The following is a 140,763-nucleotide window of genomic DNA, read 5'->3' as shown; positions in this document are numbered from 1 at the left end:
GGGGTGTGGGCTGGGCAGAGGAGAAGTGTGCCCTGGGCAGGCCTGGACAGGTGGGGGTGTAGCCTGGGCAGGTGGGGGTGTGGCCTGGGCAGGTTGGGAGGGTATAGCCTGGGCAGGTGGGGGGTGTAGGCTGGGCAGGTGGGGGTGTGTGGCTGGGCAGGTGGGGTGTGTGGCCTGGGCAGGTTGGGGGGGTATAGCCTGAGTAGGTGGGGGATGTAGCCTGGGAAGGTGGGGGGATCTAGTCTGGGAAGGTGGGGGGATGTAGCCTGGGCAGGTGGGGGGATGTAGTCTGGGCAGGTGGGGGATGTAGTCTGGGAAGGTGGGGGGATGTAGCCTGGACAGGTGGGTGTGTAGCCTGGACAGGTGGGGGTGTAGCCTGGGAAGGTGGGGGGTGTAGCCTGGGCAGGTGGGGGTGTAGCCTGGACAGGTGGGGGTGTAGCCTGGACAGGTGGGGGTGTAGCCTGGACAGGTGGGGTGTGTGGCCTGGACAGGTGGGGGTGTGGCCTGGACAGGTGGGGGTGTAGCCTGGACAGGTGGGGGTGTAGCCTGGACAGGTGGGGGTGTAGCCTGGCAGGTGGGGGGTGTGGCCTGGGCAGGTGGGGGTATAGCCTGTAAGGTGGAGGTGGGGCTGGTACTTACTTTGCCTAGAAAGTCATTCCGGCTAACAAGATCCCAGTCCCAGGCCTCCACGGACAGTGCTTCTGCGGCTCCCTTCTCCAGCTCAAATTCAAATGTCTCGTTCCAGCGTGGGTAGCAGGATTTCTTCACCACCTGCTCCGAAAGGGATAGTGGACTCCGTTCACAGGGCTGTCCAGGGCCAGAGCAGGGTAGTACTGCCCCACACACCTCCCCTGGCTCTGTACTGGTAAACATTTCCAGGCCCAAACGGGAGTGGTGGAACAAGACTGTCACTCCAGCTTTGAGGCAAGAAGGCTGAAAGTTCAAGGCTTGCCTGGGCTACAAAGGGAGTTCAAAGTCAGCCTGGGCAACTCAGTGAGACTCTTGCTTCAAAAATAAAAATGAATGTCTTAAACTTATGTGTAAGGAAAACAATAATTCAGGGTGATACTCGAGTCCTTACTGCTAATGTGAGATTAATTTTTGAGTGGGTAAAGTTTGCCCTTAAGGTGACCCCCCTACAAATAAATATGAGAAAAAGGGCTGGGGTGTGGCTCAGTGGTAGAGCCCCTTCCTAGAATCCCCCAGTGAGGGGCTGGGGTGTGACTCAGTGGTAGATCACCTGCCTAGAATCCCCCAGTGAGGGCTGGGGTGTGGCTCAGTGGTAGAGCACCTGCCTAGAATCCCCCAGTGAGGGCTGGGGTGTGGCTCAGTGGTAGAGCCCCTGCCTAGAATCCCCCAGTGAGGGGCTGGGGTGTGACTCAGTGGTAGAGCACCTGCCTAAGATGTGAGTCTAGGATTCAATCCTCTGTATTGAAGAACTACTTCGTAAGATATCACACATTCCACCAAGGGGGAAACTGAGGCCCAGAGTGAACATGGGACTTGTCTAAGGCCTAGACTGCATGGAGAGCCCAGCTCTGGACAGGTTCCCCAGGCTGCCACCTTCACGACGATGTTCACAGAGATAAGAAAATCAACGGGGAGCTATTCCAGAGTTTCCACGTCCCCCACTCCACCCCTTCAGTCAGTCCCCCCAGCGTCCTCACCGAGGTCTCCTGGGTCCGGCCATTGTAGTGCACTCGGACAAAAGGGTCAGATGCGCCATTCCGGTCCTTTGGGGCTAGGTCCCTGTCGTGAAATGGGGAGAGGGGATTACTGCTCCCGCAGACTGGGAGGACTTGGCTCATCCGGGGCTGCATGCTGGCCGCCTGGGCAGCAGCTCCCCTCCCCCACTGTGATCACTCACAGCCCCCTTTGCCCACGGGCCAATGAGTCTCTGAGGGAAGATTCCTGACTGGTAACTGCAGGAGCGCCACTGTGCCTGACTCTGGGCAAGAGAAGAGAGGGCAAGAATAGCTGGGAACTGTCAGACATAACGCTTCTGTCCCAGCACTCCGGGAAGCTGAGGCAGGAGGATCGTGAGTCTGAGGCTAGCCCAAACTACATACGGTCAGCCTGAGATACATAGGAAGACACTATCTCAAAAAGTAGGGGTGGCCATCGTGTCCCCTCTACCAGATTTGCGGAGAGGAGGCTGTGGTGGCCTGGCTGCCGTTCCTGGGGTAACGGACAGAGGTGGGGGTCTCACAGGAAGGGGCACATGTTTCTGTGTTACCCATCCTGATGAGCAGAGATGCGCTTAAGTGACGGCCCCACGGTCCTGAGGTTGGGTGCTACGGGCAGCTACGTGCACATGTTTACAACACCGTGCCCAGGCAGCCTGGCGCCAGGCAAGGCTGAGGAGGGTGGATGGGAATGGATTGGAGAGGGAAGACTCGGGGTCGGGTAGGCTGTGGTTCAGGCATTCCTCAGGGCTCCAGCCCCAGGGCAGAAAATAAAGCTGGGGGCAGCCACAAGAGGTCCAAAGTGTCAGTCATGCACCGCACATTCCCTCCGTTTACCAGCGAGACCACTTCCTCCCAAATGGGCTAACTGCCTCAGGGTAAGGGGCAAGGGGCATATTTAGTTTCTTTTGTGGAACTGGCTGGCCAGAGGCTGCCCACTGGCCCCAGGGGTAGACTGGAGGAACTGTGCTAAATCACACACAGATACACACACACACACACACACACACACACACACACACACACACACACACACACACACTGGAAAGGGAGGAAGGAGGCTGGAGCCAGAAGGGAAGGCACCTCTCATAGAGTGTCTGAGTCACAGCCAGGCCCAGACGGGAGTGGGGACAGAAGTTAAAAATACCCTAGGGCTGGGGGATAGCCCTGTCACAGGTGACTCAGGCCCACAGAGCCGTTAAGTCCTTGTCCCACCCCCACACCGTCTGGACATACCAACAGTTTTTCCTTTCTGTTCCTGTGAGAGACCATAAACACACACATGCACACACACACACACACACACACACACACACACACACACACACGGCAAGTTTATACAGGGGCTGGATAAGGAAGCCTAGATCTAGCATTTGGACACTGGCGTCTAAGCACAGTTCAAGGGTGCACACAACCTCTGCTCCCCTACAGGACGATCAGGCTATCTCTTGAGAGCAGGCTTTGGTGGGAGGAGGAAGAAGAAGAGGCTGGGACAATCATGACTGCCACCCCCCTTCCCTCAGCCCATCTCACCTGGCCTCAAGCACTGAGCAGCGTAACCGGCTGGCACAGGTCCCCGGCACCACCTCCAGACGCAGGTGGATCTCGCCCTGCACCTCCTCATTGGGGTCCACCTCCACCAGGTGGGTCCAGCCACTGAATCCTGCAGGGCTTCATGTCAGCCAAGGATAGGGCCCAGGCCTCCACTCCCTTCACCCCACCTGCTCCTCCATTACCCCCTTGAAATCCTCCAGATATTCCCGGTAACAGATGGGGAAACTGAGACCCAGGAGCTGAGCAGCAGTTGGAAGTGTGGAGATACTTAGTTGTATGTATTGTGTGGGGCTGTGCTTTTCTTTTCTTTCTTTTTTTTTTTTTTTTTTTTTTTTTTTTTTTTTGTTTTTCGAGACAGGGTTTCTCTATGTAGCTTTGCACCTTTCCTGGAACTTGCTTTGTAGACCAGGCTGGCCTTGAACTCACAGAGATCCGCCTGCCTCTGCCTCCCGAGTGCTAGGATTAAAGACGTGCGCCACCACCACCCGGCTTGGGGCTGTGCTTTTCTGAGCATGCATGCAGGAGCTGGATGTTGGGCATCTTCCTCTATGTTATATTTTGAGACAGAGCCTCCGTTTCAGCTAGGCTGGCTGGGCAATGAACTCTTGGGATCTGTCTATCTTTCCCTGACAACGCTGGAGTCTTAGACACACGCAGCCATGCCTGGTTTTACTTGGGTCCTGGGGACTTGAACTCAGGTCCTCTTGCTTTCACAAGTGCTCTTCCTCACTAAGTCAACTCCTTATTCCCCTACGTTTTCATTATAAAGCAGGGTCTCGTGTAGCCCAGGCTGACCTCACTCACACTGTGTATCTGAGGAGGACCTCACACTCCTGATCCTCCTGCCTCCACCTCCTCAATGCCAGGAGTACAGGCACGTACCACCACATTCGTTCTGAGACTGGGACTTGAGTCAGTGGCCCAGGTCCTAGGCCTTCATCGTCATTCTGGGCTTTGATTCCATGCTCCTGACTCATTGGTTGTGGAACCTATCCTCAGTTTTCCCATCTTAAACCATGAGAACAGAGGCTCCCCACAGGCTACCGGAGTGGCAATCTGAAGAGCAGATGTGGGAACTACAAGGGACCCACCAGCAAGGAAATGCACCGGGAACCCCTGGTCAGCTGAGGCTGCAGCCAGAGGCCACTGGCCCGGCCGCGTCGGGAGGCTCCGTGAGTCAGCAGAGCCTGCCACCCCCTCATCCCCAACCCTAGCCTCACAGACAGGAACAGGTGTGCCCCGGGAAGCCATGAGACCAGTCAGAGGCTCGGCTGGCAGAGCCCAACTGACCCAGGAGCTCCTGTGCGCAACCATCTGAAAAGCCCAGAGAGGTCAAGACCCTGTCTGAGGTTACACAGCGAGACCTGGGCAGGGCCGAAACCTTCAAAAATGGTGTGCATTCCAGCAATAACCCGAGTGGCCCTGGACCAGCATCAGGCCAGTCCCCTTGGGTTTTGGACTCAGGTGGAGGGACCCGGTAGGAAATAGGAGCTACATTGAGTGGTAGGAGTCAGGTACTAAACAGACCGTCGGGGAAGTGGGGCATCTTACCTTTTGGGTGAGAGGCTAGCGTGTCCCTCGTGAGGCACACCTTTCCAATAACATCGTCCCGGCTAAGGGGGGAGAGAGAGTCAGAGCTGAGCTATGGAACCAGCTTGCCTGGAGCCCAGCAAACTCAACCCTCCAAGCTCAGCCCCCACCCTCCAGGAAGCCCAGCAGCTGCAGGACAGCACAACAGAGCAGAGCACAGGACTCCTGTGCAGGCCGTGGATACTCTCAGGGGACATGATGTTTCTGCATGGGAGATCTAAAACACACCAAACTCATGCCCTTGGGGTGCCTACTCATTCATGTCACAATGTGCATGCATACGTGTGCGCACGGCAAGTCCACGCACAAGCTCAGCCCCGCCTCTTCCCAGGCCCTCTGGACACCCCCACCAGTGGAGTGCACAAAGAATGTAAAGAGGCCAGCACTCAGCAATGGTCACATCCTGGTCCAGCTGCAGAGCAGGGCAAACTTACCTGAGAGCATCCTCATCCATGACATAGAAGGCTACCGCGTGGAACGTGGGAGGCAAATGCACTTGATACTCCTCACCCCAGAAGGGGCACAGGGTCTTCCACACAGTGGCTGTCCTACAGGAGAAGACCCCTCAACCTCTGGCCAAGCCACCCCCAACTTTGCGTCTGGTACCCGGGAATCACATCGGTTGAGAACAGGATGTTTCCTTCCCATCTTTCAGTCTTTGCTGTGGACCTTCTGCCCACCCTGGATAGGGCATGAGCTATTATTGTACATTTGGGGAAACTGACCCCACAGTTGACAGTAGCTGGTCTCCAGCAGTAAGGCAGAGGTGGAGCTGCTCCCCACCCCCAAGACCAGAGCTGTCAATCAACTCATGGGATTCAACAGGGCACATGGTTTCATGGGAGCTGAAGTCACCAGTGGCCCAGATGGACACTCAGGGGGCTGCCCCACCCCAACTCCTTCTCAGGTAGGTCATGAGGATGCCAGGTTGTCTGCTTCTCTGTCTGTTTGGGACAATCAGAACCACCATGTCCCTCTCCCTGTGTGCTGCCCACGGTTTAGAGAAAGCCTGAGCTTAGGCTCGGCTTGCCAGTTGGTGCTAGGGGTCAGTAATGGCTGCGCCTGTCCAGATGTGAATCACAACCCAGTAGCTCTGGTCATGAACTTTAGAGGATGGGGTCTGGGTGAGGGACAGGATAGGACCGCAAACACCAGCCCATGGTGCTGAAGTTGTCGAGATTGCTTACTGGGTGGGAGAGCCTGCTGCCCAGACTGACAGCCTGGGACCCACACAGTGGGAAGAGAGAACTAACTCCTGCAAATTGCTCTCTGACCTCTGCCTACAAGCTGTGGCACACTCCCTTCCCTCATCCCTAAACCAATAAAGGAGTGTAAATAAATTTTAAAAAGAAATCAGGGAGTTTGTGGAAGGGCATCCAGAGGAAGCGGCCCTTCTGGGCTGAAGAAGGGATTTATTAGGAATGATCTCTATCAGAGAGTTTCTCAGAAAGAAGGGGGCACCAAGACAGCCCAAGGAAGTGCTGGGGTAAGCCAGACTTGACTTCCGGTCTGGGTTTGTCAGCTCCTTAGGTGTGCGGCCCTGGGCAAGGTACCCAGTCTGAGCCTTGTTTTCTCCATCTGTGAACGGGGATTAATGATACACTATCCATTGTAATGAATCCCAAGGGCTGATAAGGGGTTGGTCGGGAGCCTGGTGGAGACAGTGTCGTAACTGGTCACCACTGTGTCTCTCTGGTGGTAAAGCTTGCAAAAATGGAACCAGGCAGGGGACAGTTGCTTGCCCACAGGGCGGTAGATAAGGATAGCCTTTGAGTTACAGGTGGGTCTTTCTCAGCATTCGGAGAGGAAGACAGCACCAGAGGGATTAGGGACTCCCAGCCTTCATCCATGTCCTCCAGGATGAGCAGGAGGCTGGATGAGGGAGGTCAGCCAGCCCTGGATCAGGAAGGGAGCAGTACCTGATGATGGGTTCATTGTCCACCTTCACGATGCAGTAGGGGTCGCTGCTGCCCGTGCTGCAAGACAGAAGGGCAAGGGACAGGGTTGGCTGGCAGCCAGGTGGGGACCAGGCTGGGTGAGGCCTGAGGGGCGGGGCTGAGGCGGGGCCTAGGGCGGGAACCTTGCCTGGGGGCGGGGCTATGGACGCTGACGGGGTGGGGCCTAGGGCGGGAAATCTGCTGGAGGCGGGACTTACGAGGGGGGCTGTGACAAGTTCTAGAGGGGCCTGGTGGGGGCGACCAGGGAAGGAGCTGGGGACGGAGCACTGGGATGGACCCTTGCTGGAGGGCTTAGGGGACAGGCTGAGGGAAGGCCTGGAGGAGGGCCCGCGGAGGCAAGCCTGATGAATGAGGAACCACTAAGGGGGCGGGGCTGGGGGCGGGGCTTTGTGCAAAGCTAGAACCTGGGCGCGGCCTATGGGGATGCAAGCGGTGGGACTTGGGAGACCATTTAAGCAGGGCCCAAAGAGGGAAGCTTTCCGCGGGTGGGGCTGGTGGGAGGCTTGCGAGGGGCGGGACTTGCAGGAAACTTTCTTGGGGCGGGACTTAGGCAGCTTTAGCTCGGGAATCCTGGTCCTTCCCAGAGCTTATTTCAGGGAAGGGGACACAGGGAAGAGGAGGGGAAGGGCCTATCCCAAGCAGCGCACCTCTCTCTGCCCGAGAAGATAGTGGAGACCTAGGCACTGTCTCCAGGCTGCAGCCCAGGGGCTTCAGAACACGCGGTCCTGGGGTGGGGGCGATGAGGAGGGACCTTCACTGTGGGCTTCCCGGTCCATGATGGGGCCCGCCACTCACTGCTCCTTTCCCATTCCTCGGCTTAGTGCCAAAACAGTCTTAGCAACAAAGGCCAGGCATCTCCCAGCACCTCTATCCTCTGTACCAAAGGCTGTCCCTGCTGCATGAGGCAGCCTTCTCCTGTGACAAAAAAAACAAAAAACAAAACAAAACAAAAAACCTCTCTTTCCTCGGAGACAGAGTAGGGACCCTCTGGGATCCAGCAGGCTACGGCTTCTGCTACACGTCGATCTTCCGCACCCCAGGCTAGGCAGGGCTACCCATCACAGGCCTCCCTACAGGGCTGAGCTAGGGTGTGTATTTCTCTTGTTGCTCAGCAATGGACTTGGCCCAAGACAGGGGCCAAGTGTTTATTGAATGAATGAATGAATAAATGAATGAATGAATGAATGAATGGTCGATCCTGAGAAAAGAGGGCTGGAGAAGGCAAGCCCCGGATTTTGCACATATCTATACTGTGGCGCTCATGAGGTTATGAGGGTAGTGGGCAAACAGGCAGTGTGTGCGGACCATCCCTGAGGCTTGCCGTTCATAAAAGGGAAGTGCATTTACATGACAGAAGCTAGGGGAAATCCAGTTTCCACTTCCCAGTTCTTTCTTTCTTCCTTTTTTCAGATACTGGGGATGGACCGGGGCCCTCCTGAATGTTAGGCAAGGACTCTAAGGCTGTCACTGGAAGATTCTAATCAAGGACTCTTGCTGCTTAGCCACACCTCTGCCCCTCATTGGGGGATTCTAGGCCAGGGCTTTACTGATGAGCCACCTCCCCAGAGACCCTCACTTGGGGATTCTAGGCCAACCCTCTATCTCTAAGCTATATTCCCGGTCACAACTTCCCAACTATCTGAAGGGGCCTTAAAGGAAGAAATGTCACTGAGGTCAAGAGCACCCCTCCCCCCAAAAAACCCAAACCCCAAAACAAAACAGGAACCGTCAGCCCAGGCTGTTTGGCTTCTGGAAAGTGGGAGGTGGAGTAGCTTCCCTGAGTCTCTGAGACGTCATAAGGCTGGTGCATACGGGTCACAGATATTGGTGATATTTCAGTGGTGGTCCCTATGATCACACAAGTATTCTCTCTCCCAATGAGTCTGTCCTCCTGCATCCTAATTTCATCACACCAGCCCAAGGCTGTAAGATTCCAGGCTTCAAGCAATCGGGCCCTAAGTGCACCCCAGGAACAGAGCCTCAAAGATCAGTGCCCAGCGAAGGTGACATGGACCTCTTTAGGTTGTATTTTATATCTAAAAAGATTTTTTGTTTTGTTTTGTTTTTCGAGACAGGGTTTCTCTGTGTAGCTTTGCGCCTTTCCTGGAACTCACTTGGTAGCCCAGGTTGGCCTCGAACTCACAGAGATCCGCCTGGCTCTGCCTCCGAGGTGCTGGGATTAAAGGCGTGCACCACCAGCTCAGGCTCTTCCTATAGAAGATTTTTTAAAAAGTGTTGTGTGTGTGTGTGTGTGTGTGTGTGTGTGTGTGTGTGTGTTTGGTTATGTGCACATGTGAGTAAAAATGTCAGTGGAATCCAGAAGAGGGTGCTGGATCCCTGGTACTGGAGTTTCACGCCCCACATGGGTGCTGGGTACTGAACCCCGGGTCCTCTGCAAGGGCAGTAATCGTTCTAAACCACGGAGCCATCTCCAGCTCTGGCTGTCTTTCTACTGCTTTTTTTTGAGACTGCTTCTCATCTGTAACCCAGCTAGTTCGGCCCCTGACCTCCTGCCTCAGCCTCCTGAGCACTTGGGTAACAGGCATGTGCCACGGGGCCCAGCTTCTTTCTGGGCTGTGGTCCACCAGAGGGTCCATAGCAAGTCTCTGCCCTGCTAATACTTCCTAGTTCACCGGTTCCTTGGAGTGAGAACCTTAGTTTCTGCTACAGCCCCAGTGCTGCCGTGCTGAATGAATGAGTGAACACCGGAATGAAGGATGACGTTTACAGGCAGGACCAATGGTAGGCAAAAGCTCAGAGGCAGGAACATAACCAGGGGCTGGACAGTGGTGATTGGGACCCTGGAACAGAAGGGCGGGAGGAGACAGGGTCAAGAGTGATGGCGGTCCAGGGTAAAGCTGGGCCCGACAGCTGTCCTTGGAGAGCTCCTGGCACCTGTGTGCCCTGACAATCCTCCCCATCCTAGTGAGAGCTGGGGAAGCGTCTTCTCTACCAGTCCTTCCTCAAGTCCGTGGCCACTGGCCCAGTCTGGCGACTTGTGGGCCTCTATATTTAGGGCCTTGGCAGTTTCTAGACTGGAAGAGGAAGGAGAGGGCAAACCCCGAAATAGCCGTAGGCTTGTCCCCAGGGCCACAGAGTGTAGGAGCCAGTGGGGCACTGTTCACCATGGGACTCAGCTTTGTGCCCAGCTGACCCAGGTAGCCAGGAATGGAGGGTGGTAGGGAGTGGACAGAGAGACAGGCAGAATCGGAACACTCCTCACAATGGCAGCTGAAGGATGAATACACGGGATGGCACGTGTGGCCGCACACTCATATAATGTCATATACCTTGGGAGGTAGAGGCGGGGTGCTGAGTTTGAGACCAGCCTGAGATACACGGTGAGGTGTGTATCCCTATGGTACAGGGAGTCAGAGACAATGAGTCACGGTCGCTGCCCTCACACTTGTCAGGGACTGGCAACCTCTGGAGGCTTCTACTCGGTGACCAAAATGTCCAAGGGCAAGAAGGGGGCCTCAGAACCCTTCCCAGAGGCTCCAGGGAAAGCCTCAGATAGGAAGTTTGAGAAAAGCACTGAGGGATAAATAGGAGTTTTCTGGGAGAGAGAGTTTTCTAAAAAGGCACAATGTCAGAGGGTCTCTTAATATTTAAAAACTGGAGAAAGGCCCAAATGTGGGGGTTGGCATTTATGAGATGGCTCAAAGGGCAATTTTCAGGTCAGAGCTGTGTGCGCTCAGCCAGCCGCCAGGCGCAAGCAGGGGAATGATGATCGGGGTGTTAGAGGTGAGTGGGGCAGGCTGGGAAGCAGGGCTTGGAAAGAGACTCCAAAGTCAGGACCCCCAGGATCGGATGGCCCCTCTCCTGGGGGTGGAGACCTCGTCCCGGAGTCCGAGAGCGGTAAGGCCCAGGTAGGCACAAGAGCTTTGGAGGTCAGCGGCTGGCAGGGATGGGGAGGAGGTGACAGACGGAAGGGGCCGCCCCTCCCAGCCGCCACCAGCCAGAGGAAGCCAAGATGACCTGGTTTACCAGTGCCCAAGGAAGGGAGGGGGACCTGGGAGTGGGGAGGGCTGGAGGGCCTGGGGGGTTGGCGGGTGGAACCCTTTGTCGGAGCTCATCTGGCCCCCACCCTAGAGACCTAATTCCAAGTGGCGCCCTTCCTCCCTCCATGCACAGAAACCCACCTGGAGACGGCCCACCCTCCTCCCTCCCCATTGCCATGGCAACTGCTGAGCTGGCCTCTTCAGACCCAGGGGGCCTTGAACTGGAACCGCTCCTGGCGCTGAGAGGGCCGGGAGAGCCCGCCCGCCCGAGGAGAGGCGCCCGCCCGCCTCCGCTGCTCCTGGCTTCTCCATTCTCCGCAGCCAGGAACCCACCGGGTACCCGGAGCGAACTTTGAACCCTAGGCCTCTGCCGCGCCCCTTTCTTTGGTTTTAGGATTTTCACTTCTCCCAATACCAGGATGTCAGACACTAGGCTAACAGAAAGGGAAACCGAGGCTTTGCAAAAACAAGGAGCCGTCCCAGGCTGCATATAAGAAAGCCACGAAGCACATTCTAGGAGCCCCGCAGTTGATCTTGGGAACCTACGGAAAACAGTGTGATAAAGGAGTGCCTGCAAGCTCCCCACATCTGTGCAGGGATTAGAGGAAGCCTTATCAAATATGGCAATGCAGGTGAGGAGCCCTAGATTCAAGACCTTGTTTTGACACCTTCAGCTAGCATGCCGTGTCTGTGGGCCTCGCTTTTCTAATCTGTAAAATGGACCGAAGAGACATGCCTTGCAGCGAGCGATTAAAAGGGAGGGTGCCCGCAAAGTTCAGGGAGACTCTAAACTCTGCCTCTTTGCATCACTCCCGGCCCCCTGACGGACGGCCTCCCCACTTTTCACGCCTGCTTTCTCCGCCCAAATGAACAGCCAGCCAGTCGTCCAGCGGACGACTCGGGGTTATTATGGGCTCCGGAACTACGGAGAAAGAACCCTGCCTGGTGTTTAAGGGGCATTCCGCTCCCTCCAGCCACACCCTGGGCAGCTCTCACTACGAAGCCACCCCAGCGCGCCAGCTACAGCCCTTTAAAACCCCTGGCCCCTGTGAACCTCGGTTCACTGCTTCTCCCAGATCGAGAGACTCCCTCCCCTGTCTCCAGCCGCCCATCCATTGCTGCCCCCTCCATCCCAGTCAGGTACCCACAGCTCATCTCACTGTCCCCATTTTTCCCAGCCCGTCCCCCTCCGTGGCTGCACACGCCACACGCTCTCCGCGGCTCCCCCTGGGGGGGGAGGCCCTAAGGACCCCCGCAAAGTGTACAAAAGGGGATCCCAGCGAAGTTGGGGGAGCCACCCACCCCTGTCCGCTGCTCACATGTCCTTGGCAGGCAAATTTTTCCCTTCTACGATGCGGATGGACAACGAGCTGCGCTTGGCCATCGCGGCTCGGCGACGTGGAGGCCGGGCAGGGAGGGATCCGGACGCCTGGGTCCCCTCCCGGGGGCAGCGCGAGTGGCGCGGCTGGCAGCCTGGTGCCGAGGACAGGGAAGGGGCAGAGCTGGAGCCGAGGGATCGCCTCCACTCCATTCACCCCTCCCCGTCCCTCGCGCGAGGGCGGGAAGATACTGCCGGGGAGCACCAATCAGCGGGCTGGCTGTACCTAAAGGGCGTGGCCCCTGAGGCCCGCGTCCCTCGTTGGTCGCCTGGAGCGAGGAGGGGCGGGGCCTGAGAGGAGGCGGAGACCCTGGCGCCAAGAGACGCCTCCGCCTCCTGAATCCCCGGTGGGGCGCGCGAGCCCAGAGCGAGGGCCAGAAGCTATCGGAGGGACCTGAGCGTGTGTTCCGGAACATGCAGTTTTGGGGGAGCGTGCAAAAAGGAGGCGTATACCCACCAGATCGGGATCGCCCTGGCCACCCGAGTCTGCGTGGGATGCGCAGTGTAGCTGCAAATCCATGAATGAATGCGCGCTGGGAAGAACTTAGCTGGCAAAGGCAGTGTTTGGAACAGGCCAGGAAAGATGTGGCGATGTGGCGAAGACCTGGGCAGCCAGAAGTTTGGGGACATTAAGTCTGGAGAATAGGACTGTTTGGGGGGTGTCTTTATGTTGTGCTTTTGTGTATGCTCAGGTGTGCAGGTGCACATGCGTGTGTGAATGTAGAGGTCAACCTCTGATATCATTCCTCAAGATCTGTCCACCTTTTAAAAAAAAAAAAAATTTGGCCGGGTGATGGTGGCACACGCCTTTAATCCCAGCACTCGGGAGGCAGAGCCAGGCGGATCTCTGTGAGTTCGAGGCCAGCCTGGGCTACCAAGTGAATTCCAGAAAAGGCACAAAGCTACACAGAGAAACCCTGTCTTGGGGGGGAAATTTTTTTTTGTTTTACATTGGTTTATTGATTGTGGTGGTGTGGCTTGTGTGCCGTGGCCCCAAGTGGAGATCAGAAGACAACCCGCAGGAATCTGATCTCTCCTTCCACCTTATGGGTCTCGGGGATCAAAGAGGATCAAAGCTTGGATCGTCAGGCTTGGTGCAGTAGCCTTTATCCACGGAGCCATTCTTCCGCCCCACCTTGTCTCTCACTGGCTTGAAACTTGCCCAGTAGTCTAGACTGGCTGGCTATTAAGATCCAAGGATCCACCTGTGTGGATCCAAGATACAAGAGTGTGACACCATCCCCAACGGTCCATTAGTTCTGGGAACTAAACTTGAACCCTCTCCCTAGCCCAAGATCTGGATTCCAGCCCTCCACGCCACCCATAATGGTGACGGAACCTAGGTCCTTGAGTATACCAGGTAAGAACTCCGCTGAGCTACCTCAGGAGTCCACACAGGCTGCCCCAGGCAGGGCCACACTTGGCCTCCCGGGTACCAGGTGACTGTAGGTATGTTCTTACCTACCATGGTCCTTCACCCACACTCAGAGCCACCTTCCTAGAATGGTCCACGTCTGTGGTTCCTTCTCCAGCCCAACAGCCAGAATTCTGGGTAATAGGATCGAGGTCCTCCACCCCAAGCGACATCCCTCCCAGTCTAATGCAGACTTGAGTCCCAGCCTCCCCACCCCATCCCCACCCCCGCTCTGCCACGTACTAGTTATCAAATCCTTGCAAAGAGCTGAGCTGCCGTGGATGGGAAGAAGATCATGGCAAGGGGCATAAAAGCACAAATTCTCATTCCTGTACTATTCTAGTTTCTCTGTTTTTAATTTAAATTAAATATTTATCATTTGCATGTGTGCGTGTATGTGTGCGCGCATGCCGCAGCATGCATATGGAGGTCAGAAGACGACTTGTGGCAGTCAATTCTCTCCTTCCACCACGGGTTCCAGGGGTGAAACCCAGATGATGAGGCTTGAATGGCAAGCGATGTTACCTTTGGCGTCATCTTGCTGGTTCTAGTGTCCTATTTCTTAAAACTGCGCATGATCACCATTTTTTCCGTTTATTACTTATTTGTGATGTGTGTGGGGAGTGCTTTGTGTCACAGCATGGAAGCGGAAGTCAGAGGCAGCTCTCAAGAGTCCCTTTGCTCCTTCCGCTGTGGGTTCTGGGGATTGAACTCTGGTAGTGAGGCCCTGAGGCAGGAGCTTTTACAGGATGAACCACTTCACAGCCCCACCCTGTCTTTTTTAAATTACTCTACAAAAGCGGACCATGGTCTCAAATGTCTATAATCCCAGCACTTGGTGGACTGAGTCTTGTCTTCAAAGTCATTCTTGGCTGCACAATGAGTCTAGTCCAGGGCCAGCTAGGGGCTTACACCAGACCCTGTTTCCAATTTTTTTTTGAGCTGAGGATCCAACCCAGGGCCTAGCGCTCTACCACTGAGCTAAATCCCCAAACCCTGTTTCCACCAACCGGGCGGTGGTGGCGCACGCCTTTAATCCCAGCACTCGGAGGCAGGCAGGCAGTTCTCTGTGAGTTCGAGACAGCCTGGGCTACCAGTGATTCAGAAAGCGCAAAGCTACACAGAGAAACCCTGTCTCGAAAAACCAAAAGAGAGAGAGAGAGACAGAGAGAGAGAGAGAGAGAAGGGAGAAAGGAGGGAGGGAGGGGAAATGGAGGCAAGATTTTGTTATGAAATTCTCGCTTATGCGTACACTCCACTGCCCTCTCCTCTTCCCTTTTCACCTCTACACTCCACAAATTACATGCTTTTTAAAAATCTAGACTCAGGATATGAAATAAAACATGCAACATTTGTCTTCCTGAGTCGGAAGGCTTTTCTTAGCATGATGATCTTCAGTTCAAATCCATTTTCATACATGTGACATAATTTCATTCTTTCTTACAGATGATTAAGCTTCCCTTGGGGGATACAGACATACACACAGATTTTTTTTTATTTATGTGCGGCACATGGGTGAAGTACTCCTGGAGGCCAGAAGAGGGCATCAGATCCCTCTGGAACTGAAGTCTCTGTTGTAGGCGCTTGGAACCAAACCCAGGTCCTCTGCAAGAGGAGCAAACACTAAATTTCTGGGCCTCATCCCCCATCTCTTCTCTCTCTGTCTTCTCTCTCTTCTCTCTCTTCTCTCTCTCTCTCTCTCTCTCTCTCTCTCTCTCTTTCCCTCTATCCACCTACCTACCCACCTATCTATGCATTTTATGCATTCCCCTGTTGACAGACAGCTAGGCTACTTCCATATTTTGACTGTTTCAAATGGATGTTTGAGTTTTCCTGTGGGATGCTGACCTGAGATTCCTCTTATCCTATTCATACATGAACCACACCCACTTTGTCACACTTAAAGCCAGGTGTGGTGGTACACACCTGTAATTCCAGCACTTGGAAAGTGGAATCAGGACAATCAGGGGTTCAAGGCCATGTCTGCCTATGTAAGGAGTTCCAGGACAGCTAAGCTACATGAGATTCTAATGGACAAAGTCACCAACAGAGAGGAAGGTTGCCATCTGCTTCTCACTGATTTTATAATCTTTAAGTGACATATACAAAACAATGATCCCTTGGGGGTATTTTTGACTATTATATTTCTCTTTTAAAAATTTTGTTACATTCTAGCCAGATGTGGTGGTGCACGCCTTTAATCCCAGCACTCAGGAGGCAGATGTAGGTGGATCTCTGTGATTTCAAGGCCAGCCTGGTCTATAAAGTGAGTTCCAGGATAGCCAGGGTGGTTACAGAGAAACCCTATCTCAAAAAAAAGTGTTGTTGTTTGTAGTGGGTAGTCATTCCAGCTTGGATCTGGAAGTTCCAACCCCCATTGAGTCTCTGGCAACTGTCACGCCTACGAGGCGGGGCCAGGGGAGGCGCCGAGAGACCCGAAAGCTGGATGGGCGAGTGCTCTCTCAGTTCTGGGACCCTGAACAGATGGAGGTGGATCTAGCAGAGCTCCAGAGAACACCGCTGGACTTTGAATACACCTTCTCCAGACCCCGCGACCTACCTATCCCTTAATTTGTAAGTTACCCACTAAATAAATCTTCCTTTTAACTGGAGTGGCCTTAATAATTTCACCAGTAGTTGTTACATGCGCGTGCGTGCGTGCGTGCATGTGTGTATGCATTTGGGCATGTGTGTGCCACAGCATTCATATGGACCAGGTCAGAGGACAGCTTGTAGCTTTTCTTCCACGACATGAATCCCAGGGATTAAACGGAAGTCACTAGGCTTGGCGGCAAGTGTATTTACACGCTGAGCCATCCCACCAGCCCTCCATTTCTTTGAGACATGGTCTCATGAAACCTAGGCTAGCCTGGAACTTGCCATGTAGCTGAGGCTAGCCTTGAATTCTTGATCTTACTGCCTCCACCTGCGGCATGCTGGGTGATTTTTCTAAGCAATCTATTAAAGTTACCACCTTCCTCACTTAGTGAGCTTGGGTTCTGCATCAGTACACCCCAGGTCTGTCTCCGTTTCTGTCCTTAGGATGTGTGCATACCGCAAGGTTAGGGGAAGAAGTTTGGCTGGATGGAGCCTTTTCTTCCTTCCTTCCTTCCTTCCTCTTCCTTCCTCTTCCTTCCTTCTTTTTTTTTTTTTAAGATTTATTTATTTATTATATACACAGAAGAGGGCACCAGATCTCATTACAGATGGTTGTGAGCCATCATGTGGGTGCTGGGAATTGAACTCAGAACCTCTGGAAGAGCAGTCAGTCAGTCAGTGCTCTTAACCTCTGAGCCATCTCTCCAGCCCCTCTTTCTTTCTTTCTCTTTCTTTCTTTCTTTCTTTCTTCCTTCCTTCCTTCCTTCCTTCCTTCCTTCCTTCCTTCCTTCCTTCCTTCCTTTCTTTCTTTCTTTCTTTCTTTCTTTCTTTCTTTCTTTCTTTCTTTCCTCCCTCTGTTTTTCTATCAGTGTTGAGGTTGGAACCAGGTCCTTACACACGCTAGGCAAATACTCTGATGCTAAGCCATGTCCCAAGACACTCACTCCATAGGGGATTCTAGGCAAGTGCTTCAGTGCTGAGCTTCGGCCTCAGCCTCCATTACCTGCCTTCACCTCCTGCAGGATTGGGTCATAAAACACAGTTCCTAGAGCTAGGCTAAGGAGGGTGGGGGCTGAGGAAAGGGTGGGGGTGAGGTGGGCCTTTAATTCCACCAACTTAGAAGGCTAAGGCAGGAGGACTGCAAGTTCAGGGCCAACCTGGGCAACTCAGTGAGACACTATCAAAATAAAGAGGGGCAAGGGGCTGAGGGGGTGGCTCAGTGGTGAGGAGGTGAGGGGGTGGCTCAGTGGTGAGCGCTCAGTGAGACATTATCAAAATAAAGAGGGAAGCAAGGGGCTGAGGGGGTAGCTCAGTGGTGAGCGCTCAGTGAGACATTATCAAAATAAAGAGGGAAGCAAGGGGCTGAGGGGGTAGCTCAGTGGTGAGCGCTTGCCTGGTACAGTCAGGTGACAGGGCTGGGAATGCAGCCCTGTGATGCAGCACTTGTCTACCATGTACAAGACCATGGGTTCCTGTGGTGGTATTGTGTTCCCCAAAATATTCTACACCCTAATAAACTTACCTGGGGTCAGAGACAGAACAGCCACTAGATACAAACTCTAGAAAACGGTGGCACTCACACCTTTAATCCTAGCACTCCAGAGGTAGAAATCCCTCTGGATCTCTGTGAGTTCAAGGCCACATTGGAAACAGCCAGCATTGGAGACACACGCCTTTAATCTCAATACCAACCATAGAAGACCTGGAGGTCTGTACAGACAGACAGTGACGAGGCAGTCATGTGGTTGGGTTTACAACCAATGAGAAGGCAGAACCGAAAGTCTATATAAAGACAAAACCACAGGAATTTGGTCTCTTGGCTGAAGAGGCTAGACGGGTAAGGCTCTTAGCTCCGATCTCTTGGCTTTCTTCTTTGCATTGGTTCTGTGTTTCTTATTTAATAAGACGGTTGGTTACATTTACGGGTTCCAGTCCAAGAAAGAACACAAAAATAAAAACTAAATCACACCGAGGAGAGGTGCAGACACACCACTACAAACATCACCGTGCTGAATAAGACATTGTTCAGCTTTGTGCAGCTTCTCCAGCATTGGGCAGGCTGGAGAAGGCAACCGGCCCCAGGGAAGGCAGGGAGTTCCCTGCTGGGCTACTGTAACACGAATCATCTAAAGGTCTTACAATAAGAAACCCAGAACCAGATGTTGGGGTAAAAGCTGACAGATAAGAGAGGCAGAGAGCAAGTCACTAGTTCTTACCTTTACGAAATTCTCCACTGAAAGAGAGCAACTTCCTCTTACTCATGCCTTGTATACCTTTCTCTAACCTGCCATCTTCCTTCATTCCTAGTGCTGGGATTACAGGCGTGTGCCCCCACACCTGGCTCTGTTCCCAGTGTAGGCCTTGAACTCACAGAGATCCAGATGGATCCCTGCCTCCTGAATGCTAGGATTAAAGGCGTGCGCTACCACTGCCTGACCTCTATGTTTAACATAGTGGCTGGCTTTGTCCTCTGATCCCCAGGCAAGCTTTATTTGTTAGAACACAAATAAAATATCGCCTGGGAAGGCAGGGGATTCTCTGCCGGGCTACAGTATCCAATGAGAGATTTAAAATAAAACAAACTTTAATTTCCATTACAGTTAACTGGCTTGTGTGCATGTGTATGCGTGGTCCGATTGCAAGTGTCTGGAGGGATCTAGGGAGTCCTGGGGATCAAACTCATTGGGTTGGATGGTACTTTACCACTAGGCCATCTCACTGGCCCCCCAAGGAAGGAACTTGAGTATCTCCACACTGCACTTCAAAGACTCAATGTCCTGGTTGGAGAGATGGCTCAGTTAAGGGCGTTCATTGCTCTTGTGGAGGACTGGGTTGGGTTCCCAGCACCCACAGGGTGGCTCACAACCATCTCAGAACATAGTCTCCTCAGGAGGACAGCGCTGTCGACCAGAATTTAGGGTAGGCGAGGGTGCACGGCAAGATCGCAGCAAGTTTCCAGAAACTGATCTTTCTATGGAGGGCGTGAATCAGAGGGTGAATCCTGGAGAAAGGCTGAGCTTTGCCCCCACAGTGCTCAGTCCCCTTCCTCTGTTGCTGTTGGCCACAGAAGGACGCCCTTGTTGATCAGCTCAACCACTCACTTTTCTTCATCCTTCCGTCCCCTCCATCGTTTGCCTATTTACTTAGTTAGCATATTAGGGATTGAACTCTGGGTCTCCTCACACATGCTAGGTAAACATTCTACCACTGAGCCACACCCCAGCCCCTCACTGGGGGATTCTAGGCAGGGCCTCTACCACTGAACCACACCCCAGCCCCTCACTGGGGGATTCTAGACAGGGGCTCTACCACTGAGCCACACCCCAGCCCCTCACTGGGGGATTCTAGGCAGGGCTCTCCACTGAGCCACACCCTAGCCCTCACTGGGGATTCTAGGCAGGGGCTCTACCACTGAGCCACACCCCAGCCCCTACTGGGGGATTCTAGGCAGGGGCTCTACCACTGAGCCACACCCCAGCCCCTACTGGGGGATTCTAGGCAGGGCTCTACCGCTGAGCCACACCCCAGCCCCTCACTGGGGATTCTAGGCAGGGCTCTACCACTGAGCCACACCCCAGCCCCTACTGGGGGATTCTAGGCAGGGGCTCTCCCACTGAGTCACACCCCAGCCCCTCACTGGGGGATTCTAGGCAGGGGCTCTACCGCTGAGCCACACCCCAGCCCCTCACTGGGGGATTCTAGGCAGGTGCTCTACCACTGAGCCACACCCCAGCCCCTCACTGGGGGATTCTAGGCAGGTGCTCTACCATAGCCAAACCCCAGCCTTCACTGGGGGAGTCTATGCAAGTGGTCTGCCACTGAGTTGCTTCTCTAGCCCTATTTTTACTTTTTGTTCTGGGACATGGCCTTGCTAAATTACAATAGTTTTTTTTTTCTGAGACAGGGTTTCTCTGTGTAGCTTTGGAGCCTGTACTGGATCTCGATCTGTAGACCAGGCTGGCCTCGAACTCACAGAGATCTGCCTGCCTCTGCCTCCCAAGTGCTGAGATTAAAGGTGTGTGCCACGACCAACCGGCCTTACAATAGTCTTAATGTGGCTTTGTTAGCCCAGGTTGGCTTTGAACATTGAATTCTCCTGTTTCAGCCTCCTGGCCTAGCCCTAGTTCGTATGGCTATGTATTAAGTACTCATCGAGTACTTGGATTTACCAAGCCCTAAGCTAGTCCCTAGGGGATCTATGATCAAGCCAGCCATGGTTTCTACTCTGTGGCCCAGGCACTTGTTCACCCAAGCAGCCCACTCTCTTGGGGTTTCCATTGTTGTGAAGAGACACCATGAGCACAGCAACTCTTCAAAAGGAAAACACTTAATTGGACTAGCACACAATTCAGAGGTTTAGTCCATGATCATCATGGCGGGACATGGTGGCATGCAGGTAGACATGATGCTGGAGAAGGAGCTGAGTGCTCTACATCTTGATCCAAAGGCAAGAGGAAGTGAACTAGTGTCACACTGAGCCAAGCTTGAGCAAAGGAGACCTCAAAGCCCACCCCCACGGTGACGCACTTTCCTCAGCCAAGCCACACCTCCTAATGGAGCTTATGGGGGCCAATTCCATTCGAACTACCACACCCACTAAAGTCAATCTCCTTGCTGCTCAAAACTGACCTGGAGGAAGGACATAAATCAGTGAGAGCAACAGTGAGAAATGAGGGGCGTGGAGGAGAGATCAGGCCAGGGTACCTTCAGATAAGGAGTGATGTTTCACCCAGGTCTGAAGAGTGGGGAGCGATGCATGCTGGGAAAGGGCTATGACTTTGATGTGTTTCCCAAATTTCAAGTGTTGGCATCATCACATTTTCAACTATATGTTAAGCCAGGCCTGGTACTCAGGACTCTCATCCTAGGTACTCAGGGGACTGAGGCAGGAGACTGAAAATTCAAGGCCAGAGGTCTGAGGAGATGGTTCAGTGGCTAAAACTCTTGCCTCATAAGTGTGGAGCTCAGAGTTTGGATCCCCAGAACCTGTGCTGGTTGGGTGTGATAACACACCTGTCATTCAGCTGATTGGGTGTGATAACACATCTGTAATCCTAGTGCTTAGAAGGCAGAGGTTGGATTCCCCAAAAGAAGCTAGCTAGCAAGACTAGACATATTGGTAAGCTCTGGGTTCAGGGACAGACCCTGACTCAATGGGGATAAACATAGGGAGCACCAGGCCCTAGGTTTAATCCTCTCTCTGCACAGCTTGCCTCATCTTGTCACGTGATGCATGATACCACTGGGGAAGTCTCTCGCCTACACATCTCCTCAGATGAGGAGTAATGAAGGAAGATGCAGATGTTAGCCTTTTACCTCCATAGCAGCATACACTACATGTGTACGTACACACGCACACACACACACACACACACACACACACACATGTGCATGCACACACACACAGAGACAATCAAGAAAAAAATTCAAAGCCAATCTGGGCTACAGAGTGAGATCAAAACAGAAAGCTGGTGAAGATATATTTGAACAAGTGGGCCATGTTCCAACCTCAGCAAGCATTGTAAGTTGGCAGCTTCAGCCACATAGTTCTGGCTTTAGAATCAAGGATAGAAGAAAGGGGTTATGGAATATTCCTCTGCGACTAAGGAAAACCATTGAGATCAGAATGTGTCAGGGGTGTCCCTGAATGGGGGCCCAGAGAGGCCATTGTGTGAAGCTGTGAAGGAGAAGCCTGGATTGCCTTGGAGACCTCAAGATGTTAGAGATGCCAGAGCCATGGGATACCTGCTGAGGAAAACTGCTAACAAGGAATGGAACCAGCCCAAGAGAAAGAAGTGTGCTGTAGTCAACAAAGCTGAGAGGAGTTGGAGACCTGAAGAGCGCTTTGACATCAGACATGGAGATGCAGAGTTTGGGGTTTGCCCAGCTGGGTTTCTGTCTTGCTTTGGTCCAGATTTCCTCACTATGCTCCCTTCCCTATGTTTTGGTAATGTATGTCCAATGCCATTATATGTTGGAAGTATGTGGTCTGTTTTTTTCTTATTTTGATTTTATAGGAGATTACAGTTAAGAGACTGTATGAGTCTCAGAAGAGACTTTGAACTTTTAAACTTTGTTGAGACTGTGGGGACTTTTGAAATTGCACTAAGTGCATTTTGCATTATGTTATTGTTACAAGCTTATGGGGGCCGGGAAGTGGAAAGAGGTAGTTTGAATGTAATCGGCCCCCACAAATCATAGGGAATGGCACTATTAGGAGGTGTGGCCTTATTGGTAGGTATGGTCTTGTTGGAGGAAGTGTGTCACTGTAGAGGCAAGCTTTGAGATTTCATATATGCTCAAGCCCAGTGTCTCAGTTCATTTCCTGTTGCCCACAGGATCAAGATGTAGCTCCTTCTCAACTCTCCGCTCCTTCTCCAGCACCACGTCTGCCTGCATGTCGCCGTGTCCCTCCATGATGATAATAAATAAACCTCTGAAACTGTGAGCGGGCCACCCCAATTAGATGGTTTCCTTTATAAGAGTTGCCATGGTCATGGTATCTCTTCACAGTAATAGAAACCCTAACTAAGATGGAAGTGTAGCACTTTCCTAGGGAGCACCAGGCCCTAGGTTTGATCACCAGCAGCACATGGATGAATAAAAGCATTTTTTAAAGCCCTGTACTAATGGTGTTTGAGTTGGGACCTGTGGTAGCTGGCTGAGTGTCCAGGGCTCTTGCTGTATGAATGGTCTAACCCGTTCATAGATTCGTGGCCACACTGTGAAAGCTAGCTCTCTCTGTGCCTTTTGCCTCATCTTATGCGGTGCTTGCCACCACAGGGGAAGTCTCTCTCCCACACAACTTCAGAATCATGAGCTCGACACACCTCTTGTCTCTTCCTCTTCCCTCTCTTCCCCTCCCCCTCCTATCTCTGTTGCCTTTCTCTTCCCCACCCCACCTCTTTTTTTCTTCTGTTACACTTTTCCTGGTCTCCTAGCCAAAGCTGGCCTGGAACTCTTGATCCTCCTGCCTCAGCCTCCCAAGAGCTGGAATTACGGGCATACAGCGCCACCACACTCCCATGATTCCACTTTAAAGGTTAAATTTATAGAAAGCAGGAAGTAGAACTTGGTTAGCTGAGGCTGGAGGTAGGGAAAAGGGTTTATGAGTTTAGGGTTCAGCTTAGCAATGTGCAAAGTTCTAGAGAGCTCTTGGGCAACAATGTGTGTACCCCCATAACGGCTAAGACAGTAAGTTTACACTCTATGATTTTATTACCTGTTTATTTAGTAGGGGAGCGTGTTTTGCCACATCAAGTGTGTGGAGGGGAGACGACATCTTTAGAGAGCTCATTCTCTCCTTCGGTCATGTTAGTCTCAGGGTTTGAATTTACGTCCAGGCTTGGCAGTGAGCACCCTCATCCGGGAGCCATCGCTGGCTCATCACGTGTTTTAACGCAAGCAATAATAGGTCCAGCCTATATTGTTTGCTCCCAGGGTCCGCGGAAGAGTCTGACAACCAGCTGAGGATTCTTTTCTTTTAATCCTTTTTTTTTTTTTTTTTTTTTTTTTTTTTTTTGGTTTTTCTGTTTTTTCGAGACAGGGTTTCTCCGTGTAGCTTTGCGCCTTTTCCTGGAACTCACTCTGTAGCCCAGGCTGGCCTTGAACTCACAGAGATCCACCTGCCTCTGCCTCCCGAGTGCTGGGATTAAAGGCGTGCGCCACCACGGCCGGGCCAGTTGAGGATTCTAATCTGAGGGATGTTCACTGAATCTAAGCACACTGAGTTCGTTAATTCATTCACTTTATTCTTCTAAGTCAGTTCTATCTACACAGTTTCTTTTCTGTTCTCATACTGTTGTGCCCAGATCGTGACCCCCAGAGAGACCAACAAAGACGAGCATGCCGGAATGCAAAAGCAAGGTTTAATCGTGGATATCCAAAAGCAATACAAGCCTAGGCAGGACTTCGTCCAATACATCCAACGCAGTGGAGGCTGGAGGAAGCGCCCACCTGTCTGCAAGCTCAGTTTTTAAAGAGAAAAGTCACAAGGTTACATCATTTAGGGGTGCTAGTACAGGTACAATTCTGATTGGCTCGCTTCTAGGACTTCTAGAAATTACTTCTAAGGAGTGGTTGCCGCCACCATTTCTCATTGGCTGCCCTCAGGTGGGGCATTTCTGTGGTCAGTTACCTGGAAACCAGGGAGAGGACATTCCATAGTCTGGCAGGCATTACCTCCTGACTACCTTGTGATTCTGTACTTTTACACTTCCTGGTTTCTGGAATCTGAACTGACTGGTCTCAGTAACTTCTGGCCTGTTCCAGTAACTTATGGCCTGTAGCTAAAAGAAGCAGTCTTAGGCCTTTAGTTTTGGGGTGAGAGCATTTTGGTCTTATTTTGGTTCCACAATACTTAGCTCCTCTCAGTCCCTCCTGCTCTCAGTCCCTTCTGCTGTTCTCTCATCATTCTCCCTAGTTCTTTCCATGTCCGTCCTCATCTTTGTTCTTCTCCATCAATTCTCCCAGTGCTCTCAGAGAACCAGTATGTACACATGTAATAATTCTTTGGCAAAGCAATGAGAAGCTTGAAGTTTTCAGGGTCTCGGAGAGAGGGGATAAGGATCCACACATAAAGCAATAATTGTCAGCTTCCAATTACAACCCTAAAGGGGAGTGACTGAAGGGGAGTTCTCTGGTGGGGTCAACTAAAGGCTAAGATCAATGAGGGAATTTGTGTGCTCAAACTCTAATCTAGAAATGGCTAGGTAGAATGTTAGGGGTCAATAAGTCATTGGCGCCGCTTCCTGCCCCTCCCCCCATCCAGGCTGCAGCTGCTTTCTGATAGGGAGGGGACATATGCTAGGTGGCTAATCAACCTCTGTCAGAGCATGTAGCATTTGGTTAGTAAAAGCACTTTCTCTCAGAGTAATTGCTGAGGAGAAAAAAATCTAGGAATAGCACCTGGCTGAGGAGGAATAAAAACTTAATTTGCACAAGAAAGAAGCTTAACACCTATCACCTGCCTGGCCTTGAGGGCAATCTCCTTGGGTCAGTTGGAAGTAACTGCCTTGACTCCATATCTAGCAAATGGTTAAAACTTCATCCCAGGTGTGTGAGCAGTAAATCTCTTAAGTTAGGGTCTTGTGTAAATAACCCGGGGTGAAGGTAAGGGGTTGAGGATTTAATTGTTAGTGGTTCTTTTCTCTATCTGTGAGTGAGATGAGCTAATGTTTATCTATGTGCAGCTTTGTCCTTGGAAAAAGGTGTCTTTGCTGAAATACTTTTGTCTGGAGAATGGCCCTGGCCAGATGAATGTTAATGAAAGATAAACGCAGCTGGGGACAGTTGTCCAATCACCCCCAAATGTATAGGGGAAGTTGTGCCCAAGATTGAAATGTAATCATGAGATTACATGTACACATAACATGGAGATGCACGGTAAATGGGGAGAATCATGGCTGTTATTGTACAAGAAGTTTACAAGAGACAGCCAGTTCATTCAAAAGGCAGTAATTCCTAATGCCTTGCGTGATGGTTTCCTCTAACAGAACCCTTAGTTCTGATAGGTTGACCTTCTGAACACTAGTTGTCACTGCTGTGTACTCTGATGGACTTTTGCCACCAGCAGCTTTCAATAATGTTTGTTTGTTTTTAACCACAATCAAGTAATGCAATGCTTCCAATTGTGTACATTTGTTGTGGCTATTATAAAAACAATATTATTGGGCCAGCAAGATGGCTCAGTGGGTAGAGACAACTGCCACCAGCCTGATGACCTGAATTCTATCCCCAGGACACAGAGTGGTAAGCGGAGAGGACTCCCAAAAGCTGTCCTCTGACCTTGTGACACACAGACACTGACAGACAGACAGACAGACAGGCACACACACAAAAATATTATTTTGAGTCAGAGTCTCTCTGTTGTTGTCACTGGCCTAGGACTCATAATGTAGCCCAGGTTAGCCTCCGAGCTATATGGGCCAGTCTTCCTGGTGCTGCCTCTGGGGTGCTGGGGGGAAGGCTGTGTCGGTCGCCCCACCCAGATCTCTCCCGTAGCTTTGGAAGCTGTGTGCCTTGGCTTGCGGCTGGACTAGGTTTCTTCACACGCATCCTGCGTTCCTGGGAATCTTGGAGCTTGTTCCAAAGTGAGAAAATGTGGCTCACAAGTTGTTTTCTTGTTCCTTGAGGCATTTTGAAATGCTAAATTTAACAATGGTTAGACTTGACAGGATGTTACACTCGGAAAACAGTTCAATGCTTTTTTTTTTTTAATTGGAGACAATGAATTTTCACTTTTTACCCCACAGAGCTTGTTCTGTTGGCTTGAGTTTTGTTTGTTTTGTTGTAGTTTTTGCTTTTGAGACAGGGTAGTTCTGGCTGGTCTGGAGTTCCCTACATAGACCAGGCTGGCCTCAAACTCATAGAGACCCACCTGCCTCTCCCTTCCTTGTGCTGAGATCAAAGGCATGAGCCAAAATATGCTTGGTTTGCTAAAATGCTTAGCTTGCTTATATATATCTATCTATATATCTATATAGATAGATATAGATAGATATAGATAGATAGATATAGATAGATAGATAGACATAGATATAGATATAGATATAGATATAGATATAGACATAGACATAGACATAGACATAGACATAGATATAGATATAGATATAATTTGAAGTAAGGTGTCATGGAGCCCAGACTGGCCTAGAACTTTCTATATAGCCAAGGATGATCTTGAACTCTGGATTCTCCCGACTGCTGGGATTACTGCTGTGCATTGGAATTGAAACCAGAGTCTCAAGTATGACAGACAAGGACTCTCCTAGGAGAGTGTGCTAGTGAGCATCCTCTAAAGGAGGAGAATGAAAACAATATATATGGGATTTACAGGACTGACTTACGGGCTGTGGTCTGGGGGGCCCACAATGGCTGTGTCACAACAGAAAGGACAAGAATCCAGTAGTCAGTTGTTCAGTCCAGGAGGCTGGCTGTCTCAGAAGTTCCCAGTCTGGTGCTGGAAGCCTGAAGGACTCCTGGAGAGTCTGTGATGGAATCCTGAAGATGTAGGTCCTAAGACCAGCGAAGGAATGTCTCAGCACCGGGAGAGATGACCTTACCAACCAGAGCATTCACATTCCAGAGATTATGGGGAACGTTGCGTTCCAACCATTCCGATGAGCCAAGACTGCAAGGATTCTGGTGTCTCCTGTGCAGAGGAAGATCACCTACCCCGAACTTTTCCCTTTCTTCGTACAGTGGCCAGGAGGAGTCATTGGCAGACTTTTGGGAGGAGGCAGACCCCTGGAGACGGGACATTGAAAGAGGAGGAAATGTCCGAAAAGGTGGCTAAGAGAAAAGGAGGCTGGTGGAGAGAAAGCGGGGTGATGGTAGAAGAGGTCACCCCTGCACAGAGGTCTGAGGAAGCCAAATTCTAGCCTGCCCCTGCAGCGCACAGGAGGAGGGACCAGCTCCAGGAGGACCATACGGAGCCATGGCAGGTTCTGAGTGATAGATAGTATGGGAAGAAATCTGAGTCCCCAGTTGTGAGCAGCCCGGAGGGGCAGGCTGAGCACATCCCCGCCCCCCCATGCTGCCTGCCCCAGTGATCCGGACAATTAACCTGCCTCATTTAGACAACTGGTATTAAATAACATTCTTTTTTTTTTTTCCCAAGTTTTATTTGTTATGTATACAGTGTTCAGCCTGCAGGCCAGAAGAGGGCACCAGATCTCATTATAGATGGTTGAGAGCTGCCATGTGGGTGCCGGGAATTGAACTTGGGTCCTCTGGAAGAGCAGCCAGTGCTCTTAACCTTTGAGCCATCTCTCTAGCCCCTAAATAACATTCTTTTCCCCCCCACCCCCCGAGACAGAGTTTCTCTGTGTAGTTTTGTGCCTCTCCTGGATCTCACTCTGTAGCCCAGGCTGGCCTTGAACTCACAGAGATCCGCCTGCCTCTGCCTCCCCAGTGCCAGGATCAAAGGCGTGCGCCACCACCGCCGGGCTTAAATAACATTCTTAGAACAGGTCCACAGTGAAGAAAAGCAGGGTCTGGGTGTAGACCGAGTTCAAATCCCGACTCCGTGACCAAAAAGGAAAACTTCCTACTGTTTGCATTTTGTCTCTCCACGGTGATGAGATGTCCCGACAGAAGGAGCCATGGGGTATCTCAGCTGAGAGGTCACAGCCACCATGGCAGGAAGGCTCAGCGGCAGGCTCTGGAAGCGTCTAGTCACCTCACAGCCACCGTGAAGGGCAGCAGGGAAGGAAGGCTCACATGCTCGCTTGTGCACAGCTCTGTTCCTCCGCTCTTCTACCGTTGAAGACCCCCTGAATGCTGCTGCTGGTGGTTGGGTCTTCACCAGTTAAGTTAATTAAGACTATTCCCCCACAGCCATGCCCGCAGGCCAGCCTGGTGCAGACAATTCCTCCTTGAGAGTTAAAGCTAAGCACCACACCTGCTGTGTGACCCTGAGCCAATTACTCACCCTCTCAGAGCCTCAAGTCAGAAAGAGAAGGAAGTGTGATCAATAGTTCAAGGACTGCTTGGACTACAGAGTGAGGTCAAGGCCAGTTTGGACAGCTTAGTGAGAACTTGTCATTTTGTATGTCAAGAGAATGTAATTCAACAGAATCCCCCAGTGAGGGGCTGGGGTGTGGCTCAGTGGTAGAGCCCCTGCCTAGAATCCCCCAGTGGGGCTGGGGTGTGGCTCAGTGGTAGAGCACCTGCCTAGAATCCCCCGGTGAGGGGCTGGGGTGTGGCTCAGTGGTAGAACACCTGCCTAGAATCCCCCGGTGAGGGGCTGGGGTGTGGCTCAGTGGGAGAGCCCCTGCCTAGAATCCCCCAGTGATGTCTTAGCACACATGAGGCCCTATATTCAATCCCCAGTATTATAAAAGTGAGGAGAATGAGCAGAGAACTCTCTTCTGCGGTTTGAAAGCTCTGTGTGGTCCCTGGGGACGGTTTGGGCTGTGTGCCTCGGTGCCCTGGCCACCCACCCCGGAAACTGTAGCTATGCTGAGCAGGCAACACTGGTAAGCATGCATGCAGTTTAGGGAGAGTGACAGGGATTTGGGCACTCACAGGAAACTGGGACAGGAAAGAAGAGTTTAGAGACAATTGTCCCCATGACGGGAGTGAGTCCAGAGGTACGGATACAAGGAGCCTCTCTCGGACTGACCCTGGGACAGTGTCCTGGTTTGCTCTTTCTGTTGCTGTGATAAACACCATGACCAAGAACAATTTAGGGGTGGGGACTGGCTTGTTTGACTTACAGGTTACAGTCCCTCAGAGGAAGTCAGGACCGGAACCTGGAGGCAGGGACTGGAGCAGAGACTATGGAGGGGTGCTCCTCACTGTCTTGCTTGACCTGGCCTGCTCAGTCTGCTGTCGTACACATTCAGGGCTACCTGCTCCAGACTGGCACTGCCCATGGTGGTCAGGATCCTCCCACATCAATCATTCCTCAAGAAAATGCAGCTGGGCGGTGGCAGAAGCAGATGGATCTCTGAGTTCAAGACCTGCCTGGTCTACAGAGTGAGTTCCTAGCTAGCCAGGGCTAGCCAGAGAGACCCTGTCTAGAAAAACAAGACAAAACAAAGAAAGTGAAGGGTCCAGGAATACAGAAATATAAAATTATAAGCGTAAGAGATGGAAACTGACAGCCATCAGCTCTAAAGCTTAACTGCTAACCATGGCTGTCTGCTTACAGCCAGCTTCTCTGTCAGCAGCCAGGGGTGAACTTTTAACCCCTGCCCTTACAGCCAACAACTGCCTGGACCGGGGTCAACTTTTAATAGTTGTTTCTACGTGACTTCTAACATGCATCCCATGCCTGATGGTCCTACATGACTCCTAGCAGGCACCTCATGCCTACACTATAAAAGGGGGCCAGTACCCGCCCCCATGGCCACAGCCCCAGAATTCCAACACTGGCTGTGGTCTCAGCTCGCTGATAAGCTTTTGTGACCCGCAGTGTTTTTTATTTTGTTTTGTTTTTAATTTTTAATTTTTATTTTTCTGGAGTAAAAGTTTGCTTCTGGTTTAATAGACTTTGGTGGTCTGTCCCCCATTATTGCGAGATCCCGGACCCAACGAAAGAAAGAAAAGAAAAGAAAAAGAAAATGTTCCGCAGACTTGCTTCCAGCCATTCTGAGGAGGCGATTCCTCAGCTGGGATTCCCTCCCCAGGTGCGCCCAGGTGTGTGTCAAGTTGGCAAAACTTAACCAGCATAGACCTTCTTGGCCCCTTAGCCTAGGCCTGGCTGTGGTCCTCTAAGGACCTGGACAGATTCTCAGCAGGCTTCTCCATTCACCTTGGCCGCCGAGCCTTAAGACCAAGGCAGGCAAACTGTGGCTAAGGAAGACCTCCTGGGCCAGCCCTTGTCCGGACCCCGGGGGGTGGGGCCACTTCCTCTAACAGTCCCGGTTGTGCAGGTGCCTAGAGGAAATGAAGGGACTCTTTTGCCTCGTAGAATGCTCCATTCTGTCTCTTTAGTTTCTCAGAAATTGCCCTGGGACCCTGGGCTGGTTAGAGGGGCTGAGCGGTAGCCCTGAGGCGGCCGGTGGACAGATGAAGGATGGTGGTGCTGAGCCACCCCACCCTTGGCTTTTAGCCCAGACTCAGGTTCCTCTCTTCCCAGAATCGCATCCCCTGAGTGGCGTGACGTGCATTGTCCTCATTAACCTCCGGAACCTTCTAGAAAGGGGATGGAGACGCCCTGTCTCATTCTTCCACTGTGGAAGGTAGGGGTGGAGTGGGGGAAGGGAGACCACCCAGGGCTGGGGAATCAACTGTCCAGGCAGAGGATTTTCCTAGGAGGGTGGACAAGCCACCGTCCCTGCCTCCCACCAAGGGCCCCATCAGTCCGCCCTCCACCAGCAACCAGCCCCTCCCCCCCCATGCCATGCATGGCTCTTCCAGTCTGATTTGGATATCCAAAGGGGCTCTCAGCTAGGCGGTGGTGGCCCACACCTTTAACTCCAGCATTCGGGAGGCAAAGGCAGGAGGATCTCTGAGTTCAAGGCCAGCCTGGTCTACAGAGCGAGATCCAGGACAGCCAGAGCTACACAGAGAGACCCTGTCTCAAAACAAACAAACAAAAATAACAACAAAAAGAGGCCTCTCAGGCCTGCTGTGAAGACTCCTCCCACCCATTGCCATACACTCTTGACACCAGGAAAGACCCAGAACTTTAGATGTGACTCGATCTTTCTCCTCCTTCCTCCCTCCTCCTCCCCCTTTTTCTCCTTTTCTCTTCTTCTTCTTCTTTTTTTTTTTGATTTTTATTTATTTATTATGTATACAGTATTCTGCCTGCATGTATGTCTACAGGCCAGAAGAGGGCGCCAGATCTCATTACAGATGGTTGTGAGCCACCATGTGGGTGCTGGGAATTGAACTCAGGACCTCTGGAAGAGCAGCCCATGCTCTTAACCTCTGAGCCATCTCTCCAGCCCCACTTCTCCTTCCTCCTCCCTCCTCCCCTCCCTCCCCATCATCTTCAGCTTTTATATTTGAGGCAGGATTTCTCTGTGCAACCCTGGCTGGTCTGGAACTCTCTGTGTAAACCAGACTGGCCTTGAACTCACAGACGTCCACTTGCCTCTGTCTCTCAAGTGCTGGGATTAAAGGCGTGCCGTTATGTTCAGAATCAACTCTATTTCTTTTTTAAAATTTAATTTTTTTTTTATTTTTTTTTTTTTGGTTTTTCGAGACAGGGTTTCTCTGTGTAGCTTTGCGCTTTCTGGACTCACTTGGTAGCCAGGCTGGCCTCGAACTACAGAGATCCGCTGCTCTGCTCCGAGTGTGGGATTAAAGGTGCGCACACGCGGCTAAAATTTAATTATTTTTTAAACTATATGCAGGTGTGTGTGTGTCACCGTCCTGTTGCTGTGAAGAAGCGCCATGTCCAAGGCAACTTATAAAAGAAAGCATTTAATTGGGAGAGACTGACTCTGGGCCTGGCCTGGGCTTTTGAAACCTCAAAGCCCACCCCCCACCTACTCCAGGCCACACCCACTCAAACAAGGCCACACCTCCAAATCCTTCTCAATCCCAGTAACTGGGAACAGAGCATTCAAATGTATGAGCCCAGGAGGGCCATTCCCATTCAAACCATCACAGTGTATACACCAACGTGTGTGCCCCATGCATGCAGGTGCCTGCAAAGGCCAAAAGAGTAGTACATCAGGTCTCCTCAGACTAGAGTTACAGGAGGTTGTGAGCCACCCAGTGCCTGCCGTGGGAACAGAACCCCGGTCCTCCGCAAGAGCAGTATGTGATCTTTAACACTGAACCGTCTCTCCAGCCCTCAACTCTTTGAGACTCAGCCTCAAGCTACATAGCTAGTGTGGGTCCCTCACCACCACACCCCTGCTTGGTCCCCACCCGGTCACGTGCTTCCCATTCCCAGGTGTAGACCACACCTCTTCCCCATTCATAAAATAATACCAGCCACGGGACTGCCCCAGTAACTTCGGGGTTCACGTGTGTGAACTATCCCATTCTGTCTTGGGCCAGAAGCAAGTACCAGGGCCAGAATATATGAGCTGCATCCCCCCTCGTCACTGTTCAGTTGGGCTTCTGGGTTAGGTTAGAAACATGAATAATGGTGGACAAGGCTGCTCCAGGCATCCATGTCTGTTTTCTGCTGCCTCTCTCCATCCTATCACTCCTCCAAAGATGCCCAATGACCCTATGACTTCTCCATCACGCAGAGGACCTTGTGATTCAAAGGACAAATGGCTGGGGGTGGACAGATCATGGCCGCCAACAGAAGGCAACACATGACCTGAGCGGGATTGGGTTCTGACCGTGGGGGTGTGTGCAGGGACCAGAAAATAGAGGGTGCAAAAGTGGAGGACTGTGTGTGAACCAGGAGCCACTATCCTGGTGACCTGGGAACCTCAGATCTGACTCTGGGCACCTCAGACTCCCCCGAGCAAGAAAATTATGGCCTCTGGCACACTGAGCACCGGCATCCCGATAGGTCTCCAGGATTCGCAAGGGGAAGCCCCCGCAGCCTGGGCCACGCTTCCTGGGAGGAACCCACGGCAGGGTGGCTGAAGAGACCTCACTTTCAGAATATCTTCCCTGCCACTTTGTGTGGCCAAAGTGGAAACAACTCCCCTGACTTTACTCTATGGGGTCAGAGCAGGAAGCATCCTGACCGCCCCGAACACTGGGACAATCGGCCCCCTCCTTCTAGGCCTCCCTCTTCTCTTCCCTGCCTGGCTTCGACTGCCAGGACTCACAGACTCCTTAGATAAGTCAGTATTCTTAGAAGAGCCTCAGGTCCAGTGCCAAGAAGGGGGTACAGGACCAGCAAAATGCACCATGGGTAAAGATGCCTGCCAGCGAGCCTAATGACCTCGGCTCCATTCCCGGGACCCACGCGGTAGGAGAGAGCCGACTCCCACAAGCTGTCCTCTGACCTCCACACACGTACCCGGACATATACAAAATAAATAAAATCTCAGAAAAAAGTCAAGGGCTATAAACACACCCCTGTCGGAGCCAATGGGACTGGACTACCCATTCTCCCGCTCCTCGGCGATCTACGCGGTACAGTTTGCTCCCGTGGAATGAGACAGCGGCGTGTCTGGAGGAAGAGTCAGGGCCAGAAGGAGCCCCAGCTGTGCCCACCATTTGGAAATGGATTATAAGTCGCTCCTGGAGCCAGGGAGACGGTTCAGTCGGTAAAGGTGCCAGCCACCGAGCTTGATGACCTGAGTTCCATACCTGAGTCCCACACGGTGGAAGGAGAACTGATTCTCCAAGGTTGTCCGCTGGGCTCCACCCACGTGTTATGTTACAAATGCACTCACTCACGCACATCACACACACAAAATGATAATCAGTAAAGCTTTTACTGCATTTGTGTGTGTTTATGTGCGTGTGGTGTGTGTGTGTGTGTGCATATATGTGTGGTGTGTGTATATGTGTATATATGTGTGGTGTGTGTAATGTGCATGTGTGCAGTATATTGTGTAGTGTATGTGTGCACACATGCCCATACATACCGTGGCATGTCTGTGGAGGTCAGAGGGAGTCAATTCTCTCCTTCACTGGGTAGGTCTCAGGATGGAACTCGGAGGCTCAGACTCAACAGGAAAATCCTTTACCCATTGAGCTACCTTGCTGGCCCAACATCCATTTTGTCTGCCTTTTCTGTTTCTCTCCCCCACTGGGCTCAGTGAGGCGGAAGCCAGCTTTTTATGTGAATTTGAGTGTTTTGGGACAGCCAGGTCTGAGCCAGCTCGGAGAGCGTCCTCCTGGGAAGTGACTTCAGTTCCCATGGTCAGGGTTAAAAATAGGGACATGACACAGTGAGATGTGGAGGGGGGGGGACACACAGATGGAAAAACAGACAGAGACAGAAAGAGACCACAAGACAGGCTCTTCCCACCCATCTGCGATCAGGATGCTCTCAGGGGGCACATGGTTCCTCAGACAGAATTTCTCCATTTAAAACTGTCATGTCCACGTGGGGCTGGAGGTACAGGTCTGCCATCCAGACACTCAGGAGGATGACACAGAAGAGTGGCAGGTTCAACGCCCGGCTGCGGAGTGAGTTAAAGCCAAGTCAGGGAACGTAGAGCCCAGTCTCCAAATAAAAAGAAGAAAAGAGGGCTGGGGTGTGGCTCAGTGGTGGAGCACCTGCCTAGAATCCCCCAGTGAGGGGCTGGGGTGTGACTCAGTGTAGAGCCCCTGCCTAGAATCCCCCAGTGAGGGGCTGGGGTGTGACTCAGTGTAGAGCCCCTGCCTAGAATCCCCCAGTGAGGGGCTGGGGTGTGGCTCAGTGGTAGAGCACCTGCCTAGAATCCCCCAGTGAGGAAATAGCACATTTCCTGGCATGCATGATGCCCTGGGTTCCAATTACACACACACACACCCACACACACACACACACACACACACACACACACTGGTGTGTCCCTCTCTCTTTGCAGGTCCCCTCGTTATCTCTGTAAGATCAGCTGCCACAGGCTAGGCTTTGTGGGCCAAGAGTGCTTTTCTGGGTGTGGAGGGGACATGATACATGGTTAAAGTCTGTGACAGTTGCTGAATGTGGAGGGAAAGAGGAAGGGATGCCAAAAGGAGGGAGGAATAGAGAGGGTGGTCAGAACAGAGAGGAGACAGGGCTGGAGAAAAGGGGAGAAAGGGAGGGAAATGGGGAGGGACTGAATTTGCTTACTTATCATGGGTTAGGAGGCTGAGGCCCAGGATGGGTCAGAGCACCAAGGCTTGGCTCTGATATTGACCCAGGCACTATTCTTTGTATCGTCCCTGGGAACGAGTCAAGTGACACCCATGTCATCCTAGGGAAAGTGGTCAGTGGCTTTATAGGGTCAGGTACCCTGGATCATAGCCACTCTCTGCCACTCTGAGATTTTCAGGGTGAACAGAGTATAAAGAAGCCCCCACCCATCCACCACACACACATGCACACACACATACACAAACATACACATACACACATACACAAACACACACACATACACAAACACACACACCTATACACACATACACAAACACACACATATCCACAAACACACACACATACACACATACATAAACACACACACATACACCTATACACACATACACAAACACACACATATACTCATACACAAACACATACATAAACACACACAAACACACAAACACAAAAATACAAATACACACAAACATACACACAAATACACTGATACACACACACACACACACATAATGGCAACCACGCTGTGCTGGGCTCTCCACGTGTAGCTGAGGTCGACTTTGGCCTTAGGTCCCAAGGCAGTGGATTCCATCTCTGTGGCAGGGCTGTCTCTGCAGGAGGAAGCAAGGCACCTGGTCCAGGACACAAGCTGGCCTGGACCGGTCCAGGGTTTGATGTAGCGACCAGAGGACCTCGGAATGGAGCAGATGCAGGACTCGGCAGATCTAGGTTCAATGGGTGGCCTTGAGGGACCATGAGACTGTGTAACGGAGTGGATGGGAACGGAGAACACGAGACAGCTAAGGAGAAGTTGGGGGCCGTTAGCACCCACAAGAGGCAGCTGACGTGTGCGGCTGCCGCCAGAAACAAGATTTTGAGAAAGTCAGTCATGAAGGTTTGTGCCTGCAATCCTAGCACTCACGAAAAATAAATAACTAAATGTAATTTAAAATGAAAACGAAAAACAAGGCTTGGGGATGTGGCTCAGTGGTTAGAGCGCTTGCCTAGCATGCAGGAAGCCCTGGGTTCCACCCCCAGTGCCCATAAAATTGTGTGATGCACACTCCTTGTGATTTCAGCACTCAAGAGGTAGAGAGGCAGGAGGATCAGAAGTTCAAGGTCATCCTCAGCTACATAAGGAGTTTGAGGACAGCCTGGGCTACATGAGGCACTTCCTGTCTCAAATAAAAAAAAAAAAAAAAAAAAGGCCGGGCGGTGGTGGCGCACGCTTTTAATCCCAGCACTTGGGAGGCAGAGGCAGGCGGATCTCTGTAAGTTCGAGGCCAACCTGGGCTACCAAGTGAGTTCCAGGAAAGGCGCAAAGCTACACAGAGAAACCCTGTCTCCAAAAACCAAAAAAAAAAAAAAAAATTTAAAAAAAAAATACAAATCCCATTCTTGTCCTTTGTCCTACTGTGTGTCCAGTTGCTTCTGATTAGGCGTAGCCCAGGGCAGGATGACAGAAGGGGCTTGCATCCTCAGGCTCTTTCTGGGGGGTTTGTTTCCCCATCTTCCAGGATAGGTCCTGGCCCTTTCCAGGACTACTGTGTGCACCCATCATTCTTGGGGCTCAGGGGTTCCTGCTAGCCCTAGGCCACCCACACCCCCTCCTCTCTGTAAACACTCAATTGCTCTTCCGGACAAATGACAGTCTGTTTCCTGCCATGGCGTGGCTCATTGGGTCGTGGCTTAAGATCTACCAAGCAGAAGGCTTTAAGGATCACTTCATTCAACCTTGGCCTTTCTTTCCCTCTCTTTTTTGTTTGTTTGTTTTTAAGATGGGGGTCTCACGTAGCCCAGGCTAGCCTCAAATCACAGGCGTGCACCTGCACCGTTACATCAGGATTACGCAGTGCTGGCAATGGAACCCAGGACCGCATGTATGACAGACAAGCACTCTGCCAACTGAGGCCCATGCTTGACGCCCCCTCCCCTTGCCCTTTAGAGACAGGATCTCCTGTCACCCCAGCTGGTCCTGAACTCCTTATATAGCTGAAGCTGGCCTTGAACTTCTGACTCTCCCACGGCTGCCTCCCATTCCTGGGATGAGGTTGTGTGTTGCCATAACCAGCTTCAACTTCAGCTTTTGACCTGGGTGGAGGGGCGAGGTCTAGACTGAGTAAGCAGGCTATCCAGGATCACCCAGAGTGAAAAGACTGTGGAGGGGCTGAGGGTGTTGACCAGTCTGGGCTACAGAGAGAGACCCTGTGTGGTGGTGCATGTCTTTGATCCCAGCATTTGGGAGGCAGAAGCAAGTTATAGGCCAGCCAGGGGTAACAGTGAGAGCCTGTCTAAAAAAAGAGAAGGGAGGGAGGGAGGGAGGGGAAAATGAGAAGGGCAGAGAGATGGCTCAGTGGTGAAGAATGCTTGTTGCTCTCACAGAGGATCCAGACTTGGTTCCCAGTGCCCACACGGTGCTCACAACCATCCTTAGCTCCAGTCCTAGGGGCTCTCATGCATCAGACATACACGTACATCCATGCGGGCAAAACGTGCATACACATGAAATAAATAAATAAAAGGCTGGGTGGGCATGATAAGGCATGACTTCGATCCTGCATCTTGGGAGATGGACTCGGGAGGATTAGTTCAAGGTTATCTTTAGCTACATAGTGACTTGGAGACAAGCCTGGGCTACATGAGATTCTGTCTCATAAATAAACAAACAAACAAATAAATAAATAAGTGAGTGAGCGAATGAATGAATGAATGAATAAATGAATGAATGAATAAATGAATGAATAAATGAATAAATGAAAGGCTCTAGAGAGGCCCAGGGTGGAGCCCTGTTTATTCTCTAAGCCTTCCTGTTTCTCCCAGCTAAATTACTACTCTGTCACTTGAGAGCTTCCTCCATAGAGGAGCCTTATCTATCTGTTCAGGATCAGGAACTACTTAGGGCCATTAGCAGGCACCGGGGAACCCAGCCAGCCGTACCTCGCCTGACTTCCTGCCTCCCGGGGCGAGGCCCTACGTGCGGCACCAGCGATCACCGACCCCCCCTCGGGTCATGCTGTCCCTAAACTGCTCGGCAGAAACCTGCTGTCGCTGTTGTCTGGGCACCCCGCCCTTGTCCACCTGGCACAGGTGTCCTGCCCCGTCACCCAGGCCACATCGCTCCAGGAAGCCTCCGCTGTGGGTCTTTCCAACAGCTGAGGGCAACGCCCCCTGCATGCCCGCCCTTGGCAACCAGGGAAATCGTGGGGGGCAGAGCCTTACCGGGCATCTGCAGTGTGGAGCAGGGTTGATGATGATACATCCTGTGTGGCCTGGATTAGGTTGCAGGCTGGGGTGGGTCTGTTTTGCTTCGAGCAGAGCTGATACTAGTTTTGGAAACCACAGCTTCATACGGGTATCCTGCCCCCAGCCCCCAGCCCCGTCTGGGCTTCTCCATCTGGAAGTGTGGGTTGTACCAAGTACAGTTCCAAGCTAAACCCTAACTTTTCTTTTTCTAGATTTTTGTTAGTTAAAAACAAAGAAACAACAAACAAACCAGGGTCTCTCTCTATGTAGCCCTGCCCATCTTAGAACCCACTAGGTAGACTGGGCTGGCCTTGAACTCACACAGATCCACCTGCCTCTGCCTCCCAGCTTTCCAAGGGCTGGGATTAGAGGTGTGCACCCCCACACCTTTTGAGTCCCTCAGTGGGACCAGGAGCTGGCTGATCGCTCTAGACTGCCCGGAGATTCACCCACATCAGCCTTCCGAGCTCCGTGATTACCACTGTGTGCTACCGTGCCCAGCCTCTTCTGTAAGTTCTGAGGACCAACCTCCGGTGTTCATGCTTGCCTGGCAGGCACTTTACCGACTGAACCACCTGCCCATCTTCACTCCTGGCCTTTGATAGGATGCTGGCCAAGCAGGACAGTGGTGAAGGCTTCTTCTGGGTCCATGGTCTCTACTATCTACAGGCTTCTTGTTTACAGGTTCGGTCTTCCTGTGGGCCAGGGAGACCACTGTTTGATGGTAGAGACATGGGTAACTCAGCAGGCCTCAAACCCTGAGTCTTCCTTCCTTTTTATTCTATTTTATTTGTTTGTTTGCTTATTTATTTATTTATGTTTTTTTTTTTTTTTTCAAGACAAGGTTTCTCTGCATAGCCCTGGCTGTCCTGGAACTCAATTTGTAGACCAAGCTGGCTTTGAATTCTCAGAGATCTGCCTGATGGGGGATTAGGCCAGGCACCAAAACTACACAGAGAAACTCTGTCTCAAAAATCAAAAAAAACAAAAAAACAAAAACAACAACAACAACAACAAACAAAACAAAACAAAAAACCCAGGTGCAACAGCCTGTGTTTGTGAGCCCAGGGCTGGAGAGACAGAGACCTCTGGGACTCAGTGGCCAGGCAGCTGAAAGGGACTGGTGAACTCCAGGTTCACTGACAGACCCAGCCTCAAAAAAAAAAAAAACAAAAACAAAAACAAAAACAAAAAAAACACAAGGCGGGGCTGGAGAGATGGCTCAGCAGTTAAGAGCACTGGCTGTTCTCACAGAGGACTCAAGTTAAGTTCCCAGCAACCACACAGTGGCTCACAATTATAAGTGGAATTCCAGTTCCAAGGAATCTTCCTCTGGCTTCCTGGGGCACCAGGCACACATGTGGTGTATACAAATGCATGCAGGCCAAACAGTCATACATATAAAACCCAAATTAAAAAAAAAGCAAGGTGGAGAGAGAGAGATGGGTTTCTACACGCACACACATACATGAGCACGTGTGTGTGTGCACACACATACAGAGAAAGAATGGCAGGGGAGGTGAGCCCAGGTATATGCGAGATAAATACAAAGATAGTAGGGAAATTTATTTCTGATAAGCTTTGGGCTAAAAGCATTTCCCCCATAGAGTTCCAGAAACTTCCAGGCAGGCCCCAGCTCAGGCTCAGCCACTTGGTCCCTGGAGAAAGCCCTGGGAACTTCTCAGGAACTCCGCTCGGCTCGAAGCTTGTCCATGCGGTGGGTGTGATATCGTCTCATGCGAACTTGCTGCGCTGGGCTGGACACAGGGATTCTCCAACAGCTTTGGAAATTTGGGTGGGAGAAAATGGGAGAGAAGGATTGATGAAGGGTCTTAACTCTGCTTCACTTTTCTGTGGATTCCAGGGGTGAAACTGATATGGGGAGTTTAGAAGAATAACAGGGTTCTCTTTCATGAAAACAGCCCGGCCAGCTGAGGTCCTAGCTCCCTTGCGCAATGGTTTGAAGCTCTAGAAAACCACAGTGGGGTTTAAATAGGACCCTTTAAAGTTATTGTTATTGTTGTTGTCGTTATTAGTTTGGAGTTGCGTGTGTGTGTGTGTGTGTGTGTGTGTGTGTGTGTGTGTGTGTGTGTAAGAGCACACGTGGGCCAGTGAGATGGCTCAATGCGTGAGGGAGCCTGCTGCCAAGCCTGAGGGCTTGAGTTCGATCCCTGGGTCCCTCATGGTCGAAGGAGAGAATCGACTCAGAAGAGTTGTCCTCTGACTTCCACATGTGTGTTGTGGTACACGCGTGCCCACACACAAAATAAATAAATCAAGTGGAACATAAAAAACAAAACAGAACTTTACAACCGGCTCCTTCCTCTCTGTCATTTTGTGCATTTTTGTGTGTGTTTATTTATTTTTTATTTTATTTTGAAATAAGGTCTTTTTTTTTTTTTTTTTTTTTTTTGGTTTTTGAGACAGGGTTTCTCTGTGTAGCTTTGCGCCTTTCCTGGAACTCACTTGGTAGCCCAGGCTGGCCTCGAACTCACAGAGATCCGCCTGGCTCTGCCTGAGTGCTGGGATTAAAGGCGTGCGCCACCACCGCCCAGCTGGACTGGAACTTCCTTATAGACCAGGCTGGCTTTGAACTCATAGACTCATAGAGATCTACTGGACTCTGCCTCTCGAGTGCTGGGACGAAAGGCCTGTGATGTCATATCCAGCTTTCTCTCTGTCCCTTTGAAACTGTACTGGCAGGAGTGAAGATAATCTTTTTTTTTTTTAAGATAGGATCTCAGTTAGCCCAGGCTGACCCTCAACTCCTTATGTGATGGAGGTTGGCCTTGAACTCCTGATCCTCCTGCCTCTACCTCTGAAGTGCTGGAATTACAGGTGTGCACGGGCACGAATATCTGTTTTAAGCGGTGCTGGGGATACCTTTGTGTGTGCTGGGCAGGCACTCTATCAACTCCACCACTGCACCCTCGGCCAGGAATAGAGAGATACCTGTGCCCCCCCTTTGGCTATCAGGCTATAAAACAATGGATCCCAAGAAATTCCTCACGAGTCTCACGCTGGGGAAGGAAAGGGCTGAAGCCTGGTGCCAGCCAGAGAGAGAGAGAGAGTAGCCAAAGACAATGGTGGATGGCCAGTGATGGCTGGGACCACACTTCACCAGGATTGCCCAGCCATGCCCATTCCTTACCCCCTCTATTTAAACCTAGACCGTACGTCAGGATCTTGTCAGGATCCCAGAGATCGACTCAGCGAGTCATTGGGTCTCTTTGTTACTCTTCACGTTGAATACATCTCCTTTCTCTGCCTTCGACTATTTTTGATTTATTTTATTCTACTACTTTGAAGTGTGTGTGTGTGTGTGTGTGTGTGTAGAGGCCAGGGGCATTGATCCCTCTGGAGCTGGAGTTTCAGGTGTTTGTGAGCCGTCGAACATGGGTGCTGGGGGCAGAACTCAGCACTAAGTGTCGTACACACTCCTAACCACTGAGCCATCTTTCCGGCCCCTGCCTCTCATTCTTACCCGGCTGTCTAATTGGCCCGTCCAGGATTGATGATGGAAACTAGCTTGCTAGGGCTGCCAGCCCGAAGGCTTTGACCCTAATAGGTCCAGTAATACCTGCTTAGTGCCCGGCCCCATCCTAAATCCAGGGGTCCTCTAAACTAGTGCTTCTCAACCTTCCTGCCACCGTGACCCTTGAACACAGGCCCCCATGTGGCGGTGACCCCCAACCATAACATTATTTTCATTGCAGCTTACTTCATAACTGCAATTTTGCTACTGTTATGAACTGCAATGTAAACACCCGCTATTCAGGATGTCTAATATGTGACCCCAGTGTAAGGGCCGTGCATATGCACGGGGGTCGGACCCACAGGTTGAGAGCCACTGCTGTGAACAGTATCAGTAGGTCTCTCTTGATCACGCTCCACTGCTGGTTCCCACGGGTCTGTGAGGCGCAATTCAGCTCCTCTGCTGGACACCTCGACTCCCTGCTCATGCCTGCTGGCAAACTGCCTCTGTCTCCTGGAGCCTCCCCCGACACCTCCCCACATCCCTGCCTCCCCTTCACAGAGATGCCTCTCCAAGTCTCTCCGGCGTTGGGTGTCTTTTCTTCTGGGAAGTTTTGCGCCAGCCCTCAGTACTCCAGCTCTCTGCCCGAGATCTCAAAGCAAAGGCTTTCAGTGGACTGAGCCTGAACGCAATTCACCTTTCTTCCTGGGGGTTGGGGGGGTTGGGAGAGAACCTCACTCTTGGAGGTTTTCTGACTACCCGCTTGCAATTCCACATACTGCCGCGAGGGGGCAAGCGGCGACCGCTGAGAAACCATGGAGACAAGGGAGAGGGATTGCAGATCTCTTCGCCTAACCTTCAGGGCAACAGCGTCATCAGACAACAGCAAGAAACGACCGAGGCTACTGCTGGGGGGCGGGGGGGGGCGGGACAGCACCAACCCTGTCCACTCACCAAGCAGCTATGACCAGGACGAGCAAGACCACTAGCAAGATTGACAAGAGGGCAATGATGATCACAGTACTCTTGCTCCGGGACTCTGGGGCTCCTTGGAACGTCTGGGCTACACAGGCGAGCAAGAAAAAAGTTATTTACCCCCACCAAAAGGACCATTTAGGCAGCTTCCAGACCAACTATCCTGTGTGCACTGGGGACATGTGAGAATCGAACAGGGACAGACTAGAGGAGGGGTAAAGGCAGAGAATAGGCTAACACTGCTTCCTGATGGCGGAGACCAACCTTCCCCAGCCCCCATGTCCCCAGGTCCCTTAGCACGCCCTCTACCTTTTGAGATGCTCTTATGTCCCATACCTTGCTGCAGATAGATGTCCTCGGACCACTCCGTCTCAGCCGCAGGTCCCGTGGCATTCATGGCCAGGAACTTCACTCTGAATAGGAGACCAGCATTGGTGGTGGAGACTCCCCACACTCCTGAAACCCTCAGCTCCTGATGCCTGGGATCCTGTCCTCTGGGGAGAGCAGCCTGAGCGGGACTAAAGAGCACATCCCCAGAGCCCAAGAGAAGCTGCAGCCTATTGGAGCTGTGTGATATGGGTGATGGCCCTCGCTGTGTGCGCGCATTGAGATCTCTCGATACCAAATACGAGCAAATCAAACATGTGTGCGGGGAGAAAGAGGACCAAGGCTAGTCTCCACCTGTGGATGCCTGGTCTGGATGAGGGACGATCCATGTGCCTGGTCAGGACCTCCCATGGCGGGTGAGGGCTGAGTTAGGATTGCTACTTTAAAAAGATGTGAGAAGGCGTGCCGGGCAGTGGTGGCCCACGCCTTTCATCCCAGCACTCAGGAGGCAGAGGCAGGTGGATCTCTGTGAGTTCGAGACCAGCCTGGGCTGCAGAGTGAGTTCCAGGAAAAGCTCCAAAGCTACACAGAGAAACCCTGTCTCAGAAAACGGGGGAAAAAAAGATGTGAAAAGGTCTTAAGAGCATATTTCACCATGTCAGGTAGCTCAGCTGCCTGTAACTCTAGTTCTAGGGGATCAGACATAGGTAGCTTCTGAGGGAACCCACATCCATGTGAACAAACACACATACACATAGTTTAAAACTTTTTTAAAAAATCTTTTTTTCTTCTCTTCTTCTTCTTCTTCTTCTTCTTCTTCTTCTTCTTCTTCTTCTTCTTCTTCTCCTTCTTAAAGAAGGAAAAAAGGCCCAGTGCTTAAGAGCACGTCTTGTTGTTGCAAAGGACCCAAGTTCGATTCCCAGCATCCACAGGAAGGCTCATCACCTCCTTGGGCACCAAGGACATATATGGTACACAGACGTACATGTAGGCAAAACAGTCATACACATAAAACAATACAAATAAATTTAAAAAAGAAAGAAGGACGTGAGGACCTGCCTATGATCCCCCAGTGAGAGGGTGGGGTGTGCTTGCTCCGTGTCCCAGGTTCCACCCCAAGGACCACTAACATACATAAATAAGAAAAGAAGGAAGGAAAAATACTGGGGAACCCAGACACCCCCATTTAACCCCAATGAACCCTCCAGCTGCCCTGGGTGTTTGTCCTAGGCGGGGCCCCTCCCCCGTCTTTGCTGCTCACCTGTAGGGGCCGGCACCTGGAAGAGGAGGGTTACAGCCCCGGGACGTGGAGGAGCACTGGGTATCATTGCCAACACGGAGGACTCGAAGCTGGCTGCCAGACTGGCTGCCCTGGTAGTGTACCCGGCTGGCCCTCATTGTGACGTAGTAGCCATTGCGGTCAAAGCTGGCAGGGGCATGTGTGTCCTCTATCTTCTGCGGGGCAGTAAAGTTCTGGGTGGCTAAGGGTGGCACCGAGGGTCAGCCAGTGGGGATCACATGGTTCCATGCTTGCAGGCTTGACAGCGTTTCCCAGCCACGGCCCCCGAAGCACCTCCTGCCCACCTCCCCCTGCCTGCTGCACCTCTCAGCCCCCAGGCCTGTTTGCCCATGTCACAGTGAGGAAGCCAGCACGTACCGTTGCTGTGAGCCACCACCAGCCAGATGGGGTCTGGGTCAGAAAGGTTGACATTCTCAAACTGGCCCAGGGGCTGCTCCAGGGTGAAGGTAGACTGTGTGAGCCTTCCCAGCAGGGTGGTGTTAGCGAGCTGGGGGACGTAGTTAATGCTCTCTGGGAAGGGAGGGAAAAGAGGCCAGAGGAGGCTGAGTACATCAGTCCAGCGTTAACCATGGCAGGACGGACCTGCTCCGGAGCCCCAGTCCAACCATTTTTTTTTCCACCACGGTTTTATTAATTGATTAATTCATTGATGTATTTATTTATTTATTTATTTTTTGATGTATTTATTTATTTATTCTCTCTGTCTTTTTATCTCTGTCTGTCTCTCTGTCTTACTCTGTGTGTGTGTGTGTGTGTGTGTGCATGTGTGCGTACATACCCATGTGTGCCACAGGTCAAGGACAATTTTGGGGACCTCGTGGGTCCCGGGGAGCAAACTCAGATCATCAGGCTTAGGCAAGGGTCTTTACCAGCTGAGCCATTTTGCCGATCCAAATTTAAGGAATCTTCATGGCAGGTGTCCTTGGGGGGGCTGTAGAGCACCTGGGTCCCCCCTCTCTTGACAGCCTATTGGGGAGGGGTACTGTATAACTGGGGTTATGGCCAAGGAATGGCAGGTGGACAGAGGGAGGTTCAGGAGACTCAGATTCCCTGGGTGTCCCTCGGCTCAGGTCATGTGGTCCAGGCTCCTTTGTTGGATGAGAAGAAACAAGAGCTGGAGAGATGATTCGGGACGCAGTAAAGCGCTAACCTCCCAAGCAGGAGGACATGTGTTTAGATTCCCAGAACCCATGTCACAAGTCAGCCGGGCACCTGCAGTCCCAGAGACAGTGAGATGGGAGGCCGGGACAAGAGGGTCCCTCGGACCGATGGGAAGACTGGCCTGGCCCACATGGCAAAGTTCCTGGCCAATGGGAGACCCTCTCTCAAAGAGAGTGGGGAAAAGACCCTGAATACCAGCATCCACGGTCATCTGCTGACCTGTACACACCCCCCAGAGCCACACACCTGTACCCTCATGTGCATATGTGTGTGTGTGCGCGCACACACACACACAGAAAGAGAGACAGACAGACAGACAGAGACAGAAGGAGAGAGAGGTGACCTGCACGGAAGGGGCAGGGGGGGGCACACAAATGTCCCCTGGACTGAGACCCTAGCTTGGGACACAGATCGTCTAGTGGGGTCAGAGGCTAGCTCATTCACAGACATCGTGCTCCCTTCTCAATGTTCTGTCCCCTCCCATCATCTCCCATCCTCATCGTGGTCACATGACCAACACCATCGTGGTCACACGACCAGTGTCTGTCCTTTAAATCCTCATCCCTTTTGTCCCCTTCTCAGATCCATCCATACAGCTCCAGGGGACCCCAGGGGAGCACCAATGCTTTCTCCTGGGAGAAGCTCGGCCCTCCCCTCAACCCTCCCCGAGTCCTCCCCCACCCAGGACCAAAGCCAAGGTGTGCCTCCAACTCCAAGCCCCTAACACTGGGACAATAAGAAGGATGAAGTGGACTTTTGTGCAAGTCTCGTGTCGATTCAGGGCTGCGGAGATGGCTCAAGGGGAAAGCGGTTGCCTTGCAAACCTGAGGACATGAGTTCTAATCCCCAGCATGGACATAAAAAGCCAAGTGTGGTGGCGAACGTCTGGAAGCCCAGCTATGGTGGAGACAGGCAGGTCCCTGGAGACTGACACGTGAGGTGGTCGTCTGAGCTCCACATGCATTGCCATCTCCACAATGTCTGTTTGTCTGTCTGTCTTTTTGTCCGTTTGAGACAGGGTTTCTCTGTGTAGCCCTGGTTGTCCTGGAACTCACAGAGATTCATCCAGCCTGATAAGCTGAGTTCTGTGCCCAGGATCTCCTGACAGTTGGCCTCTGACCTCTACACTTGCCTCACAACATGCATTCACCAATCCCCATACACACACAGACACACAGACACAGACACAGGCACAGGCACAGGCACACACACACACACACACACACACACACACACACTAAACAAACAAAAGCAAAGCCCCTGTCCTACCTGAGAGAACTAGAGTATCCTGTATACAACAGGTAGTTAACATTTGCTTAATTTGAGGGAAAAGGAATGGGGATATGGAGAGGAGGGGTTACTCAGGAGCCATTAGTAAAAATGTGGGTGTGAGAATCCCAAAGAGAGAAGCAGCGTTCTTACTCTTCAGTGTGTGTGTGGGGGGTTGAGGGACAGACGTCCGTCTGTGACTGTGTGAGGTGGGCCGAATGCCTTGACATACCCAGAAAGCCAGTCCACAACCAAGGGAAGGGGCTCTGGAGTGCCCCCCCCAGAGCTTCAAAGGAAGTCTTCCCTCCTCCAGAGGGCTGAGGAAGTGGGCTACTCGCACTCCTCAGCTTCACTTACCCAGAGCTGCCCCAGGCTGGACCTGAGTCACCAGCAGCAACAGTGGCATCAGCAGCAGAGACCGTCTCTCACAGAGCGCCATGGCCAGGATGCCGTCCTTCCTCCCAGGTCTGCCTGCAGTGGGCCCCAGCTGCTCTCTCTGGGCTGGGCTGCTGCCGCTTTGGGGGGTACCCCCTCCTCCCATGTAACTGGTTGGACAGGTTCACGGGCTGACTCTATAAGCTCTGGAGGATTCAGTATCACTAGGGATGGGTCTGAAGAGAACAGAACAATGAGAGACTAACCAGGACACGTGCACCCCACTCCAAGAGGACCTGGCTGGGAGGGGCCAGGTATGGGGCAGGCAGCTCTCCCTAGTGAGGGAGAGAGTCCCTTTATCTTCTAGACAAGGGACACAGAAGGTAGGTGTCCCTTCAAGATCACCTAAGCTCACTTTGAGGTGGTCCCAGCAAATGCTGGCCTGGGACTACTGATTGGCTCTCTCTCTCTCTCTCTCTCTCTCTCTCTCTCTCTCTCTCTCTCTCTCTCTCTCCCTCTCTCTCTCTTCCCTCTACTTTAAGATAGTCTCTAAGCTGGCCTCAAACTCAGTATATAGCCAAAGATGGCCCTGAACTCCTGACCTTCCTTCCTGAGTGCTGGGATTACAGGAGAGCGTCACCACAGCTAGCAAGCCACAGTGTATATCCACATAGATAATATTCTATATCTTTGTGTATGTGTGAGAAATGTATGAGAAAGGTGACAGATAGACAGACAGACAGACAGACAGACAGACTGATGATGGCTTAGCGAATAGATGTTATATAGATGATAGGTAGAGAATAGGTAGATAGATAGATGGATAGATAGATGCATACATACATACATACATACATACATACATACATACATAGGTTGAGACGTAGCTCAGTGATAGAATTCTTTCCTGGCATGTAAATGGCTCTGGGTTCTTCCCCAGAATCACAAATATATGGGAGGCGGGTGTATACATACATACATACATACATACATACATACATACATAGGTTGAACATAGCTCAGTAAAATTTTTCTGCATGTAAATGCTCTGGTTCTTCCCAAATCACAAATATATGAGTGTGTATACATACATACATACATACATACATACATACATATTCTCTCTCTCTCTTTCTCAAAAGGAAGTTGAAAGCAGTCATCAGAACAAGGAGCCAGATACAGTTAGTGTCTCACACCTGTAATCCCAGCACTCGGGAGGTGGACACAGGGGGACGAGGAGTTCAGGGTCATCCTCAGCTACACAGCTACAGCACACCCCATCTAAAACCAAGTCAACCGAACAGGGCGGAAGGGTGCTGCTTGCAAAAGCATGGTCTTGCTCATCCTCTCTCAAGTCCCCAGAACTGGGCAGGGTCAGCCTCACGATGAATCGTATCATACAGATGAGAGGATGTTTCCGTCAGGGAGGGTAACACCTGCACCCTCAGGCAGGTCAGCCAGGTCAGCCGTGACTCTAGGAAGCAGCCCCGCTCTCCCAACACCCAGGCAGGCTGCTGCTCGCTCCCCTTCCATGTCTAATTCATTAATTTCTCCTCATGTTCCCATCTCCATTCCATCCCTGCCCACTGCCCCAGGCTTCTCGCTCTAGCCGGTACAGCAGAGACCCTTGTCTTAGCTACCTACGGTGGATAACAAATGGCCCCAGAACTAAGGACTGAAAGGAATAAACACTTCTTTTTTTCTTTTCTGTTTTTTTTCAAACTACAGTCTTTTTTCTCCTTTCTTTTTCTTTTTTTAAAGAGTTTTATTTATTCAGCCAGGTGGCACACGTTTAATCCCAGCACTCAGGGAGGCAGAGGCAGGCTGATCTCTGTGAGTTCGAGGCCAGCCTGGGCTACAGAGTGAGATCCAGGACAGGCTCCAAAGCTACACAGAGAAACCCTGTCTCAAAAAAACAAACAAAAAACAAGCAAACAAACAAAAAGATTTATTTATTCGTGTATTTTATGTATGTTGGCTCAGGCTTCATGCACACCAGAAGAAGGAATCTGATCCTATTACAGGTGGTTGCGAGCCACCACGTGGATGCTGGGAACTGAATTCCGAAACCTCTGGAAGAGCAGCCAGTGCTCTTAACCGCGGAGCCGTCTCTCCAGCGCCCCCTTCTTTTTGTTATTTGCCATTGCATTAATTATTTATCTTTGTGTATGTGTATGTATGACGTGTGTGCGTGCCATGGCTCCTGTGTGGAGGTCAGAGGACAACTTTCCCCTTCCTCCTTGTTGAGTCAGGGTCTTTCTGGTTCCTGTTGCCATATTGTGTCATACTCCAGGGTAGCTGGCCCAGGAGGTCTGGGTGATTCTCCTGTTTCCACTTCCCATTTCAGCATAGAAGTGCTGGCATTACAGATGTGCACTCCTGTATCGGGCCTTTTTAAAAAATGTTTACATGTGTGTGTGTTGTGTGTGTGTGTGTGTGTGTGTGTGTGTCACATGTGTGTGTGCGTGCATGTGTACGTACGCATGCACACACACCTGCTAATGTAGAGATCAGAGGACAACACTGTGGAGTCCGTTCCCTCCTCCCACCAGGCATCATGGGAACTGCCCAGTTCGTGGCAGTGGGCGTATGTAGTAAGGTCGTTCACATCATGGTGAACCAGGAAGCGGAGAGAGCTCAGGATAACCTTTGCAGACCCACCTCTGGAGATCTGTTTCTGCAACTAGACCCCACCACCTCCACTACGTTCCCAAGCAGGGTCACCAGCTGGGGGCCAAGTACTCAAGGCATGAGCCTCTGGGGGACATTTCAGATGTAAGCCGGAATGTGGTAGCTGCCTCTTGCTCCATTAAACCGAGGGCAGGGGTCATCCTGTTTAGCTCCACCTGGTTTCTGCTGGATCTATGATCTGGCAACTAGACTTGTCCGAAAACTGGTAATATGGAAACGTCTCTGCTCAGTGTGTCTGGCTGTGGCCGGTCCTGCTGTTTTACTTCACAGCATCGGGTGGATGGCCAGAACGGCATGGCTTCCTCCCTTCTGGGTCCTAGAAGGGCCCAGCACTAGTGAAAACTAGCATGAAGGGAGTGGTCCTGGGACCCAAAAGGGGCCAGCTGGTGGCCATGCCAAGCCCCGGGGAATACTCCACCCCTTTTGACTTTTCTTGCTGTGTACCTTTGGGAGTGACTCATGAGGCAGGGGCCCCTCACTTGCTGCTTCCTCATACAAGTCAAGTAGAATTCCAAAGACTCACCCAACTCTGGGTCACCAAACAAAGACTCAGCTCCTTAGCAACCGTCACACCCACGGTCTGAGGAGGTAGACAGGGCAACTGTGCCTCCAGGGGTTGATCACGCTTGCCTCACGCCCTCTGAAGAGAGAGAGATCGGGGCTTTTTTGGACCCAGAGAAAAAGCACAGAAGTACTCCGTGCCCCCCACCCCAAACCCTTATCAAGTGGGAAATGCTCCAGAGTCCCTCAACCTCACCCCAGTCCTGAGTCTTTCTACGACAAGGTGGGCTTCAACCTCTACCAATTGTGCTGTGTGTCTCTTATGACAGGCAGCTTGTCACCTCCAAAGTCCCCTGAGAGCTTCCTGTACCCACCACCATAAACTAGGAAGCTCTTTCTCCATCAGGCTCAGCAGTGAAGCACCTGCCTAGAATCCCCCAGTGAGGGGTTGGGGTGTGGCTCAGTGGTAGAGCACCTGCCTAGAATCCCCCAGTGAGGGGCTGGGGTGTGGCTCAGTGGTAGAGCACCTGCCTAGAATCCCCCAGTGAGGGGCTGGGGTGTGGCTCAGTGGTAGAGCCCCTGCCTAGAATCCCCAGTGAGGGGCTGGGGTGTGGCTCAGCAGTGAAGCACCTGCCTAGAATCCCCCAGTGAGGGGCTGGGGTGTGGCTCAGTGGTAGACCCCTGCCTAGAATCCCCCAGTGAGGGGCTGGGGTGTCGCTCAGTGGTAGGGCCCCTGCCTAGAATCCCCCAGTGAGGGGCTGGGGTGTGGCTCAGTGGTAGAGCACCTGCCTAGAATCCCCCAGTGAGGGGCTGAGGTGTGACTCAGTGGTAGAGCCCCTGTCTAGAATCCTCCAGTGAGGGGCTGGAGTGTGGCTCAGTGGTAGAGTGCTTATCTAGCATGTACAGGGCTCTGGGTTCCATCTCCAATGTGGTAAATATAATCAAAAGCTACAAAAACAAACAAACAAACAAACAAATAAACCATCAAAACCACCACAACAACAAAAACAGGCATGATGGCACAAGTCTGAAATCTCTCTCCCAGGTTGAGGTCATCTTGCATTCCCAGGAAATTCCAGGCTAGCCTGAGAAGCTTACCTCCAAAATATGAAGAGGGGTTGGAGAGATGGCTCAGCAGTTAAGAGTCCCGTTGCTCTTCCAGGGAACCCAGGTGCAGTTCCCAGCGCCCATGTGATGTTTCCCAGATGTCTGTAGCTCCAGTGAACCCAATGCTCTCTCCTGACTCCACAGGCACCAGGCTGTAAGTGATACACAGTCAGCAAAACACTCGTACAAATAAAGAAACAGATTTAAAAAATTTTTAAGTTCTTTCCTTAAAATATACAAAAATAAATAAATAAATAAAGTTCTTTCTTTTAGTAGAGCAAGTTTTTAATGGCATCATATAACATAGTGTCTTTAAATTAATTTTTGTTTTAGCCGGGCGGTGGTGGCGCACACTTTTAATCCCAGCACTTTGGAGGCAGAGGCAGGTGGATCTCCAAGTTCGAGGCCAGCCTGGTCTACAGAGTGAGTTCCAGGATATCCCTGGCTACACAGAGAAACCCAGTCCCGAAAAACAAAAAACTAAAATGGGGCCAAGTTTGTCAGCTCATACCTATAATCTCAGGAGTCTGAGGCAGGAGAATTGACTCTAGTTCCAGACCGGCTTGGGCTACTGAGCTACAGAGGGCTGGAAGCAGGACCAGGTTAGACCCTGCAAAGCCTGTGTCCAGGGACCTGCTTCCTTTAGGGAGGTCCCACCTCCTCCAAATCCCACAACTCAAAACACTGTCACCAGCCGGGGTCTGAGTGGGGACATTTCATTTTTAAACCATAACAGGCTCTGGGACTCAAAGTTTCTCTGAAGATGTGCGGCCCTCTGTACTGAATCTGAGTGGCTCGAGACTGAGGTGCTGTCAGAGCACAGAGGGAGGACCCTACGTCCGACCAGTCACCCCAGCAGCACCCTGGGAGCAGCCGGTGGGGTATGGGAGGTGCTACAACCACCACCTGTCCTCCTGCATCTCCTCAAACACTTGGTTTATTTTGTCCTTTTTGCAGAGCTGAGGATTGAACCCAGGACCTCACACAAAACAGGCAGGTGCTCTCTCACTGAGCCACACCCCAGCCCCTCACTGGGGGATTCTAGGCAGGGGCTCTACCACTGAGCCACACCCCAGCCCCTCACTGGGGGATTCTAGGCAGGGGCTTTACTACTGTCCCTGGTGCCAAGAACTTTTTATTAAATGACATTTTTTTAAATGACCCCTGAGGACACTATATAAGGAAGTGTCATGATATCCATTGGTCCATTATTTCATGGCTCATCAGTCAGAAACAAGTACTTTGTGAGAAAAGGAAAAACATCCAGGACTGGGGCGTATGACTCCACAGTGATTCATCAGTCAGCAGATCAGAGCTGTTGGAACACAGGGTGGGAACACACCTCACGAAACTCTCTCCCTCGCTCATCTACCCGGAAAGGCTGCCGAGCCCCAGGACACAAATCCAGTACCCCGAACCCACACGGGGAAGGAGAGAATCAACTCCTAAAAGTTGTCCTCTGACCTTCATGCATGTGCTGTGGCCTGAGCACAGCCCCTTCCTCCATGCACACATCCATACACACACACACACACACACACACACACACACACACACGATAAATAAATGCAATAAAAGTTGTCTTAGGGGTCGGAGAGAGGTGACTCAGTGGTTAAGAAAACTGGCTGTTCCAGAGGACCCTGCACCACTGTGGTGGCTCACGACCATCGCTAACCCGGGTTCCAGGGGATCTGATGCCTTCTTCTGGCCTCCGTAGGCACCAGGCACACATGTGGTGCACAGACACACATGCAGGCAAAACACTCACACACATACAATAAAATAATAACTTAAAAATACTTTTGGCTAGATGGTGGTGGCACACGCCTTTAATCCCAGCACTCGGGAGGCAGAGGCAGGTGGATCTCTGTGAGTTCGAGTCCAGCCTGGTCTACAGAGCGAGATCCAGGACAGCCAAGGCTACACAGAGAACCCTGTCTCAAAAACAAAACAAAAACAATTTTTTTGAAGACATGCCTATAATTCTAGCATGGGGGGGTGTTAAGGAGGAAGATTACTTCAAGTTCTAGGTCCTGGGCTATAGAACAAGACCCTGTTTTGAGAGAGAGAGAGAGAGAGAGAGAGAGAGAGAGAGAGAGAGAGAGAGAGAGAAGGAAGAGAAAGAAATGGCGTGTGAGTGTGAGATGTGAATGAGGGTTTAGAGGTCAGAGGTCAGACAGGGATAGCTAGAAAAGCCAGAGCTACTGAACCCCAGTCCTGACCGCCCCTCCCTCCCACCCCTCCTTGCTTATCCCAGCGCAGGTGTCTCTGAGTCCTGTGGAGCCCACACCCGCCTCTCTGCCTCGGTTGCTGGCTTAGCCCCACCAGGAAGCCCTGCCCATCTTTTCCGGCTCCCACTTGCCCTCTGTGAGATGAACATTTAACCCAGAAGATGTCCAGGGTCCTTTGGCATCTCATTCTGCACTCTTGACCTCCCGATCCCTGTGAGAGACACAGGCCAGAGAAAGAAAAGAATGCGTCGCCCTGACAACCATTCTTCTGCCTGGCTTCCCTCCAATGAGGGACGAGAGGAATGGCCATTAATCACCAGCCTCTCCCTCTCCAACCCTCTCCCCCAGGCTCCTCAAAGAAAACAAACCAAGTTCCTCCAAGCGTGTCATGGAGCCCCTGGGCTTAGCTTGGCCCCTCAGCCCCTGTGCCTGGAACCCAACCTGTGGCTCCGTTCCTAAGCCTCGGGGCCAAGGCAGTGGGAGAGCCCCTGGGAGTGCCAGGGAGGGACTGGTCCTCCAGACATCTCTGGCACCTTCTCCTGGACGCCCTCCCCTAGAGGCAGCTCAAACTAGCCTAGAGAGTCCGGTGCTGGGGAGAGGAGCCATGAAAGAGGGGACATTATGAACAGTAGTGGGAGCCCAAGGGAGGCGCCTGACCCAGAGTGAGGTGGGGCACAAGGGGCTTCCTGGGGGCGGGGCCATCAGAGGGAGGGAGGGAGGAGGGGTGGGAGGTAGGTGTCACCGCTGATCCTGTGAGGTGCTCAACCCGCCCACGATGCAGGGGTGAGAAAGCACGGGTCAGGAAAGCACTGGAGAGAGAAGGATCCGCAGTTAAGAGAAGAGCACCAATTGCTCTTGCCTAGGATCTGAGTTCACTTCCCCAGCCCACATGTGGTGGCTTACAGCTGCAGTTCCAGCCCCATGAGGAGCTGATGCCTCTGGCCTCCAAAGGCACCTGCACTCAGGTGCACATCATACACACACACACACACACACACACACACACACACACATACACACACACACACACACACACACACACACACACACATACCACAGAGACACATGCAAGTAATAAAAGGTAAATAAAAATCTTGAAAAAAAAACCTTATAAAGTAGGTAGGGGAGATAGCCTGGGACAAGGCATGGGCTGCCCTAAGGCTACCCCAAGTATCAGGGCAATGAGAAGTCTTCCCTATGAGGTGGGGCTGCTCAAGTTAAGAAAGACACAACAAAAAGCAGGAAGGCGAGCTGGGCTTGGATGTTCATGCTTGTAATCTCGCAGTGGGGAGGCTGAAGCAAGAGGTTGAGGCTAGCCTGGGCTACAGTGGAAGAGTATGATTCTTGTTGTCATCGTTGTTTGTTTTAATCTATTGTCTTTTGGGCTGAGGGCACAGATCAACAGAGAGCACCTCGTTGGAATCTGCAAGTGAAGGGCTGGGATGTCACTCAGAAGTAGAAACTCTTGCTTGGATCCCCCAGTGAGGGCCTGAGGTATGGCTCAGTGGTAGAGCCCCTGCCTAGAATCCCCCAGTGAGGGGCTGGGGTGTGGCTCAGTGGTAGAGCCCCTGCCTAGAATCCCCCAGTGAGGGGCTGGGGTGTGGCTCAGTGGTAGAGCCCCTGCCTAGCATGTGGGGGCCCTGAGTATAACCCCTGGCACCACCACAGAGTAATACTAAAAACAAACAATCCTTCACACTGGGTGTGGTGGCTTACATTTGTAATCCTAACACTTGGGAGGTAGAGGGGAAACATCACAAATTGGATGCCACCCTAGCTTGCATAGGAGACCCTGTCTCAAGAAGAAAGGAATAAATGCAGGTGTGGTGACCCACACCTTTCACCCCCGCATTCAGGAGGCAGTGGCATTCAGGTGTCTGTGAGTTCAAGGCTAGCCTGGTCTACCTAGAGAGTTCCAGGTCAGCCAGGGCTACATAGTGAGACACCTTCTCAAAACAAAACAAATAAACAAGAAAACCCTCTTCACGACATGGCTGGCACTAGAGACCTAAAGACTCACCCCAAGGTTGGTCCCGAAGTGCTAGGGACTGTCTGGTGTTGCTGGTGTGAGGAACTCTGGGGCAGAATGTCCTGCCAGGGTGTGAAGGGGCCCAGCGTAGCAGCGCCTGTAGCCTGGGGCGGGGTATCACCGCTGGGTGGCTCCCCGCATGGCCTCCAGACAGGGTGGGAATCTGGTCATGAAGCATCAGCCACTTGCCAACAGCCTTGTGCAGGTGACTGGCTATTAAAACAACCTTCTCCCGGCCGAGCAGAAGCTGTTCGCAGGGCGGATATCCATCCCCTCCCGGCTCTCGGAGAGGTGCATGCGTTCCTTTGGTAGTTTAGTCCACTCCACCTATGTAATCCCACGGCGGTGTCAAGTTCACTCAGGGCTGGGCCAGACGTCCCTGGAAGAGCAGTGAGGCTGTGAAGATGAACGCCCGTGAGGAACAGATGGCTTGTGCTATCAAGGCCAGTGTTTAAGTTTTTTTTTTTTTTTTTTTTTTTTTTTTTTTTTTTTTTTTTTTTTTAAGATTTATTTATTTATTATGTATACAGAAGAGGGCGCCAAATCTCATTACAGATGGTTGTGAGCTACCATGTGGTTGCTGGGAATTGAATTCAGGACCTCTGGAAGAGCAGTCAGTGCTCTTAACCTCTGGGCCATCTCTCCAGCCTGTGTTTAAGTTTTTTATTTATTTATTTATTTTTTTAGATAGGGTCTCCCTAGGTCATTCTGGCTGGCCTGAAACTTGCTATGTAAACCAGGCTGGCCTCGAACTCAACGAGGTCTACCTGCCTCTGCCTCTGCCTCTTCAGTGCTGGGATTAAAGGTGTGCACCATCACACCTGGCTCAATTTTTTTAAAAATATATATTTTATTTGTGTGTGTGTGTGTGTGTGTGTGTGTGCAAGTGCTTGTGGGTACCCAAAGATACCATAGAGGACTGGATCTCTGGATCTGGAGTTATAGGCAGTTGTGAGCCGCTGATGTAGGTGCTGGGAACCAAACCTGGGTCGTCTTGGAAGAACTGCAAACATTCTTAACTGCGAGCTGTCTTTCCAGCATCCCTTCCTGGATTACTATCATTCTGCAGGAGAGGGGGTGCGGGTAATGCCCCGGGGTGTGGGTGATGCCCCAGGGTACATGTGGAGGTCAGAGGCCAACTCTGTGGAGCTTGGTCCCCCCCCTTCATCTCTCTGTGGGTCCCCAGGATCAAGCCCAGGCTTCCTAGCTTTGGCCGCAAGTGTCTTTACCGGCTGAGCCATCCTGTCTACACTTCACAGCCAGCAAGTGCTGCACACCACGGGTTTTACAAGTGCTGGGCTGGGCTGTGCTGCGCTGGGCTGCGCTGTGCTTTGGAAACTTTGGTTGCTCTTAAGGCTCTCCATTTTCTTGCCCCATCCCTCTGAAGGGACTAGGGAGGAGGGAAGAGCCACCGGACACTAGAGCATGCTTAACTTCTGCCTGCCATCGTTCTACTGACTTGAGACTCCAGGGGAAGAGGGACGTGTTTAGTTGTCTGTGAAGAAAGCTACTGATTTACTTTATATGCTGGTATATTTTAAACCAAAATTGAAGTTTATTTCTTTGTTTTGTGTGTGCGGCAGTGAGTGGAGGTCAGAGGACACAACTTTTGGGAGTTAGTTCTCCCATTCCACCGTGAAGGTCCTGGTGACCAAACTCAGGTGACAGGCTTGGTAGCAAGCATCTTCACCCAAGGAGCCAGGTCACGGTGTCTCTGTTGGTGTTGGGACAATTCAGGCGGCTAGGGATGTAAATTTCCCTCAGATCATTGGCAATGCCTGCATGAATCTAGAACAACAATTGGAAACAAGTCTCCAGGCTGAAGTGATGGCGCAGTGGTCAAGAACACAGGCTGCTCCTTCAGAGGACCCGGGTTCAATTCCCAGCATCCACATAATGACTCACAATCCTCTGTAACCTTAGTGCCAGGGAATCAACCCTCTCTTCCGACTTTTCAGGCACCAGGCGCGCGCGCGCGCGCGCGCGCACACACACACACACACACACACACACACGCAGGCATAACACTCACACACATAAAACAAATATTTTTTAAAAATTTAAAGAAGGCTGTGTTATTTCCTATTGGGAAGGGGGGAAAAGGCATTACCAGGCAGATAGCCCATATACCTGTCACTCTAGTAATTGAGAAAAGACCATGGTGAGTTCAAGGCCAGCATGAGCTAACATATCAAGATCCTATTTCAACACACACACACACCACACACGTGGATGTCCCCCCACCCCAACTCCTTTACCTGGGAATCTGCTGGAACTTTTGCTGGATAGTACACTCATTTTTGGTGCATAAAGGTCTCCGTTTTCGTGTGTGTGTGTGTGTGTGTGTGTGTGTGTGTGTGTGTGTGTGTGATTTTGTGTTTTTGAGAACCTTGAACTTTGTGTATCTGAGAACGATCTTGAACTCTTGATCCTCCCGCTTCCATCTCCCGAGTGCTGGCCTCAAAATCACAGTCGCTCTCATGCTTAGGGCACCGGCCGCCAAGCCCGCCCTACCCCGTTCTCCCTCCCATCCACTGCTTTGTAGAGATTGCAAAGGCATACTCACGCCCCCGTGTGGCGGCGGCGGGAATCGCCGCAGCCTTTGCAAAAGCCTCCACAGCAAGCCACAGGGCACCAGGATCCCAAAGCCTGGGGACCCTTTCCCAAGGCTAGCTGATCCTTGAGCCCCGTGAGAATACACTCACCGGAAAAATGAAAATCCCTTACTTGTGTTCGCCGGTGAGTGTGTGGGTGGGGTGCGCACAAGTGCCGCATGCGTGGAGATCAGGGTCAGAGGACAGCTTGCCGGAGGGAGCCGAGTCTCTCCTCCCATGTGGAAACATCCCAGGTCCGCTGTCTCAGCACACACCAGTGATCCATGGAGACCAGGTCAGGTGCTGGGACGAGTTGGTGGGATGGGGTAGGGGTGAGGTTAACTCTCTCCAATCCCAAGGAAGGAGGTTAAACCCCTCCTGGTCTACAGGGCCCTGGGCTCGCGTCTAGTGCAATTTCAAAAGTTGCTCCACGCTCTATGTTTCTCTGGTCAGTGGAACATTTGGCCGGGTGTAGCTTAGGTCTACACCTCCAGGGGTCACTTGAATGCTGGGGTGCGGCAGGATGGAGGATACGACTCTGAAACAGGGGTTTATGGCTTGATAAACATCTGGTCAACAGAGCGAGATCCAGGATAGGCACCAAAACGACACAGAGAAACCCTGTCTCGAAAAACCAAACCAAATCTGCCACTGAAGCATATGCCGGGAGAGAGCCGCTGTGGGCACTGGATCCTGAAATGTGAGTGGGTCTCTCTGTGGCTCCCAAAGCACAGGCTGGCACGCTGCTGTCACAGAGCCGGCGAGGGCAACAAACACTCCTGCCACAGTCACCTTTATTCATTTCCAAAGAGCTTGATCCGACAAGATCAACGGGACATGGGCGGGGTGGCTGCACAGTGTGGGCAGGCAAGCCAGTGAGCCTCAGGTCTGCCATCGAGGAGACCGGCACAGCTCTGCGGGCTTGACCTGGCTGAGGCCGGCCATACGCCCTTCTCCTGAGAGGATGGTGGTGCAGGCACGCAACGCAGTGGTTCACAGGAGCGCATGCGCGGGCCCTGCGGCCACGCGCCTACAGCACACGGGCGCCCCCGCGTGGTGATAGCGGGGAAGCACCGGCTTTGTCCGGGAGAGCTTTTCCTTTGATGGAGTGCTGGGGGCCCCCAAGAGCCCACTACGGTGACCCTGAGGACAGTGGGAGGACATGGCATCTCCCCAACAGTAACCGATGCCACATCTGGACAGGTGTCAGTCTGAGGTTCAAAGCGAGGCAGACAGACTCCTCCAAAGTCAGAACCAGCTTTGCCCGAGGCCGTGCCTAACACTGTATGCGTCTCGTAGCAGGTGCGCAATAAATGCTGTGGAGTGAGCAGACAAGTGTGCGAACCCTCTCCCTGTGTGTGGAGGGGCTGGGGTAGGCAGCCGAGCTGTCATTAATAGCCACTTACACGCTCTAACCTTTACACCGGCGACTCCCACCCTCAGAAAGAGCCAGGCTCTTGGGACGGGGTGGGACATCTGCAGATGCACCCCAGCCCTGGTGACTGGGTAGGCAGAAGGTGGTCCGGGGCTCTCGTGCTTCACCATGGGCCCAGCCCAACGTAGTAACTGAAGCAGAGCAAGGCATTCTCTGGGTGCTTGCTTGCTTGTTTGTTGTTTGTTTGTTTGTTTTGAGATAGGTTCTGCTCTATAGCCCAGGCTAGCCTGGCACACATGACCCTTCTGCTTCAGCCCCCTAAGTGTGTGGATCACAGCCTTGTGAGACCACACCTATCTCCCTCCTGAGTTCTCCAAAGTCTGGTCAAGGCGGGATGGATCACCTCCTCCAGCCTTACGGAAAGGAAGTTAGGCAGAACCCACTCTGACCTTGACCATCTCCAAATGCACATACAGACCGAGGCCTAGTGAGGGACAGAGACAGAAGCAGATCAAACAGCCAGACAGATACGAGGGGCTGTGAAGATGCCAGACCCCGCTACAGGCCCTGTGTCCCTGCTCTGTCCCTCACCCCAGGCCCAAGCTGCAGAGACCAGGCTACAGGCTGAGACTGGGCAGGGGATCCAGGCTAGGCTCACAGCCCACCGGCAGGGTGGCAGCCTCGCTGGGGGGGATGTGGTGCGTCATGTAGCGTTTTCCCATGAAGGAGCCAATCCGTAGCTGCTCAGGGGCTTCCTCGGGCCACCACAGGCTGGAGCTGCACATGATAGAAGGGGAGGGTGAGTTACATCCCAGTCCAGAAGATGCCACATGACAGCTATGTCCCCTTCCCCAGGACACTCACCCCTCCGTCTGTCCCCTCACCGACAGACCCTCCTTTTTATTTGGTGCACAAAATGTGCAGTGTATATATGTATGCACATGGGTACACACCTATGTGTGTGTGTGCATGTGCATGTGCCTGTGGGGAGGCCAGAGGCTGAGTTGAGTGTCTTTCTCGATCTCTCTATATTTCATATATTTAAAAATATATCTGTTGGGGGGGTCACATGCCACACTGTGTGTGGAGGTCAGAGGACATCTTGCAGGAGTCCGCTCTCCTCTTCCACCATGTGGGTCCCAGACAGAGGTCCCACCCAGGTCATCAGGCTTGGTGGCAAGAGCCCTTACCCGCTGAGCCGTCCTGACAACCTTATCTTTTTAGGACAGAGTCTTTACCTGAAACCCTTCAAGACTGGCTGGCCACAGATTCTGGGGACCTCCCTCCCCTGGGTTAGGTTTACAGACACTCACAACCACATCTGGACTTTATGCGCGTGCTGGGGCTCTGGACTTGGGTCCTTGTTTGTGCAGTGAGCCCTGTACTTACAAACCCATCTCCCCAGGCCTCTCTTCCCTCTGTAGTGGAGCCAACTGGAGAGGCACCTCCTCCAGGTAACCATCCTTAATATCTACCCCAGCGGCAGTTACCACTCCAGAGGCTCCTGGAGAAAAGAAAAAGGCCAGGGGAGGAGCCCCAGCAGAAGGCACAGACCCCTGACCCCCGTTTTCAGGCGAGCTCCTGTCACCCAGGTGACAGACACAGAGTGGAAATTCTCTCCACACTGCCTGGAAGGGCATGAGCCAGCTCAGAACTGCGGCATTCATGAGAGGACTCCGGGATGGGGATCGAGGGATCAGGACAGGGAGGGGGTTCCAGGCAGAGAAGGTGCTCTCGGGGTGTCATCACTCACAATCGCATTGTGGAGGCTGCCAGGAAAGCCAGGAGCAAGAGGCCGGCCAGGGCAGAGAGGATGGATGTAATGACGATCATACAGCCGCTCCGCCTCCCGGGCCACGTGTCAATGGAGCTGGGGGACTTCCCTGCACACATAGGAATCATTCAGAGGCTGTCTATCCGCCCCAAGGCTGTCTGTCCCTCACCATTCAAGTTCAACGTGCTCCGAGGCTCGGCCGAGAGTCTCCCAAACCCACCTATCCTGTCCATCTCCACCAGCCTGGGTCCGCCATTGTTCCAACCTCTTCTACACTGGATTCGCCTTCTAGACTATTCCCTCCAGTCCCTCCACCACTGCCCACACGCATGCAGCAGGCAGGTCTGGGGACTCACCTTGTCTCCATGTTGGTCCCTACGTCTGAAGGCATTGAAAGCCTTCAGATGACAGTCATCAGTCACCCCACCCAATTGCCTTGGTAGCCTGTCTCTGAGGCAACCGCCGCCCCCAACACTGGCCTCTATGTGGAAGATGATGCCTGGGCCCTTCTCCCTGAATGCAGTAGAGAGGACCCGGGGCTGATGAGGCAGGGACTGGGCAGCTAAGCAAGGGTTCATAGATGATGAGCTAGGGTTGGTGCTACATGTCTGTAATCTCAGCTACCTGGAAGGCAGGGGATCTCAAGGACAGGCCATCCTGGGCTACAGAGGAGAGTCAAAGCCAGCTTGGGCAACTCAGACCCTATCTCAATGTATAAAGTAAAAAGAGGGCTGGGAATGTACTTCAGTGGTAGAGCACCTGCCTAGAATCCCCCAGTGAGGGGCTGGGGTGTGGCTCAGTGGTAGAGCCCCTGCCTAGAATCCCCCAGTGAGGGGCTGGGGTGTGGCTTAGTGGTAGAGCACCTGCCTAGCATGCATAAGAGTCAATGTCTAGTACTAAAAACAACAACAACAAAGGTTTAGCACCATTATGATGGATCTGATCCAGGTCTCACTCTACAGCATGAGGTTCAGGTAGAGATTAAGTCAGTCTTCAATCCCTCACCCCAGCATTACCTTGGTGGAGATAAATGGGATTGGACCACTTCGTCTCAGCCTTGGGCGGACCACTGGCATTCATCAGAAGGAACTTCACGCTGGAGACAGAAAAGCAATGGGGACAAACGTAAGACTCGGATGTCTCGATCTGGGCATGGTGGTACAGGCCTGACGTCCCAGGCACTCCATAGGCTGAGGGAAGAGAGTCCTAAGTTCAGTACCTGCCTGGCTACATTGCAAGACCTTGTCTCAGAAGAAAAGATAAAGATGTGTTGAGGATTCAACTCAGTGGTAGAGCCCCTGCCTAGAGTCCCCCAGTGAGGGGCTGGGGTGTGGCTCAGTGGTGAGAACCTGCCTAGAATCCCCCAGTGAGGGGCTGGGGTGTGGCTCAGTGGTAGAGCACCTGCCTAGAATCCCCCAGTGAGTACTGATCTGGAGACTATGGGGGTCAATCATATGAGAAGAAGGTAGGCCTCTAATTCATAGCCCTGGCAAAAAGCAAAGAGATGGAGGTAGGGGTGTGGTCAGGGCCTCTTGGGAGCCTTGAGGGCCTGGACAGTAGGGATGGGGAGGACTTGGCTCTGGGAAGAGAGCATGGTGGGCCCAGTAGAGTAAGTAGGTGGAGGGAGCCAGCACTGGTGGCTGATGGGAAGGGGGCAGGGTGGAGCAGCCAGGAGAAAGGTGTTATGGCCAGCTATGGTAAAGGAACAGAGGGAGGCTGGAAGGACAGAGGTGCCATCTCCTGAGACTCTGTCCTGCAGTCTGGGCTCCCACTGTTCCGAGGACACCTGGGATCTTCACCTCATGATGGACCCTGAAAAGAACCTTGTTTGAACTCCGGCACAACAGGCCTCAGTTTCTTCATCTGTACTGTGGGTTGGGAAGCCCATGTATTCCGTCAGATCTGCTTATGACCAGAAACAGCGATCTCATCCTGAAACCCACTTTCCCCTCTTAGGACACACTTGGAAAGGACTCTCTTTTTCCTTTCTTTGAGGTTGAGTCTCATGTAGCCCAGGCTAGCCTTGAATTCAATATGCAGCTGAGAATAACCTATACTCCGGCTTCCCTGGCTTCTCACCCTCTTGAGTGCTGAGATTTCAGGCATGCACCACTACTCCGGGTTTATGGGGTACTGGGATGGAACCCAGGGCTTCACACGTGCAAAATAAACACTATCGCCTTAGCTACACCCCCAGCCAGATGATCTTTTGCTGAACAGAGTCTTATGTAGTAGCTTGCCTCAAACTCATTATGTAGCGGCAGCTGGCCTTGAACTCACGATCCCCCTGCCTCTGGCTCCAGAGTGCTGGGATCACATGAGTGTGTCACTATGAAACTGTCTTTTTGATGCCCCCACTACGCAAAGAAAGTAAATTACAGCTAGCGTGGGGGAGGAGCTGTGACTGGCCGGCATCCAGAAGCAGGTCCCAGAAGTCCCGCCTTCCCCCCTGAGAACATCCAATCCCAGGGCGGGGGCTCCGCCCACCCACCTGTAAGGCCCCCGACTGGGGAGGGGAGCGTTGCAATAGGCTTTCTGGTGACAGCCGGAGTCGTGGCCCACCCGAAGCACTGGGACACCTCCACTGCCGCCCGTGGGAGCCTCACAGGGCAGCTGATCCAGGGACAGGGGCAATGTCATATAGTGGCCGTCGGTCGGCAGCTGTGGGGAGGTCGGGATCTCAGCAGGGGTCTGCGGGTTCTGGAAGTCCCTGGAGACTGGAGGAAAAGAGGGTCAGACGGAGGCGAGAGCTGGCCGTAGCTGTGTTAGGTACACGAACACAGACGGATGGCGAGAGGTCAAGGCGCTTGCGCCAAACCTGACGGCCTGAGCTGGATCCCCGGGACCCTCGGGGTGGAAGGAGAGAACCGACTCCCCCAAGCTGTCCTCTTGAATTCCACGTGAACACCCCTGGACCGACATATATGTAAAACAATTATTTTAAAGGACTAGAGAACAGCTGACTGCTTCTATCTCAAGAAGCGACCTGCAGAGGGCGCGGCCTGATTTCTCCAGGGGACAAAGGGGAATATCTTAGAGTGGCGCTTCTCAACCTGTGGGTCGTGACCCCTTTGGGGGTTGAACAACCCTTCCACAGGGGTCGCATATCAGACATCTCGCATATCAGATATTTACATTATGATTCATCACGTAAATTACAGCTATGGGGTAGCAATGAAATAATTCTATGGTTGGGGGCCACCCCAGCCTGAAAAACTGTATTAAAGGGTGGCAGCATTAGGAAGGCGGAGAACCACTGCTTGAGTGATCAGTCTCTAAGGCAAGCTGTGATTTAACACGCAGTTGGTAGAGTGCTGGCCCAGCCATGCTAACCCCTGGCCTCTACCCCCAGGACCACATGAACTGGGTGTGGTTGTGCATGCCCACCATTCCAGAACTTGGAAGGTAGAGGCAGCAAGATCAGGAGTTTAAGGCCTTCCTCGTGGGCTACAGGAGACCCTGCCTCAAAGAAAACAGAGGGAGAGGCGGTCCCTGTTGACCTTGGAGGACTTTTTACCCACCTGGGGCATAGCACATACCCGGCCAGTCTCCGGCCCTGACTCCCACACCCAGAGACAAAGTCAACATTGCCATCCGCCAAGAACTGGGTGCCAGGTAGCCCCTCTCAGCCTATGCCCCTCACCCCAAGACCCCCGGCCCTCACCACACACCATTACTGAAAGCCACCACCAGCCAGATGGTGTCGTTGGCTGAGGCATGCTCATCGAAGACGCACCGAGGCTGCTCCAGGCAGAACGTGGTGGCTGTGACCTTCCCTTCCAGGTCCCAGCCTGTTATCTGCGGCTTGTAGGGAATCAGGTCTATGGGGGGACAAAGGTGAGAAGCAAGGTAGACATGGCGGTTCTGCGGGCCTCCCCTCCCCCACCCCTTGCCCCCAGTTCAGGAAGTGGAATGGGTTCCAGGCACCCCCAGGTCTAAGGGCGTCCATTTCAGGAGTTCCACTCACCCAGACTCAGGCTTGGGGAGAGCCACATCAGCACCAGGAGGAGCAGAGGCCCGGGGTGAGGCTGCCTCCGGGTGAGCCCCATGACTGCCACAGCACTTGCCCGCGCCAGAGGCAGGCTTGGGGGCTGGCCCTGTTACACCCCACCTCCAACAACACCTCTGGCCTACTGTGGCTGGTTACACAGGCGGCCAGGACAGCAAGAAAGACCTGAAAATATGAATTCACCCCTTCCCCCTCCCAGCGCGTCCAGCCCATCACGGGGAGGGGCTAGGTGGGCTCTTTGGGGGGCGGGGGCCTCCGGGAGAGGGGCCACTTAGGATCGGCCTTCACATGCCCTCCAGCCACCCCCGCCCCAGAGGGGATGACTAGACGGTGGTATCACCTAATTCCCTGCCCCCGGGAGGGAGGGAAGCCCCCCCCCCATCTGGGCCCAGAACCACATGCCTGAGATTCCTGAACTCTGGGTGCCAGGAGCCACCCTCTGGCCATCCATCCCCACCCAGGAAGTGAGGACAGGGGAGCAAGCTTCCGTAGGCTGGCCTTGATCTGCTCCAGCCCCAAGCAGCTCCCGGACACTGCTGCCCTCTAGGTACCCTGTGCGCTCCCCTGTGCCCCATGGATCCACATCTTCTCCAGCTCTGAGCCTCCATGGTCTTCTCTGGGAGCAAAAAACTTGACCTCCGAAAGGACAGAACAAGTCAAGCTTTTCACTTACTCAAACCCTTTGAATCTCATTCCATGTAGTTTTACATTTATTATTTTTTTATTTTAGGGTTTTCAAGACAGGATCTTGCTGTGTAGCCCTGGCTGTCCTGGATCTCGCTCTGTAGACCAGGCTGGCCTCGAACTCACAAAGATTTGCCTGCCTCTGCCTCCTGAGTGCTGGGATTAAAGGTGTGTGTGCCACCACCACTCGGTTTATTGATTGATTGATTGATTTTTGAGGCAGAGTCTCCTGTAGTCCAGGCTGGCCTCAGACTTACTATGTAACAGAGGATGACCTTTGAACTCCTGATGTTCCCGCCTTCACTTCCCAACTGTGGGATCACAGGTGGGTACCCACCACAGCTCTGGTCTGCACCATGCTGGGATGGAACCCAGGCTTTGTGCATGCTAGGCAAGCACTCTGCCAACTGAGTGACACCCCCAGTCCTCATTCTATGTATTTTTAAAATTTGTTTTTCATCCTGACAGAAGTTTCCCCTCCCTTCTCTCTTCCCAGTCCTTTCCCTACACCTCCCCTCTGCAGCCTGCTGCATCCCCCCTCACCCCTCCACCCCGCCCCCAATCCACTCCTCTGTTTCTGTTTCTGTTCAGAAAAGGGCAGGTCTCCCATGAGTATCGACACAACATGGCATATCAAGTTGCAGTAAGACTAAGCACCTCCCCATGTATTAAGGCTGGGCAAAGCGACCTGGTATGGGGAGTAGGGTCCCAAAAGTCAGCAAAAGAGTTAGGGACAGCCTCTGTTCCCGCTGTTAGGAGTCCCACAAGAGGGCCAAGCTACACAACTGTAACATATATGCAAAGGTCAGTCCCATGCAGGCTCCCTGGTTGTCGGTTCATGTATTCTTTATATATAACTCATAAATAACAGGTCAGTGACTCGTGTGGTGCGCGCGGGGCCCTTGTTTTTGAGACAGGTCTTGCTAAGAATCTCTGGCTGGCTTGGAACTCTTACTATGTAGTCCAGGCTATCCTGCACTCCTGTCCTCTTGCCTTAGTTTCCCAAATTCTAGGATTCAGGAGTGCAGGACTATGCCAGCATGCATGTGCTTTTTTTTTTTTTTTTTTTTGCTTTTGAAGATCTGGATTGGTACACAGGACCGTGCATGTGTTAAGCAACCATGCTGGGTGTGGCCCTCTAATTTACAAAAGGAAAAAGGGGGGTATTTTTAAGTTGCACAGCCATCGGTACTAACGTCAAATCCCTTTTATCATCCCACATGGGAAGACTGCCTTAAATACTTACTCCCCGGTCCTCCCCGCTGCTCCTCCACCTCCAGATCTACCGCCTGTCTTTCTACACTTTGACTATAACAGACATTTTACCGCAGTGGTTTTATTGTTGTGTTGAAGTAGTAAAGGCTGAACGTAGGACTTGGAGGATACCAGGCAAACACTCCGCAAAGCCACACCCTCAGCCCTCTTTTTTGTTATTATTTATTTTGTAGTGCTGGGGACCAAATCCAGGGCCTTGCATTTGCTAGGCAGGCACTCTACCACTGAGCTAAATCCTCAAGTTCAAGGAATTGCCGAATCAAACTTTAAAACAAAAGATTTCTCCTGGGAAATGGACTCAGGGACCTCCTGCACGCTAAGGGAGTGATAGCCCCAACCCTCTCTTTTCACTTTGAATTTTGAGACAGGGTTTCTTTATGCTGCCCAGGCTGGGTCTTAAACTCACCCAGTAACCAAAGCACAGCCTTGAACTTGCAGTCCTCCTGCCTCCGACTCATGATACAGAGAGCTGGTGGGCCTGCGCAACCAGGCCTGGCTTGTCTTTTTTTTTTTTTTTTGGTTTTTCGAGACAGGGTTTCTCTGTGTAGCTTTGCGCCTTTCCTGGAACTCACTTGTAGCCCAGGCTGACCTCGAACTCACAGAGATCCACCTGCCTCTGCCTCCCGAGTGCTGGGATTAAAGGCGTGCGCCACCACTGCCCGGCTTGGCTTGTCTGATTCTTATTTATTGTTCATTACGTTTACTCATGCGTGGGAGGAGGGGTTTATGCCATGGTGTGTGTGTGTGGAGGTCAGAGGTCAGCTTGCAGTAGTTCCTCTCTTTCCACAATGTGGGACCTAGAAATGGAACTAGGGTCATCAGGCTTCGTGGCAAGTGCACCTACCCAGAGTCATTTTGCAGACCCCTCAGCTTATTTTTCTGAGACAAGTCTATGCCACTCAGTATCTTTTTTTTTTTTTTTTTTTTTTTGCCCTGGTTGTCGTAGAACTGGCTTTGTGGAGAAGGCTGGCCTCGAACTCAGAGAGATGTGTCTGCCTCTGCCTCCCAAGTGTGGAATTAAAGGCGTGCGCCATCATACCTGGAGTTATTCCGTATCTTAATTAGGGTTTTCTATCACTGTGATTTCTAACACTATGACCACAAGCAGCTTGGGAGGAAAGGGTTCATTTCAGCTTACAGCTCTCAGGCTACATTCCACCACTGAGAGGTCAGGGTGGGAAATCAAGGCAGGAACTCTGAGGCCAGAACTGAAGCAGAAGCCACGGAGGAACGCTGCTTACTGGCCTGTCTGATGGCTCGCTCAGCTTGCTTTCTTTGAGTCCTGGACCACCTGCTCAGGATGGCATTGCCCACAATGGGCTAGGTCTTTTCACATCAATCATGAATCAAGAGAATGCCCCCCACGATTGCCCACATGTAGTCTGGTGGGAGTGTTTTTTTCCATTGAAGTTCCCTCTTCCAAAATGTATCTAGTTTTTTGTCAAGTTGACAAAACAAAAAACCACCACCACCACCACCAAAAGAAATCTAACCAGGACACCAAGGCTGGCCTGGGTCTGGGATTCAGGATCCTCCTATCGTAACCCCTGAATACAAGCCACGCCACATAGCCTGGGCTCTCTGTCCGGCATCTTGGCAGGACTCACACCCAAGTGCTTCACCCCTTTTTAGGATGAAGATCCTGTCACATGCAAATACCAGCCTTGTTTTTTATGGGCAGCTGGGGGTTGGGGTGTTTCTTTTTGCCTATTAGGAATGTTGCTACACATTATTTGCATACAACATTTTTGTGTGTGGGCATGTTCCTGTAAAATAACCCTCTGTGGATCCCTGGGAATGAAACTCACCAGTCATGTGGTAACCCTATTTTTGAGGAACTGTTGCCCAAAGTGGTAATATTTTACATACCCAGCAACAATGGGTAAGCGGCCAGTTTCCCTACCCAGTACTTTAGGAGTCACTTCTGATGTATTGGAGAATATATATATATATATATATAATTAACTTATTCTATATCCTTGCATTGGTGGAGACCTCTTCCCTGCTTTGTCCTCTGGAGGGCCGATGATAGCTGCTCCACTGCCTGGCATGTATCTCCTGGTTTTGAGTTGCAACTGCCAATCAATCAATCAATCACATAACACTGTTTCAGGTTCTGGACAGTCATTTGCCCCACTTTGGACATGGTATGTCCATTGCTTTGGGGATGGGGAGAAAAAGCCTCCTGCAAATTACCCGAATGTTTTACCACTGAGCCACGCCTCCAGTCCCTGTGGCTGTGTGGGTATGTGGGCATGCCACTGCCCTTGGATGCCCTGGAGCTGGAGTCATCAAATTCGAGTGCTGGGAACTGGACTCAGGCTTGTCTTCTGCAAGAACAGTATGGACACTTAACTGCTGAGCCACGTCTCTAGACCCTGTTGATTTTTTTAAATCCATGTGGGTGTTGTGTGTGCATAAGAGGGCCCTCCTGGGGTCGGAGGTGGTTGTGAGCTGCCCGACACAGGTACTGGAAATCAGCTGGGTCCTCTGGAGGCGCAGTGCATGCTCTGCTGAGCCTTCTCTCGAGGTGCCGTGCGCCTTGGTCCCTGCTCCGGATACACTCCCTCATCAGGTGTGTGATTGTGGCATCTTCCTCCGGAACCTTGCTGTCCTTCAATGGCAAAGCTCTAAGGCTCTAAGGGCCCAGAGGGTGACAACATTTGGGACGCATCCCAACTACTGTCCTGCGTAGGCAGCGTCAGGATTGGAGTGAGTCACAAATGTGGTCTGAGTACAGCCGAGTCAGGGCTCTGCCAAGGACACCAACGACCTTTTCCCCAGGGCTAACTTACACCGTCGGGCACACGGTGTTTTTAGAGCCACGTGAAAATGTTCTTTGAAAGTCAGAAGAGGAAGAGGGGGGAGGAAGTGTGTGGGAGGCAGAGGCTGTGGGGAGCACTATGACATGCTATCGTCTGCAGAGGACATGGCCACTCCACTCAGAGTCACAGCCGCTGTGGTCACCTGTACAGGATGAGGCCTACCCAGACTCCATCACAGACAGGGCAGGGTGCATGAGGCCCCGGCCCCACCTGCGGAGCTACAGGCAGCGGCTGCCAGGGGAGAGGGAGTCATCTGTCCCCCAGTGGTCCAGCCAGTGCTAAACTGCCCAAGTTCCTGTGAATAATCCTCTTCCATGTCGGGGCGAGCATCGCTGACGAAACCCGGTAGCCAAGAAAATACAACAGGGCAATGAGAGGGCAACAGGAAGTGAGAAGGACAACAATCAGGGAAGAGAACGAACCTGTCACCTGCAGTGAGTACACACCTGTAATCCCAGCACTAAGGAGGCTGAGGCAGGAGGATTATATGGTTTAAATAGTGAGACCCAGACTCAATAACCAGGGCCTTAGAGAATGGCCTCCGAAGGCCCCTGCCCAGTCACTCTACCTCTGAGCATCCTCATCACCGGGAAGCATGGAGACAGCACACTGTGAACAGCACTTTGTAAAGCAGGCTGTGGAATAAGGGGTGGCTGCTGCAGGACCACAGTGCTGAGACCACACAGCAAGGAGCATGTCTGTGTGTCACCGCTGAGCTCGGTCCTCGCTTCCTAGATGTGACTTGAATGAGCATCAAGGAAGATGGCTCCCTGCTCTACACAGCAAGTGTGCCATACAAAGGGTCATATCTCACATTCACTCACACACTCACACACACACACACACACACACACACACACACACACACACGGAAGATGGTTTCCTGCTCCACACAGCAAGTGTGCCATACAAAGGGTCATATCTCACATACACACACACACACACACACACACACACACACACACACACACACCACACTCACACTCTCACACACACTTTTCCACAGACACATGTTGGCTATAGGGTCTTTATTGCAAATAAAATCTGAGGTATGAGAAGCTGACCAGAAGCTGGGAGGGGTAGCCCCTGCTCACCCCTTGCGGGGTCGCCAGCCCACCAGAGGCTGGAAGGGCCCTTCCCACCTGTGACTGAGGTAGCTCCAGCGTAAGCCTCCACAAGTACAATACTGAGGGTGCCCACTTTCCAGGCAGACCCCAGCCCAGACAGGAGGGTGGCAGGAGAGGCAGGGAGAAGCCCTAGCTTCAGGAGGGGTACATCCTGCACCCCAACAGACATTCTTGCCTCTCAACAAAGGCACACCTTCCTGCCCAGCCGCCCGCCCGCCCAGGGGCCGCTGGGGCGGTCGACAGAGGCAGCCTGAAGACTCACTGCTGCTCCAGGCAGTCCTCGGTTACTCCCTGGGCAGCCAGCTCAGCCAGCACATTCTGCAGGTAGTTGGGGTCTGGATAGCCGTGGCCTGTCAAGTTCCGGTCCATCTCGGTCTTGTGGTGGATCTCATTCCACACGACCGTGTCTGTCTCGCCCGTGGTGTTAGACGTCCCCACGGTGAAGATGAGTCGTCTCTTCCAGGCCACCTTCAGGAGCTCCAGGACCTGCAGGGAGAGGGGAGGAGGGTCCTTTGACAGGCACTGGGGCTGTGCGCTGCCACACGGCCGTTGGCCCAGGCGACGGGCCCGTGCAGTCCCAGGCACGGGAGCACACGTGTGGGGACTCCTGGGGCACTTCACAGCAGCCTTGCCAGCCCAGCCCTCTCCATCTTGGCACTACCCTGGAGTTGGCCTTCCCTCCAGATGGGACTGGACCAGCTGCCCCTCACGGCTGCAGGCCTCCTGCCCTGGTCATGGCCTCCACACACAGCTCGGGGCGAGAGTAGAACTGGGCGGTGGAGGCTCCACAAGGCCGATGACCCGAGCTCCATGCTCAGACCCACGTAGTGGGGAGGACGGAACTGGCTCCGGGGCGGGCTTCTGATGCCGCAGGAAAGCCACACACGGCCCCTGCAGCCCCGCACCCCCAGCGGCCAGGTGAGTTTGGGAGTTCTATTTTTGGAGGAGGGATTGGGCCTCATCATGTAGCTGAGGATGGCTCTGAACTCCACATTTGTGCTGACACTGTGGAAATGTGCCACTGGGCTCCGTGTATGGGGAGCTGGGGACTGAAGCCAGGGCTCTGGGCACACCAGGCACGCCCCAGCAACCGGGAGCCCCCCACATGCTGCTGCTTCAGAGCGCCTGACCTGCGACAGCCTGGAGCTTCCTCACCCTGTGGTTTGGGCCCTGCGCTGCCCTTCCCCAGGGCCATCGCCAAGCCCCGAGAGCAGCTTTTCTGTGGACCTGGAAGCTTCTTCCTGGCCTGCAAGTCCTTGCTGAGGTCCCAGGCTGGCGGGTGTCCCTAGTCTCTCCTGCGGCAGCGGCGGCTCAGCATCCTGACCCAGCATGCAGCCCAGCTCTCCTCCAACTCTGGAGGGGCCCTAAGAGCCAGCCCACGGTGGATCCCAGGGGAGGGGGGGCAGACGGGGTGGGGACGGGGACTTTACCTTGCGGCCTTGAGGGTTATCTGGCAGGTAGCACTGTCGGGGAAAGCCTCGGGCTGTGAACGGCTTCCCAGGGCTGGGGTGCTCCGGCCCCTGGGAGAGGAAAGCAGACAGCTTGACGGCAGAACTGTGGCGGCTGCCGCTCACAGCCATGGACGCCTGTCTCATCCACAGCCTAGCCTTCCAAGCTGGGTCCACTCCTGGGCCAACACTCAGTCAGTGTGGTCTCCCAGCCGTAGTCACCTGTCCATAACCTGCACCCAATGGCCTGGAAACGTCCTCGTTCCTAAGGCCACTGTGAACTCTGCCAGGGGCAAGGACGGGCCCTGGAGTGGGATGCTGACGTGGAGCCTCAGTACCAGGACACTTGGCAATAAGGGTCCTGCCCCCCTTCAGCCTTCCTGCCCCACACCCTACCACCTGCACACGCAGGAGCCCCAACTGTTTCTCATGCTCTTCTGCCCAGACCACCTCAGCTCAGACGTCTCCTCCTGTGGAGAGCCTTCCTCACTCAGAAGGGCCCAGGGCCACCTTCTCTCTCTCCCGTCACCCAACCCCCAGCACCGCCCCAGGCGGGGCCATCCCGACCCCATACTGGATGGAGATACTGAGGACACAGTGAGCAGGAAGGGGGTGCTCAGGAACGGTGACCCGGCCAGGTCCCGGGGGAGCCGGCCCTCACCTGGATGCCGTGAGGGATGTTGTAAACAATGAGTATAGTCCCGCAGTCCTCGTGGCCTGGGAGAGACGCCTGGAACCTGAACACCTCCATCTTCCCCCACGGCTGGGTCCCGGTCTTCTCCCCATAGATGGTTTTGCAAGAAGGACACTGCAGACTGCCGTCCTGGAGGGCAGATGGACGGGCTGAGCTGGCGGCCCAGCTCACCTCAACAGCCGGCCGGGGCCAGAGGGCACAGGGGTCAGCGTGTTCCCCCCCCAACCTCTCCTCACAGAAACTGACCTCAATGGCGCACAGAAGAGGCTAAACTGTGCACCACAAACCCGATTCCCACTCAGCAAGGTACCGGGAGACGGGCACACGGCAGGAAACTGAGGGTCACGGACCTCGTGCACAGGGCTGTCACGGCGTGTGCAGGAACGCGGGCCTCAGCCACCACAGTGTGACCCCTCCCACCTCTTCCACCCCTGACTAAACTCCTCACAGGGCAGCACTCAGTCAGGACTCCACCTGAGAGACGTGGTCAGGACGCTGCCGTCGGTCAGGAGTGCGTCAGGACCCGGACAGACGCACTTGTCTTTATTTAGCTAACTGTTGGTTAACGCGTGTTTCCGCGTTCGCACGTGCACCTGAAGGTCAGGGGACAACTTGGCGGAGTTGGTTTTCTCCTTCCACCTTACATGGAGCAGGGCTGCACTTGTACAGAAAGCTCCTCTAAGCTCCTGCTGGGCTATTTCACCTGCTCTGTCTGTGAGGAAGGATCTCAGGCAGCACAGGCTGGCCGTGTACTCCTGAGCCGTGGGCATCACCCTCCTAAGTGCTGGGAAAGCAGGTGTCCATGCTCGGTGCCCTGAGTTTTTCCATCTGCACATGGCTGTCCACTCAGGACTGTCATAGGAGGGATGAAATGTGTGCAAGTGGGAGTGTAAGGGAGACACAGGCCTAATGCTCAGAGGAGCCTAGGATTCCTCCCTGAGGAGTCATGTTGGCCATACTCCAACAGCTTGGGGTGGGCCTCAGGGACCCGATGTACATTCAGAAACATCTCTAAGCCTTTGGCTCTTTTTCTGCTGCTGGGGGTGGAACCCAGGGCAAGTGCTCTACCACTGAGTCACACCCCAGCCCCTCACTGGGGGATTTACATTCTACTGGCAGCAGGGGCTCTACCACTGAGCCACACCCCACCCCCCTCACCTCTACCACTGAGCCACACCCCAGCCCCTCACTGGGGGATTCTAGGCAGGGGCTCTCCCACCATGCTAGACCCCTGGCCCAGGCCCTTATTGGTCTAGGCGGGAGTGAGCCCATGCCTTCCGACAGCCTGCTGTTGTCCGAGCACAGAGGTCTCCTGGGCTACTTCTCTGTTGTTGTCTTGAGACAGGGTCTCTCTACAGAGCTCAGGCTGGGCTAGAACTTTCGCTCTTACTGCCTCAGCTTCTGGAGTCCTGAGGTGACAGGTATGTGACACTACACCCCGAGGCCGCAGGCCAACCTGGGCTGTGAGGACAGGTCCCCGCAGCCCACCCAGCCCTCTGTGGTACCTTGTTCCCGTTGCAGTACATGGCCAGCAGGCAGAGCAGGTGGAAGGTATGGCCGCACTTGGTGAGGCGGCCCACAGCCATGGGCCCCAGAGTCCTGCCGTCAGCGACGTCACTGTACCCAGAGGCCACAGACAGCTTCTCCATACAGATGATGCAGTCCTGCAGGGAGGCACACAGCCATGCTTGCCACTGTGCAGCCACCCCGGCACTGCCACGCCAATGCTGGGCCACAGCGAGCCAGCAGGGGTGGGGGCAGGCCTGGCTCGGTCAGAAGAAGGGGTGCTAGGCCTTCAGAGTCAGTCCAGCGGCTGTTCCAGAACAGGGGACCACAGAGCCATCTCTCCCCTACCTTCTTCAAGGGCTGACCAAAAAACACAGGCCACAAAGCGAAAAGAACTTAACTCACCAACCCAATGGTTCTCACTAGAGACAAGAGCCAGAGAGGAAAGGGTGTCCCTTGGAAAAGGTCACCTGTTCCTTCACAAAGCTGGCCTAAGCGGAGCCAGACAGTCATGTCTACCCCACAGGCCTGAGGAGAAAGCACACTGCTCAGGGCTTCAGCCTGGCCGTGAGGTGAGACTGAGCCCTGGCCACCTCATCTTGGTCATGTCTACCCAACCCTAAAGTCAACACCAGGTCCCGGAGCACACCGTCGGCCTCCTCCCAGGCCACATACCTCATCGGGGGGCAATCTCAGCTCCTCGGTGTACTTTCTGATCACCTGCTCCGGCTCTGGCTTAGGCGCCCCTTCTGGAAGAGAGCAAGATGTGAGTGCTGTCCCAGGCCTGCGGGGCGGGGAAGGCTGAGTTAGGAAGCAGGCAGGCAGGAGTCCCAGCTGCGAGGAGAGGAACCGTTAGCAGGGCCGAGACAGGAAAAGTTAGCTCGAAAGACAGGGCAGCCTCCAGTGCCGACACCCAACCCAGGCCACCTGCTTGGGGGCAGGACTGGTCCACAGGAGGCAGAGGATCGGCAACAGAGCAGCAAGTCCCCCGGAGCCATGCCCCCGGAAACTACCCCAGAAGTGTCGAAGGGCAGCTTTGAGAACAGAGTACCCCAGCAGACCCTGGTGTGCCGCCGCCTGCCCGACTGTCAGCACGCACACGGACACTCAGGGACAGAGGTAGTCTGAGTCTGGTGGGTATGGAGCGGGGCAATGTGAGCATCTGCGGGCACTGAAAACGCCGCCGTCGTCACAACACATTACCCCCCCCACATCTTGGGACTGGAGGATCTTGGTCACAAGCCCACTGGACTCTGAACCGAATGATCCCGGAAGTGGCTGGCTGTGCATGAGTGCGTGAAGCTGAGGGGAGCCCTGAACCAGGGACCAGACATCTCCAAGTACAGAAGAGTTGGGACAGAAAGGGGGCCAGGGAGAACAATGCAGCCCTGAACCCCAGTGTCTACGCTGAGGTCACAGTGAGGTTCCTGTCTGAGGCCATCTTCCAGCCTCCCACCCATGGCTGAGAAGATGGTATGAGCGAGCCGGACTGCAGGGCCCTTCCAGACCAGAGAAGCAGGCGACAGCCACAGAGAGGCGGCTTAGTGCAGAAGCTGGAGTCAGGAAAGTGAGGTTTGGTTCTGGTTCATGTGCTATGACCAAATCCTACCACCTCAGACACCCAAGAAGTTGTCACTGCTAGAAGTGTGAGTTGTTGGCTCCTGGACAATAGAGAAACCAGCAGAGGGTACCACATACACCCCATATATGCCCTGTAACTCACCAAACACACACATACAAGAGACACTAGACACACACACACACACACACACACACACACACACACACGCCCCTCACAATCCCTGCAAAGCACTCACACTCTGGCCACTGGCAAGAAAAGCAGACAAAAAGATCAACAGTACAGTGGCTGCCACACAGGAAGGACTTCCCCTAGGCCGGGGCCCTTTAGAAAGGCCCACGTCGTGGTCCATGCCTCGAGAGGCAGGACTGAAATGCCAGGCTAGCCTTGGGTCTACAGCAATACTTATCTCAAAATCTCAAAACAGAGGACAGGAAGGCCCCGTGGCCACACAGAGCAGTCTCTGGGTAACCTGACCTCCCTCTGCTCAGAATCAGCTGAGCATCTTGCTGTCTGCCCACACAGCCTTCTAGAGCCGAAAGGAGCCTCAGTTACTGGCATTTCTCAAAGCAGGCTGGCCGGCCACGCCAATCCCATGAGAGTCACCGACACCAAGCTGGCCAGAGGGACTACCAAGGTCTGTGTTCTTCACAAACAAACTGAGTGTATGTGCTGAGAAGGCGCCGGCCTGCCCTGTCCACAAACGTGTCTCTACAGAAGCAGGAGGCAAGCGTGTGCAGAGGGCTGGGACTTTAGCTTAGCTGGCGGACTGCTTGCCTAGCATGCGAGCAGCCCTCCCAGGGTTCCTAACCCATGCACTGGGTGTGGCGGTGCGCGCCTGTAACACCAGTGCGTAGGAGGCGGCAGCAACAAGATCAAGGGTCAAGGTCAGTGACGCTCCCTGAAGAGACAGCAGCATCATGATGGGCAGCCAGATGGGCACTGCAGTTCCAGGGCCTCGGTAACAAGGCTGTCACCCACCATCCCTGAGCCGGTAAAGGCCAGAGCCACTTCTGCTGGCAGACAGGCGGGGAGAGGAGGTGCAGGAGTAGAGAAGGGCCATGGAGGGCAGAGAAGAGAGTCCAGGCAGCAAGACGTGGAGGAAGCTGAGCAGGGCTAGAGTGTGTGTGAATCAGAACTACCTTTCACGGACATTTTCCTCAGCCTCTTAACTGAGCTGTGCCCTTTAGAGGCCGGACGGGAGGCAGGAGGGCCGGTGGGCCGGGGTGCGCGGCTAAGACACACAGGGAGTCCGATGGCTGACAGGACACTCGTCATGCCTGCACGGTGCGAGATCAGACATGCGGGGGGCACACGTTAGGGGGAGGCATTCCGACTCGGCGTCCACGGCCCTGCTGGGAGTGAGGTGGTGACATGGTGACCGGCCACCAAGACCGGGCATCGCCCCAGGAGGGGAGTCTGGTCACTGGAAAGGTGCAGTGCCTCCCCAGGCCAGACACCAGAGAACCTGGGCCCCAAGTTCTCCAGAAGTCTACACGAGCCTGTGCCCACAGCATGCGGGAAGGGGGGTGAGGACAAGGTGGCTTTGGGGAGCAGGCGCAGAACAGCCCAGGGGCCTCCTGCATGGCACTGCCCCATGACAGGAGCAGGGAAGGAAGAGGCCGGCAGGGTGCAGCCAAGCCGTGGCAACAGGGGCAGTCCCAGCAGGGCAGGCGTCCAGGGCCTGAAGTCTTCCCTGGAGTCCCTTGGCCTGGCTGTGCCTTCCTGGCTTGTCCAGCAGCTGTCCACAGCCTGTCTGGACTGAGTAACCATGGGGATGGCTGACACTAAGCGTCAACCTGACAGGCTCTGGAACTGCTAGGAGACAGCGCTGAGCACCTGGGCTAACTGAGGCGAAGACCACTGGGGGGGGGGGGGCAACACTGTCCCCTGCGCCACGGTCTGGACCGAGGGATGAGGAAGAGGAGGAAGCCACACTGCCTGCAGTTTTCCCTCTGGCTTCCCGACAGGGATGCTTTCTCAGCACGCCCTCAGGCTGTGAGACCAAAGAACCTAACTCCCCTCCCTCCCCACTGGCTCCCTGGCTCCCCGTCTGGTGTGCTGGGACACAGGGGTGAAGTAGCTGACACACAGCTGACCTGCTGGAGCAGTGGTCCAGGGGCTGCTCCCCACTGAGCCACCCCAGGCCCCCAGTCGGGGCCTCCTTCACCACTAGGAAGGAGTCGCACTGGGCTGGGTCGACACTGGACAGGCTACTGTCTCCAATCCACGGGCCTGGGGCCCCATCCTTGGGCCCACCCTTCCTGGAGGGACACTTGACGCTGCCCTCCTCCACACCCCCTGCTAACCTGACACGTCCTGGGATACAATGCTCTCTTGCTGGAGGTCCTGTCCTGTCCCTGTCACACTGAAACCCACACAGAAACACGGGTCCTCCGGGGTCTGAGTCTGGGTCCAAAGCACCTCCTTCCAGGAACGGAGGCCCCGGCTTCTTAGCCACCGTGACAGCGCTCTCCTGGTCCTGGCACAGGCCTGCAGGGCTGGCCCAGCCCTCCCACGAGCCTTTCCTTCCCAGGACAGGCTCCCGGAGGGTGGCCCCTGCAGCAGCGGGGCTGCACAAGGGCTGGGGGCAGCCAGGGCCACAGCTCTCAGCGAGGCAGAGAGCCACACTGCGGGCAGGAGCAGAGGCCAGCGGTGGCCGGCAGCGGGGCTGCGGTAGGCTGGGGACCATGTGGCGGCCTCTCGCTGGGAGGCACCAGAGCACACAGGACAGGCTTACTGGGTGGAGCCACCCAGTTACCAAGGGTCACCTGTTCCAAGGATGTTCCCGGGCTCAAATGCAATGGGGGTGCAAGCGGCAGGAGGAGGAAGGAGTAGGGATGGACCAGCTTTCCTTCAGAGCACCCCGACTCTGCAATGGCCCACGGACCAGCATCCTGCTCGGGTGTCACGGTGACAGATGGGCTTGTGAGGGTTAACACTGTCAACCCGACGGGATCTAAAATCACCCGAGAGACAGAGCACGGGCATGTCTGAGGGGGAGATTTTTAGATCACGACAGCTAAGGTGGGAAGGCCTACTCTAACCACGGGCAGCAGCATTTCATGTGGTCTCGGACTGAACAAAAGGGAGCGAGCAGCTGAGCCCCAGCAATCAGCTCTCTACCCCTTGACGGTAGGTCATGTGACCAGCTGCCTCACCCTTGCTGCCACAAACCAAGACAAACGGCCTCCATCCTTAGGTCGCCCACCAGGTATTCATTTAGCCACAGTGACAAGGAGAGCAACTAACACCGCGATGGGCAGGTGTCCCCCAGCAGGCAGGCGTCATGGTAGACACTGAGGGTGACAGCCATGTCTGCCATCGCCACCTCAGCTTCTGCACCGCGCTCCGGTTTCCTCTTTGCACCAGCCATCTGAAAGGCCCTGAGCTTGTTTTCGCTGGTACCACTCCCTCAGCATGAGCCTACAGGGTAAGGATGCCACCGACCCAGCGGTCTGCCTCGCATCCCGGCAATACCCTTACGTTGGAGGTGCGGAGTGTGTCTGCAGAGGCGCAGAGACATCGCCTGGAACACCACTACCAGCCCCAGGAACCAAGTCTCAGTAGTCCTTTCCCATCCAACTCAGTGCTCAGTCCTACAACCCCAGTCACAAAACACCCTACATCAGAATGAAGACGCCCGGGAAGGAAGGGACCTCTGGGCTGGGGATGTGCTCGCCTAGCATGCACGACATCCTGAGTTCCATCCTCAATGCTCCGTACGGTGGGCATGGAGGTGCGGCCCTCTAATTCCAGGATATTGGGTCCCCGGTGCGTGGGAACCATGCCCAGATCCCCTACAAGAGCATCCAGTGCTCCTAACTGCCGAGTCACCTCTCCAGCCTCCCTCTTCATACACCACACGACTGGCAAGTGACCTCAGAGGTTCCCCAACAACAAGGTGTTATAAAGCACCAGCATGCATGGTCCCGGTGACCTTCCTGGACTCCAAAGGACCTTTTCATGTCCTATTCAGTCTCTCCCACAAAAGCCAAGCCCACGCACCCTTCCTGAGCACAGCTCTCTGAAATGGACAGCCACAGGCCCAGTACCTTTGGACTGTCCCACCTGTCTGTGCCACAGCCACCAGCCCTGTCCAATGCTCTTGCCATATTCAGGACACCAATATAATACAAAGGAGCTAAGGGTGCACTGTGTTCTACAAGGTGGCTATAGAAAGACTTCAAACCAGACAGGATTCAGGAGGCTGCGGCAAGAAGATCAATATTGAGATTCTATCTCAAAACAAAAACTGTAATCCCAACTGTCAGGGCGCTGAGGCATCCGGCTCGAGAGTTTAAGGCCTACATGGAATCCCTCTCTCAAACAAAACAAGACCAAATTAGGGGTAGGGATGTAGTTGGCAGAGTGTAGCCTAACATGCCCAAAGCTCGGAGCTCCACCCCCAGCACCTCATAAAGCAGGCCAGTGGTGTGCCTAGCTTTGCAACCCCGGGGCAGGAGAGCCAGACAGTCAGATGCCAGAAGCTGGCTAGCTAAGGAGTCAGCCAGTCTAGCACAGCCCGCGAGGCCCAGGCCAACAAGAGACTGACTTGATCTTACAAACCAAGGGGAACAGCTCCTGAAGAACAGCACCTGAGGAAGTCCTCTGGATCCCCTCACATGCACACTCACAAAACAAATCAAAAGACAAAATGCCAAGACCTAGGAGCTGGAGAGATAGCTCAGCTGTTAAAAACACTTGAAGAGGATTCCGGTTTGGTTCCCAGCACACACATGGCAGCTTATAACTGCCTCTGGTTCTAGTTCCAGGGCATCCGATGCCCTCTTCTGTCCTTTTCAAGAACCTGCACCCATGTGGTAAACATACACACATTCAGGCTCATACATATACGTAATAAATCATGAGACATACATACACGCAAGATCCTAACTAAGGCCAAAAGAAATGAACTATAGTTCAAGCGGATGCAAATACTAGGACAGTATCCACCAGGCCTGACATTCCCCCAGGGCTGGAGAGGCTCCTAGACTTGCTCCCTGGGAGTCCCTTAGGATTTCCCTGAGGACCCAAGGGTGCCAGGCCCCGTCTCCACCATTCCCTCCCCACTAACCCCATGGGACAGTCTGTCAGGACACTTACCTGCAAGCGCCTGCTGGACCCTGCTGGCCTTGGGCATCTGCATGGGCACAGAGGTGGGGGCGCTCCCTGGGCTGCTGGAGGAGGGACCGCTGGGGAAGGAGGCACTTGGGGAGAAAAGAGAGCAGACTCAGTGGATGGCAGCAGGCTGAGCAGCAGCGAATCTACAAGCTGGGGGGTTCTCTGGCTGCACTTTCTCAGCAGCCTGTGGGTGGAGGCCTGTGTGCCGTTTCCTCGGGCACTTCAGAAACTCTGAAGACAGGGTGTGTTCAACCAGGTTTCAAGTGACTTTTAAAAGGCATTCTGTCACTTACATACAGCGTTCCAATTAAAAACAGAATCATTCATTCATACACATGCATCCACACATACATAGAGAGCATCGAGGCCAATGAGATGGCTCATCACTGTATTTGTGAGCTTCCTACCACCGAGCCGGCGGCTCTGAGTTCAACAGCCAGAACCCACAGGGTGGGAACAGAGACCCAATTCCTGCAAACTGTCCTCTGACCTGCATGTGGGTATGGCATGTGGGCATCCACACACACTACGTAAATGTAACTACGGAAGGCTCTCGGCTGGGCATTGTGACACACACTTGTATTCCTAGCACTCAAGAGGCAGAGGAGGAAGCTGACAGGACTTTAAGGCCAGCCTGGTCTGCGTTCAGAGTCAGCCAGTGGCCAGCCGGGGCTACGTGGGGAGACTGTCTCAGCGGAGTAACCCAGGAACGAAAACAAAACAGGAAAGCTCCGGGTACTGGAAGAGGCGGGCCACTCTAACAAGCAACAGAGCCCCACACTGACAGAACAGGACGATCGATCAGTGTCACACACCACGCAACCAGTTAGATCCACGCTATTTCTGCGAAATTCCTAGCAAAATAAATCCTCAAAATAAAGCTTAGGGATTTGATATTTTAGTGAAGTGAGGGTCCTGGGGATGGAGCGTTGTCTTGTGTGAAAGGCCCTGGGTTCCATCCTTAGCACTGCAACAAACATTAAAATTTAAAGTTTTTTTAAAGATAATTGTGTGTGTGTGTGTGTGTGTGTGTGTGTGTGTGTGTGTGTGTGTGTGCAAGAGCCTGAGGAGGCCAGAAGAGGAAGCTGGAGTCACAGGCAGTTGAGAGCTGACCAACACGGGATGCTTGGGAAGCAAACTTGCTGTCCTTTTTTTAAATGGTTGCTGTCCTTTTAAGCCACAGCTGTCTAAATCAGCAGCTGCAATTCCGCAGCTACCAGCAGCAGGGAGCCGCAAAGGCCGGAGCCTGAGGGAAACCTGCTTCCTCCGGCTCCAACTCTTCCAAAGCTACGAAGGGAACTTAACTAAACCTCTCCTTCTAAAGAGCTCAAGATTCAAAGGTTAAGGTGGAATTAATTCTGCTCTTCAGGGGCTGAATAGCAAGTAGTTCACCTCCTCTCCTTGCTTGAGTCCTCCAAAAAGCCATGCTTCTCCTCGCCCCTCTTTACAAACCCTTTCTCATCTGCTCCTACCACTTCCTGTCAGCTAGTCGCTGACGCAGCCTCCTGACCACAGGTGAACATTATTTAATCAAACACGTCTTTGCATTATTAAGCAAACGTTCCAGAGCATAAATAAAAGTAACACATCTTGAAATAATATTCTACAGCACAAACTCAGAGACTGTTATCCACTGAGGTGCTCCGGCGCTCATAAAATAAAATGTTAATTGAGAGGTTCAGAACCTGGGGGGATGGCTCAGTGGGTAAATTCTTGCCAGCATGAGGACCAGAATTTGTATCCTCAGGGCTTGCAGGCCAGCCAGTCTAGCCAATCAGTAAGCTCCAAGTTCCGGGAGAGACTCTGTCTCAAAAAAAAAAACAAAAAAAAAAAACAAGGAAGACAGAGGCAGGTGGATCTCTGTGAGTCAGCCTGGTCTACAGAGCGAGATCCAGGGCAGCCAAAATAAAAATAAGTAAATGTCAGGCGCACACCTTTTTAATCCCAGCACTTGGGAGGCAGAGGCAGGTGAATCTCTGTGAGTTCGAGGCCAGCCTGGTCTATAGAGTGAGTTCAAAGACAACCAGGGTTGTTACACAGAGAAACCCTATCTCAAAAAACCAAACAAAATAATAAATATATTCAAAAAGGTAGCATGAGAAGACACCCAGTGTTGACCTTTGGCTTCAACATGCATGCACACATACACAAGCACACACATGTACCACAGATGCGGGCTGAGGTTACCACAGCGAATATGATCCAAGTTATTTATTTGGTTCTCATTCCTCACATTCAAACGGTAACAACAGGCGAACGTGGGATACAGGCCTGTCAACCCAGTCATTCTGGAGCCTGGGGCAGGGGGTCACCGAGTTCAGGACCAGCCTGGGCAACAACTGAGCGCTTGTTTCAAGGGAAAAGAGGTGGGGGGGGGGGTGAGATGCTCAGTGAGCAAAGGCGTTTGTTGACAGGTCTGATGATGACCTGAGTTCGAGCCCCTGGAACTGACATGGTGCAAAGAGAGAACTCACTCCTGAAAGCTATCCTGCCCTCCGGGTGTGCGTGAATACGCAGACACAAGTGCATGCGTGCTATGGATGCACACGAACACGCGCACACACACACACAATACACACGTGAATGTCAAAGGAGACCTGTGGACGAGATCAGTGGTAGAGCCCCGCCTACTGTAAGTGAGGCCCTGAGTTCAGTCCCTCAGACAGAATAACTGGAGCTGGACTGAGGGAAGGCCTCCTACAGGGCCTGCAACACAGCAGTGCTCCACGGCTGGCCTGAGTGGTCAGAGAGGTTTCATTTCCAGGTGGTGGTGGCAGCGCACACCTTTAATCTCAGCACTCGGGAGCAGAGGCAGGTGGACCTCTGAGTTCGAGATCAGCCTGGGCTACAGAGTGAGATCCAGGACAGCCAGGACTACATAGAGAAACCCTGTCTCAAAAGAAAAAAAAAAGTTTTATTTGAATTTCTTGAATGTTCTCTACAAATAAGATAGCCTGGTGTGGTGGGCTTCAAAAAGAAGGCAGGCTGGGGGCTAGAGAGATGGCTCCATAGATCACATGGTAACACCACATGCAAGCCATTCTGGTTTGGGGCAGAGCTCTTCAAGAACAGCTGGCCTGAGTTCCTGCCAGCTCTTCCTCCTCCCCACTCCTGGGGCCCTCCTGGGCCCTTCCAAGCATCCCTGCCCATGCTGATGATGAAATGTCACGATTACAAAACCTCCCATGTGCTCTCAACACTCGAGCTCCTCAGGGCCCAGCCCAGAACTTGGAAGGCACTCAGGCACAGAGGACAGGCACTCTCTGGTTCCTGTACAGCCATGGGCATACCAGCCACTGCCTCCACGGTCTGCCCCAGACCTGCCCCAGAGACAGCCACAGATCACAGAAGCTGGAGGGTGGAAGCTACAGGCAGCCGTGACCTCATCCAGCTGGGAAGTCACACACCCAACTGGAGCTGGACTGAGGGAAGGCCTCCTACAGGGTCTAGAACACAGCAGTGCTCCACGGCTGGTCTGAGTGATCAGAGGTTTCATTTGCCAGGCAGTAATGGTGCACCCCTTTAATTCTAGCACTTAGCAGGTAGAGGCAGGTGGATCTCTGAGTTCAAGGCCAGCCTGGTCTACAGAGTGAGTTCCAGGACAGCCAGAACTGTTACCTAGAGAAACCCTGTCTCAGAAAACCAAAAGAAAAAAAAAAAAAAAGGTAGCCTGGTGTTAGGGGCTTCCTGTCTCCTCTACTCTCAGCCCAAAAAGAAGACTAGTTTGGGGGCTGGAGAGATAGCTCACTAGTTAAGAGCACTGGCTGCTCTTCTAGAGGACCCACGTTCAATTCCCAGTACCCACATGGCAGCTCACATCTATCTGTAACTCCAGGATCCAACACCCTCATACAGACATACAGGCACACACCTTTAATCCCAGCACTGGAGAGGCAAAGGCAAGTGGATCTCTGCAGGTTCGAGGCCAGCCTGGTCTACAGATCAAGTTCCACAATAGCCAGGACTGTTACACAGAGAAACCCTGTCTCACAAAAAAAAAAAAAAAAAAAAAAAAAAAAAAAAAGGAAAATAAAATTTAATAAAGGAAAATTCTGGACCTGCAACATACAATGCTCTAATCTCAAAGAGGACAAGAGAACCAGGGACACAAACCAATAGTGGCTGAGCCAAAGACCCACAGCAAGAACAGGGATGAGGCAGAGCCTGTACCCAAAGTTCCAATCACACACAGGCGGCGGTGGTGGCGGCGGTGGTGGCAGCCAGACTCCCAGGGCAGCAGTGGTGGGGGAAAGGCCCTCAGAGGAGCAGCAAGAACAGGGCACATGCTGCTGGGTGTGGCGGCTCAGGCCTGTAAACCCTCAAGTCGGGAGACTGAAGAGGATCATGAGTCCAAGGCAATTTGAGCTACACAGAGTCCAAGGCATGGGACTACACAGCAAAATCCTGGATCAAAAAAAAAAAAGAGGGGGGAGGGGCGAGGGTGGTGGTGACAGGCAGGGTGAGATGGCTAGGTGGGTCAAGGCACATGCTGCAAGCCTGAGGGAGGACCTGAACTCATCCTTAGCACCCACATGATGGAAGGAGGGACTTCCATGAACCGTCCGTCCTCTTAGCTCTACACCCAGTGTGGTAAGCAAATACACGCTTGTGCACACACACAAAATACAGGAACAAAATTAATGTAAAAACTGTATCAAGGGCTGGAAAGATGGCTAAGAGCACTGGCTTCCAGAGGACCCAGATTTGATCCCCAGTACCCATGTGATGGCTCCCAACCATCTGTAACTCCATTCCCAGGTAATCCAACACCCTCTTCTGACCTCCTCAGACATGCACACACACCTCATGTCAAATACACATATTTTCAAAACCCTTTTTAAAAACAAGGTGGGCAGGTCCTGAGGTAGGACACCCCAGGTTAACCTCTGGCTTTTATGTGCATGTACATTATGTCCACAGCACACACACGTGTGCACCCCCACACACCCATTCTTGTCTTATCTAAGTTTACAATCATGTGTGAGGCCACAGCCATGGCTGTCCTCAGCGAGACAAAGCCTGTAGGGCACAGGCTGGGTACACCCGGCTAACGTTTCTAAGCTGCCAGCCCTTGTCACCACCCTCCATCAAAAAACCTAAGCAAGTTGTCCCGCCCTGCGTTACAGAGATGGGCGTGAGCACGATACATTCTGGAAAGTTTTCCAGCACCTTCATGAGAGCAGTTCGGATGCTTAAAGGGATAAAACTTCAGCTATGAGGAAATGCAGCGATCCCCAGAAGCTCAGTTACAGCTCACACAGCTCTGTTTGGAGCGATGTTCCCAGGGAACGGCTAGTCTCACCGAGCCTGAGCAAAGGGACGGCCAACCACACATGTTCTAAAACCAAAAACTGAAAAAGGGCAGGAGATTCCACAAAAGCCGGGGCCATCGCTGGCTCCATCAGGGGACTGCAAACTCTCACCCAATGCTGCTGACTCTCCCTTGGCTCGGAGACCTGGTACCACAGCCCCTGGGGAGAAAAAGGGGCCAAATGTTTGCATTTCTCCAGTGCCAGCTGGGGAAGAGATCGGGGGCTTAGTTAAGCCCATGGCTCTACGACCCATCCGAGCAGAGTGCTTGAGGAAGGCCACAGAATCAATTACACATGGAAGGCTGGCCACATGCCACCAAGCCTGAGGACCCGAGTTCAATTCCCAGGATCTCCTTGGTGGGAAGAGAACTGACTCCGACTGGTTGTTCTCTGACCTTCACAAGCACACACCAACCCTCCCACATATACAATATAGACATGTAATTTTTTTTTTTTTTTTCGTTTTTTCAAGACAGGGTTTCTCTGTGTAGGTTTGGAGCCTGTCCTGGAGCTCGCTCTATAGACCAGGTTGGCCTGGAACTCACAGAGACCCCCCTGGCTCTGCCTCCCCAGTGCTAGGATATGCGTCACCACTGCCCGGCCATGTAAATTTTTTTTTTTTTTTTTTTAATTTGAAGAGATCTGAGTAAACGCTTGCTCAGACTGGATAGGTCCCTGTAAGTGAAAGGACACCTTTCCCAGCTCCTGAACAGCCCGAGGAAACATGGATGCACACAGTGACTTGGGCCGAGGCAGCCAGCTTGCTCTGAGGCTGCCCAACCAACACAGCAGGCTGGCCCAGTTCCTCCTGGCTCCTGCCACCGGGCAAGTCGAGACAGGCAGCGCTTGTCCGGCAGCAACAAGCCGGCCCAGTGACCTCCTCCATCACACAGCTGGCCTGCCGGGGTCCTAGCAGTGTCTATAGGCCTGCAAGTGGGGAGAGACCCCATCCAACAGGAGCCCCACACCAGGAGGGAAGATCCAAGACTTACTAAGTCTGATTCCCCAGTAAGTCTGCGAGAGTCCCCAGTCACAGCTCTGAGGAGTCTGCCCCAGCAGGACGTGGAGGCTCACTACACTCCGGGCACTCAGGAGCTGAAGGATCAGAATCTGAGGACAGCCTGAGCTACACAGTCAGTTCCAGACCAGGCCAGGCTAGAGAGTGAGACGCTGCTTGGGGAAGGTGGGGAGAAGAAGAGCGGGAAGGAAGAGAAGCGAAGAGGAGAGGGAAGACAGGAAAAGAGGATGGTTTCCCTCAGAATAACTCCCAACAATTCGACAAGGCTGACACTCTGCTTCAGGGCTCCAGGCTGCTCACAGGATCCCGTTCCCTCAAAGACCGACCCCACACACTAAGGGTGAGTGACACGAGAGAGGGGCACCTCCTGGAGCCCTGCAGGCTCATGTCCATGTGAGAGCCTGCACAGGGACAGTGACACCTGTCTGGACTCCCAATTCCCAGAGGAGATCCATATACCCCAGCTCTAGAGAGACACCCGGGAAGACCTGTTCCTGGCCTCTACTCTCCCTGGTCTAGCAGACCCCTCCTCCCTGCACACTCAGGCCAGCTTCAGTGCCACTCGACGTGCCCCACACAACTAACTGCTTTTCTTTTTAGCACCCAGGCATCAAGCTGGGTAGGCATGCCGATATCCCCTCACTGGGGGATTCTAGGCAGGTGCTCTCCCACTGAGCCACACCCCAGCCCCTCACTGGGGAATCCTAGCCACGTGATCTACTGCTGAGCCACCCCCCAAGCATGAAGGAAGGATTCTAGTGAGTATCCTAGCACTAAGCTCTATCTGCAGGTCCTCATCTATAGACTCTAGGCAAACATCCCTAATGTCTATCCCTGCCCATGTCACAACCATGAAGAATAAAACTTCCCCAGGTAACAAAGACCTGGCAGCTCGTATTTAAGTGGGTTTTAGAAAACACTACCAGCTTTTGTAAGACACCTGTGTGTGCCCGGCACTCCCCCGCCCCTTTGGTGGAGGTGCTGGGGAAGGTAGAGTGATTGCCTAACACACAGGAGGAGGAAAGAGGAGGAGGAGGAGGAATTCAGGCCAGCCTGGAATACAAAGGGAGATTTTTTTTCTAAAAACAAAACAGAATAAAGAAAAGCACAAAGCACCAGAGCCAGTGAGATGGTTCAGTGGGTAAAGGAGAGCGCCATCGAGCCTGAGGACCTGAGCTCAAACCAGCCCCATGTGGTGGGAAAGAGCCAACACACGCGAGTTTTCCTGACTCCACACACGCACTGTGACACCTACACCCACTCACCCAAAGAAAGGTAATGATATGATTTTTTAAAAACACCACCTGACTTGGGGGCTGGAGATGGCTCAGCGGTTAAAAGCACTGTATGCTCTTCCAGAGGACCCAGGTTCAATTCCCAGCACCCACACGGTGGCTCACAACTGTCTCTAACTCCAGTTCTAGGGGATCCGACATCATCTTCCGGCACCAGGCATGCATGGACGCAGACATACATACAGGCAAAGTACCAACAACACATGAAAACGAAGCAAACCAGCAAATATGACAAAATTCCACCTGGCTTTGCGTGAGGGCAGAACTATAACCCCACTGTCTGGAAGACTGAGACAAGAAGACTGAATCCCAGGCCTGGGCTCCCTCTCCAGCACCACACACAGACAGAACTAGAAGCACAGCGCCTGGTATGGTCAGGCCTCTGACGTCATCATCTTTCTCAGAAGCTGTAGCCCACACTCTCCACCTTTCTATCCACCTTCCTACCCCCCTGGGCTCCTCTGAACTAAACTGTGGGCTCAGGGTTATAGGTACAGATGCTGTTTCCACCCCACATCTGCACTGCCTGGCACTTGGCAGGAGTCAGCGAGTACTCATTTATTCTGTCTTCAACTGGGCAGCGGTGGCACACGCCTTTAATCCCAGCACTCGGGAGGAAGGGTCAGATGGATAGATCTCTGTGAGTTCTAGAGCAAGTTCCAGGACAACCAGGGCTACATAGAGAAACCCTGTCTCAAAAAACCAAACAAGCCAGGCAGCGGCGGTGGTGCATGTCTTTAATCCCAGCACTTGGGAGGCAGAGCCAGGTGGATCTCTGTGAGTTCGAGGCCAGCCTGGTCTCCAGAGCGAGATCCAGGACAGGCACCAAAACTACAGAGAAACCCTGTCTCAAAAAAAACCAGACAAAAACGAGAAAACAGGAATGTTAAAGTGTCCTCGGGGCGCAGACCCCCCAGGCAGTCCACAAGTCCTGGCAAAGGTCTACTTTGTACCTTACCACCCTGAGAATGAAAGGACTGCTGAGCAGCAGGTAACGGCCTACAATCCCAACACTGAGGCCGAGGCAGGAAGCTTGTTCAAAGTTCAAGGACAGCCCCAGCTACAGAATGAGTTCTGGGTCAGCCTGGGCTACAGAATGAGTCTGTCTTAAAAAAACAAAGAGTTGGGGCTGTGGTTAGTCAGTGAAGTGCTTGCCGGGTAGGCATGAAGCCTTGGGTTTGATCCGCTAGCCCATGAGAGGTAGAGACAGGAGGATCAGAAGTTTGAGATCATCCTCACTATAGAGGGAATTCTGAGACCAATCTGATCTACATGAGACCCTGTTACTTAAAATTAAAAAATAAAAAAAAGATTGCTGACCTCAGGGCTACCAGGACTCAGCGATCAAAGTGCCATGGCTTGGCAGCTCCATGGGGTGCCATACTGGAAAACCAGGGAGCCTCAGCACGCATGTGGCACTTGCAAGAGACAACACACCAGGGACAAGCAGGCGTGGAGGTGCAGGGCTGAGGGAGGCTTTCCGCATGGGTAAAAGCGAAGTTCGCACTGGAGGTACCTGGCTCCACTGGAGGCGGATGGTCCTGAGGGCAGGAGATGCGGCCCCAGGCGGGAGAGGCTGGCGTGAAACGCGGACTGGCTGCCCGGAACGGGAGGTGCTGTGCCCCAGGGGTTGGCGGTGTTCAGCCTGGGCGCAGACCTGGCCCCAGACAGCGAAGGTTTATTGTATGGGGCAAAGGCCTGGTGAGCCCCAAACACAGTGGCGGTCCGGTGGGGTGCTTGGGGGGCAGGATATGCAGGCAGGTTGGTCATGGAGTGGCGGTAGCGACCTGACACAGGGCCAGTCCCACTACCATGGAGGCACTGTTGGCAAGAGCAGACGAGTCCCGAGTGGCCTGGGGGCGCGATGATTGAAGTCACCGGGTACACCGGCCCCGCCTGGCGTCGCACACTCCGGCAGAAGCTGGACGTCTTGTTGGTCTGCGTTAGGGTGGCATAGTTGACTGTGTAGTTATAGCCCAGGGGGGCCAAGTCCACGACCTGGACGCCCCGGGCGACCTGCTGCTCCAGATAGTCACAGACACTAGCTTCATAGGCTATCCAAGATCCGTCATCACCCAGCCACTCCCAGATGATGCCCTGGCCCGGGGCGGAATTCTGTGAGAACAGATGTCTGCGCACAGACCTCATGGTGCCTGTGGAGAAGGATCAGGACTCATAAATGAGAACCCTCCTGCTACTTCACACACTGACACTACAGGACATGCGTGTGCCTATGTATGTGTGTGCACCTGTCTGTGGAAGGTGTTTAACAGTGGTGTGCCCAGGGTGTGTGTGTGTGACACGTTTGAGTACGTTGGTGTCTGGTTATATGTCTGTATATGCACCTATTGTATGCATGTGTCTGTGGTGTACGGATGGTATGTCTGAGGTTCACGTATGTCTATGTGTGCATCTATGTCTGCTTATGTATGTCTCCATGTCTGTGCGTGTCTGTGTTGCTGAAGATGGACCCCAGGGACCTCATCCATTCCAGGGATGTGTTCTACCACCGAGCTACATCCCCAGCCTCAGTTCTCCCCCCCTCCCAGTAATTCAACATCATCACTGTAGGTATACGGTCACACTGCTATTTGCAATCTATTCTGTCCAGATTTCACTGTAGGGTACAGAGGCTCACAAGGCAAAGAGCACCAAAGGACCAAGCCACAGAGCAAGGCTCACCCTCTATGACAAGAAAGGCTAGCCGCTCACTTGTCAAACATGGCTCACACTCAATAAGGCTTTTTCTTTTCCCTCCCCTTGAGACAGTTTAGTCCCAAACTTTTATAAATCCTCCACCTGCAGCCTCCCAAGTGCTGGAATTACAGCAAGCACCACAAGACTCTGTCAACTACCATGGCACCCTAAATCCATGCTAGCCAGCCTGATGAAGGAGGAAGTCGCCAGGAGAGCTTCCTCATGAGCTCCCAACACACCGCCACTACTACAAGGTCCATTTCTTCCAGGTGATGACTGGTTTCTTTTGAGACAAGATTTGGTGTAGCCTAACCTGACCTAGAACTCCTGACCTTTCAGCCTGCGCCTCCAGAATGCTACAATTACAGGTCTATACTCAACACTGGGTCTATGCAGTGCTGGGCTAGAACCCAGAGCTTCTTGCGTGCTAGAAGCACTCCAGCAACCGAGCTACATTCCCAGCCCTGGAAGCGATTACTGATTACAGCAGCCTTCTATCAGGTGTGCTCATGTCAAGGGCAGGGATCGAAGGTGTGCCAGCCACAACCATAACCTAAAACCTAGCATGGTACCCGGCCCAAAGCCGGGCAGTGTGCCAGAGGCTGAAGGGTCTTACCAGTATCCTGGCGGAACTGGGTCCAGCTGGGGAGGTCGATGATGTAAGGGGCCAGGGAGGGGTCGGCTTGGCCTAAAGGGATGCTGTGGGCCAGGCTCCCTAGTCCAAAGCGCTGGCCCTTCTGCTGGGCAAACTGTTGCTCAATGAAGGAGCAGACAGTGGCGCTGTAGGGGTGCCAAGTGCCGAGCCCATCCTGCCACTCCCACACAGCCACCACCACAGGGCCAGGGTACACCTGCGGCAGAGACGAGCTTGGGGCCATGGCCATCTTCTGCTTTCCCTGAAGGCTTCAGACCACTCTGGGTTGCAGGCTCAGGTTCATTGCCCAGCGCCTCCGGGGAACCTGGGAACAAGACACAGCAGTTACTTACACGCATTGAGGGGTGGGGGTGGGGGGCTTGTCAGGCAGCTAAAGCCAACTTTCCTGTACCACCCTCAGAGCACCACGAACCAACTCCTGACCCCATCCTGCTGCAGCAGACAGGATCATGAAAAGCCATTCCTTGTGTTTATCCTACTTCAGCAAACACTCCAGAACAGGGAGCACAGTGAAAGGGGGCGTGCCGATCGCTACTCAGTCATTTCCTTCTGAGTCGACGACTTTCAGCTCAGTTTTTCCTTCCTTCCTTTCTCCCTGCACACGCCACACATCCTTGCTCCTCTCTGCTCTATTGCTGAGCCACACCCCCCAGTCATAAATGAGGAATGCTCGGCAGATGCTCTACTGCTGAGCCATGCCCCTGGGACTCAGTGTATTTGTGAGTCACCCCAAATCTTTGTGGAGAAGGCCACGATGACCCTGTACATTTGTGTGAGAGCCCTACAGCTGTGAGACAGAGTAACACCTGCTACACTGTCCCCTCAGATGTTCCGAGGCTCAGGAAAAAGGACTCCAGGACACCCCGGGGCAGTAGGCTTAGGTGGGGCTTACACGCAGGTAATGAATGGGTCAATGGATAGGAACAGTTTGCTGTACAAACTAAGGATCCAGGTTTAAACCCACAGAACCCAGAGAAGAGCTGGGCATGCTACCTGTTTCTGTAACTCCAGTTATGACCAGTCTGGCCTAAACGGCAAGCTTCCGGTTCAGTGAGAGTCCCTGTCTCCTAACAGTATGGTGGAAAATGAAAACAGACATCCTAAATCCTCCTCTGACCTCTGCATGCACACAAGCGCACATGTGCACATACCACACAAAACCACTACCAAAACAAAACAAGCAGCTAAGGGACTATCACTGACCACAAGAAACCCTAGATAAGAAACTAAAGTGTCCCTTGGCTGTCTCCACGGCCCTCCCTGTACCTGTGCCTTGCTCAGCTGCTAACTGGCTTCTGTTTACCCCTGAGACATTCTGCTCCTCTTTCCACTCCATCTTCTCCAGAGAACTTACATCCTTCACGCTCAACTTGTGTGATTAAGGGGGTGGGGCTCTATGGTAGACTGCCTGCCTAGACTCCCCCAGTGTCACATGAGCTCATCACACACACACACACACACACACACACACACACCCCAACCAGAACTCTACAGAACGGGAACACATACAGGCACAATCCTGCCCCATGTCTCCCTACCCCCCAGACGACAGCCCAATGCCCTATTCACGGCGGCGTAGGGCCAGCACCCAGCAGGCATTCCATGCACACGTTCTTAAAACAGCTGGAGACGTCAGGCAGTGACGTCATAATGTGCCCACAGCTGTCCCACGAGGCCTGCCAGGACACAATCCTGTGCCCTCACACCTGCACCAGCTCTTGGCCCCTGAACTGAACCAGCTGCCTAAGCTCATGTCAAATCCCCCCGTTTCTCAGGCGGGGAGCTGAAACCTGCTTGCTCAGATGGCAACAGACAGAGCTTCTCGACTCTGTTCCCCTTCAGAGCTGCCAGAGGGCCAGGGCCATGGTCCTAGAACACAGAGGCAGAGGCTCGGAAGTCTCTGGAAGCCCTACTCGCTCAGTGTGTGTGCTTTCGCTTAGAACATGGAGATGTTGACATTTCTGGTAAGTGATTTCATAGGAACTAAGTCATGCAGTATAGAGCACCTCCTGACACAAACACACCCTGGCCTGGTGTGGTGACAGATGCCTGTAAAGCCCAGCGCGTTGGAGGCCGAGGCAGGAAGAATTCCGTGAGTTTGAGACTGGCCTGGACTATATAGGGACTGTTGGGGGTGGGGTGGGGGGGTGGGGGAGGAAACAAATGTTACATTAAGGGCCGTCACAATGGCTCAGTGGGTGAAGTGTTTGCAATGCAAACAAGAGGACCTGAGTTCAGATGCCCAGAATCCATGCAAAACAGTGTGCCTAGAACCCAGGCCTGGAGGGGCACAAAACAGTGTGCCTAGAACCCAGGCCTGGAGGGACACAAAACAGTGTGCCTAGAACCCAGGCCTGCAGGGACACAAAACAGTGTGCCTAGAACCCAGGCCTGGAGGGACACAAAACAGTGTGCCTAGAACCCAGGCCTGCAGGGACACAAAACAGTGTGCCTAGAACCCAGGCCTGCAGGGACACAAAACAGTGTGCCTAGAACCCAGGCCTGGAAGGGCACAAAACAGTGTGCCTAGAACCCAGGCCTGAAGGGGCACAAAAGGCAGATTCTGCTGGCCAGCCAGCCTAGCTGAAATGAGACAGGTGAGCTCCAGGTTCAGGGAGAGACATTGCCTCAAAAAATAAGGTGGGGGAAAGAAGTAAGACACCGTGACATCCATTTCTGGTCTCCATATGCACCCTCACAGGAGAGTGTACCTGACACACAACACACTCACAACGCAAAAACACAGATGGGTATAGTGGAACACAGGAGGATCAGAAGTTCGAAGCCAGCCTGGGTTACGTGAGAGGATGCTTCCAACAAACCAACCAACGTCACTTCTAGGTGTCCACGGAGCACCAGGCTTCAGGCGGCCTGCACGCGCAGGCTTTGCCTTTTCTACTGTTTCCTCTCCCCTGCACACCCTTCAGGCAGCAAAGGGAAGGGAGACCACGGCATGCAAACTCAGGCAGTGAACCAGGCCTGTGAGGACATGAGCCTAACTCTGGGTGCCAGCCTGCCACCAAGCCATCGAGGCCTCCAACAAAGGCCCAGACACTGCCTGAGGACGAGAACTGGGGTGCTCTCAGCTAGGCTGGCTCAGCTCAGAATCTACAATTAAAAGTGCCTATAACCTAGCCTAGACATAAACCAGACAGTTGCTTTCGGAGTCTGTAACTCCCAGGATGTCACTCATGGCTTAGGCAGCCAAGGCCTACAGCATCAGCGGCTCACAGCTATGTTCCAACATGTCTCTCCATCCCCAGATCAACCAACTCACAGAGCTCTGCACAAGAGCCAGGCCACAGTCAGCGATGCGGGCTCCAGCTTTCCATGAAGGTGTACACAGCTGGCCAGGTCCCCCTCATAACAAGCTTTCCATCTTTGGGACCTCATGCCCAGCCACAGTTGACTCTAGCAAGTTCCAGAAGATTCCAAGCCTTTCCCAGCCTCCGGCCATTGATTCTGCTGGTGTCTGACTGAGCATGCATGCAAATCTTTCCCGACTCCACTGAGTCTTCCTCCTGAGCCCTCTGGCCCACAACTGTCGCAGGGCGGTGACTCCACGGTCCTGTCCCCTTTAGCACAGAGGCCACAATCATCCCAGCAGACCTGCATGTCCTAGAGTCAGTCTCTCTCTCTCTCTCTCTCTTTTTTTTTTTTTGTCGAGACAGGGTTTCTCTGTGTAGCTTTGTGCCTTTCCTGGATCTCGCTTTGGAGACCAGGCTGGCCTCGAACTCAGAGATCCGCCTGGCTCTGCCTCCCGAGTGCTGGGATTAAAGGCGTGTGCCACCACCACCGCCCGGCTTAGAGTCAGTCTCTTTGAGGGGACAGCTGCTACTGACTCCAACATGACACAACAGAACCTCAAACGTCCTTCAACAAAGAGGGTCTGAAACCCCAGGACCAATGAGGGAGAGAGGGCTAGTGAGACGGCTGAACAGGTAGGTAGGGAACCGCCACTGAGCCTGGCTAAGCCTAGGATGCACATGATAGAAAAGGACTCCTGTAAGTTGTCCTCTGACCGCCACCCACAAGCCGTGACACACGCACATACAAAGAGAAATATAGTAAAAATATAGGGGGAGACCCACCCACTCTAGGGGCCTGGGCCTTTAAGTTGGTACCTAGACATGCCCAGCAGCTAGAACCCTGCATCACGCACACTGTGCCCAGTGTCGATGTGCCCATTCTTTACCACAGCCCCAGCCAGCACCAAGCTGCCCTCCAAAAACCTAATTTGTTTCAGCACCGAATGGTAGGGCCATTTAGGGGCTATTCTTAATTATGGAAATTACACTAATTGGCTGTGGGGAAAAGCCTCAATCTGGAAACAATATAAGCGCCCACAATGTGGGAAGTTCTTTTAATACTGGAGATGGCACCCAAGGCTGCCACTGAACTAAGTACCGCCAGCCCTTACATGGGGTTTTTTAAGACAGGATCTGGCCTTATAGCCCAAACTGACCTGGAAATCCAATCAATTCTCTTGCTTTGGACTCCAAGTGATGTTATAGGCATGACTCACGATGTCTAGCTCTTTTACAGTTTTTATTATTTGCTTCTAATTGTGTGCCACGATCAGTTCAGGTACCTGCAGAGGCTTCAGACACCCCTGGAGCTGGAATTACAGGTAGCTGTGAGCTGGGCTAGGAACCGGATCCTCTGGACAAGCAGCAGGCACTCTTAACAGCCGAACATCTCTCTAGCCCCTTGTTTTATAAGACAGTCTTACTCTATAGTCCAGGCCGGCCTGGAACTCTAGAAAATCCTCCTGCATCAGCTCCTAAGAGCTGGGATTATAGGCCTGAGCTACCACAGGCAGCCAACCTGCCCACTTCATCCTGCGAGCTGTTTGCTAAGCTGGCTCTCCGAGTTCTGGTGCTTTCCAAGAAACATGGGTCTGAAACTCCACACCCAACCAACTGTCAGTTACAGTAAGCAGACAGAGATCTGAAAGATGTCTCAGAAGCTGGGAAAGCCTCTCCAAGGGCCAGGAAACGTCAGATCCCGAGTACAAATCTAACAAAGAAATGCCATACTCTTATTAGAAAATCTGACTCTAAAAAATGGGGGCTGTTGAGAAGACCCAAGTGTGATCCCTGGGACCCACATGGAGGGGGGGGCGAGAGAGAAGAGAGAGAGAGAGACAGAGAGAGAGAGAGAGAGAGAGAGAGAGGAACAGATTCCTGCAAGCCATCCCGACCTCCACATCTGTGCACTCCACACCATGAGCACACACAAAGCATACATACGCACACAATAAAGAAGTGGAATATTGCCAGGCAGCAGTGGTGCCTTCAATCCCAGCACTGGGGAGGCAGAGCCAGGCAGATCTCTGTGAGTTCGAGGCCAGCCTGGGCTACAGAGGGAGATCCAGGACAGGTGCAGAGCTACACAGAGAAACCCTGTCTCGAAAAACAAAAAACAACAACAACCAAAAAAAGGAATGCTTTTTTCAAATAAGAGCTGTGATTTACAGTGTAAGGCACTGCCTGCCTACCATGCACACAGCCCCGGTTTTCAACCCTAACACCAGACCACACAAAACCAAACCAAACCACAAAACTTAAAAGTAGGTGCTGAAGGGACTGAAGAGAGGTTCAGAGCGCTGGCTGCTCTTCCAGAGGACGCAGGTTCGATTCCCAGCACCCACATGGCAGCTCACAACTGTCTGTAACTTCAGCTGCAAGGGGTTCAATGCCCTTTTCTGGACTCTATGGGCACGGGACATGCACACGGTGCACATACATGCAGGCAAAACACCCATACAAGCCAGGCAGTGGTGGTGCACACTTTCAATCCTGGCACCCAGGAGGCAGAGGGCAGGAAGATCTCTGAGTTCAAGGCCATCTTGGTCTACAGAGTGAGTTCCAGGACAGACAGGGCTCTATAGAGAAATCTTGTCTCAAAAACAAAACAAAAAAAAAAAAAAAAAAAATTCCATTCTCTCTCATATATAATATATATATATATATATATATATATATATATAGTTTTTTTGAGACAGGGTTTCTCTGTAGTTTTGGTGTCTGTCCTGGATCTCACTCTGTACAACAGGCTGGCCTCGAACTCACAGAGATCCACCCGGCTCTGCCTCCCGAGTGCTGGGATTAAAGTCATGCGCCACTGCCAGCGGCCAAAATAAGTTTTAAAAGTTGGTGCTGAGAAGAGAACCCAGACACTCGTATGCTAAGTAGGCAATCTGACGATGAAACACACCTATCCTCAGCTGCCATTTTTTCACATTTTCTAAAGTAAGAAAGTATGTTTCCTACTTAATAAATAGAAAATAAAAAATCATCTGAGGCTGAAGAAATGGTTTTACTTTGTAAAAAAAGCTCTGCGTGGCTGTGTCGGTAACCGCAGCACTGGGGGCCGACACAGGCGCTGGCTGTCAGAAGCCAGCTCCCAGTTCGGTCAGTGCCCTGTCTCACGGGAATAAATACAGCGGAGAGTGGTGGCAGAGGACACCTGACATCCTGGTCTAACTTCTTCCCCATCCACACACAGGCACGGGTCCCCGTCAGCCAGCCAGCCAGTCAGCCAGCCAGCCAGCCAGTCTCTCTCTCTCTCTCTCTCTCTCTCTCTCTCTCTCTCTCTCTCTCTCTCTCTCTCTCTCTCTCTCTCTCACACACACACACACACACACACACACACACACACACACACGGCCTAAAAATGTTTTTAAATCTCTTGAACACCTCACACACTGCCACAGACACAGCTCGGTGACCGAGCACTGACCCAAAATGTCAAACACTTTTAAAAGGTCAAAGTCACCACCAAGCCAAGCCAATGCTACTACCTCTGCTGTTCAAGATCACTACTGGGCACAGCTGTTACTCTCCGGGTGGGGCTTCAGTTACAGGGGTCTGATCAACTCATTACAGCAATTCCCTGCCAGCGCACACACCCCATCCCTGACCTCCAGGAAAAACAAGCCACCCGGGTGTTGGGTGTCGCCTGAGGGTTACAACCATCCTGTGATTGCAGACCTACAATCCTCCTTTTATTTCACTCTTGTGCAGTGGGTCAGACCCAGTGACCTGACTGGTCTGCAACTCACTATGAAGCAGAGGGCTTTGAAGTCCTAATCTTCCTGCCTCTGCCCCCAAGGACTGGGATGACAGGCGTACTCAAGAGCTGAGAGTGTACCTTAGAGGTAGAGCATCTGCCTATCATACACAAGGCCCCAGGTTCTATACTGAGCACAGAACAAAAGATAGCAAAGGAAAAAAAAAAAAAAAAAAACACCAGCAGCAAGCTGCTCAAACAGTGCCCAACTACGCAAGCGGGATCTGTAGTTAGAAGCCAGCCTGGGTACAGGAGACCCTGGAGCTGCTCAGGGCACCACAGTTCCCACGACTGTCCAGGATTAGGAGAAATAGCAAACCTCCTGCCAACACCAAAAGCAAATATTTCAGATTGTTCCAGTTACAAATCTGCTGCCATGAGACAAAAAGTTTATAAACTAACAAGAGTAACTGCATTCCAGTCACTGTAAGAATAGCTCACGTGGCTCTGTGTTAGAGCCCCTGCCTAGAGTCCCCAGTAGGGGGGGGGTGGTCGGGGAGGCACCTGCTAGATCCCAGTGAGGGCTGGGGTGTGACTCAGTGGTAGAGCCCTGCCTAGAATCCCCCAGTGAGGGGCTGGGGTGTGGCTCAGTGGTAGAGCACCTGCCTAGAATCCCCCAGTGAGGGCTGGATGTGACTCAGTGGTAGAGCCCTGCCTAGAATCCCCAGTGAGGGGCTGGGTGTGCTCAGTGGTAGAGCACCTCTAGAATCCCCCAGTGAGGGGCTGGGGTGTGGCTCAGAGGTAGAGCCCCTGCAGAAGCGGTAGGTGAGCACCTGCTTAGAATCCCCCAGTGAGGTATTCTAAGCAGAATCTATTCTAAGAGGAGTGTGGTAGAATGCCTGCTTAGAATCTTCTAGTGAATGAAGGGCTGTGGCCTGGCTCAGTGGTAGAGGACTTGCCTAGGAAGCACAAGGTACTGGGTTCAATCCTCAATGCCTCTAACAACAAACTTTTTATGAACAAAAACAGGGGTGGAGATAGGCACTGGTGGTGCATGGCTATAAGTCAGTTAGTTATTCCAGCACCTGGAAGGCTGAGGTTAGGAGGAGTACTGCAAGTTAAAGGCTAGCCTGGACTACAGAGAAAGACGTCTCAAACTTCCTCTCAAAAAAGTGGAAATATAAATTACAACCTGGGAAAAAGGCTAAAATTGACAATGCATGCCAGTTTTTCTAGCACTTGGAGGACCAAGAGAACAAGGTTGGGCAGGGCACAGCTGCAGACAGAGGCAGATAGAGCTCTTTGAGTGCCAGGCCAGGCAGGATGGCTCAGCGGGTAGTAGTGCTTGTCATGCAGACCTAACAACCTGGGCTCAAGCCTCACTAGCCACATCAAGAGTGAAGTAGAGAACAGGCTCCATGAAGTCCTCTGGCCTCCACATGCACACTGTGGCTCCTACGCCCACACCCCCACACACAAATAAAATAAAAAGGAGTCAAGGTCATCCTCGAATACACAGAGAGCATGGGGTTAGTGTGGGCCACTTGCAAGTCTCACAAAAGCAAAAAACAAAACCCCACAATGGGTGATGAGATGGCTCAGCAGATCAAGGTGCTGGTCACCAAGCCTGACTCTTGAGTTCAATTCCAGGATGAAGGAGGCAATTCTTACAAACTGTCCTCTAGCCTCCCCTCGTGTGCACCCACAAACACACCATGCACACACACAAAGTAAATAAACTTTAAATTTTTAACTGAATAAGTATATTAAAACATGCATGCATACATCCTAGAAGAGCAGCTGTGGGACACAGCACACCAGTAGAATGCTTGCTTAGCAATGTGCACACATTATGGTTCAAGCTCAGCTCAAAAAAATAAAATAAAGTAAAATAAGCAGACCTCTAAGCCAGAACAGTAGTGCACACATACAATCCCAGTACTTGAGATGTGGAAGCAGGAGCATCAGGCGTTTCAACGTCATCCTTAGCTACACGGTGAACTGGAGGCCATCCTGGACTAGAGGAGAATAGAAAACCCTTCTCAAAAAAAAAAAACAGAAAAAATTGAAAGATTTGAAAAGCAGACCATGCATGAAGAGCAATGTGTGTGCATTAATCAAGCTGTTCTCACCTGATAAACAATCACCTAAGATATTGCTCAGTCATCTCAGCACTCAGAGTGCCCCACAAGCCCTAACTCTGGCCTCTTAATTCTCTGCAAAATGTCCGAAGCTCAGCTGCTAAGGGCTTGCTATACAAGCATTAGGACCTGAGTTCAATTCCCCATAATCCACGTGAAAAACTCAGCACGGTGGTACACAATCCCAACACTGGAAAGGCAGAGACAGGAGGGTCCCTGGAGCTCACTGGCCAGGACCAGGGAGTTCCAGAAGAGACCATCTCAAAAAAATGAGGAAGGGAGAGGGGTTAAGGAAGACTCTCATCAACCTCCGGCTTCACACACATGTGAATGCACAGCCACGTACACATGTACATGCATGCATAGGCACTCGAGTGCAGCGCGCGTGCGCACGCACAGCGCGCGTACACACACACACACACACACACACAGGCAATGTGAAGACACTCACTCTCCTTCCCATTCTCCTCTGCCCCACGGATTTCCCAGATTCCATTCTACTTCAGGCAGCCATGAGAAAAACTGGAGATCCTCGCTCCCTCTCAACCTTCTGTCCACAATCCCCAACAGCTGCCTCGAGCCTACACAATCATCACCTCCTCGGCTGCCACTGCCCACATCTGTCTGCGGCCCTTCTGCCTCCCACAGAGGTAAGCACGTCCTCCCAGCTGGCCTCACCAACTCATCTCTCCTAGTCTTACCTCAAACACAGGTGCAAGATCAGCCCCTCTGAGTGCCTGTTCTGATCCCGTCTCTTCCTCCCGTCCCCCGAACCTGCAGAATGAAGTTCACGTTCTGCAGGGCAACACTCACAGCCATCGTGACATGCTGGGCACACACATGGAATCCAGCCCTCTGCGGCGGGCAGAGGCGGGTGTGTCACTTAGCCCGATTCTCTATGCAGCCCTAACTCCACAGAGAATTCCAGGCCATTCTGGGCAGGGCAATGTCATAACCAAAAAAGAATTTAACTGAAGATCTGTGTTCCCTCTCCTCCATGCTCTGCTCCACCCCAAAGGTGGAGGACTATCCTCACCCGACCTGTACTTTCTGTGTGTGTGGATGCAGGTATGTGGGGACATGTGTGTGGAGGCCAAAGGTATCATCCACAGCACCTCGTTTTCTCGTGGAGAAAACACTGATTTTGTGTCTGTGTGTGAGTACCCATGGAAGCCACAAGATGGTTCCCTGGAGCTGGAATTATAGGCTTTTGTGAGCAACCTGATGTGGGTGCTGGGAACTGAACCTCAGTCCTTTAAGAGAGCAGCAAGTGCTTTTTCTTAACCACTGAGCCATCATCTCCCCAGCTCCAGCCTCCTTATTTCTTGAGACAAACCTGGAGCTCCACCATTCAACAGGACAAGCTGGCCAGCGAGCCTCTGGGACTGCCCCGACTCCACTTTTCCAGCACTGGGATTACAGGCGTGCACTGGGATTACAGGCGTGCACTGGGATTACAGGCGTGCACTGGTCCACTCACCTTTCACATGGGTTCTGGTGATCCAAACTCACATCCTCAAGCTTGTGCACAAGTACTTTACCCACCCAGTCAACTCCTCAACCTTCACCTCTATTTTCAATTAAAATGTATTGTATGTTTTGGTGCTAGGGACGGAACCCAGAGCCTTGACCATGCCAGGCAAGGCTCTATGACTGAGCCATGCCCCAGGCCCTCACTGGCAGATTCTAGGCAGTTATTCTACAGCTGAGTTACATCCCAGGCCCAAGGCCCAATTAAAACAGAGAGAAAACACGTTCTGAACTTCTACAGTGTTCTATCTACTCTTCATAGAATTCTGCTAAAATCCTTCTAGTCTCCAGAGCTTTGGCATACATTTGTGGTGTTAAGTAACTTATGAGCGAAAAACTATTACTTTTTTTTCACTTGGTTATTTTTTTTTTAAAGATTTATTTATTATGTACACAGAAGAGGGTGCCAGATCTCATTACAGATGGTTGTGAGCCACCATGTGGGTGCTGGGAATTGAGCTCAGGAACTCTGGAAGAGCAGTCGGTGCTCTTAACCTCTGAGCCATCTCTCCAGCCCTTATTTGGTTATTTTTGAGACAAGGTCTCACGAACCCCAAGCTGACCATGAACTCATCAGGTACCTGAGGTCAACTTTGACCTTCCTAATCCTCCTGCTTCCACCACCCGAGTGCTAGGATGACAGGACTGGGCACCATGCCTCTGCAGTGCTGGGGATGGAACCCAGGGCTCAGAGCAAAGTAGGCAAACTCTCTACCAGCTAAGCGACCTTCCCAGGCCCTAAAGCGATTGATGTGGCTCATCTTTGTCATGGCGGAGGGTCCATTAAGACAGGGCACCAGCCCTTTTGAGTAGGGAAGCAGATAGAGAAACAGAGGCACGGAAGTGACCGAGCACGTGGAGGTGGCTTTGTCATCTCTCAACCCACGTTCTGAAGAACTATATCACTTCACGGAGACATAACCCATTGCACAAGATCAGCGTTAATCTGCTCTGGAGCTAATGACTTCCTCTTCCTCTTTTTTTTTTTTAAATTATTTATTTATTATGCGTACAGTGTTCTGCCTGCATGTGTACCTGCATGACAGAAGAGGCACCAGATCTCATTACAGATGGTTGTGAGCCACCATGTGGTTGCTGGGAATTGAACTCAGGACCTCTGGAAGAACAGCCAGTGCTTTTAACCTCTGAGCCATCTCTCCAGCCCACTAATGACTTCCTTAAAAATATTTTTTTTATTATCTATATGCATGTGTGTGTTGTACGTTTGTATGTCATGTGCAGGAGGGTGCCCACAGAGGCCAGAAGAGTACACTGGATTCCCCTGGAACTGTAGTTACAGACGGTTGTGAGCTGCCTGACCTGGATGCTGGGAAGCAAACCAGGGTCATCTGCAAGACTCAAAAGTGTTCGTAACTACTGACCCATCTCCTCTGCCCCTGGAGTCCACCTCTTAAAGGCTGAATGGTGCCAGGACCACAGCAGAGACCAGGCTTCTGGTGTAGGCACATCTCTGGATGACAATCCATTAGCCACTGGCAAGGCCCTGGGACCCGCTATATATACTCTGCCTCCTGCCCACATCCCCGGCCTCTCCACTCTAGCCAACACAGCTGCACCGACAGCGGCCCGGCCCGGCCCTGGAAGCTTCCGGACAGTGCAGATGCTGACACTCCTTCCAAACTTTCTCCCCAGCTCACCTTGGCCACCACTTCCAGAAGCCTTCCTGACCCTGCTGCCTACCTCCCCCCGAGGAGGGGACTCACCTTTGACTCACCTCAGCACTACATCTATCACAACCCCCTGTCACTGACGGGCATGTCTGTCTTTTCACCCAAGAAGCTGCCAGAAGGAGGAGATCTTGTCTGGCACCTGGCAGAGGTTTGTGCAAACAGGGGGAAAAAAAAAGTTTCTGATTCAAAGGCAGTGACAGTGACTCATTCCTCTAGTCTACAAAGCATAGGTTTGTTGGTCGGTTTGTTTTTTAGTTTTGAGACAATTATCTCCCCATGTAGCCTAGGCTGGGTTGGAATTCACTACATATCCCAGGATGGCCCCAAACTCATGATCCTCTGCCTCAGTTTACCGAATGCTAGGATTACAACTTATAATATCATGCAAGGGTGAACTGGCTACACAGCCCAGGCTGAACTCAAACTCCCAGTTGTGTCTAAGTCTCCCAAGTGTGGGATGACAGGCATTCACCACCTTGCTAGGCATGCTTGACTGCTCTTCCAATGAACCCTGGTTCAATCCCCAGAACACACGGCAGCTCACAACTGTCTATATCTTCAAAGTCTGACACCATCACACAGACATACATGCAGGCAAAACACCAACGTATAAGATAAAAATAGATTACTTAGATCTCCGGATATCACGTGATAGAGAACTGACTCCTGCTTACTGCCCCCTCACCTCCACACATACACCATGGCACATACATACAACAATTTTTTTAAAAAATAATAATAAAAAACAAAATGTTTTCAAGTGCTGGGGCTTGAACCCAGGGTCTTGCATGCTAGCTAAGCACTCTACGAAGGCTGCCTCCCAGCCCATAAAGCATGTCCTAAGGTAGGAAGCATCCTCTAAGACTGGTTAGACAGAAGCAGGGTTGGCAGGAAGCCAACTGAATTTATTTGCAACAGCGGGCGATCAACAATCAACTCCCAGGCTTCATTTTGCTCCTGGAACCCCAGAATCCCACCATCCACACTGCCTGCTTCTCTATGTGTATGTATGTGTAAATGTTATGTGCATGTGTGCACAGATGCATGGCTCTCCTGGAGGCTGGTGGGCAGCCTGGATTGCAGTTCCTCAGGTACCATCAACCTGTTCACTCACCAAATAGGCTCGGCTGCTTGACTGACCAGCAAACCCCAGGGATTCACCTGTCTCTTCCCTAGCACTGGAATCACAGGTACACACCACCACGCCACGCTTTTTACACTGGTCCTGGAGAATGAATCTGGATCCTCACGCTTGTCAGACAAGCACTGTATGGACCTGAGCCATCTCCCTTCAATGCCCACACCCACCTTCTCTTTTGAAAATCAGATTTCAAAAGCATCAAGGTGAATTTCCCCATGGCTCTCACCTCCTCTCACTTGAAGGGCTGGCACCAAACTGTCCCTTCTTGATGGAGACACCAGATCTTCAGGAGCAATAACTTGTCCGAGTTCCCATCTTGATATGAACGACAAACAACAAAAACCGGGCAAATCTGCGGGCTTGCTGACTCAGCCACAACGATTCCGAGGTACCTTTGCCAAAAAAGATGATTAAGTCTTCAATGAAGAAACGGCAAGAGAAAATGAGCACACAGATGTTGGGTCCCGTGTGCTGTGGCTGGTGACTGGAAATTACCAGACTTATTTCCCAACAGCCTGGGCAGAGCACAGAAGGTATGACAGTCTTTCTCAGACCACTCAACTAAGCCCTTCCCCAGGAGCCCGTAAGAGGACTTCAGAAACCAGTCCAGTGGACAGTCCACACAGTAAATACACCAAGGGCCTAAATACCTGAATAGCTGAAATCAATCCCTTTTTTTTTTTTTTTTTTTTTTTGGCTACTAGAAGTCCACTTTATAGAACTGTTACCTTTTTATTTTTTTATTTTTTTTTTTTAGCAGGGTCCACAGTATACAGCTTAGGGTTGGCCTGGAACTCTTGATTCTCATGCTTCTGCCTCACAAGTGCAGAGATTACAGGCATAAGTCACCACACCCGGCTAACACTTTTTTTCTGTTGTTGTTTTTTGCTTTGGAAGGGGGCATGGTCAATATACAGGCTTGCGACACAGCACAGGGAGGCTTTGAACTCGCTACCCTGATATCTTAGTCTCCCAAGTACTGGGACTACGAGCATGCACCACAACATTGCTGGGCTCTCCAGAACCACAAAGGATGGCATGTAGAAACAGAGTTCCTTAAAGGTCTTGCCTCTGTACACATTCGTATTTGTGCCGCTGTGGAGGCAAAGCTAACGCGGGCGACCAGCAGCTGGCTCCGAGGGATAGGATGAAAAGCGGAGCTTCAAAACAGAGGCTCCCCAAAAGTGCCCCAGGGACCCAGTTTGAGAGAGACCGAGAATGGAAAGGCATACGCCTCCCAAGTCCAACTCCCAGCCATTGGTGGAGCACTACTGCCTGGGTGCAGCCCCCTCAGGACCGAAACTGTCCCCTCAGGGAACCAGGGCTAGCCATAGCCTCACTGCTCTTCCAGGTCCTGTAGGGCTCAAACTCTCAGGCATGCGACCCCCGTTTCTGCAAAAATAGGGCTCTCACCACACCCAGCCCTGTCCCCACCGCCCAGAGCGTCCCAACTACGACTTCCCGCTTCCAGAACCCCGGTGCCCCGGAGCCCAAAGCTCCCAGCACCCCCAGGACTCACCCATCCCACCGGCACGGCCCTCCCTCCCTCGCACGACCGCCCCCTTCCGGTCCCAGCTTGGCTCAATAGCCCCCCTCTCCTCAACCCACCCGCCCACCTTCAGGACCCCAGCCTGGGCGCCAGGAGGTGGCCCGCCCGTCCCGCTCACCGAGTCTGAGGGAAGCAGGGGGAACAGGTGGAGAGGACCGCCAACCTCCGGCTTCAGCTCTGGCTCGGCCTGGCAAGAACCCACCGACTACAGCTCCGACTCCGAGCGGGAGGCAGCCGGAGTGAAACTCGGCGTCGCAGCCTCCCAGCGCCGCGCTGCGCATGCCCCCCCTTCAAGCGGTGCCTTCTGGGAAATGTAGTTCTGGCGAGGCGGAGTGGGCGGAACCAAAATGCACCGGCAGATGTTAATGTACCCAGCCTTCCCTCACTTACTGCTTACTGACTTACTCCTTCGTTAATTACTGATTCATCTGGTTTTTAATATTTTTATGTCTATTATTATTATTATTATTAATTATTATTTTGTGTGTATATGATGGAGGTGGGTTACGTACAGAGGTCAAAGATCAACTTTAGGAGTCTGTTCTCCTCTTCTACCTTCGCGTGAGTTCCGTGGATAGAACTCAAGTTGTCAGGCTTGACAGCAAACAAATGCCTTTACCCTCCGAGCCATCTTGACAGCCCCTGCTGTTTCTTTTTTTGTGGTGTTGGGGATCAAATTCAAGGCAAGCACATTAGGCAAGTGTTTTGCTACTAACGAATCCCCAGCCGTGAAATTCACTTTTTTTTTTTCAAGTCAGGGTCTCATGTAGCCCACAGTGGCTTTGAATTTACTGCATAGCCAAGGCTGTCCTTGAACTCCTGATCCTTCTGTGTCTGCTTCCTAATGGCTGAGCTTACAAACACAGTTTCAAGAAACATAGACTTTAAATTTAAAAATAAGAAAGTAGCCTTTTTTTTTTTTTTTTAATTGTTTAAGCCTTGGCTTATGGAGGCGTGGCTCAGTGGTAGAGCACTTATCTAGCAAGGAGGCAGGAGACCCTCGGGTTTGCAAAAGAAGTCCTTAAAACTCCACATGATGGAACCTGTCCCCTTTCCTGGAACCAGCTCCCAGCTGACCCAGAAGCAAGAAAAGATGAACACAGGCGAAGCAGAGGCCTGGCATCGGCACTGTCGCCGAGGGGCTGGAGCGCTTGCTACTGTTTTGCTTGGAAAGGCAGAACTGTGCTTCCTGGAGCCTCTGCTAATTGGTCTCCATCTGACACTCTGGAGGGACAGTCTGATAAGATACAGCTGCTGGCTCATTATTTCTGATGAATGGATGGCACCTGGCATCTCGTGGTGGTGATGGTAGCCACACAGGACCCACGTGTAAGATCTTAATGACTTCACAGCCTCAAGGAATACACAAGTCTGTCCCCCAAAAGCTCTGTCTATATAAGTCCCTCCTAGTGGAGGGTTTTTTTTGTTGTTTTGTTTTTAGGCAGGGTCTTATACAGCCTAGGCTGGCTTCAAAGATGGCCTTCAACTCCTAATCCTCCTGCCTCTCCCTTCAGAGCATCGGGATTGCAGGTGTGTGCCATCTCTCCATGGGGGAGGAACCCAGGACTTCCAGCATGCAGGGCAAGCACTCTAACTGGGCTACATCCCTCCCCAGCCCTGGAGCACTGGACAGACCCCCGATCTGCTGATTGCCGTTTTCCAAGTCTGAACTAACAGATAAGAGCTCATATTTTTTATTAATTTTATGTCTTTGTGCGGGGACAGGGCATGCCCCAGCACACATAGAGAGAACAGAGATGTGTCCTTCAGTTCTCTTCTCCTGCCATGTGAGTCCTGAGATGGAACTCAAGCCATGAGACTCGGCGACAAATATCTTTACCTGCTGAACCATCGGATGGCCTGGTGTTCAAATGAAATTCATCCCGAAGTTCAGCTGTAGCCAATCACTATATATATTTTTTTGTTGTGTTTTGTTTTTGTTTTTCGAGACAGGGGTTTTCTGTATAACAATTCTGGCTATCCTGGAACTCACTCTGTAGCCCAGGCTGGCCTCGAACTCACAGAGATCCACCTGCCTTTGCCTCCTGAGTGCTGGGATTAAAGGTGTGTGTGCCACCACCACCTGGCCCACTTTTTTTTTCTAAACAAATGCTCCCTATGTAGCCCAGGCTGGCCTTACAAATGCTCCCTATGTAGCCCAGGCTGGCCTTGAGCTCACTGTGTGACCCAGTTTGTTTTACACTTGTAGCCTTCCTTATATTTTAGATTCTGTGCATAAACACGTAATTAAAACAGTTTCATCTTAAATCCACTGAATTCACATTCCAGACAAATACTCTAAAAAGGTGAAGAAACACTCCCACCCCGTCCTTACGTTCTTTTCAGTGAAAATGCAATTGACTGGTGCCCCATGGATTGACTTTTAACTAGTTCGACGGTACCTCTGGGCCACAGCTCTATCCCATTCTTCTAATATCTAAGCAAATGAATTAAACAAGATTTCTCTTAAGGTATTTTATTCTTTGAAATGAAAATATAACCCCATAATCCCTTCCTTCCTTTTCTTCCCTCTAACCACTCCCAAGTATCTTCTTCCTTGCTGCCTTTTCAAATTCATGACCTCTTTTTAGTGTGTGTGTGTGTGTGTGTGTGTGTGTGTGTGTGTGTGTGTAGACACACACATGTAACATTATATGGACTAAGTTTTACATATACATATGTAATTACATGTATATAATTCCAAGGCTTAAACAAGATATTTGACATTTTCACTGTGTATACAATATTAATTTTCAGTCCTTTAATGACTCATTCACATCCAGCTTCCCTCTTGCCTCTGTCTTCTGTGAATCACAAAGGCAAAGTTTTCCGCTCATCCCTGAAGTGTTTCTGGAGGATGTACTTGAAGCCTTTGGAACAAAGTCAAATGTAGGAAGCAGCCATAGACACTAGAGAAAAGGGGGGTTTGGGTAACATATGTCAAGATAACTTTCAGCTGCCGGCCAGCCCCATTTGAGGTCAGGAAGAGGCCAGGCTCACCTCAAACTCCCTCTGTGGCTGAAGGTGGACTTGAACCCCTGACCTACCTGTTGGGATTACAGCTGTGCACCACTAGGCCTGGGTTATGTGGTTCTGAACCAGAGCTTAATGTTTACTTGCAAGCGCTCTACCCGCTAAGCTATATTTCTAGGCCCTGGCTAGTTTGAAATTCTCTCCAGCTACTGGGACACAATTTCCCCATATCGCATTGGTAGCATTTCAGAGATTTCCACCTAGGCAAAACTGGGATTCATGCTTCATAAATAAATGAGTTTTAGGGTGAGCCAAGAATGAAGCAAAGCTGAACTATTAAAAATAGAAAAATAGAGTCGGGTGGTGGCACATGCCTTTAATCTCAGCACTTGGGAGGCAAAGGCAAGCGGATCTCTGTGAGTTCGAAGCCAACCTGATCTACAGGGCGAGTTACAGGATAGGCTCCAAAGCTACACAGAGGAAACCCTGTCTTGAAAAAAAGAAAAGGAATAATAAATAAAATAGAAAAATGGTCTGTGCAGTGGTGGCACACACCTTTAATCCCATCACTCAGGAGGCAGAGGCAGGCGGATCTCTATGAGTTGGGGGTCAGCCTGGTCTACAAAGCAAGCTCCAGAACAACCTGAGGTACACGGAGAAACTTTGTCTCAAAAAACCAGAAGAGGAAGGAAAGAAGGAAGGGAAGGAAGGAAGGAAGGGAAGGGAAGGGAAGGAAGGAAGGAAGGAAGGAAGGAAGGAAGGAAGGAAGGAAGGAAGGAAGGAAGGAAAATGGAATCAGCAAGATGGCTCCGTGGGGAAAGATGCCTGCCACTGAACTTGGTGATGTGAGTTCAGTCCCTGGCAACCTCGTGATAACTGATCCTCTGGGATCAGTTACCATGCGCCCACACACGTCCATACAATCCAAAAGTGTACAAAAGTGTACATTTTGTTTAAATAGGGTTCTCCAAGAAAGAGAGTAAAGTTCACCCAACAGGACAAGTATGGGCTTCTTGTAGACAATCACGATTAAGTTTTTTGTTTTGGGTTGAGACAGGGTTTCTCAGCGATGTGATTAAGGGCATGTGCCACCATACCCAGCTACAGTTAGGTCTGTACAGATTTCCTGGTGGCTCTCAAGTTACATCTTTAATGGTTGTGAAGAGAACACCCCATGTTTAACATTGCCTGAAGAGTGTAACTCGTGAGAAAATTACGTTAATGAATTTTACAGCACTCTGGAGGCAGAGGTAGGTGGGTCTCTGTCAGTTCCAGGACAGCCAGGGTTACACATCGAGACTCTATCTGGTGGTTGGGGGGAAAAGATTTAAAGCATTTCAGGGGCTGGAAAGAGAGAGCTCAGCAGTTAAGAGTGATTGCTACTTTGCAGAGGACCTGAGTTCGATTCCCAGCACCCACATGACAGGTCACAGCCATCTATGACCCCAGTTCCAGGGGATCCAAGACCCTCTCCTGACCTCAGGCACTTCAGGAACCTGGTACACAGACATACACGCAGGCAAGACACCTGCACGCATAAAATACAATCTTTTTAAAGTATCAAAGACATTTTCTTAGTAAACAAAGTGGTGAGGTCTATTTCTGAGCAGCGTAAGTTACAAGAGGAATGAAGTAAAAACAACATTTTATGTCAATTTTAAAAAAGCTTGACAGCCAGGCATGGTGGCACAGTCAGGAGACAGAGGCAGTAGACAGAGGCAGGAGGACTTCTGTGAGCTCAAGGCCAGCCTGGGTTACAGTCATAGCCAAGATGCCAGGACTACCTAGAGACCCTGTCTCAAACACCAAAAAACTAATTTTAAAAAAATGGTGCCTGGCATAGGGGCACACACCTTTGATCCCAGCACTTGGAAGGCAGAGACAGATGGATCTCTGAGTTTGAGATTAGCCTGGTCTACAGTGCAAGCTCCAAGATGGCCAGGGATAAACAGAGAAACCCTGTCTCAAAGAGAAAACAAATGGCCAGATTAAAGTCATGGTGGCACACACCTTTAATCCCAGCACTCGGGAGGCAGAGGCAGGTGGATCTCTGAGTTCAAGGCCAGCCTGGTCTACAGAGTGAGATCCAGGACAGCCAGGGCTACACAGAGAAACCCTGTCTCAAGAAACCAAAACCAAAAAAGCCATGTGTGTGTGTGCATGTCTGGAGGTGAGGTGTCAGCGTTCAGGAATCTGTTCTTTCCTTCCTCCATATGGGAACCAGACCTTGAACTCCATCCCTCAAGCAGCTTTACCCACTGAGCCATCATGCCAGCCCAGGTTACACATCATTTCATCTCTAAGTAATCACAGCCTAATCGCTGCCTTGACATCTTTGATGTGTCTCTCCTGGGAAAGCCATCACCCGGCCCTAAATGAGCATAATTTCTACCTTCCTCATCAGTTAAAGCAGATCAGATGGAGGAAGCAGAGCCCCCACCCTCTCCCATGTCTCCACAACATTCTCTTTTGCAAGCCTGCCTCAGTATCCCTGGGTGGGGGGGAGGCCACCTCTCTTGGGGACGGGATAGCTTTTCAGCTGAAGATCAGATGGCCCTGCCTGCATGTCAGGTCCTAGCCACACTTCTTCTGCACCCCAGACACAGCCACTTCCTCTTTCTATGAGGAAATGAAAGGAATTGAATGAAGGACACATTCTCAGACTGTTACAACACCCGGAAACTTGAGGACAAGGAACAGATGGAGTTTCATTCAAGAAATGGTCCCTAGCGTGTCCTTGGAGTCACACTCACAGAACAGTGCCTCGCGGGGCCTGGACAGAGGGCTCAGCACTGAAGAGCACGCCCTGCCCTTCCAGAGAACCCAAGTTTGCTTCCAAGTAGCCGCATGGAGCAGCCCACAACCGTCTGCACTCGAGCTTCAGGGGATGCAGTGCCCAGTTCTGGCCTCAGCAGGCTGCTCGCACAGAGGACCTGGGTTTGCTCTGCAGCACCCACATGGCAGCTCACAACCATCTGGGACTTCATTCCCCGGGGATCTGATGCCGTCTTCTGGCACGGCGTGCCCACGGTGTACAGGGTGTACAGACACACAGACAGGCACAATACCCCTACACGCAAATTTTTAAATAGTTTTCAAAGTCATTTTTCCGTTTATTTATTTGGTTGGTCGGTTGGTTGGCTTGTTGGTTGGTTTTTAGAGACAGGGTTGCTCTGTGTAACAGCCCTGGCTGTCCTGGAACTCACTCTGTAGCCCAGGCTAGCCTTGAACTCACAGAGATCTGCCTGCCTCTACCTTCCAAGTGCTGGAATTAAAGGTGTGCGCCACCACCGCCCGGCCCATTAATTTACTTTTATAGGGGAGGACGTATCTGTGGAGGTCAGACAGAATGGCTGCAGCAGCCAGTCCTGCCACGGGGGTCTTGGGGACTGAACTCAGGACATCACGCTTCACCACAGGTGCCTCTACCTACTGAGCCATCTCACGGGCCTCCAAAAATACAATGTTCCCCCAAGACAGGGTTTCTCTGTGTAGCCCTGGCTGTCCTGGAACTTACTTTGTAGACCAGGCTGGCCTCGAACTCAGAGATCTGTCTGCCTCTCCTGTCTGAGTGCTGGGACAAAAGGCGTGTGCCTTCGAGGCCAGCCTAGGCTACAGAGTGAATTCCAGGAAAAGGCTCCAAAGCTGCACAGAGAAGCCCTGTCTCAAACAAACAAACAAAAAAATCATGTGCCAACAGGCCTCAAAGGGCCTCAGACATAATTTTTTTTGAGAAACAGTGCCCACTGAACACACGCCAGACATGGCACACAAAGACTAGTCATCTCTAAGACCCTAAAAGAAAGCATGTGCGCGTGCTTTTCCACGTAAGCTAGGGAGAACTGGAGGCAGAGGTGACTGACAGGAGTAAGATCAGGTGGGATGACAAATGGACCACTACCCCACAACCGTTCTGCTGCACCAGGCCACGGTGGTAGAACACACCTGTGATCCAAGTACCCAGACGGCTAAGGCAAGGAGATAAGAGAGTTCCAGGCCAGTCTGGGCTACAGTGTGAGACAAGCACCCCCACCCCCACCCCCAAACAACCCACACACATACACACAAGAAACTGAGGCCAATGCCATGGTCCAGGGAGTAAAGGAGGTCGCTGCCAAGCCTGATAACCTGAGTTTAATGGGCAGGCCCCACATGGTGAAAGAAGAGAACCAGCTCCTATAAAATTGTCCTCTGACCTCCACAGGTACACAGGTGTGCACTCATGCATGCATGTACACACACACACACACACACACACACACACACACACACACACACACACACACAGGCAAAATGCTTTTAAAAAGTCCAAGCTGAGAATGCTGGCCACACCTTTAATCCCAGCACCCTGGAAGCAGAGGCAGGCAGATCTTTGTGAGTTCAAGGCCAGCCTGGTCTACAAAGCAAGTTCCAGGACAGCTAGTGCTATACACAGAGAAATCCTATCTCAAAAAACCAAAACCAAAAAATAAATAAATAAAAAGTCAAGCTGGTATGCTGGGGAACACCTGTAATTCTAGTGCCTGGAATGCCAAAGCAGGAAGATCTTGAAGTCATCTTCAGCTACATAAGTGAGTTCCAATTTATTCATTACTACATGTCTCAAAAATAAATTAGTTGGGCATGTGGTTCAGCGGGTAGAACATTTGCCTAGCATGCATAACGGCCTGGATTCCATTCCTTGCACTACATAAACTAGATTTGGTAGCCTATACCTGTAATCCCAGCATGCAGGAGGTATAGGCAGGAAGGTCCATTCAAAGTCATCCTCAGTGACACACCAAGTTCAAGGTCAGCCCTGGACAATAAGTCTCCAACCTCAAAAAAACAAAACAAAATCCCAAGATACAACTCTAAATCCTCCACTTACCCTTGTGTGTGTATACACACACACACACACACACACACACACACACACAGAAGAGAGAGAGAGAGAGAGAGAGAGATCTTGACTCTGTAATAAATTTCCAATTCCTAATTTTGTCTCTGAATTCTTTGATGGAGGTAAAAGCAGAACCTAGAAACAAGTCTAATTCTCACCCTGGTCTGGTCTTTATCATTTTTTAATTTTTTTTTTTTAAAACAAACTGTGTCTGTGTCTGTGTATCTGTGTGTGTGTGTTGAAGTCAGAGGTCAGCATGCAGGAATCCGTTCTCCTCCTGTAGGTCCCAAGGACTGAACTCAGGGTGTTAGGTTTGCCAGCGAGTACCTTTGCCATCTGAGCCATCGACTCACCAACCCGGTCTACTCTGTCTTTGTCACCTCCCCAGCCTTTGCTACCAGTCACACTCCTAGCCAACACTTGAGGATCAAGGACATCCCGTCCTCAGTCGACCAAGAGTCTACCTTGCTCTAAATGTATTGTAGACACCTCGTATCATGTGGTAGCACAGGTTTATAATCCTAGCACTTGGAAGATGGAGACTGGGGGTGCTTGGGAGTTTAAGGCTAGTCTTGGCTTCATGACACACCATCTCAAGAAGTCTGGACACATCAGTCTTGCGCATGCTAGGTATGGTGATTTGAAAGAAAATGGCCCCCCAGAGGGAGTGGCACTATTAGGAGTTGTGGCCTTGTTGGAGAAAGTGTGTCACTGTGCGGGGGTGGGCTTTGAGGTCTCCTATGCCCAGGCTACGCCCAGTGTGACACACAGTTCACTTCCTGTTGCCTTCGGATCCAGATGTAAAACTCTCTGCTCCTTCTCCAGCACCATGTCTACCTGCACACTTCCATGTCCCACCATGATGATAATGAGCTAAACCTCTGAAACTTGAAGCCACCCCAATTAGATGTTTTCCTTTATAGAGTTGCCGCGGTCATGGAGTCTTTTTACAGCAACAGAAACCCTAAGACACTTACTGTGGATATCACTCTATATAAATAAAACACTGATGGCCAGTGACCAGGAAGGAAGTATGGGCGGGACAAAGAGAGAGGAGAATTGGGGAAACAGGAAGAAGGAGGGAGAGACACTGCAGCCACCGCCAGGAGAAGCAGCATGTAAAGATGCCAGTAAGCCACCAGTCATGTGGCAAGGTCTAGATTTATAAAAATGGGTTTAATAGCCAAGCAGTGGTGGCGCACGCCTTTAATCTCAGCACTCGAGAGGCAGAGCCAGGTGGATCTCTGTGAGTTCGAGGCCAGCCTGGGCTACCAAGTGAGTTCCAGGAAAGGCGCAAAGCTACACAGAGAAACCTTGTCTTGAAAAACAAAAAAAAAAAAAAAAAAAAGGGTTAATTTAAGCTATAAGAACAGTTAGCAAGAAGCCTGCCACGGCCATACAGTTTGTAAGCAATATAAGTCTCTGTGTTTACTTGGTTGGGTCTGAGCGGCTGTGGGACTGGCGGGTGACAAAGATTTGTCCTGACTGTGGGCAAATCAGGAAAACTCTAGCAACAGACACTAGGCAAGCATTCCGCTCCTAAACTACAGCTCCAGCCCAAGCCAAGCCAGCTGAGTACCTGCCTTCAATGTGACTCCCACCAGCTGCTCTTTTGGAGCATCTTCCGGTTCCTGTAAGTCTGTGCCTAACAAATGCTCATTTGGCCCATTAAAGCCCTGAACGGCACATCCAGTTACCGGAAGAGCCGAGATGCTGCTGAGCCTGGTAGCGCACACCTGGGGTCCTAGCACTTGGAGAGAGAAGCGAAAGGACGAGGAACTCAGGGTCGTCTCTAGTTATGCAAGTCCAAGGCCAGCTGGGCTACGTGAGAGGCTATTCAAAAAATGAAAGGATTTAGGCTAGCCGCGGACTGCAGCTCAGGGGTGGGGCGCTTGCTTAGCATGTGCGAGGCCCTGGATTCAACCCACAGTCTCACAAAAATAAAGGCTGGGTAAGGTGGGTGTCTGCTCCAGTGGAGTTTCAAACGCTGAAGAAGGGAAGCAACTGCTCCCACTGGAGATGGAGGTGAACCACCTTAGGAAGAATAAAAACACTGAGAAGCTGAGACAGCTCTTCCTGACGTCATGAGACCAAAGGAAATCCCAGCCACCCTTTCTGAGGCCTTCAACCCCCACAGGGATCTCCTCTCAGAACCCACAACTACACACCCCCAAAATGCTACTCCACACACCTTAGTCATCACCCAGAACTAAAATTATCTGGACAACCAAATTGGAGCAGTATTTTTTTCTGCTTTGCATATTTTGAGGGTGGGGTGGGGAGTGGGTTTTGAGACAGTTTCTCTGCGTAGCTTTGGAGTCTTTCCTGGAACTCACTCTGCAGCCCAGGCTGGCCTCCACTCAGAGATCCGCCTGCCTCTGCCTCCCAGAGTGCTGGGATTAAAGGTGTGCGCCACCACCCGGCACCACCCAGCATGCTCTGAGTTCATTAGCTACAGGGTCTTTAAGGTTATTTTTAAATGTGTCTATGTTGAATATATGGTACATGTGTGCAGGAGTCCGTGGAGACCAGAGGAAGTCCTCACATCTCCTGGAGCTGGAAGGTACAAGTGGATCCCAGCAACTATTCTGTGAGCCACCGGATATGGCTGCTGGGATCGGAAATCAGGTCCCCTGAAGATGAGCAAGCGCTCCTGACCACTGAACTAGTGCTCTGGCCCCTATTTTTATGTGTCAGTGTTTTGCTTCCACATTTAAGTATGTGCATTATGTGCATTCTTGGTGCCCACGGAGGTCAGAAGGGCATATTGGATCCCCGGTAACTGAAATTATAGATGGTTGAGAGAACTGTGGGTGCTGGGAACTGAACCCCTAGTCTTATACAAGAGCAGCAAGTGCTCTTAATCGCCGAGCCATCTGTTTGGATTTTGTTTTTGGAAAACAGGGTTTCTCTGTGTAGTCCTGGCTACCTTGGAACTCACTCTGTAGACCAGGCTGCCTCCTGAGTGCTGGGATTAAAGGTATGCACCACCCTGCCCCCACCGGGTTTGTTTTTTTTTTTTTTTTTAAAAAGAGTCATGCATAGCCTAGAAAGGCCTCCAACTTTCTACAAAACCAAGGATGACCTTGAACTCCCAATCCTGTCTCCACTTCCTAGATGTTGAGGCGAGAGGCATGAACTCCTGGGACTTTGGACAGGTCATTTTCTGTCTGCTAACCTGAAGAGGAGCAAGAAACCCCCCTTTCCATCCTTACCCCATTGGAGTCAGATCCGTGGGGACAGTGCTAGAAGATTCCTTGATACCCTAAGCAGTCAGTCTGGCTGGGCCTACCCAGCTCTTTCAACAGCTCCTGTCTCCGTATTGATCTTATTGGAGTCCCACACAGCAACACCTGGACAGATGTGCTGCCTAATGCAGAAGTTCAAGTTCACATATGTATACTAGACAGCTGAGCCTCTCCATCCAGATGGCGGCTCACTGGAGGTCCAGCTGTTCTTGCTAGATTACATTATTGGCACACACGTAATAGCTGATCGTCTAGTTCACCCTCCCCCACGTGGCCACCACCAACCCCACACTCCACCTCAGGGACAGGCACTAAACCACATTCAGAACTGGATCTTTTATTATGAAAGGGAGACAACATGGGAAGTGGGGTGACACGTCCTGGTGACACTAAGGACAAGGGCAGCCAGGGTCAGGAATGCCACTGCGGCTAGGCCTAAGGCAAGAGCCACGGAGGTTTGAGCAGAAGAGGTCCAGCCCTCCACAGCCTGGTCACTTGCCTTTCCCAGGAAAATCAGGGGTCCTACAGTGACATCAGCTTCATCCATCACTGTAAAAGAACAGGACGTGGGGAAGGCTTTATGCTTGGTGCTGGAGAATCATATCGAAGTCCTTAAGAATGCTAGACGAGAGCTTTTATGAGCCACACTCCCAAATCCCTTACTGGAGGATTCTAGGCAGGTGCTCTACCACTGAGCCACACCCCAGCCCCTCACTGGGGGATTCTAGGCAGGGGCTCTACCACTGAGCCACACCCCAGCCCCTCACTGGGGGATTCTAGGCAGGGGCTCTACCACTGAGTCACACCCCAACCCCTCACTGGGGATTCTAGGCAGGGGCTCTACCACTGAGCCACACCCCAGCCCCTCACTGGGGGATTCTAGGCAGGGGCTCTACTGCTGAGCTTTTCTCCCAGGCTTTTATGTTTGGTTCCTTGAGTCAAGGTTTCCCTATGCATCCGTACCCCAGGCTGTCCTTGAACTGATTTCTCCCATCTTAGCCTCCCCAGGGCTGGGACAACAGATGCGAATCACTCTCAGCGCTCAAGTTGAGCTTATTACCCGAGTATCATTTTGCTCTGCCTGGGTGGACTGAATGAGGTATCACCGGACCAGCCACACTATTCTCCCCGCTACCCAGTAACGTGCTGAGAGAACATCAAGGTGACAGAGATATCCCACACGCTACTGGGAAGAGAGGGTCAGCAACCCTCCCACTTGAGACTCGAGATGTTATCAGGTCCCGGAAGACATTCCCTAAGTCAGCCATCTTGATGGAGGAAGAGGAAGAAGTGACGGCAGATGTCTTAAAGAGGAAGAGGAAGAGGCAGCTCGTGCCTGTGACGTACCGTGCCTGCGGTTTCTAGGAGCTGACCGGGGCCACTGTTTCTCTCCATGGGCCTGGTGCTTCGAGTTGTTCAAACTACTGCAGTCGCCCTTAACGCAGCAGTCACAGATGGCAGCGTCGCCCTCTACTGGCAGCCAGCTGAGAGGCGAAACACAAGGCTTAGCTCCGGGACCGGAACAGGAAGACTTTGCAATTGTGCATTTGAAGAAACAGACACGAGGGGTGCCTGAGGGCCCCCACACCCACAGTCTGGTCCCCTCACCTATTGGAAGTCCTGTTGTAGGAGCAGGCTTTATTGAGCTCATCTGGGGTCTGGTTTGCTGGAGTCACTTTGAGATGACAGGTGATATAGATCTGAAATAGTCATGAGCAGGCCGAGTTTTATGATGTGTCAGTGACTTTTTAAAAATATTTTAGGAAGCCAGGTGTGGTGTGCAGCACTCAGGAGGCAGAGGCTGGCATATCTGAGTTCTAGGCCAGCCCAGTCTACAGAGTGAGTTCCAGGACAGCCAGGACCACACAGAGTAACCCTGTCTTAGAAAAAATAAAACACTGGCTGCTCTTTCAGAGGACCCGAGTTCAATTCCCGCCACCTACATGGCTGGGATCTTTTGGCCTCTGCATGGTATTTACAGACATACTCAGGCATGCACACATACATAAAATCTTTTGATTTCTGAGTAAAATAAAATTTAAAACTGGTGAAGGGGAGGTGGCTCATTGGGTGAAGGTGTTTGTCACCAAGACTAATGACCTAAGTTTGAGCCCTGGACTCCACACGTGGAGGGAGAGAACTTCCACTAGATGTTCTCAGACCTCCACACAAGCACACGCGCATGCGCGCACACAGAAACATTGCAAAAAAAAAAGTTTTAATTAAGCCAGATGTGGTAACCTACACCTTTAATCCAGGTGAAGGCAGGTAGGTCTGTGAGTTCAAGGCCAACCTGGTCTACATAGTGAGTTCCAGGTTAACCAGGATATATAGTGAAACCTGAATCAAAGACAGAATGAAACAAAAAGTTTAAAATAACTTTTGGCTTGATTCGTGTTCATGGATCGTGTGCTGGAGTTAGGGGGTGGGCCTCGAGTCCAGAGCCTTCTGTATCTACAGAAGCACTACTATGGAGTTCTCTGAACAGCCCAGCTTTTGCCTTTTGGGGCAGCTCCCATAACCCAGGCACAGTGGGTCCTGGAACCCAAACTCCAGTCCTCCACGAGAGCTCTTAGTTGCTGAGCTGTCGACTCCTCGGCCCTGGGGGTTAACTTTTGTTGTTCTCTGGGGCAAGACAGGGTCTCACTACATGGCTCTGGCTGGCCTGGAACTCACTCTGCAAACCAGGCTGGATTCAAACTCAGATCCACCTGCCTCTGCCTCCCGAGTGTGGGGATTAAAACAGGTGTGTGCTACTGTGTCTGACTGAGTTATTTAGGGTTTTGTGTTTTTGTTACTGTGTATGTTCCAATAGCATGTATGTCTGCACTGCATGCATGCTTGGTGCCTGAGGATGACAGAAGAGTGTTGGATCCCCTAGAACTGGAGTTACAGATGGTTGTGAGCCACCATGTGGTTGATGGGAATCAAACCCAGGTCCTCTGAAAAAGCAGCTGGTGCTTTTTTTTTAATGACTTTACTTATATTTTATATGCATTGGTGTTTTGCCTGCATGTCTGTGTGAGGGTGTCGGATCCCCTGGAGGTAGAGTTATAGGCAGTCGTGGGCTGTCATGTGGGTGCTGGGAATTGAACTCAGGTCCTCTGAAAGAGCAGCCAGTGCTTTTAACTGCTGAGCCATCTCTCCAGCCCCACAGCCAGTACTATTAACCACCAAGCCATCTTTCCAGCTCCCATTTTATCCAGTTCAAGTTTAAGCCCCACAAACCCTTCTCCGTGAGGGCCTAGCTGAACCACAGTTGTTACTTTCTCTTTCTAGCATGGTAAGTCATTTGCTTAAGGGAAGCACTTTTGGTTAACAGCACAGAACATTAAGTCAGACTAGGGGTGCAGACTTATGCTTGGCTGTTGAAAAATTCCATTACCGTATTTCTGGAGCTGTTGGCAAAATGGAATACATCCACCGTGAACTGGAGGGTCTCCGGCCGGGGTCTAGGGGCTTGAAATGTAGAAAAGCTCTCAGATAGACCATCCACGAGGCAACTTGGAAAGGAAGAAGTGAATGGAGTTAACCTAACTGCTAGATCATCTCATTACCAATGTTCCCTGGAAGCCAGGTGTCTTTGTTTGCTTTCTCTGCGGTGATAAAAGGTGAGCCACATCAACGTAGGGAGCAAAGTGTTTGTGTAGCTCACAGGTCACAGTTCATAATTGAGGGAAACCGAGGTGGGAACTCAAGGGACCTGGAGACAGGAACTGAAGCGCAGACCCAGAGGAAAGTGACTTACGGCTTGCTCAGTTACATTTCTTATGTAGCCCGGGTCTACCTGCACCATCGCCTGGCTCCTCCTACATCAATTAGTAATTAAGAAGACGCCCACAGACGTGCCCATGGGCCAATCTGATGGAGCTACTTAATGGAGGCGCCCTCTTAGGTGTATCGAGTTGATAACATCAGACAAAATGTCTCACGCTTGTCATCCCAACACTCCAAAGACCGAGACTTTAAGACTTCAAAGTAGAAGGTTGCTGTGGACGTCTTTCTGTGTGCTGTGCATGTGTGTTACTCTGATGGGCTGATAAATAAAGCCGTTTGGCCTATGGCAAGGCAGCTTAGAGGCAGGCAGGAAATCCAAACAGATGACAGGAAGAGAAAGGAGAGACAAGGCAGACGTGAGCCACCGCCAGGAGCAGCGTAAAGTTATCAGTAAGCCACAAGCCACATGGCAAAGTATAGCTTTATAGAAATGGGTTCATTTAGGATAGAAGAGCTAGCTAGCAAGAGGCCTGTCATAGGCCATACAGTTTGTAAGTAACATAAGCCTCTGTGTGTTTACTTGGGTTCAAGCAGCTGCAGGACCGGGTGGGACACAGGAAAACTTTCAGTTACAGAAGGTAACTTAGTTGTGAGGCGAAAGGGATCAGCTGGAGTGTGGAGCAAGAGAAGGTAGTGAAGGTGAATCTGATCAAAATTCACCCGTGTGAAAATGTCATAATGCATCCAATTCGTATAATGTATGCTAATGAATACTTAAAAAACCAAGGGGCAATAAAATGACTCCCTAGAAAGGAGGCTGGGTCTCACCCATGGAAGTCCACGATGACGTGATAGGGAGAGGCAGTCTGGTCTGGCGAAGGTGTGGCCACACAGTGGTCCACAAACAGCTGCAGTGGCGGGTGGCTTCCGGTCTGGACTTCTGCCTGGAGGTGGGCTACCTCTCCCAGGTGGAAGGTGGGGGATGGTTTCTCAGCATTCCAGTTCTCTGAAGGGGTAGAGACGGGGGCTAAGAGACTGCCCAAAGGTACCTGCATCCCCCCCTCACCCCCACCCGCGCCAACTCCTCCAGTCTTCCGACTCACCCTCCATCAGGCGGAGAGAGAAAACCAGCTTCTCCTCTGAGGACACAGTGGTGCTGAAGGGAACCCAGGTGGGCAGGATGGCGTGGCTGCTCACATTGCCCTGCCTGTGAGAGAAACCACGGCTGCTTCCATAGAACTCCATCCTGGCCCAGTTTGTGTGGGGTCGGGGTTACCACACCCTTGCTCTTAATGAGTTCTTGGATGAATCAACTAGGTAGCCAAGGCCAAGGTCCCCAAAGGTTGGGCCTGTTCCTTAACCCTTCTGAATGCCTACACGTGAAAGCAGCCAGACACCCCAACCATGGGGACAGAGACCAAAGCATGGAGAGACAATTCTGAGGGTGGAAGAGATCTGGGGGGTAGAAGCTCCTTAGGGAGCAGAGATGTGGTCTATCATCTTAGGTCCTGGTGAAAGACAAACAGAAGTCGGAAGTGGATGAACCCAGCGCTCAGGGGGCTGAGGCAAGAAGAACAGAATGTCCCGTTCTGACTCCATTTTTAAAAAGATGGAGTGGGGACAGAGCGGATCGAGTGCTTGCCCAGCATACATGAGGCCCTGGACTTAATCCCGGCACATCATAGGCCACGTGTAGTAGTGCCTGCCTGTCATCCCAGCACTCTGAAGGATCACAGCTCAGAGCCACCTTAGTCTACAAAGCAAATGTCAGGCTAGCCAAGTATACACAGCGAAACCCTGTGTGAAAAACAAAACAAATCAACAGAAGCTTTTTAAAAAGCTGTGCGTAATTGTGGTACAGGCCTATCACCCCAGCACGCTAGAGGTAGAGGCAGGGGATCGATGTAAGTCGGAGGACGGCTTGAGCGACTGCCTCAAAACACAAACATTAAAAACAACCGCGGGCCAGTGAAGTATCCCAGTCTGGAGCCCCCAAGAAGTCTGAGCCGGGCATGATGACCCATGCCTGTAATCCCAGAGCTGCAGGGACTGAGGCAAGAGGTTAGTGAAGAGCCAAGACCAGACTGTAATACAGTCAGGCAAGTTCAGCACTTGATAGATTGTCATCTATAAAGTGCACCTAAAAGTTCATGTTTGAAAATTTAAGCTCAAAATTTTTTTTTTTTTTTTTTTTTGCTGGGTGGTAGTGGTGGTGGTGCATGCCCTTAATCCCATCACTTGGGAGGCAGAGGCAGGTGATCTCTGTGAGCTTGAGGCCAGCCTGGTCTACAAGTGAGTTCCAGGCCAGCCAGGGCTACACAGAGAAACCCTGTTTAAAGAAAAAAAATACAAACGCAAAACACACACACACTTTTTTTTGGGGGGAGGGGGGAGGCTGTGATTTCTTTTTGTTGTTTTAAGACAGGGTCTCACTATAGCCCTAGCCCAGGCTGGCCTGGAACTCTATGTAGACCAGACTGGCTTCAAATCAGAGATCCTTGAGTACTGGGATTAAAGACATGCCTCCATGCAAGGTTTCCTTTAATGTTTTAAATAAGTTCATGACCTTGTGGTGGGCTGTATTATATCCATGGCTACTGTGGGGCACATGTAGGTCATAGCCCACACAAGTCTGGGAGACACATACGGACACATGAGGAGAGAGAGAGAGAGACAGAGAGAGACAGAGAGACAGAGAGACAGAGAGAGAGAGACAGAGAGACAGAGAGACAGAGAGACAGAGAGACAGAGAGACAGAGAGAAACAAGCAGCCATGCTGCCTCCATCCTGCATCCCAGCACTTATGAGGCTGAGATAGATCACCAAATTCAAGGCCAACTAGTCTACGGAATTCCAGGTCATCCTGTGAAAACACAAAATGAAGCCAGGTCTTCGAGCACACGCTATAAACCCAGCATTTAGGAGGAGAAAGAGGTAGGGGATGAGTGTGAACTTGGGCTTCATGGAATCCTGTCGTAATTTTGTCTCTCCTCCCTGAAAAAGGCAATCGGTCCCTTAGTGCACACCTGGCCTCAGACTTTGCTCAGCAGGCTACCGTTGGCAATAACCACAGCCGTAAGCCATCTCCTCATCAGAGCAACAGTGGCAGGCAGCCTGATCCAACCCAGGGACCCAGCAGCGCACCCCACACTGACCTGGGGTAGCGGCAGTCAATGGGGGACCTCCACACGGTTAGTCCTCAGGATGGACAGGCCGCCCACAGGGCGGGGGTCATGGAACAGGAAGGTGCTGTACACCAGGGCATCGTCTGTCACCTGAAGCAAAGTTATATTTAAGGGTTTTGGTTTTCTTTTTCGAGACAGGGTTTCTCTGTGTAGCCCTGGCTGTCCTGGAGCTCTCGTAAACCAGGCTGGCCTGGAACTCAGAGATCCGCCTGCCTCTGCCTCCACAGTGCTGGGATTAAAGGCGTGCGCCACCACCAGCCAGGTTGCAAAGTTGTAATGTTAACCAAATCCAACCCACACATCCTGGGGATGCTTGCTTGGCCCGTAGGTTTTAGGGAATCCAGCCTAGGGAGGCAGACAGATAGGCTCAGTTCAACCTGCCCTCTGCTGGCCAGTAAAGGAGTAAGAGCTAGGCTGGAGAGAGAGCTCAGTGATTAAGAGCATTTGGGTTCAATTCCCAGCACTCACATGGCAGGTCACAACTGCCATAACCCCAGTTCCAGGGGCTGCAATCCCCCCCCCATGGTGGACGTACATACAGGCAAAGCACCCACATAAAGATCAAACGTAAAGCTTTTTTTAAAAAGAACTTGAGGGATGAGGGGGTTGGCCACACCTTTAATCCCAACACTCAAGAGGCAGAGGTAGGCAGATCTCTGAGTTCGAGGTCAGCCTGGTCTACAGATGGAGTTCCAGGACAGCCAGGGCTACACAGAGAAACGGTCTTGAAAATCCAGAAGAGAAAACAAAAGTTGAACAGCCGTTATTAGTTTTTTGAGATAGGTTGAGCCCAGGTTGGCCTTACACTGTCAACCCTCCTGCCTCAGCCTCTTAAGAGATAGAATTACTTGAATTACAAACCAAAGTTCGATTCCAAAGTCGACTTTAGGACACCTGTGAGTTGTTTTGGGCTTATGGACTAAATATGAGTGACCCCGAAGCAGCTGCAGCACTGGAAAATTACCCCGGCATGAAGATTTCCCCATCACACGCACGCCCCATCCCCACCCCCCACCCCGCCCCCATCGCATTCCTAGAGCCTCTGCAATGAAGGCAGAATTATATACAGCTAGCTGGAAGGTGCAGGAGGAAGCCATTGAGATAATATATCTCTTATTTCAAAGCTGCCAGGTGTAATGGCGCACCCCTGTAAACCCAGCACCAGGGAAAGCAAAGGCCGGGTTATAGCTGCAAGACCTTCTCAAAATGGGTACTGGAGTAGCTTACTTGGAATGTGCAAGGCCCCGAATTCCATCCCCAGCACTGGTTATTGATTTTCTCTATCAGTGATTAGGTCCAGGTCTTTATTTTTACCCCCAAAAGACAGGGTTTCTCACCGGGCAGTGGTGACACAGACCTTTAATCCCCACACTCCGCACTCAGGAGGCAGAGCCAGGTGGATCTCTGAGAGTTCGAGGCCAGCCTGGTCTACAGAGTGAGATCCAGGACAGCATCAAAACTACACGGAGAAACCTTGTCTCAAATTAAAAAAAAAAAAAAGTTTCTCTGTGTAACAGCCTTAGCTATACTAGAACTAGCTAGAACTAGAACCAGGCTAGCCTCGAACTCAGAGAGCTCAGAGGCATGTGCTGCCGCCACCACAGAGCTTAATTTTTACTTTTGAGGCATTGACGTTGCTCTATGTAGCTTTGAGCTTGATATCCTCCTGCCAGCCTTCCAAGTGCTGGGATTACAACTGCATGTGCCTGGTTGGGTTTTGTTTTTTGGGGGTTTTGTTTGTTTTTGTTTTTGTTTTTGTTTTTTGGGTTTGTTTGTTTTGGTAGAGTCTATCATGTAGCCAAGGCTATCCTTAGACTCCCAGTTCTCCTGCCTCTACTTCCCAAGTGCTGGAATTTTGGGTATGTGTTACCCGGCATGCCTGGGGCGGGGATTTTTAATGCCTCTATCGAGCACCTGAGCTGCCCTCTGTGTTCCTTTCCAGCTCTTAGGCCCATCACCCTTGTATTCTCTTCCTGGAGAGGGACCACAGATCTCCAGGAGAACTCAGAGTCGCAATGTGGAGGTGGTGGTGGTGGTGGTGGCGCACACCCTTAATCCTAACACTTCGGGAGGCAGAGGCAGGTGGATCTCTGTGAGTTCGAGGCCAGCCTGGGCTACAGAGCGAGTTCCAGGACAGGCACCTAAAGCTACCCACAGAAATCCTGTCTCGACAAACCACAATCAAAAAAAATTAAAACAAAAAACAAAACAAAACAACCCAGAGTCGATTGAGTAGGCTGGTCCCAAGAACACAGCTCCTTCCCCTTCTGCCCCATTCACCAGCTTCCAGCAGCTCCTGGAATTTTCCCGCCACCCTCCATCCCATCCCTCAGAAGCTCCATCACCAGGTGGAGCTCCTAGCACCCATTCCCCTCACCAAGCGGGGCGGGGGGGGGGGGGGGACGCCAGCCTCACCTGCACCCTGATGCTGCATTCATGCAGCTGGGCCTTGAACCTGACCACATCGGTATCCACGGAAACCAGGGGCCGACAGCTTTCTGAGCCAAGGGTGAGGTCCCCGGGCTGCACGAGCTTCCCGGTGCCGAAAAGGTCTCTACTGACCGTCACCACCAGCTCGGCCTCCAGACACTCCACCTCCACGGGTGACATGGACCTCGCTGGGGTCGGGGTTCCACCTGGCAAGGGCCGCAGAAGCTGGGGACGGCCCAGCTCTATGCCTCCTCCACACAGCAGGAAACAGAGGACGAGGCGGTAGCTCTGCCCCATGCTGCTGCCTGAATCAAGGCCTGTGCGGAGCAGGGTGCAGACACTACTCAGGCATCTTATATGCTGGGATGACCACCCTCCCACCTGAATTCTCTCGACTCCCCTCAGTCTCGGGTGGAGCCCATCAACCTCGCATTAGACCTGTGGCCACAAAACCTCATCTGGACCAATAATTAGGATCTGGTTTGTAGTTTAAAGATACCCGACGTGATTCCTAGTCAAGCTTTTTATTTATTTGGTTGGATGGGTTGGTTTTGTTGTTGTTTTGTTGGAGAGGGGGGGTTGTTTTTGTTTTTTGTTTGGTTTGGGTTTTTTTGTTTTTTTTTTTGTTTGGTTTTTTGAGACAGGGTTTCTCTGTGTAGCTTTGAGTCTTTACTGGAACTCACTCTGTAGCCCAGGCTGGCCTCGAACTCACAGAGATCCACCTGGCTCTGCCTCCCGAGTGCTGGGATTAAAGGCCTTTGCCACCAGGCTCCTATTCAAGTTTTAATTCTTTCCCCTGTGGAATTGGACACAGAGCTCCCTGAATGCTAACCAAGGGCTCTACCACGAAGTTGGACCCCCAGGCCCTCTTCGGGGGACTCTAGGCAAGTGCTCTACCCTAAGCTTTAACCCCAGCCCTCTTTTCATATTTTTAATTTTTCAGACAGTCTTAAGTTGCTGGCATTGGCCTCAGTCTGTGGCCTGGCCGGCCTGAGCTTTACAGTCTTCCGGCCTCAGACTCCCAAGCGGCTGTGATGAACGGCCCGAGGCTCGACTTGGTATGCTCGTTAAAGTCTTCACTTTTCCCTATTCCCAGCCCTTGTCCGCTGCTGCATGTAGGGAGCTCAGGGCTTGAGCTTAGAGCTATCCCAGGTCGGGGGTGTGGGGGGGACCCTGGAGAGGTACTTTGATTGGAAGATGCAGGGGTTTTCTTAGAAACAGGTGGAGGATGCTTGCCAAATGAAGGATTAAAAGGCATTAATTAGGCATCAAGAAAAAAAGTATGTGCCTGGGAACTATTCAACAGCTTGTCCCTAGGGGTGAACTCCTCAATTGCGATCAACCCTTGCAAGTCAAAAGCAGTTTAAGATCATTCATCTACTCTATTTATCATGATTTTAATTTTATTAATTATTATTATTATTATTGGGGGTTTTTGTTTGTTTGTTTGGTTTGGTTTGGTTTTTGGTTTTTGAAGACAGGGTTTCTCTGTGAAACAGCCCTGGCTGTCCTGGAACTTGCTCTATAGCTCAAACTAACCTCGGATTCAGACATCCTCCTGCTTCTGCCTCCCGAGTTCTGGGGTTAAAAGCATGTACCACCATTGCCCAACTTAAATTTATTTTTAATGGGGAAAAACACCAAGTCTCCCACAACCACTAATTCCGCAGTCCAGTTTCTCAAATTGGGGAGATCAGAGGTCACAACATCTGTAGTTCAATGGAGGAAACTCTTCCTGAGAAAGCCACATTCTTGATCATGGTATGTCCCCTACCAGGTAAATTGTGATTTTTTTTTGCTTTTTCAGGCAAGGTCTTGCTATGTGGACCCAGCTGGCCTTAAACACACAACAGTTCTCCTGGTTTAGCTTTCCTAGTTGCCAGGATTACAGGTGTGAGCCACCACACGCAGGTTCCCCCCCCAACCCAGTTTTATTTTAACTATTTTTTAAAAAGCATTTATTTATTTTGTGTGGATGGAAGGGCATATACACGCATGCCACAACATGCATGTGGAGGTCAGAGGGTACTTTGATGAGTCTGTCCTTGCCTGTCTTGAGGGTCCCTGGGACCCAGCTCACGTAGTGAGGCTTGGCCGCGGGTGCCTTTGCCTGATGAGCCAATTTGCCACAATCCCCCTATTTTGTTATTATTTCTTCTCTTACTGTAGACAGATCGACCGTGCTGCCTGATCATCGTTTACTTTTTAGAGGTGCAGTCTTACTATGTCACCGGGTCTGGCCTTGAACTCTGGGCTAAATAATTTCCCCTCTCAGCCTCCAGATCTTTGCCACTCTCCAGGACTTCACCTTTACATTTTTTTTCAGTGGATATATGTATATAAATTAATTTGGGGGTGTGATAAGGATGTAGCCCAGGCTTGCCTCAAAATCAGAATCCTCCCACTACTGCCTGTGAGAGTACACACCTTTAATCCCAGGGAGGCAGAGGCCTGGGTTTCTGTGAGTTCCAGGCCAGCCAGGGTTACATAAGGAGTCTCAATCTTGACAAACAAACAAAACCCCAAAAATTCAGGAGGCAGAGGCAGGTGGATCTGTGAGTTTGAGGCCAATTCTAGGCCAGCTAAAGTTACAAGGTAAGATCCTGTCTCAAACAAACAGCAGAATCCTCCTGCCTCAGCCTCCTGGGTGCTGGGATTGTAGGCATGCTACCGCCCTCTGCAGCTTTGATTTCTTGTTTTATTTTTGCGACACTGGGAGTCGAACCCAGGGCCTCGTGCTGACTTTGGTTTTAGTACATCTTGGCACAAACATCAAAGGATAAATTCTTCAGCTAAATACATCAGAGCCGATGCTCAATGCGTTTCTTTTTATGGGAAGCAGGCAAGGAACCTTGTTTAGGCAGAGCAGCTGGGTGAGCCAAGATGGAGGAGGACATTCAGGTGGGCCTGTAGAGATGCTCAGTTACTGAAGCCCACGTCCCTGGAGATGACCCTGGAAGGCTGGTGAGGTGGGCCAGGCAGGAGCCTGAGTGTCAGGCTGACGTGTTGGACTTGGTGAGTGAAAATATCGAAGAGCTGACACTGATAGAGATGATGTCATCGGCACTGGTTGGGAAGAGGGAATGGATGTGGATTAGAGCCAGGTGTCTATTCGCCAGTCCTGGCAGGAATTAGTTAAGGGCTGGTAGTTCCTATGAATAGGGGCCTGTCCTGGGGCCCCAGCCTTAGAAGCTCCTTTGCCACAGCTGTGTTTGCTGATTGTCCCTGACAGGACTACAGAAAAAAAAAAGCTGGAGATTTGTGAGGCTGAGGTGGTAACACACTCTTGAAATCCCAGGACTTAGGAGACTGAGGCAGGAGGGTCATGGGTTTGAAGCCAGCCTTAATTATGTAGCCGGTCTCATAAAATAAACAGGGGAATCTGTGGAGATGACTCAGCAGATAAAAGTGTCTGCCTCAAAGTCTAAGGATCAGAGTTCGATCCCTGGAGTCCACATAAAGGTGGGCGAAAGGCTGGAGAGATGGCTCAGGGGTTAAGATCACTTACTGCTCTTCCAGAGGACCTGGGTTCAATTCCCAGCACCCATATTGGGTGGCTCCTAAACCACCTATAATTCTAGCTACAGGGGATTTGTAGAATTCCCGGGCTTCCTCAAACACTCATTTGCACGTGGTATACACTAACACACATATACATACACATAAATAAATCTTTAAAAATAAATAAAGGCAGGAGAGATGGCTCAGTAGTTAGAATATCTAACACTCTTACAGAGGACCTGGGTTCGGTTCCCAGCACCCACATGGCAGCTCACAACCATCTGCAACTCCAGTTCCAGCCTGTATGTATGAGATACACATAAACTTATGTAGGCACATGTAACACCCATAGATCAAAAATAAATAGGGCTGGAGAGATGGCTCAGTGGTTAAAGAGCAATTGCTGCTACTGCAGAGGACCCAGCTTCTATTCCCAGCACCCACATGGAGGCTCACAACTGTCTGTAACTCCAGTCTCAAGGGATCCAGTGCCGCCTTCTCACCTCCAAAGGCACCAGGCAGGAATGTGATTTGTAGACAGATATGCAAGCAAAGCATTCGTACATGTAAAGGAAAAAATTAAATTATTTATTCTAAAAAAATGAATAAAGTATTAGCCAAAATTTTTTAAAGGCAGAGGCTTAGGTTACCACTCAATGGTAGAGCTTTTGCCTAGACTTCCCCAGTGAAGGGCTAGAGGCATGGCTCAGTGGCAGAGCACTTGCTTAACATGTGCAGTGCCCTGGGCTCCATCCCAGCACTACCATTAATAAACAGATAAACAAACAAATAAATAAATAAATAATGCAAAAGTGAACAAAGTTATCTCTTATCTAAGCCATCACATTGAAATATGAAAAATGATTTTGATTCCCGCCCCCCTTGATGCTGTCTGTGATCTAACCCTAGGGCCATGCTTGCCACATGCTGGATGTTTCTAGAACACCTCCAGAGTGCATCAGAATGGAGGTTCATGGTGCTTCATTGCTAAAACGATTCCATCTAGTGAGTAATGAAAGACTTGCATGTAAAAAAAAAAAAAAAAAAAAAAAAAAAAAGCATTTGTTAGATCTCTGAGTTCAAGGCCAGCCTGGTCTACAGAGTTCCAGGATAGCCAGGGCTACACAGAGAAACTCTGACTCAAAAAACCAAAACAAACAAACAAACAAAAAAAGAGAGAAAGAAAGAAAAAGAAGCACGTGACCAATTCCTCATATTCTAAGGAAAGTTGTTTTGTGGGCTGGTGTGTGGCTCAGTTGGGTAAAGGATCTTGCCACCAAGTCTAATGACCTGAGTTCAATCCTCGGGACTCACAGGGTGGAAGAAAAGAACCTACTCACACAACGGTTTCCTCTGACCACCACATTCCTGAACGGGCACGTGTGCACCTACACATATTCACACAAATACATAAGCATCTTATAATTTGTGTTTGTTTTTCAAAACAGGGTCTCACTATTGTAGCTCTGGCTATCCTAGAACTCCCAGAGATCCACCTGCCTCTGCCTCCCAAGTGCTGGGATTAAAGGTGTGCTCCACCAGGCTTGGCTGCTTCTGCTTTTGTGGGGATTGTCCTCACTTTTCCAGGCATGCACAGCAAGCATCTTCACCACTGAGCCCTTGCCCTGAATGTTGATTCCCACCCTCTTTGTTGCTTTCTTTCTATTGAGAGGGTCTCATTAGGTAGCTGAGGATAACCTTGATCTCACCATGTAGCCCAGGCTGCCGCTCCATCACCAATGCCTGATGTTCAGCTGTCCTGCACAGGGGTAGGGACCCATTCAGGCTTTTCTGCAACCTGAGCCTGGAAGAGAGAGCTGGGAGAGGAAGGAGGGGCCACCTGGCCTCCTAGCTCCTCCTCTTCCTCGGTGCCCTTCCTCTGGGGCAGCTCAAAGAGCCACGGACCACCTCCACTCTCCTTTGCCTCTCTCGGCCCCAAAGGTCAGGTGGGGACAGGCTGGGGCCACCAGCAGCTCCATGGCCAGGGACATTGCCTCTTCTCTCCTTCCAGCTACGGGAAGAAAAGAAAAGTCTGTGTTGATCTGCATTGGGGGGGCCCTTCCCCCTCCTGAACTTCCCAGGGCAGAGGCAGTGATTGGAACTTGGATTATCTGGAGACAAAGGGACAGAAAGAACCCAGAACATCCCCACAGGTATGAATCCTTCAGTTTTGCTGGTGTGTGTGTGTGTGTGTGTGTGTGTGTGTGTGTGTGTGTGTATTTGTTCTCTGTAGTAACAGTTTCCTTTTAAGACCTCCAAAGCCCCTTCTTTAGAAAATAAAAAACTCTTAATATTACATTCTCTCCTTCCAACATGCTGGTCCTGGGAATTGAACTCAGGTCATCAGACTTGGCAGCAATCACCTTTACCTGCTGAGCCAACTCGCCAACTGCTTCCTGAGACCCCTCTACCTGCTTCATTCTATGACTCCACAATTTCATTCAGTCATTCAACAAACATTTCCTGAACACCCTATGCCATGTATAACTATTGAATGAGATCTGGCTCTTACCTTTGAGGGTCTACAGATGAGGGTCTACAGATGGGGGCATTCATGGCAAGAGCTAGCACATTAGAGCAGGCCAGACACTGGGGAAACCTTTTATCAACATTAGCCCATTTAATATGGCACCACGTATAAGGGATAGACTATGAGACCATTTTGCAAATAAGAACAACGAGGCCTCACAGCTTCTAATCACCCGCCCCACTAGGGCTGAGAAGAAACCTGAGAACATTCAAGAACCCTGGGTCAGTAGTTAAGAGCACTTGTTGAGGGACTGGGTTCGATTCCTAGCACCCACGTGGTGATTCAAAGCTGTTATGTCTAGTCCCAAGGGACCTAATGCCCTCTTCTGGCCTCTTCAGATAACCAGGTACCTATGCCCATACATACCTGCAGGCAAAACACCCATACCCATAACACAAGAAAACAAATATTTAAAAGAACCCTGGAAGGCAGATATGGTGTGGCACTCGCCTATAATTCCAGCATTCAGGGGTGAAAACGGAGAGTGAAGAGTTCAAGGTCACCTTTGGCTTCATAGGAGTTCGAAACCCTCCCTCAAAAACAAACAAAACGGCCACAGCCACTTAGGACAGGGACAAAGAGGTCTCTCCACTGCTGTCCACTGAGAATGGGACAGGAACGGATTCTGGGGGTCAGTTTGGAGCTGAAGGCTGTGAGTCTGAAGCTGGATTCCCTGGGCACGCCATGATCTACAGAGTCAGGCTGTCTGGGATTTGAAGTTCCTGCCGGCTTTCATGGAGGAGAGTGGCTTTCTCTCTGGCTCCCGGCTGCAGCAGCAGGGAGACCATAATAAGGGCAGCTGAAGATTTCTGGCAGGGGCTTTGAAAGGTATCAGTCCCTCAGGTAGGGGAGTGAACTGGCCCGGGGTGAGGGAAGGGCCCCCTTAGAAGTGGGTGGCCTGGGAGCCATGGGAAGGCCCAGGAAACTATGTATCCCCACCAGAAAACATTGGCTTGTAGCTGCTGTCCTTCTTCAGTTCTCAGTTCCCGTGTCCCAGCTGTCCCCAGTCAGGGCAAAAGGAAGACAAAAGGTGATTATTCTGCAGGGGGCTATCCTGGGCTTCCATGAATGGCGTGTTGAAAGCCTCATGTCCACATCCAGATCTGTTTTCACCTCTCCGCCCAAATGCACTGTCTGCGTGCCAGGGTGGAGTCAGAAGCCGGGAAGAGAGGCTCCCGGGAGAGGCGCCATGTCCCTGGGCACCTCAGGCTCCAAGGATCCCACACAGGACCATTTTTTCCTCTACCGATTGCTGCCGTGCCCATCCCCAAAGTGGCTGGGAATGGTGTGTGCGTCTCTCCGCCAGCCCAGGAGAGACCGGTCCTGCCCCTTCTGCACGCTAGCTGTTTTCTGCATCTGTACTTTCTCCCCCCTCAACCCCTGACTCTTAGGATCTGGAGTCCTGAGAGCCCTGTCAGCCCCCGAAAACAGCCTCCATCTGCCCCCAGCCCAAACAACACCAGATCCACACTCCTGCTGAAGGAATCTGGGTGCCAAGTGCACTATGTAAAATTTCTTTTTTTGTTTTTAGTCAGGCCCTGGCTGGCCTGGAACTCTCTTTTAGACCAGGCTACCCACAAACTCATAGAGGTCTGCCTGTCTTTGGGAATTTTTTCTTTAAGATTTATTTATTTTTATGTGGTATATTGCCTGCATGTATGTCTGTGTGAGGGTGCCAGATCCTTGGGAGTGGAGTTACAGACAGTTGTGAGCTGCCATGTGGGTGCTGAGAATTGAACCAGGTCATCTTGGAAGAGCAGCCAGTGCTCTTACCTGCTGAGCCATCTCTCCAGCCTGCCTATGGGAATTTTGTTTGTTTGTTTGGTTTTTTTGAGAGGGACAGAAACTGAGCCTGGGTCTCATTCTCTGTAGCTCAAGCTAGCCTGGTACTCACAAGGTAGCCAGGCTTTACCTCAAACTTGTGGCAATTCTCCTGCCTGAGGCAGGAAGTAACTAACCATAACCAAATTTTTGTTTTGTTTGATTTTTTGAGACAGTCTCATTTTAGCCCAAGCTGACTTCAATCTTGCTATATATAGCTGAGGGTGTGACCTTGAACTCTTTTAAAAAATATTTATTTATTGAACGTTCATGAGTGCTTTGCTTACATGTGTGTATGTGCACCATGTGTGTGGCTGGTACCTACGGTGGTCAGAAGAGGGTATTGGGTCCTCTGGAACTGGAATTAGGGGTAGTTGTGAGTCACCATGTAAGTACTGGGAATGAGCCTGGGTCCTTCTGGAAGCAGCAGCAAGTTTGTGTGGTCTTAACTGCTAAGCTATCTCTCTAGCCTGACCTGAACTCTTGATCTTCCTGGTTTCACCTTTCTCGTGTGTGTGTGTGTGTGTGTGTGTGTGTGTGTGTGTGTGTGTTGTGTGTGTGTAGTGTGTAGTGTGTGTGTGTTTGCAGTCGTACACACACATAAAGTGCGTGGGAGGTCAGAGGTTGATGTCAAATGTTCTCACTCACTGCACCTTATTTCTTGAGACAGGATTGAACTCAGGAGGCAGGCAGGTCTCTTTGAGATCAAGCCTGGCATGGTCCACATAGCCAGTTCTAGGACAGGCAGAGCTGTATAGTAAAACTTTGTCTTTAAAAACAAAACAAACAAAAAAACCAACCAAAAAAAAAAAAAAAAAAAAAAACAAGCCAGGCAGTAGTGGCCCATGCCTTTAGCCTTTAATCCCAGCACTTGGGAGGCTGAAGCAGGTGAGTTCAAGGCCAGTCTGGTCTACAGAGTTAGTTTCAGGATAGCCAGGACCACACAGAGAAATCCTGTTTCAAAAAACCAAAATAATACTAATGTAACTAAATAGGTAAATACAATTTAAGTATATATCTACCGTCCCCTAAATTAACTGGATTATTTAAGTACCAACCACACTTTGGGCTATGAAGGCCTGGAGGATAAACTCTGAGCCACTGGGTCTGCCTTGGTTGGAACCCACCATCCTGCCAAGCCCATACGCCATCCTTTGCCTTCACACAGCCTCAGCTACAGCCAGATGCAACTCCTTATTAATTCCCATGCTCACTCCATCTTTTTTTTCTCCCTTCCCCTTTTGTGGTATTGAAAATGGACCTAGGGCCTTTATGAGTTCAGCAACCACTGAGTCACTGAGTCGCTCCTCAATAAGGGATGCTGGGTAGGCTCTCTACTGCTGAACCGTTCCTCTGGATTCTCAATGGCGGAGTCTAGGCCAGCCTTCTGCCGAGCCGCGTCCTGGCCCACGGTCATCCTTCTTATCTCCCAGCGGCTGCACCTGTCTTTCCCTCCACTAGGAATGTCAACCCCATGTGGATATGTCCTTCCCCTCCCCCTGCAGCTGGCCCCTGCAGCTGGAAGGAAACGGTGGGGATCTTGAGTTCCAGATGTTCCAGCTGTGACTTCTCCTCGGATTCCTGATGGGGCCTTCTGAAAAGCCATCCACTGGCTGGACACACAAGGAAGCAGAGATGCAAATTGGTGCCCCGCCTAATGAGTGGAGTGGGGGATGGAGGCCTGGGGATGGGGGTGCTACCCCTCTGCCCCTCCCCCCAGCCCTGTCCTTCCTTCTTCTCTTCCCACTGGGTGAGTGTTCCTAGCCAGCCCCTGCTACCCCCAGCTCTCAGTTTCCCCCGCTGTCCAACTGTGGTGGGAGACCAGGCATGGCGGTACATATTCGCAATACCAATACTTGGAAAGTAGAAGCAGAAGAGTCAGAAAATCAAAGACATCCTCAGCTACACATCAAGTTCCAGGCCAGCCTGGGCTACATGAGACCCTGTCTCAAAAAAACAACGAAAACAAGTCAGACAAGTGGTAGCCCAAGCCTTTAAATCCCAGCACTCAGGAGGCTGAGGTGGGCAGATCTCTGAGTTTGAGGCTAGCCTGGTCTACAGCCAGGACTACACAGAGAAACCCTGTCTACAAAACAAACAAACAAAAGCAAAGCAAAACAAAAAAAACTGTCCTTTAATCCCAGCACTTGGAAGGCAGAGGCAGGTGGGTCTCTGTGAGTTCAAGGCTAGCCTGGTCTATAAAATGAGTTCCAGGACAGCCAGGATTGCTACAAAGAGAAACCTTGTCTTGAAAAACAAACAAACAAAACAGGACAGCCAAGATGACTCATCTGGTAAGGAAGCTTGTCATCAAGTCTGGGGACCTGAGTTCGATTCCTATAACTTATATGCTGGAAAGAGAGAACTGACTCCCCAAAGTTGTCCTATGTACATGACATGTGAATGTGCATGTGTGCACACGCACACACATAGAGCATATGTGTGTGTGTGTGTGTGTGTGTGTGTGTGTGTGTGTGTGTGTGTGTATTCAAAGAGAAGAAGCATGAGGAATGTTGGCACCTAGGAGATAGAATCAAGAGTCTAAAAAATTCAAAGCCATCCTCATCTACATAACAAATTCCAGGTGAACCTGGGCTATGTGACTCTACCTCAAGAAATCATTAAAAAGGGACTGGAAAATATGGCTCACTGGTTAAGAGCACTGGCTGCTCTTCCAGCGGGCCCAGGTTCAATTCCCAGCACCCACACAGTGGCTCATAACCACCTGTGACTTCAGTTCTAGGGGATCTGATGCTCTCTTCTGGCCTCTGGTGGTACTGCATGTAGTGCACAGACAACGTGTAGGGAAAACACCCACACAATAAAATAAATTTTAAAACAATACTAAAATGGCTAGTGAGATAACTTGGCAGATAAAAGCACTCACTGCAAATACCTTAGTTCAATTCCCAAGACCCATATGGTAGAGGGAGAGATCCAACTCCTACAAATGTCCTTTGACCGCCACACACACATATAAAGGGTAGCTCATGCCTTTAATCCCAGCACTCGGAGGCAGAGGCAGGTGGATCTCTGTGAGTTCAAGGCCAGCCTGGTCTACAAAGCGAGTACAAAGCTGTTATACAGAGAAACCCTGTCTCGAAAAACCAAAAAGAAAAAAAAAAAGGAAAAGAAAAATCAATAATAATAATAATAATAATAATAATAATAATATAAAACCAGCTCTTAAAAATAAAAAAGATACTGAAATGTGATTTGTAGGGAGAAGCCTCAAGCATTAAGACTCCTGCAGGTAGCCGAGTGTGCTAGGTTTTGCTATCGAGTACACAATGGGTCCAGAGCAGATCTGCAGTGGCCTATGGACCACTGGGACAGGGAGGTTGGTGGGATGTTCCTAGACAGAGACGATGAGGCTTTTGGAAAAGGAGTCTTCCAAGAGGAGGAGAGTGATGGTGAGACCCGTGGGGAAGGGACTCACGTCCTTTCTCCATCTGTTTCAGCCAGTGCCCTCCAGGCCACTCCACTGTCCTTTCCAGGTAAGCTCGGCCTCCTCCCCTTCATCAGTTCGCCGATGCTCCCAAACTCGCATGCCCAGCAACACTAGTTTGAAGACTTTCATGGCGTCCTGTAGCTTGGGCTCCGGGCTGATTCCCGGTTGCATCAGCTTGTCCCCCCTTTTACAGAGCTAAGGCTGGTGGGGGGCCCCAGCCGCTGCCGAGGGCGCCTGGAGGTCATGCACAGCGGTTCCTGGGGCAGTGTTTGCGATGATGACTGGGACGTTGTGGATGCCAACGTGGTGTGCCGTCAGCTGGGCTGTGGCCTGGCGCTGCCCGTGCCGCGGCCCCTCGCCTTTGGCCAAGGCCGAGGCCCCATTTTCCTGGATAACGTGGAGTGCCGGGGGCAGGAAGCTTCCCTGAGCGAGTGCGGCAGCAGGGGCTGGGGTGTCCACAACTGCTTTCACTATGAAGATGTGGCGGTCCTGTGTGATGGTGAGTGACGGCCGGGGAGGCTGTGGGGCCAAGCAAGGGTCACTCTCTGATGCTAGAGTACTTCTGGCTCATGGGCCGAAGAAACTAGCGGGGTTCCAGCTGGGGCTTGATTGCCCACACAGAGCTCTCCTCCTGGTTTTCCTTTTTCCATGGCTAGGCATTGAACCTGGGTCCTCATGCACACTGGGCCACATGCCCAGCCCGGGGAAGGATGTCTCTAGGCAAGTAATCTACCACTGAGCTGTATGTACACACACACTCACACACCCACCCACCCCCACACCCACCCATTCATTCACTCATTCACTCATTCGTTCATTTATTTGACATGAAGTCTCGTATAGGCCAGGCTGACCTGGAACACCTGATTCTTCTCCCTCCACCTGCTGAATGCTGGAATTACAGGCGTGCATCATCATACCAGACTTGCCCCTCCTGTTTA

General features: G+C 51.8%; 6 protein-coding genes and 2 non-coding genes across 14 annotated transcripts in view; 2 read left to right on the top strand and 6 right to left on the bottom strand.

The window, feature by feature from the left end:
* Positions 1-12,325, bottom strand: part of Rasa4b (RAS p21 protein activator 4B) — a 16,884-nt gene extending 4,559 nt beyond the window's left edge. The window contains exons 1-7 of the mRNA XM_028894401.2: positions 12,108-12,325; positions 6,749-6,805; positions 5,264-5,377; positions 4,791-4,852; positions 3,219-3,348; positions 1,668-1,749; positions 490-771 (exon numbers count right to left, since the gene is read on the bottom strand). Coding sequence (XP_028750234.1) covers positions 490-771; positions 1,668-1,749; positions 3,219-3,348; positions 4,791-4,852; positions 5,264-5,377; positions 6,749-6,805; positions 12,108-12,319 — 939 coding nt within the window. The 5' untranslated portion in view covers positions 12,320-12,325. The remainder of the gene's footprint in view (positions 1-489; positions 772-1,667; positions 1,750-3,218; positions 3,349-4,790; positions 4,853-5,263; positions 5,378-6,748; positions 6,806-12,107) is intronic.
* LOC114710334 lies at positions 1,024-1,189 on the top strand. Its single transcript, XR_003737042.1, has one exon. It is a non-coding gene; the product is annotated as a U12 minor spliceosomal RNA (small nuclear RNA).
* A 27,806-nt stretch (positions 12,326-40,131) lies between the features above and the next one.
* On the bottom strand, positions 40,132-50,802 carry LOC114710302 (uroplakin-3b-like protein 1). The gene is made up of 7 exons (XM_028894403.2): positions 50,683-50,802; positions 47,451-47,704; positions 45,021-45,173; positions 44,625-44,844; positions 43,373-43,449; positions 43,016-43,124; positions 40,132-40,367 (listed from the first exon to the last, which is right to left on the bottom strand). The coding sequence occupies exons 2-7, from the start codon at positions 47,632-47,634 to the stop codon at positions 40,268-40,270; spliced, it is 843 nt and encodes a 280-aa protein (XP_028750236.2). The 5' UTR covers positions 47,635-47,704; positions 50,683-50,802; the 3' UTR covers positions 40,132-40,267.
* An 8,595-nt stretch (positions 50,803-59,397) lies between these two features.
* On the bottom strand, positions 59,398-66,251 carry Upk3b (uroplakin 3B). The gene is made up of 6 exons (XM_028894420.2): positions 65,738-66,251; positions 65,442-65,591; positions 64,262-64,487; positions 62,787-62,866; positions 61,750-61,879; positions 59,398-60,773 (listed from the first exon to the last, which is right to left on the bottom strand). The coding sequence occupies exons 1-6, from the start codon at positions 65,817-65,819 to the stop codon at positions 60,614-60,616; spliced, it is 828 nt and encodes a 275-aa protein (XP_028750253.1). The 5' UTR covers positions 65,820-66,251; the 3' UTR covers positions 59,398-60,613.
* Positions 66,252-71,576: 5,325 nt separating this feature from the next.
* On the bottom strand, positions 71,577-108,364 carry Dtx2 (deltex E3 ubiquitin ligase 2). 7 transcript variants are annotated; one of them, XM_037198308.1, is made up of 13 exons: positions 108,203-108,361; positions 106,762-106,927; positions 102,875-102,947; positions 92,980-93,322; positions 91,183-91,819; positions 87,465-87,512; positions 82,024-82,127; positions 78,060-78,197; positions 76,014-76,087; positions 75,338-75,496; positions 73,800-73,961; positions 73,121-73,210; positions 71,577-72,176 (listed from the first exon to the last, which is right to left on the bottom strand). In XM_037198308.1, exons 4-13 carry the CDS (start codon positions 93,245-93,247, stop codon positions 71,949-71,951), a joined length of 1,908 nt encoding a protein of 635 aa, XP_037054203.1. In that variant the 5' UTR covers positions 93,248-93,322; positions 102,875-102,947; positions 106,762-106,927; positions 108,203-108,361; the 3' UTR covers positions 71,577-71,948. The 7 variants fall into 7 exon arrangements, with proteins under 7 accessions (XP_037054203.1, XP_028750246.1, XP_028750245.1 ...); XM_028894413.2 differs by lacking the exon at positions 102,875-102,947 and adding an exon at positions 101,934-102,050; XM_028894412.2 differs by lacking the exon at positions 102,875-102,947 and having other exon boundaries at positions 108,203-108,360.
* Positions 108,365-119,527: 11,163 nt separating this feature from the next.
* On the bottom strand, positions 119,528-128,990 carry Zp3 (zona pellucida glycoprotein 3). Its single transcript, XM_028894393.2, is given in 9 exon segments — positions 119,528-119,736; positions 120,535-120,671; positions 120,796-120,887; positions 122,573-122,690; positions 123,733-123,910; positions 124,008-124,111; positions 126,060-126,082; positions 126,084-126,179; positions 128,505-128,990. Coding segments are annotated over 9 exon segments (1,269 nt in total). The 5' UTR covers positions 128,817-128,990.
* A 1,158-nt stretch (positions 128,991-130,148) lies between these two features.
* LOC114710333 lies at positions 130,149-130,304 on the bottom strand. Its single transcript, XR_003737041.1, has one exon. It is a non-coding gene; the product is annotated as a U1 spliceosomal RNA (small nuclear RNA).
* Positions 130,305-133,890: 3,586 nt separating this feature from the next.
* Ssc4d (scavenger receptor cysteine rich family member with 4 domains) overlaps positions 133,891-140,763 on the top strand; it is a 15,295-nt gene continuing 8,422 nt past the window's right edge. Inside the window, exons 1-4 of the mRNA XM_028894448.2 lie at positions 133,891-134,173; positions 137,877-138,121; positions 139,833-139,868; positions 140,016-140,321. Coding sequence (XP_028750281.1) covers positions 137,956-138,121; positions 139,833-139,868; positions 140,016-140,321 — 508 coding nt within the window. The 5' untranslated portion in view covers positions 133,891-134,173; positions 137,877-137,955. The remainder of the gene's footprint in view (positions 134,174-137,876; positions 138,122-139,832; positions 139,869-140,015; positions 140,322-140,763) is intronic.

Source organism: Peromyscus leucopus, chromosome 23 (genome assembly GCF_004664715.2).
Source record: "Peromyscus leucopus breed LL Stock chromosome 23, UCI_PerLeu_2.1, whole genome shotgun sequence".
Lineage (NCBI taxonomy): Eukaryota > Metazoa > Chordata > Mammalia > Rodentia > Cricetidae > Peromyscus > Peromyscus leucopus.
This window is presented reverse-complemented; position numbering and strand designations above follow the sequence as displayed.

Excerpts from the sequence above, each read along its gene's own strand:
- LOC114710302 (XM_028894403.2), bottom strand. The coding sequence starts at position 47,634 with ATGGGAGGAGGGGGTACCCCCCAAAGCGGCAGCAGCCCAGCCCAGAGA. Across the intron at positions 43,450-44,624 it reads CCAGGTGCCGGCCCCTACAG|AGTGAAGTTCCTGGCCATGA; the intron begins GTGAGCAGCAAA and ends TCTCCTATTCAG. Across the intron at positions 40,368-43,015 it reads GTCCTGGTCATAGCTGCTTG|CTGTTGGAGAATCCCTGTGT; the intron begins GTGAGTGGACAG and ends AAATTTCCAAAG.
- Upk3b (XM_028894420.2), bottom strand. The coding sequence starts at position 65,819 with ATGGGGCTCACCCGGAGGCAGCCTCACCCCGGGCCTCTGCTCCTCCTG. Across the intron at positions 64,488-65,441 it reads GGTGGTGGCTTTCAGTAATG|TCTCCAGGGACTTCCAGAAC; the intron begins GTGTGTGGTGAG and ends CTTTTCCTCCAG. Across the intron at positions 62,867-64,261 it reads CCCAGTCGGGGGCCTTACAG|CGTGAAGTTCCTTCTGATGA; the intron begins GTGGGTGGGCGG and ends TTCTGTCTCCAG.
- Dtx2 (XM_037198308.1), bottom strand. The coding sequence starts at position 93,247 with ATGGCCATGGCCCCAAGCTCGTCTCTGCCGCAGGTGTACCCTGGCCCT. Across the intron at positions 82,128-87,464 it reads GGGAGAGTCAGCAGCATTGG|TGCCTCCTTCCCCAGCGGTC; the intron begins GTGAGAGTTTGC and ends TTTCTCCCCAAG. Across the intron at positions 73,962-75,337 it reads TGTACTGCAACGGGAACAAG|GACGGCAGTCTGCAGTGTCC; the intron begins GTACCACAGAGG and ends TCTGCCCTCCAG.